At 59.5% G+C, this 114,458-nt stretch overlaps 7 protein-coding genes across 15 annotated transcripts; 5 read left to right on the forward strand and 2 right to left on the reverse strand.

Annotated features, from left to right (window-relative positions):
• The first annotated feature begins 530 nt into the window (after positions 1 to 530).
• LOC133263879 (rho-related GTP-binding protein RhoG) lies at positions 531 to 1,304 on the forward strand. The gene has a single exon (XM_061443732.1). The coding sequence runs from the start codon at positions 611 to 613 to the stop codon at positions 1,184 to 1,186; it is 576 nt and encodes a 191-aa protein (XP_061299716.1). The 5' UTR covers positions 531 to 610; the 3' UTR covers positions 1,187 to 1,304.
• Positions 1,305 to 21,705: 20,401 nt separating this feature from the next.
• LOC133263872 (post-GPI attachment to proteins factor 2-like) lies at positions 21,706 to 36,109 on the reverse strand. 3 transcript variants are annotated; one of them, XM_061443719.1, is made up of 5 exons: positions 35,899 to 36,107; positions 34,042 to 34,294; positions 31,641 to 31,735; positions 22,833 to 22,941; positions 22,448 to 22,711 (listed from the first exon to the last, which is right to left on the reverse strand). In XM_061443719.1, the coding sequence occupies exons 1-5, from the start codon at positions 36,061 to 36,063 to the stop codon at positions 22,581 to 22,583; spliced, it is 753 nt and encodes a 250-aa protein (XP_061299703.1). In that variant the 5' UTR covers positions 36,064 to 36,107; the 3' UTR covers positions 22,448 to 22,580. The 3 variants fall into 3 exon arrangements, with proteins under 3 accessions (XP_061299700.1, XP_061299703.1, XP_061299701.1); XM_061443717.1 differs by having other exon boundaries at positions 31,629 to 31,735; positions 35,899 to 36,106; XM_061443716.1 differs by lacking the exon at positions 31,641 to 31,735 and having other exon boundaries at positions 21,706 to 22,711; positions 35,899 to 36,109.
• Positions 36,110 to 40,086: 3,977 nt separating this feature from the next.
• LOC133263874 (nuclear pore complex protein Nup98-Nup96-like) lies at positions 40,087 to 77,956 on the forward strand. Of its 4 annotated transcripts, XM_061443721.1 has the most exons (33): positions 40,087 to 40,198; positions 43,635 to 43,731; positions 44,584 to 44,682; positions 45,111 to 45,290; positions 45,968 to 46,107; positions 46,975 to 47,082; positions 47,832 to 48,015; positions 49,595 to 49,758; positions 50,583 to 50,720; positions 51,418 to 51,505; positions 53,822 to 53,914; positions 54,202 to 54,342; positions 56,177 to 56,310; positions 57,010 to 57,197; positions 58,376 to 58,492; positions 59,219 to 59,520; positions 60,189 to 60,302; positions 60,902 to 61,040; positions 61,659 to 61,836; positions 62,567 to 62,731; positions 66,014 to 66,190; positions 67,125 to 67,278; positions 67,825 to 68,245; positions 69,018 to 69,247; positions 69,923 to 70,192; positions 70,975 to 71,132; positions 71,582 to 71,725; positions 72,743 to 72,885; positions 73,445 to 73,666; positions 74,346 to 74,587; positions 74,883 to 75,037; positions 76,975 to 77,086; positions 77,726 to 77,956. In XM_061443721.1, the coding sequence occupies exons 2-33, from the start codon at positions 43,659 to 43,661 to the stop codon at positions 77,941 to 77,943; spliced, it is 5,391 nt and encodes a 1,796-aa protein (XP_061299705.1). In that variant the 5' UTR covers positions 40,087 to 40,198; positions 43,635 to 43,658; the 3' UTR covers positions 77,944 to 77,956. The 4 variants fall into 4 exon arrangements, with proteins under 4 accessions (XP_061299705.1, XP_061299707.1, XP_061299706.1 ...); XM_061443723.1 differs by lacking the exon at positions 50,583 to 50,720; XM_061443722.1 differs by lacking the exon at positions 40,087 to 40,198 and having other exon boundaries at positions 43,628 to 43,731.
• Positions 77,957 to 79,994: 2,038 nt separating this feature from the next.
• On the forward strand, positions 79,995 to 83,065 carry LOC133263873 (neuronal acetylcholine receptor subunit alpha-10-like). Its single transcript, XM_061443720.1, has 5 exons — positions 79,995 to 80,111; positions 80,256 to 80,401; positions 80,899 to 81,053; positions 81,308 to 81,840; positions 82,626 to 83,065. Exons 1-5 carry the CDS (start codon positions 80,060 to 80,062, stop codon positions 83,063 to 83,065), a joined length of 1,326 nt encoding a protein of 441 aa, XP_061299704.1. The 5' UTR covers positions 79,995 to 80,059.
• Positions 83,066 to 90,423: 7,358 nt separating this feature from the next.
• On the forward strand, positions 90,424 to 92,262 carry LOC133263877 (erythroblast NAD(P)(+)--arginine ADP-ribosyltransferase-like). The gene is given in 5 exon segments (XM_061443729.1): positions 90,424 to 90,656; positions 90,658 to 90,767; positions 90,770 to 91,029; positions 91,031 to 91,186; positions 92,116 to 92,262. Coding segments are annotated over 5 exon segments (906 nt in total).
• A 3,341-nt stretch (positions 92,263 to 95,603) lies between these two features.
• Positions 95,604 to 107,303, reverse strand: LOC133263875 (E3 ubiquitin ligase RNF121). 4 transcript variants are annotated; one of them, XM_061443727.1, is made up of 9 exons: positions 107,191 to 107,303; positions 103,865 to 103,902; positions 102,680 to 102,821; positions 102,016 to 102,170; positions 101,446 to 101,553; positions 100,411 to 100,531; positions 98,317 to 98,406; positions 96,135 to 96,236; positions 95,604 to 95,800 (listed from the first exon to the last, which is right to left on the reverse strand). In XM_061443727.1, exons 1-8 carry the CDS (start codon positions 107,245 to 107,247, stop codon positions 96,138 to 96,140), a joined length of 810 nt encoding a protein of 269 aa, XP_061299711.1. In that variant the 5' UTR covers positions 107,248 to 107,303; the 3' UTR covers positions 95,604 to 95,800; positions 96,135 to 96,137. The 4 variants fall into 4 exon arrangements, with proteins under 4 accessions (XP_061299711.1, XP_061299709.1, XP_061299712.1 ...); XM_061443725.1 differs by having other exon boundaries at positions 98,317 to 98,450; XM_061443728.1 differs by having other exon boundaries at positions 96,115 to 96,236; positions 98,317 to 98,450.
• Positions 107,304 to 109,757: 2,454 nt separating this feature from the next.
• XNDC1N (XRCC1 N-terminal domain containing 1, N-terminal like) lies at positions 109,758 to 111,861 on the forward strand. Its single transcript, XM_061443730.1, has 4 exons — positions 109,758 to 109,772; positions 110,342 to 110,480; positions 110,549 to 110,704; positions 111,548 to 111,861. The coding sequence occupies exons 1-4, from the start codon at positions 109,758 to 109,760 to the stop codon at positions 111,859 to 111,861; spliced, it is 624 nt and encodes a 207-aa protein (XP_061299714.1).
• The last annotated feature ends 2,597 nt before the right edge of the window (positions 111,862 to 114,458 follow it).

Here is a 114,458-nt window from a genome sequence, read left to right on the forward strand (position 1 = left end):
TGCTCCAGTGCCTGAAGGGGCTGCAGGGAACCTGGAGAGGGGCTTGGGACAAGGGATGTAGGGACAGGCCAAGGGGAATGGCTTGAACCTGCCCCAGGGGAGACTGAGCTGAGCTCTTAGGCAGAAGCTCTTCCCTGTGAGGGTGCTGAGGCGCTGGCACAGGGTGCCCAGAGAAGCTGTGGCTGCCCCATCCCTGGCAGTGCTCAAGGCCAGGTTGGACACAGGGGCTTGGAGCAAGCTGCTCTATGGAAGGGGTCCCTGCCCGGGGCAGGGGTTGGGGCTGGATGGGCTTTAAGGTCCCTTCAGCCCAAACCATTCCTTGATTCTATGTCACACGATGCTGGACGTGGCACAGGGCTCTACAGCATCCTGGCCAGCAGCCATGGTGACACAAGTTTGGCCTGGGCTGGGGATGCGGTTCCTCACTGGGGGGTGTTTGGGCTCCGCGCATTGCAGGACCTGTGGGGATGGAGGGACCTGTCCCTCTGCACCCCAGATGGGGGAGTGGGTGTCCGGGCAGAGGGGCTCTGGTGCTCTCAGCCCTGGCCTGTTCCCTGCCCTGACCCTCTCCTCTCCCTGCAGGCTGCTGAGGGCACACGGAGCCTCCGGGATGCAGAGCATCAAGTGCGTGGTGGTGGGCGATGGGGCGGTGGGCAAGACCTGCCTGCTCATCTGCTACACCACCAACGCCTTCCCCAAGGAGTACATCCCCACCGTGTTCGACAACTACAGCGCGCAGAACACGGTGGACGGCAGGACTATTAACTTAAACCTCTGGGACACGGCCGGCCAGGAGGAGTACGACCGCCTGCGGACGCTTTCCTACCCCCAGACCAACGTCTTCATCATCTGCTTCTCCATCGCCAGCCCGCCCTCCTACGAGAACGTGAAGCACAAGTGGTACCCGGAGGTGTGCCACCACTGCCCCAGCGTGCCCGTCCTGCTCGTCGGCACCAAGAAGGATCTGAGAAACAACCCCGAGACCATGAAGCGGCTCAAGGAGCAGAACCAGGCGCCCATCACCACCCAGCAGGGCATCAGCCTCTCCAAGCAGATCCGCGCCGTCAAGTACCTCGAGTGCTCGGCGCTCAACCAGGAGGGCATCAAGGATGTGTTCACCGAGGCGGTGAGGGCCGTGCTCAACCCCGCCCCGGCCAAGCCCAAGAAGCCCTGCGTCCTCTTGTGACTGCGAGACCCTGCCCGCCCCGTGCCCCCCCGAGCTGCGCTGACCCCCCCGGCCCGGGGCACCGGGGCCTCCAGCCCGAACCCACCAGCTTTAATAATACAGACCTCGTTTGCACTAACTGGCTCCTGCCCCGGGGGCACCGGGGACCCCCAAGCACCCCCGGCGCCCCCAGCCCCGGGCCCTGGCTCTCAACGTCCGCTTTTGGGTGACATCTCTCTGGTCCTGGCATGGGAGAAGGGGATGCTCAGGGGGGCTGAACCCCTGAACCCCCCTCCTGCCCTGAGCACCCATGGGAGCTGCCACCCCATCCTGAGCACCCATGGGGACCTGCCACCCCATCCTCAGCACCCATGGGACCTGCCACCCCATCCCGAGCACCCATGGGACCTGCCACCCCATGGGACCTGCCACCCCATCCTGAGCACCCATGGGACCTGCCACCCCATGGGACCTGCCACCCCATCCCGAGCACCCATGGGACCTGCCACCCCATCCTGAGCACCCATGGGACCTGCCACCCCATCCCGAGCACCCATGGGACCTGCCACCCCATGGGACCTGCCACCCCATCCTGAGCACCCATGGGACCTGCCACCCCATGGGACCTGCCACCCCATCCCGACCACCCATGGGACCTGCCACCCCATCCTGAGCACCCATGGGACCTGCCACCCCATGGGGACCTGCCACCCCATCCTGAGCACCCATGGGACCTGCCACCCCATCCTGAGCACCCATGGGACCTGCCACCCCATCCCGAGCACCCATGGGACCTGCCACCCCATCCCGAGCACCCATGGGGACCTGCCACCCCATGGGGACCTGCCACCCCATCCTGAGCACCCATGGGACCTGCCACCCCATCCCGAGCACCCATGGGACCTGCCACCCCATCCCGAGCACCCATGGGACCTGCCACCCCATCCTGAGCACCCATGGGACCTGCCACCCCATCCTGAGCACCCATGGGGACCTGCCACCCCATCCCGAGCACCCATGGGACCTGCCAACCCATCCTGAGCACCCATGGGACCTGCCACCCCATGGGACCTGCCACCCCATCCCGAGCACCCATGGGACCTGCCACCCCATCCCGAGCACCCATGGGACCTGCCACCCCATCCCGAGCACCCATGGGGACCTGCCACCCCATGGGGACCTGCCACCCCATCCTGAGCACCCATGGGACCTGCCACCCCATCCCCAGCACCCATGGGGACCTGCCACCCCATCCCGAGCACCCATGGGACCTGCCACCCCATGGGACCTGCCACCCCATCCCGAGCACCCATGGGGACCTGCCACCCCATCCCGAGCACCCATGGGGACCTGCCAACCCATCCTGAGCACCCATGGGACCTGCCACCCCATGGGACCTGCCACCCCATCCTGAGCACCCATGGGACCTGCCACCCCATCCCGAGCACCCATGGGACCTGCCACCCCATCCTGAGCACCCATGGGACCTGCCACCCCATCCTGAGCACCCATGGGACCTGCCAACCCATCCTGAGCACCCATGGACCTGCCACCCCATCCCGAGCACCCATGGGGACCTGCCAACCCATCCTGAGCACCCATGGGACCTGCCACCCCATGGGACCTGCCACCCCATCCTGAGCACCCATGGGACCTGCCACCCCATGGGACCTGCCACCCCATTCTGAGCACCCATGGGACCTGCCACCCCATGGGACCTGCCACCCCATCCTGAGCACCCATGGGACCTGCCACCCCATTGGGACCTGCCACCCCATGGGGACCTGCCACCCCATCCCGAGCACCCATGGGACCTGCCACCCCATCCCGAGCACCCATGGGGACCTGCCAACCCATCCTGAGCACCCTGGGACCTGCCACCCCATGGGACCTGCCACCCCATCCCGAGCACCCATGGGACCTGCCACCCCATCCCGAGCACCCATGGGACCTGCCACCCCATCCCGAGCACCCATGGGGACCCTGCCACCCCATCCCGAGCACCCATGGGACCTGCCACCCCATCCCGAGCACCCATGGGACCTGCCACCCCATCCCCAGCACCCATGGGACCTGCCACCCCATCCCAAGCACCTATGGGACCTGCCACCCCCATCCCGAGCACCCATGGGACCTGCCACCCCATCCTGAGCACCCATGGGACCCTGCCCACCCCATCCTGAGCACCCATGGGACCTGCCACCCCATCCCCAGCACCCATGGGACCTGCCACCCCATCCTGAGCACCCATGGGACCTGCCAACCCATCCTGAGCACCCATGGGACCTGCCACCCCATCCCGAGCACCCATGGGGACCTGCCAACCCATCCTGAGCACCCATGGGACCTGCCACCCCATGGGACCTGCCACCCCATCCTGAGCACCCATGGGACCTGCCACCCCATGGGACCTGCCGCCCCGTTCCCTGCTCCGGAGGTGCCAGCCCCGGGTTTGGCCCTTGTGGCTGCACTGGGGTCCCCCAGGTGGGTGTTTGGGGTGAGCCGGGCCCGGTGCCGCATCCCTGTGGTCCCCGGTGCTGCCGGGGAGCGCGTTCCCGCACGGCCGGGGCCGGGGCCGGGGCTCCGGGGCTCCGGGGCTCGCCGCTACCAGCGCTGCCCGCGTTGCTTCCTGAATAAACCCTGCCCAGGCTCCCGTGTCCTGTGCTGCCCCTCGCGCCCTTTCCCATTGCGGGGAGCGCAACGCGTTCTGCTGCTGCTGCCTCCTGCAGGCACCGAGCATGGAACCAACGGGGCTGGGGGTTCCAGGGGCATCCAGGGCAACCATCGACCCACGGCCACCGCTGCCCCATGGCAGTGAGGCCTCGTCTCCACGGAGTGTGAACACTTGCAGGGCCGGTGCCTGCAGCCCTGCCCTGGGCAGCCTGTTCCAATGCCTGAGCACCCTCTGGGGCAGGAATTGTTCCTCAGCTCCATCTAAACCTGCCCTGGTGCAGCTTGAGGCCGGTTCCTCTTGTCCCATCCCTTGTTACTTGGGAGCAGAGCCCAGCCCCTCCTGGCTCCATCCTCCTCTCAGGCACTTGTAGGCAGCCATCAGGTCCCCCCTGAGCCTTCTCTTGTCCTGCCCCACTCCAGACCTGCAGGCAGGGGTTGGAGCCCTGTGTCCTGCTGCCCATGGAGCTGGTGTGTGATGGGGGACCTGGGCACTGTGCCTGAGCACTGAGGATGATGATGGCAGCAGCTCGATAGTGACAGCTCTATGGTGACAGCTCTATGGCAGCAGCTCTATGGTGACAGCTCTATGGTGACAGCTCTATGGTGACAGCTCTATGGCAGCAGCTCTATGGTGACAGCTTTATGGTGACAGCTCTATGGTGACAGCTCTATGGCAGCAGCTCTATGGTGACAGCTCTATGGTGACAGCTCTATGGCAGCAGCTCTATGGTGACAGCTCTATGGCAGCAGCTCTATGGCAGCAGCTCTATGGTGACAGCTCTATGGTGACAGCTCTATGGTGACAGCTCTATGGTGACAGCTTTATGGTGACAGCTCCATGGTGACAGCTCTATGGTGACAGCTCTATGGCAGCAGCTCTATGGTGACAGCTCTATGGTGACAGCTCTATGGCGACAGCTCTATGGCAGCAGCTCTATGGGGAACAGCTCTATGGCAGCAGCTCTATGGTGACAGCTCTATGGCAGCAGCTCTATGGTGACAGCTCTATGGTGACAGCTCTATGGCAGCAGCTCTATGGTGACAGCTCTATGGCAGCAGCTCTATGGTGACAGCTCTAATGGCAGCAGCTCTATGGTGACAGCTCTATGGTGACAGCTCTATGGCAGCAGCTCTATGGTGACAGCTCCTGGTGACAGCTCTATGGTGACAGCTCTATGGTGACAGCTTTTATGGTGACAGCTCTATGGTGACAGCTCTATGGCAGCAGCTCTATGGTGACAGATCTATGGTGACAGCTCTATGCAGCAGCTCTATGGTGACAGCTCTATGGTGACAGCTCTATGGTGACAGCTCTATGGCAGCAGCTCTATGGCAGCAGCTCTATGGTGGACAGCTCTATGGCAGCAGCTCTATGGCAGCAGCTCTATGGTGACAGCTCTATGGCAGCAGCTCTATGGCGGCAGCTCTATGGTGACAGCTCTATGGTGACAGCTCTATGGTGACAGCCTCTATGGCAGCAGCTCTATGGCAGCAGCTCTATGGTGACAGCTCTATGGTGACAGCTCTATGGCAGCAGCTCTATGGCAGCAGCTCTATGGTGACAGCTCTATGGTGACAGCTCTATGGCAGCAGCTCTATGGTGACAGCTCTATGGCAGCAGCTCTAATGGTGACAGCTCTATGGTGACAGCTCTATGGCAGCAGCTCTATGGTGACAGCTCTATGGCAGCAGCTCTATGGCAGCAGCTCTATGGTGACAGCTCTATGGCGACAGCTCTATGGTGACAGCTCTATGGCAGCAGCTCTATGGTGACAGCTCTATGGTGACAGCTCTATGGTGACAGCTCTATGGTGACAGCTCTATGGCAGCAGCTCTATGGCAGCAGCTCTATGGTGACAGCTCTATGGCAGCAGCTCTATGGTGACAGCTCTATGGTGACAGCTCTATGGCAGCAGCTCTATGGTGACAGCTCTATGGCAGCAGCTCTATGGTGACAGCTCTATGGTGACAGCTCTATGGCAGCAGCTCTATGGCAGCAGCTCTATGGCAGCAGCTCTATGGTGACAGCTCTATGGCAGCAGCTCTATGGGCAGCAGCTCTATGGTGACAGCTCTATGGCGACAGCTCTATGGTGACAGCTCTATGGCAGCAGCTCTATGGTGACAGCTCTATGGCGACAGCTCTATGGTGACAGCTCTATGGCAGCAGCTCTATGGCAGCAGCTCTATGGTGACAGCTCTATGGTGACAGCTCTATGGCAGCAGCTCTATGGTGACAGCTTTATGGTGACAGCTCTATGGCAGCAGCTCTATGGTGACAGCTCTATGGTGACAGCTCTATGGCAGCAGCTCTATGGTGACAGCTCTATGGCAGCAGCTCTATGGCAGCAGCTCTATGGTGACAGCTCTATGGTGACAGCTCTATGGTGACAGCTCTATGGCAGCAGCTCTATGGTGACAGCTCTATGGCAGCAGCTCTATGGTGACAGCTCTATGGCAGCAGCTCTATGGCAGCAGCTCTATGGTGACAGCTCTATGGCAGCAGCTCTATGGTGACAGCTCTATGGTGACAGCTCTATGGCAGCAGCTCTATGGCAGCAGCTCTATGGTGACAGCTCTATGGTGACAGCTCTATGGTGACAGCTCTATGGCAGCAGCTCTATGGCAGCAGCTCTATGGTGACAGCTCTATGGTGACAGCTCTATGGCAGCAGCTCTATGGTGACAGCTCTATGGCAGCAGCTCTATGGTGACAGCTCTATGGTGACAGCTCTATGGTGACAGCTCTATGGCAGCAGCTCTATGGCAGCAGCTCTATGGTGACAGCTCTATGGCAGCAGCTCTATGGTGACAGCTCTATGGTGACAGCTCTATGGCAGCAGCTCTATGGCAGCAGCTCTATGGTGACAGCTCTATGGTGACAGCTCTATGGCAGCAGCTCTATGGCAGCAGCTCTATGGTGACAGCTCTATGGTGACAGCTCTATGGCAGCAGCTCTATGGTGACAGCTCTATGGCAGCAGCTCTATGGTGACAGCTCTATGGTGACAGCTCTATGGTGACAGCTCTATGGCAGCAGCTCTATGGCAGCAGCTCTATGGTGACAGCTCTATGGTGACAGCTCTATGGTGACAGCTCTATGGCAGCAGCTCTATGGCAGCAGCTCTATGGTGACAGCTCTATGGGCAGCAGCTCTATGGTGACAGCTCTATGGTGACAGCTCTATGGCAGCAGCTCTATGGCAGCAGCTCTATGGTGACAGCTCTATGGTGACAGCTCTATGGCAGCAGCTCTATGGCAGCAGCTCTATGGTGACAGCTCTATGGTGACAGCTCTATGGCAGCAGCTCTATGGTGACAGCTCTATGGCAGCAGCTCTATGGTGACAGCTCTATGGTGACAGCTCTATGGTGACAGCTCTATGGCAGCAGCTCTATGGCAGCAGCTCTATGGTGACAGCTCTATGGCAGCAGCTCTATGGCAGCAGCTCTATGGTGACAGCTCTATGGCAGCAGCTCTATGGCAGCAGCTCTATGGTGACAGCTCTATGGCAGCAGCTCTATGGTGACAGCTCTATGGTGACAGCTCTATGGCAGCAGCTCTATGGCAGCAGCTCTATGGTGACAGCTCTATGGTGACAGCTCTATGGCAGCAGCTCTATGGCAGCAGCTCTATGGTGACAGCTCTATGGCAGCAGCTCTATGGTGACAGCTCTATGGTGACAGCTCTATGGCAGCAGCTCTATGGCAGCAGCTCTATGGTGACAGCTCTATGGTGACAGCTCTATGGCAGCAGCTCTATGGCAGCAGCTCTATGGTGACAGCTCTATGGTGACAGCTCTATGGCAGCAGCTCTATGGTGACAGCTCTATGGCAGCAGCTCTATGGTGACAGCTCTATGGTGACAGCTCTATGGTGACAGCTCTATGGCAGCAGCTCTATGGCAGCAGCTCTATGGTGACAGCTCTATGGCAGCAGCTCTATGGCAGCAGCTCTATGGTGACAGCTCTATGGCAGCAGCTCTATGGTGACAGCTCTATGGCAGCAGCTCTATGGCAGCAGCTCTATGGTGACAGCTCTATGGCAGCAGCTCTATGGTGACAGCTCTATGGTGACAGCTCTATGGTGACAGCTCTATGGCAGCAGCTCTATGGCAGCAGCTCTATGGTGACAAGTCTATGGCAGCAGCTCTATGGTGACAGCTCTATGGTGACAGCTCTATGGTGACAGCTCTATGGTGACAGCTCTATGGTGACAGCTCTATGGCAGCAGCTCTATGGCAGCAGCTCTATTGGTGACAGCTCTATGGTGACAGCTCTATGGCAGCAGCTCTATGGTGACAGCTCTATGGTGACAGCTCTATGGCAGCAGCTCTATGGCAGCAGCTCTATGGTGACAGCTCTATGGTGACAGCTCTATGGTGACAGCTCTATGGTGACAGCTCTATGGCAGCAGCTCTATGGTGACAGCTCTATGGCAGCAGCTCTATGGCAGCAGCTCTATGGTGACAGCTCTATGGCGACAGCTCTATGGTGACAGCTCTATGGCAGCAGCTCTATGGTGACAGCTCTATGGTGACAGCTCTATGGCAGCAGCTCTATGGTGACAGCTCTATGGTGACAGCTCTATGGCAGCAGCTCTATGGCGACAGCTCTATGGCAGCAGCTCTATGGCAGCAGCTCTATGGTGACAGCTCTATGGCGACAGCTCTATGGCAGCAGCTCTATGGTGACAGCTCTATGGTGACAGCTCTATGGTGACAGCTCTATGGCAGCAGCTCTATGGTGACAGCTCTATGGTGACAGCTCTATGGTGACAGCTCTATGGTGACAGCTCTATGGCAGCAGCTCTATGTGACAGCTCTATGGCGACAGCTCTATGGCAGCAGCTCTATGGTGACAGCTCTATGGTGACAGCTCTATGGTGACAGCTCTATGGCAGCAGCTCTATGGCGACAGCTCTATGGTGACAGCTCTATGGCGACAGCTCTATGGTGACAGCTCTATGGTGACAGCTCTATGGCAGCAGCTCTATGGTGACAGCTCTATGGCAGCAGCTCTATGGTGACAGCTCTATGGTGACAGCTCTATGGCAGCAGCTCTATGGTGACAGCTCTATGGCGACAGCTCTATGGCAGCAGCTCTATGGTGACAGCTCTATGGCAGCAGCTCTATGGTGACAGCTCTATGGCGACAGCTCTATGGCAGCAGCTCTATGGTGACAGCTCTATGGTGACAGCTCTATGGTGACAGCTCTATGGCAGCAGCTCTATGGCAGCAGCTCTATGGTGACAGCTCTATGGTGACAGCTCTATGGTGACAGCTCTATGGTGACAGCTCTATGGCAGCAGCTCTATGGTGACAGCTCTATGGTGACAGCTCTATGGCAGCAGCTCTATGGTGACAGCTCTATGGCAGCAGCTCTATGGCAGCAGCTCTATGGTGACAGCTCTATGGTGACAGCTCTATGGTGACAGCTCTATGGCGACAGCTCTATGGCGACAGCTCTATGGCAGCAGCTCTATGGCAGCAGCTCTATGGTGACAGCTCTATGGTGACAGCTCTATGGTGACAGCTCTATGGCGACAGCTCTATGGTGACAGCTCTATGGTGACAGCTCTATGGTGACAGCTCTATGGCAGCAGCTCTATGGTGACAGCTCTATGGCAGCAGCTCTATGGTGACAGCTCTATGGTGACAGCTCTATGGTGACAGCTCTATGGTGACAGCTTTATGGCAGCAGCTCTATGGCAGCAGCTCTATGGTGAAAGCTCTATGGTGACAGCTCTATGGTGACAGCTTTATGGTGACAGCTCTATGGTGACAGCTCTATGGCAGCAGCTCTATGGCAGCAGCTCTATGGTGACAGCTCTATGGTGACAGCTCTATGGCAGCAGCTCTATGGTGACAGCTCTATGGTGACAGCTCTATGGTGACAGCTCTATGGTGACAGCTCTATGGCAGCAGCTCTATGGTGACAGCTCTATGGCGACAGCTCTATGGCGACAGCTCTATGGTGACAGCTCTATGGTGACAGCTCTATGGTGACAGCTCTATGGCAGCAGCTCTATGGCGACAGCTCTATGGTGACAGCTCTATGGTGACAGCTCTATGGCAGCAGCTCTATGGCAGCAGATCTATGGTGACAGCTCTATGGTGACAGCTCTATGGTGACAGCTCTATGGCAGCAGCTCTATGGCAGCAGCTCTATGGTGACAGCTCTATGGTGACAGCTCTATGGTGACAGCTCTATGGCAGCAGCTCTATGGCGACAGCTCTATGGTGACAGCTCTATGGCGACAGCTCTATGGTGACAGCTCTATGGTGACAGCTCTATGGCAGCAGCTCTATGGTGACAGCTCTATGGCAGCAGCTCTATGGTGACAGCTCTATGGTGACAGCTCTATGGCAGCAGCTCTATGGTGACAGCTCTATGGCGACAGCTCTATGGCAGCAGCTCTATGGTGACAGCTCTATGGTGACAGCTCTATGGTGACAGCTCTATGGCAGCAGCTCTATGGCAGCAGCTCTATGGTGACAGCTCTATGGTGACAGCTCTATGGTGACAGCTCTATGGTGACAGCTCTATGGCAGCAGCTCTATGGTGACAGCTCTATGGTGACAGCTCTATGGCAGCAGCTCTATGGTGACAGCTCTATGGCAGCAGCTCTATGGCAGACAGCTCTATGGTGACAGCTCTATGGTGACAGCTCTATGGTGACAGCTCTATGGCGACAGCTCTATGGCGACAGCTCTATGGCAGCAGCTCTATGGCAGCAGCTCTATGGTGACAGCTCTATGGTGACAGCTCTATGGTGACAGCTCTATGGCGACAGCTCTATGGTGACAGCTCTATGGTGACAGCTCTATGGTGACAGCTCTATGGCAGCAGCTCTATGGTGACAGCTCTATGGCAGCAGCTCTATGGTGACAGCTCTATGGTGACAGCTCTATGGTGACAGCTCTATGGTGACAGCTTTATGGCAGCAGCTCTATGGCAGCAGCTCTATGGTGAAAGCTCTATGGTGACAGCTCTATGGTGACAGCTTTATGGTGACAGCTCTATGGTGACAGCTCTATGGCAGCAGCTCTATGGGCAGCAGCTCTATGGTGACAGCTCTATGGTGACAGCTCTATGGCAGCAGCTCTATGGTGACAGCTCTATGGTGACAGCTCATGGTGACAGCTCTATGGTGACAGCTCTATGGCAGCAGCTCTATGGTGACAGCTCTATGGCGACAGCTCTATGGCGACAGCTCTATGGTGACAGCTCTATGGTGACAGCTCTATGGTGACAGCTCTATGGCAGCAGCTCTATGGCGACAGCTCTATGGTGACAGCTCTATGGTGACAGCTCTATGGCAGCAGCTCTATGGCAGCAGCTCTATGGTGACAGCTCTATGGTGACAGCTCTATGGTGACAGCTCTATGGCAGCAGCTCTATGGCAGCAGCTCTATGGTGACAGCTCTATGGTGACAGCTCTATGGTGACAGCTCTATGGTGACAGCTCTATGGCAGCAGCTCTATGGTGACAGCTCTATGGCAGCAGCTCTATGGCAGCAGCTCTATGGTGACAGCTCTATGGCGACAGCTCTATGGTGACAGCTCTATGGCAGCAGCTCTATGGTGACAGCTCTATGGTGACAGCTCTATGGCAGCAGCTCTATGGCAGCAGCTCTATGGTGACAGCTCTATGGTGACAGCTCTATGGCAGCAGCTCTATGGCAGCAGCTCTATGGTGACAGCTCTATGGTGACAGCTCTATGGCAGCAGCTCTATGGTGACAGCTCTATGGCAGCAGCTCTATGGCAGCAGCTCTATGGTGACAGCTCTATGGCAGCAGCTCTATGGTGACAGCTCTATGGTGACAGCTCTATGGCAGCAGCTCTATGGTGACAGCTCTATGGTGACAGCTCTATGGCAGCAGCTCTATGGCAGCAGCTCTATGGTGACAGCTCTATGGTGACAGCTCTATGGTGACAGCTCTATGGCAGCAGCTCTATGGCAGCAGCTCTATGGTGACAGCTCTATGGCAGCAGCTCTATGGCAGCAGCTCTATGGTGACAGCTCTATGGCAGCAGCTCTATGGCGGCAGCTCTATGGTGACAGCTCTATGGTGACAGCTCTATGGTGACAGCTCTATGGCAGCAGCCTCTATGGCAGCAGCTCTATGGTGACAGCTCTATGGTGACAGCTCTATGGCAGCAGCTCTATGGCAGCAGCTCTATGGTGACAGCTCTATGGTGACAGCTCTATGGCAGCAGCTCTATGGTGACAGCTCTATGGCAGCAGCTCTATGGTGACAGCTCTATGGTGACAGCTCTATGGCAGCAGCTCTATGGTGACAGCTCTATGGCAGCAGCTCTATGGCAGCAGCTCTATGGTGACAGCTCTATGGCGACAGCTCTATGGTGACAGCTCTATGGCAGCAGCTCTATGGTGACAGCTCTATGGTGACAGCTCTATGGTGACAGCTCTATGGTGACAGCTCTATGGCAGCAGCTCTATGGCAGCAGCTCTATGGTGACAGCTCTATGGCAGCAGCTCTATGGTGACAGCTCTATGGTGACAGCTCTATGGCAGCAGCTCTATGGTGACAGCTCTATGGCAGCAGCTCTATGGTGACAGCTCTATGGTGACAGCTCTATGGCAGCAGCTCTATGGCAGCAGCTCTATGGCAGCAGCTCTATGGTGACAGCTCTATGGCAGCAGCTCTATGGCAGCAGCTCTATGGTGACAGCTCTATGGCGACAGCTCTATGGTGACAGCTCTATGGCAGCAGCTCTATGGTGACAGCTCTATGGCGACAGCTCTATGGTGACAGCTCTATGGCAGCAGCTCTATGGCAGCAGCTCTATGGTGACAGCTCTATGGTGACAGCTCTATGGCAGCAGCTCTATGGTGACAGCTCTATGGCAGCAGCTCTATGGCAGCAGCTCTATGGTGACAGCTCTATGGTGACAGCTCTATGGTGACAGCTCTATGGCAGCAGCTCTATGGTGACAGCTCTATGGCAGCAGCTCTATGGTGACAGCTCTATGGCAGCAGCTCTATGGCAGCAGCTCTATGGTGACAGCTCTATGGCAGCAGCTCTATGGTGACAGCTCTATGGTGACAGCTCTATGGCAGCAGCTCTATGGCAGCAGCTCTATGGTGACAGCTCTATGGTGACAGCTCTATGGTGACAGCTCTATGGCAGCAGCTCTATGGCAGCAGCTCTATGGTGACAGCTCTATGGTGACAGCTCTATGGCAGCAGCTCTATGGTGACAGCTCTATGGCAGCAGCTCTATGGTGACAGCTCTATGGTGACAGCTCTATGGTGACAGCTCTATGGCAGCAGCTCTATGGCAGCAGCTCTATGGTGACAGCTCTATGGCAGCAGCTCTATGGTGACAGCTCTATGGTGACAGCTCTATGGCAGCAGCTCTATGGCAGCAGCTCTATGGTGACAGCTCTATGGTGACAGCTCTATGGCAGCAGCTCTATGGCAGCAGCTCTATGGTGACAGCTCTATGGTGACAGCTCTATGGCAGCAGCTCTATGGTGACAGCTCTATGGCAGCAGCTCTATGGTGACAGCTCTATGGTGACAGCTCTATGGTGACAGCTCTATGGCAGCAGCTCTATGGCAGCAGCTCTATGGTGACAGCTCTATGGTGACAGCTCTATGGTGACAGCTCTATGGCAGCAGCTCTATGGCAGCAGCTCTATGGTGACAGCTCTATGGCAGCAGCTCTATGGTGACAGCTCTATGGTGACAGCTCTATGGCAGCAGCTCTATGGCAGCAGCTCTATGGTGACAGCTCTATGGTGACAGCTCTATGGCAGCAGCTCTATGGCAGCAGCTCTACTGGTGACAGCTCTATGGTGACAGCTCTATGGCAGCAGCTCTATGGTGACAGCTCTATGGCAGCAGCTCTATGGTGACAGCTCTATGGTGACAGCTCTATGGTGACAGCTCTATGGCAGCAGCTCTATGGCAGCAGCTCTATGGTGACAGCTCTATGGCAGCAGCTCTATGGCAGCAGCTCTATGGTGACAGCTCTATGGCAGCAGCTCTATGGCAGCAGCTCTATGGTGACAGCTCTATGGCAGCAGCTCTATGGTGACAGCTCTATGGTGACAGCTCTATGGCAGCAGCTCTATGGCAGCAGCTCTATGGTGACAGCTCTATGGTGACAGCTCTATGGCAGCAGCTCTATGGCAGCAGCTCTATGGTGACAGCTCTATGGCAGCAGCTCTATGGTGACAGCTCTATGGTGACAGCTCTATGGCAGCAGCTCTATGGCAGCAGCTCTATGGTGACAGCTCTATGGTGACAGCTCTATGGCAGCAGCTCTATGGCAGCAGCTCTATGGTGACAGCTCTATGGTGACAGCTCTATGGCAGCAGCTCTATGGTGACAGCTCTATGGCAGCAGCTCTATGGTGACAGCTCTATGGTGACAGCTCTATGGTGACAGCTCTATGGCAGCAGCTCTATGGCAGCAGCTCTATGGTGACAGCTCTATGGCAGCAGCTCTATGGCAGCAGCTCTATGGTGACAGCTCTATGGCAGCAGCTCTATGGTGACAGCTCTATGGCAGCAGCTCTATGGCAGCAGCTCTATGGTGACAGCTCTATGGCAGCAGCTCTATGGTGACAGCTCTATGGTGACAGCTCTATGGTGACAGCTCTATGGCAGCAGCTCTATGGCAGCAGCTCTATGGTGACAGCTCTATGGCAGCAGCTCTATGGTGACAGCTCTATGGTGACAGCTCTATGGTGACAGCTCTATGGTGACAGCTCTATGGTGACAGCTCTATGGTGACAGCTCTATGGCAGCAGCTCTATGGCAGCAGCTCTATGGTGACAGCTCTATGGTGACAGCTCTATGGCAGCAGCTCTATGGTGACAGCTCTATGGTGACAGCTCTATGGCAGCAGCTCTATGGCAGCAGCTCTATGGTGACAGCTCTATGGTGACAGCTCTATGGTGACAGCTCTATGGTGACAGCTCTATGGCAGCAGCTCTATGGTGACAGCTCTATGGCAGCAGCTCTATGGCAGCAGCTCTATGGTGACAGCTCTATGGCGACAGCTCTATGGTGACAGCTCTATGGTGACAGCTCTATGGCAGCAGCTCTATGGTGACAGCTCTATGGTGACAGCTCTATGGCAGCAGCTCTATGGCAGCAGCTCTATGGTGACAGCTCTATGGTGACAGCTCTATGGCAGCAGCTCTATGGCAGCAGCTCTATGGTGACAGCTCTATGGTGACAGCTCTATGGCAGCAGCTCTATGGTGACAGCTCTATGGCAGCAGCTCTATGGCAGCAGCTCTATGGTGACAGCTCTATGGCAGCAGCTCTATGGTGACAGCTCTATGGTGACAGCTCTATGGCAGCAGCTCTATGGTGACAGCTCTATGGTGACAGCTCTATGGCAGCAGCTCTATGGCAGCAGCTCTATGGTGACAGCTCTATGGTGACAGCTCTATGGTGACAGCTCTATGGCAGCAGCTCTATGGCAGCAGCTCTATGGTGACAGCTCTATGGCAGCAGCTCTATGGCAGCAGCTCTATGGTGACAGCTCTATGGCAGCAGCTCTATGGCGGCAGCTCTATGGTGACAGCTCTATGGTGACAGCTCTATGGTGACAGCTCTATGGCAGCAGCTCTATGGCAGCAGCTCTATGGTGACAGCTCTATGGTGACAGCTCTATGGCAGCAGCTCTATGGCAGCAGCTCTATGGTGACAGCTCTATGGTGACAGCTCTATGGCAGCAGCTCTATGGTGACAGCTCTATGGCAGCAGCTCTATGGTGACAGCTCTATGGTGACAGCTCTATGGCAGCAGCTCTATGGTGACAGCTCTATGGCAGCAGCTCTATGGCAGCAGCTCTATGGTGACAGCTCTATGGCGACAGCTCTATGGTGACAGCTCTATGGCAGCAGCTCTATGGTGACAGCTCTATGGTGACAGCTCTATGGTGACAGCTCTATGGTGACAGCTCTATGGCAGCAGCTCTATGGCAGCAGCTCTATGGTGACAGCTCTATGGCAGCAGCTCTATGGTGACAGCTCTATGGTGACAGCTCTATGGCAGCAGCTCTATGGTGACAGCTCTATGGCAGCAGCTCTATGGTGACAGCTCTATGGTGACAGCTCTATGGCAGCAGCTCTATGGCAGCAGCTCTATGGCAGCAGCTCTATGGTGACAGCTCTATGGCAGCAGCTCTATGGCAGCAGCTCTATGGTGACAGCTCTATGGCGACAGCTCTATGGTGACAGCTCTATGGCAGCAGCTCTATGGTGACAGCTCTATGGCGACAGCTCTATGGTGACAGCTCTATGGCAGCAGCTCTATGGCAGCAGCTCTATGGTGACAGCTCTATGGTGACAGCTCTATGGCAGCAGCTCTATGGTGACAGCTCTATGGCAGCAGCTCTATGGCAGCAGCTCTATGGTGACAGCTCTATGGTGACAGCTCTATGGTGACAGCTCTATGGCAGCAGCTCTATGGCAGCAGCTCTATGGTGACAGCTCTATGGTGACAGCTCTATGGCAGCAGCTCTATGGTGACAGCTCTATGGCAGCAGCTCTATGGTGACAGCTCTATGGTGACAGCTCTATGGTGATCAGCTCTATGGCAGCAGCTCTATGGTGACAGCTCTATGGCAGCAGCTCTATGGTGCCAGCTCTATGGTGACAGCTCTATGGCAGCAGCTCTATGGCAGCAGCTCTATGGTGACAGCTCTATGGCAGCAGCTCTATGGCAGCAGCTCTATGGTGACAGCTCTATGGCAGCAGCTCTATGGTGACAGCTCTATGGTGACAGCTCTATGGCAGCAGCTCTATGGCAGCAGCTCTATGGTGACAGCTCTATGGTGACAGCTCTATGGTGACAGCTCTATGGCAGCAGCTCTATGGCAGCAGCTCTATGGTGACAGCTCTATGGTGACAGCTCTATGGCAGCAGCTCTATGGTGCAGCTCTATGGCAGCAGCTCTATGGTGACAGCTCTATGGTGACAGCTCTATGGTGACAGCTCTATGGCAGCAGCTCTATGGCAGCAGCTCTATGGTGACAGCTCTATGGCAGCAGCTCTATGGTGACAGCTCTATGGTGACAGCTCTATGGCAGCAGCTCTATGTGACAGCTCTATGGCAGCAGCTCTATGGTGACAGCTCTATGGTGACAGCTCTTATGGCAGCAGCTCTATGGCAGCAGCTCTATGGTGACAGCTCTATGGTGACAGCTCTATGGCAGCAGCTCTATGGTGACAGCTCTATGGCAGCAGCTCTATGGTGACAGCTCTATGGTGACAGCTCTATGGTGACAGCTCTATGGCAGCAGCTCTATGGCAGCAGCTCTATGGTGACAGCTCTATGGTGACAGCTCTATGGTGACAGCTCTATGGCAGCAGCTCTATGGCAGCAGCTCTATGGTGACAGCTCTATGGCAGCAGCTCTATGGTGACAGCTCTATGGTGACAGCTCTATGGCAGCAGCTCTATGGCAGCAGCTCTATGGTGACAGCTCTATGGTGACAGCTCTATGGCAGCAGCTCTATGGCAGCAGCTCTATGGTGACAGCTCTATGGTGACAGCTCTATGGCAGCAGCTCTATGGTGACAGCTCTATGGCAGCAGCTCTATGGTGACAGCTCTATGGTGACAGCTCTATGGCAGCAGCTCTATGGCAGCAGCTCTATGGTGACAGCTCTATGGCAGCAGCTCTATGGCAGCAGCTCTATGGTGACAGCTCTATGGCAGCAGCTCTATGGCAGCAGCTCTATGGTGACAGCTCTATGGCAGCAGCTCTATGGTGACAGCTCTATGGTGACAGCTCTATGGCAGCAGCTCTATGGCAGCAGCTCTATGGTGACAGCTCTATGGTGACAGCTCTATGGCAGCAGCTCTATGGCAGCAGCTCTATGGTGACAGCTCTATGGCAGCAGCTCTATGGTGACAGCTCTATGGTGACAGCTCTATGGCAGCAGCTCTATGGCAGCAGCTCTATGGTGACAGCTCTATGGTGACAGCTCTATGGCAGCAGCTCTATGGTGACAGCTCTATGGTGACAGCTCTATGGCAGCAGCTCTATGGTGACAGCTCTATGGCAGCAGCTCTATGGTGACAGCTCTATGGTGACAGCTCTATGGTGACAGCTCTATGGCAGCAGCTCTATGGCAGCAGCTCTATGGTGACAGCTCTATGGCAGCAGCTCTATGGCAGCAGCTCTATGGTGACAGCTCTATGGCAGCAGCTCTATGGTGACAGCTCTATGGCAGCAGCTCTATGGCAGCAGCTCTATGGTGACAGCTCTATGGCAGCAGCTCTATGGTGACAGCTCTATGGTGACAGCTCTATGGTGACAGCTCTATGGCAGCAGCTCTATGGCAGCAGCTCTATGGTGACAGCTCTATGGCAGCAGCTCTATGGTGACAGCTCTATGGTGACAGCTCTATGGTGACAGCTCTATGGTGACAGCTCTATGGCAGCAGCTCTATGGTGACAGCTCTATGGTGACAGCTCTATGGTGACAGCTCTATGGCAGCAGCTCTATGGCAGCAGCTCTATGGTGACAGCTCTATGGTGACAGCTCTATGGCAGCAGCTCTATGGTGACAGCTCTATGGTGACAGCTCTATGGCAGCAGCTCTATGGCAGCAGCTCTATGGTGACAGCTCTATGGTGACAGCTCTATGGTGACAGCTCTATGGCAGCAGCTCTATGGTGACAGCTCTATGGTGACAGCTCTATGGTGACAGCTCTATGGTGACAGCTCTATGGCAGCAGCTCTATGGCAGCAGCCGTTCAGCCGCGCTCCCGTCCCCTCCAGCCCCGTGGCGCTGGCACGTGCTGGCAGTGTCCGGCCCCGGCAGGGTCCTGGCAGGGTCCCCACTGCCACACACGGGCCCCTTGTCCGGCCCCGGGGCCTTCCTGCAGCAGGGGCCGAGCCCGGTGCCCGCCACAAGTTGGGTCTTTGTTCCCTGTGGGGCTGCGTGGGTGCTGCGGCTGCGGGGCCGGGAGACTCCGGCCATGTCCCATCCCCATCCCATCCCCACCCCATCCCCATGTCCCATCCCCATCCCATCCCCACCCCATCCCCATGTCCCGTCCCCATCCCATCCCCACCCCATCCCCATGTCCCATCCCCACCCCATCCCCACCCCATCCCCATGTCCCATCCCCATCCCATCCCCACCCCATCCCCATGTCCCGTCCCCATCCCATCCCCACCCCATCCCCATGTCCCATCCCCACCCCATCCCCATGTCCCATCCCCACCCCATCCCCACCCCGTCCCCATGTCCCATCCTCATGTCCATGTCCCATCCCCACCCCGTCCCCATGTCCCATCCCCACCCCATCCCCATGTCCCATCCCCATCCCATCCCCACCCCGTCCCCATGTCCCATCCCCACCCCGTCCCCATGTCCCATCCTCATGTCCATGTCCCATCCCCATCCCGTCCCCATGTCCCATCCCCATCCCGATCCCACAGCCCTGTCTTTCTGCAGCCCCACAGGGCCCAGTGCAAAGCACGGCCCCCCCTGGACCCCCACCTAGGAGCCCATGACCCGGTGTGACTCCAGCTCCTCCCTGGTGGGCTCCTGGGTCCCGGCTGCACTGAACCCGGCTCCTTCCTTGGGATCCCGCTCCCACCGCAGCAGCAGGATCCGACCTTCATCCATGTTCATCTGGCCTGTGCTATGAGGGTCCCGCGGCTGCAGGTGGGGGCACCAGCACCCAAGGGGCAGGGTCACACCATCAGCTCCCATAGGAAGAGCTGCGAGTCCCACAGCCGGGGGCTGCAGGGGCAGTACAGGACCCTCGGGGTGCCGGGAGTGCCACAGCGGGGACATCCCCTTGCCCAGGGATGTCCCCACGGATGCCCCCATGCCCAGGGATGTCCCCATGCCCAGGGATGCCCCCATGCCCAGGGATGTCCCCAGGGATGTCCCCATGCCCAGGGATGTCCCCAGGGATGCCCCCATGCCCAGGGATGCCCCCATGCCCAGGGATGTCCCCATGCCCAGGGATGTCCCCAGGGATGCCCCATGCCCAGGGATGCCCCCAGGGACGCCCCCGTGCCAGACCCCATCCCCGGGCAGCAGCAGGGCTGCGGAGCCACCCGGGGGGTACCGCGGGGGGGTGCCGCGAGGGGCAGCGGGACCAGCCCTGCCTTGGCTGCGCTGCTGCGGGATGAGGTCACGGCTGCTCCTCTCCCAGCCGCAGTGAGGTCAGGGCCCCACAGGAGCCTCCAGCGGGGGGGCAGAGCGACCCCGAGGCCCTGGCAGCTCCCGAGCACCCAGCACCGTGCCCCGCACCCGGCTGCGCCCACCCCATTGCTCCTGCCCCGGGCTCTGCTCCCCTGGCCCCGGCCCCGCAGCAGCCGAGTGCGAGCGGAGCCGCTGCTGGGGATGGACTCGGCCCCTCCAGCGCCGCCACCGCCCGGCTCCAGCCCCGGCCTCACCCAGCGCCCAGGGACACATCCTGCACCCCAGCACCCGCGATCTGCACCCTTCATCCTGCACCCCAGCCCCAGCATCCACGTCCTGCATCCCAATACTCCGGTGGGTTCATGTCCCACACCCCAGCCCCCAGGGTCCACATCCCACATCCACTGATCCACCTCCTGCACCCAGCCCCATCCCTCGTGGTCCACATCCTGCACCCAGCCCCATCCCTCCTGGTCCACCTCCTGCACCCAGCCCCATCCCTCGTGGTCCACATCCTGCACCCAGCCCCATCCCTCCTGGTCCACCTCCTGCACCCAGCCCCATCCCTCCTGGTCCACCTCCTGCACCCAGCCCCATCCCTCGTGGTCCACATCCTGCACCCAGCTCCATCCCTCGTGGTCCACATCCTGCACCCAGCCCCATCCCTCGTGGTCCACCTCCTGCACCCAGCCCCATCCCTCGTGGTCCACATCCTGCACCCAGCCCCATCCCTCGTGGTCCACATCCTGCACCCAGCCCCATCCCTCGTGGTCCACATCCTGCACCCAGCCCCATCCCTCCTGGTCCACATCCTGCACCCAGCCCCATCCCTCCTGGTCCACATCCTGCACCCAGCCCCATCCCTCCTGGTCCACCTCCTGCACCCAGCCCGGGGTCCTGGTCGGGCTGTGGGCACCACACAAGGTCTGGCAGAGCTCTCAAACTCCTCAGTGCTTTATTTCAGCGACAGCCCCAGCGCGGGCAGCACCCCCAGGCACGCACCAGGGGTGCATGGACCTGACCCACATGGTGGGACCCACACAGCAAGACACGTGCCAGAGCAGCCCTGGGCACCAAGCACAACACCACAGGGCACCAAGCACAGCACCACAGGGCACCGCAGCCATAGGCACCAAGCACAGCACCACAGGGCACCAGGCACAGCACCACAGGGCACCAAGCACAGCACCACAGGGCACCAGGCACAGCACCACAGGGCACCGCAGCTCTTTCCTGCTGGAGGAGGCTCTGGCCAAGCCCCAGGAGCTCAGGGATGAGCACTGGGACATCCCAAGGGAGCGCTGGTGGTGGCTCATGAAGGGCGCTCCAGGGACCTTCACGATGCAGCACGGGTGGGCTGAGCTCTGCACACACCGGGCTCCCCAAGCTCCCCAAGCTCCTGCTGCGGGCAGGCTCAGCCCTGGGCCCCTGCCTGCATCCCTGCAGGAGCCAGCCCTGTGCCACCTCTCCAGCACAGCACCAGCTCCCCGGAGCCTCCCGGTGCAGGATGTGGCGGATTCCCCCTATGCCACAGCCCCTGGGAGCCAGAGCAGCAGCTCCAGCGCTGCCGCGCCGGCTTCCAGCAGTGCAGCTCCAGGAGCAGCAGAGGAGCAGGGGGACACTGGCAGCACCCACCCAGACAGTGGCACCGTCCCTGTGCCGGCCCCCACAGCACCCAGGGCCCACCAGCACCCTCCTCCCGGGCAGCAGCACCACTGAAGCCCAGCACGTCCCATCTCAAGCCCTAGAGGACAGGGGAAGCAGTGGGAGCTCACAGAGCCCCTCCAGCACCAGCCCACGCTCCTGTGCTTGCACCGGAGCCCAGCACCCTGCTCGCTGGAGGGGGCTTCTGGCACAGGCAGGGGCAGTGTGGGAGCTCTCGGGGTCTCCTGTGCCCCATGTCCCACACTGGTGCTCTCCTGCTCTGCCCCTGTGCAGTCTGTGCATGGGCCAGCACCCTCCTCCCAGCACCACCAGCATGGGGATGGAGAGCAGCGCCCAGCATGGATCCTGTGCTCACCCCAGGCTTGGGAAGAAGCTGGGCCCGGGCCCAGCCCCAGCATGGGGCCAGCTCTGTCCCAGCCCTGCACAACAGCTTCCCAACAGGTCAAGGCTGTGCACTGCCCCATTCGGAGGCTGCAGCCGGAGGTGCAGGGGCACCAAGTCCTTCTCCCGAGGCTGCCTTAAGCTTCGAGGTCCGAAAAGTCACCAGCTCCTTTTGAGGAGCTTGCCCAAGGCTGGAGGAGGAACCGAGGCCACGCAGCCAAGGCAGGGCCAGGCTGGTCCCCGTGTCCCTGGGAGCAGAACCCCGCTCTGCCCACGGCACCCTCCAAAGAAGCAGGGAGCAGGTTCCCACCTCCATCCTCCTGCCCATCCCAGTAGCCAGCAGGGAGCCAGGACAGGGGGTATCACCTCGGGGGTCCCCAGCAAGAGTCCCCAGCTCTGCTCCAGGCGCAGCCAGGGACCATGTGCAGACACTTGTGGGGCCCAGGACCCCGGAACAATCCTTGTGGCAGCTCCACAGCAAACATCCTGGCCCCAGCCTGGGGACAACAGAAGGAAGGGGCTCTGCCCCCCCAGCCTGCTAGAAGTGCTTGTCCTCCAGCAGCGAGCTCACCACCAGCTCCTTGTTGCCGAAGTCCCAGAAGGCAGTCATGTGGAAGGCCATGTTGGAGAGCACAACCAGGTACTCCAGGAAGGCGAAGATGGTGTACACTGGGGAGGAAGCACAGCACGTGAGGGAGGGCAGCCTGCGGGCAGAGCTGCCCCACGGGCAGGGGGTACCCAGGGCTGCTCTCCTGTGGGCACCACCCCAGCCCCGTCCCCGTGCCCTCACCTCCGGGGCCGCAGTACCAGTTGTGGTGGAAGTAGACACACACAGCAAATGCAAACGTGATGAAGGTGAAGAAGAAGAGAAGTTGCTTCCACTTGTAGGACTTGCGCTCCTGGCAGGGGACAAAGAGATGGGTCAGGTCCCTGGCCGGGTCCCAGCGCCTGCCCCAGCATGCGAACATACACCGAGGCCACAGGTGCCTCAGCGGATAGTGGAGAAGCCACCCCTGCCTCCAGAAAAGCTCTGTCCTGGCCCCAGCAGGGCACGGGAAGGCATCAGGAGCTCCACAGCATAGAAACATGGAATCACAGAGAGATTTGGGTCGAAGGGACCTCAAAGCTCCTCCAGCTCCAACCCCTGCCCCGGGCAGGGACCCCTTCCATAGAGCAGCTTGCTCCAAGCCCCTGTGTCCAACCTGGCCTTGAGCACTGCCAGGGATGGGGCAGCCACAGCTTCTCTGGGCACCCTGTGCCAGCGCCTCAGCACCCTCCCAGGGAAGAGCTTCTGCCTAAGAGCTCAGCTCAGTCTCCCCTCGGGCAGGTTCAAGCCATTCCCCTTGGCCTGTCCCTACATCCCTTGTTCCAAGCCCCTCTCCAGCTTCCCTGCAGCCCCTTTAGGCACTGGAGCTGCTCTCAGGTCTCCCCTTCACACAGCAGAGGGTCAGGATCCCCTCCCTGAGCTGCTGCTCACGCTCTGGGGGTGCACCCAGCACACGGGGGGGTCTGGGCTCAAGTGCACACTGGAGCCGAGTCATGAGGAGCTTCTCCTCACCCAGCACCCCAAGTCCTCCTCAGGCTCCATCCCATCATCCCCAGCCTGGCTTTGTGCTGGGGTTGCCCCGACCAGGGCAGGGCCTTGCCCTTGGCCTGCTTGGGCTCCATGAGATTCCCATGGTCCCAGCTCTCAGCCTGCCCAGCTCCCTGTGGATGCTGCTCTCCGTGCTGGTGCCCAGGGCTCCACCACAGGGTCTGCGCTGCAGGTGGCTCCTCCACGGGGCTCTGTGGGAATTCACCGGCCCCAGGGAGCAGGAAACCACATCAAGAGCTGCAGCTGGGGCGGGCGCTGCACGAGGCGGGCGCCCTGGCACCGGGGCCCCATCCTGCCCCGGCACCACCTCCCGCAGCACAGCGAGGGGTGCAGGGCACGGGGCTGCTCCAGAGCCCCCCATCACACAGCAGGGCTGGGCTGGCAGAGACTGGCCCCTGCCTGCATGGTGGGTCCCCAAACCCACTGCCCCGTCCACACGTGGCCCAGCACCCCCAAAGCTGGGGGCTGTGGGTTCAGTCCCCTCCCACTCTTCCATCACCCACCATGGATAATGAAACCCAAAGCCCTGGGGTGAGCAGGGAGCCCCAGGGGCAGAGGAGACCCAAACGCTTCCGGACATGGAGGGGGATGCAGGGGAGACCCCAGTGCAGGGACACCAAGCGCTGGGGCAGGGGGGCTGGAAACAAGGGCTCAGGGCCATATCGGGGCTGTTATTCCTGCTCCTGGGTGGGAGGGGGATTTCCCCCTCGCTGATGTTTCCACACGAGACAGCCCCATCTGTCTGCAGGGGCTGGTGAGCAGGAGGAAAATTCACCTCGCCCCATCACACTTTCCATTGCCCCAGAAAGCTCAGACCAGCCTGAGAGAGGAACCGGGCCACGCAGGAGGAAAACCCAGAGGGGCAGGGCAGCCCCAGGCACCTTCACCAGCTGGGACATGGGCAGGGCAGGTCCCTTCCTGCTCCGGCTGATGACCTCTGACAGCTCCTGGGGCATCCCTTTCTAACCCCCTGCAGCCCTGATCCAGCCCTGGGGCACCAACACAAGAGGGATGTGGAGCTGTTGGAGTGAGGCCAGAGGAGGCCACGGAGCTGCTGCGAGGGCTGGAGCAGCTCTGCTCTGGAGCCAGGCTGAGAGAGCTGGGCTGGGGCAGCCTGGAGAAGAGAAGGCTCCTGAAGGGGAGACCTGAGAGCAGCTCCAGTGCCTGAAGGGGCTGCAGGAAAGCTGGAGAGGGGCTTGGGACAAGGGATGTAGGGACAGGCCAAGGGGAATGGCTTGAACCTGCCCGAGGGGAGACTGAGCTGAGCTCTTAGGCAGAAGCTCTTCCCTGGGAGGGTGCTGAGGCGCTGGCACAGGGTGCCCAGAGAAGCTGTGGCTGCCCCATCCCTGGCAGTGCTCAAGGCCAGGTTGGACACAGGGGCTTGGAGCAAGCTGCTCTATGGAAGGGGTCCCTGCCCGTGGCAGGGGTTGGGGCCAGATGTGCTCCAAGGTCCCTGCACCCCAAACCCGGCCGTTCCCCTGCCCCCGCAGCACTGCCAACCCCAGCACCTGGAAGCGCTGATGCTCGCTGGGCGCTGCCGGGCCCGGGTGGGGGCTGGGGCGCTGCGAGCTTGAGAGCGGAAGCGGGTCACAAAGAGCCCGCGCGTGGCGGCTGCGGAAACGGCGGCGCCCGGAGAGCGGCTCCTGCCAGCAGCAAGGGAGCAGCAGCTCCGCTGCACCGCGACTCAGCACTGCATGGGGTCACAGAGCGATAGAGCACTGCACTGCACTGCACTGCACCGGGTCACAGAGCAATAGAGTACTGCACTGCACTGCACCGGGTCACAGAGCAATAGAGTACTGCACTGCACCAGGTCATAGAGTGATAGAGCACTGCACTGCACTGGGTCATAGAGTGATAGAGCACTGCACTGCACCGGGTCATAGAGTGATAGAGCACTGCACTGCACCGGGTCATAGAGTGATAGAGCACTGCACTGCACCGGGCCATAGAGTGATAGAGCACTGCACTGCACTGCACCGGGTCATAGAGTGATAGAGCACTGCACTGCACCAGGTCATAGAGTGATAGAGCACTGCACTGCACCAGGTCATAGAGTGATAGAGCACTGCACTGCACCGGGCCATAGAGTGATAGAGCACTGCACTGCACTGGGTCATAGAGTGATAGAGCACTGCACTGCACTGGGTCATAGAGCGATAGAGCACTGCACTGCACCGGGTCATAGAGCGATAGAGCACTGCACTGCACTGCACCGTTTCATAGAGCGATGGAGCACTGCACGGGGTCATAGAACGATAGAGCACTGCACTGCACCGGGTCATGGAGCAATAGAGCACTGCACTGCACAGGGTCACAGAGCGATAGAGTACTGCACTGCACAGGGTCATAGAGCGATAGAGCACTGCACTGCACCGGGTCATAGAGTGATAGAGCACTGCACTGCACCGGGTCATAGAGCGATAGAGCACTGCACTGCACCGGGTCATAGAGTGATAGAGCACTGCACTGCACCGGGTCATGGAGCAATAGAGCAGAGCACTGCACTGCACGGGGTCATAGAGTGATAGAGCACTGCACAGGGTCACAGAGCGATAGAGCGCAGCACTGCACTGCACAGGGTCATAGAGCGATAGAGCACTGCACTGCACCGGGTCATAGAGTGATAGAGCACTGCACTGCACCGGGTCATAGAGTGATAGAGCACTGCACTGCACGGGGTCATAGAGCGATAGAGCACTGCACAGGGTCACAGAGCGATAGAGCACTGCACTGCACAGGGTCACAGAGCGATAGAGCACTGCACTGCACCGGGTCACAGAGCGATAGAGCACTGCACTGCACTTCACCGGGTCATAGAGCGATAGAGCACTGCACAGGGTCACAGAGCGATAGAGCACTGCACTGCACCGGGTCACAGAGCGATAGAGCACTGCACTGCACTTCACCGGGTCATAGAGCAATAGAGCACCGCACTGGACCAGGTCATAGAGCGCTGCACTGCACTGGGTCATAAGAGCACCGCACCGGGTTGTACACAATCTATTCTATACTAATCCCAAACGCATCAGCCATGCTCTCCGGGCTGCTCCCAAGGGCTGGCTCTGTTCCTGGACCTTCCCTTCCAGGGGACAAGCAGCACAAGGGGACCCCAGAACTGCCTTAACCAGCACTGAGGGGCAGGAGCAGCAGCGCAGCGAGCAGGGGGCTGGGCTCACACCAAGCGGCACCGCTGCCTCTGTGCCTGCTGCAGGACAAGCCCAGCAGGACCCGGCTGCACTGGGGGCTGCAGCAGCCGGCCCATGCACACGCGTCCCTCAGCCCCACAGGACAGCGGGGCTGGGCCAGGGGCAAACACGGCTGCAAACCAGAAGTGAAACCGCTCTGCTCCGCTGCGCCCTCCGTGCCCTCAGGAGGCAGCTGGGGCAGGAGGGGTGTGAGGGGGGAGCAGCCCATGGCCCCAGAGAGGACAACCCCACACCAGCCCTGGCAGGCACCGAGGCCCCGGCTGCTGCCTCCAGCCCAGAGCTGCCCTCTCTCTGCCTCCAGTTCCCCTTCTCCCCCAGCTCTCCCCTTCCTTCCCCTCCTCCTCGGAGCCTTCCTCCCGCCTCCCCTCCTGCACAGCTTCATCTTCCCTTCTCTCACCATTTGCCACCCTGCAGCTGGAACCCGCCTGCACTTCCCCATCTCGGCCCGGTTCCTCAGCACCCTCCTGCCCTCGCACAGAGGCACTTGCGACACCAGCCCCAGCACCGAGGCTTTTGCAAGACCGATTCCTGTCCCGCACCCTCCAGCAGCACTGCTGGAAACTGCACTGAGGGGCTGGGACCAGAGCCTCAGCCCTGCTCGGCTGGAGCAGGAGGAAGGACGGGGGCTCCTGCACGGACTTGGTCCTGGAGATGGTCCCAGGGTTGGTCCTGGAGAACCCGAACCCCTCTGGGCACCCTGAGTGGCTCCGTCTCCCGGTACCCTCTGCTGAGGAGGAGGGAAGGACGGGACAGCACAGGACAGGGTCATGCTCCTCACCCATCCCCTGCTGCCAGGGCCGGCTCCAGGGCTGGGGGAGCGAAGCTCAGAACCGACACAAACAGAGCCCAAATCTGCCCTTGAGCCGCCCTGACCTGCCAGACCCTGTCCTCGAGCAGCACCACGAGCCCCCAGCCTGGCAGCTCAGCACGAGCTGCCCAACTTCTCCCTGCTCCTGCCGAGGCCGGCACTGCCTACCAGCACTTCCCACCGGCCGCCCGGCTCAGGGTGAGGAGGATGTGGTGGTGCTGATGGTGGCACCGGGCCTGTGATGGCCTCAGCACCCCCCCTCTGCCAACCTGAGCCCAGTGGTGGCCTCACAGAGCCCTGGGAAGTGAGTGAGCAGCCTGAGAAACCCCAACAGCGGGATAAGACCCTGGAGACCTTAGAATCCTGGAACGGTTTGGGATGAAGGGACCTTAAAGCTCCTCCAGCTCCAACCCCTGCCACGGGCAGGGACCCCTTCCATAGAGCAGCTTGCTCCAAGCCCCTGTGTCCAACCTGGCCTTGAGCACTGCCAGGGATGGGGCAGCCACAGCTTCTCTGGGCAGACTCCTCCTCCTCTCCCTCTGAGCCGCGGTCCCGTGAGAATGATTCACGGCAGCAGCCCAGCTCACCCACCACGGGACAGCGCTGCAGGGGTGAGGCACATCTGCAGAGCGGTGATAAGGACGAGCACCCGCTTATCAGAGGATGCCACCTGCGGCTGGGGGCCCACTGATGTGTCAAGCCCTTGGTCTGCTTCATGCCCACACATCCAATCTGTGGGCCTGACCACAGCCAGGCCACCACCAGCTGTGCTTGGAGGAACTCAGCCGTCACCCGCGTGTGGTGCCCTGGGTGACAGCTCCATCTGCTGACACAGCCCTGTGGGGAGCTGGGGCAGGGCTGGCCCCAAACGGGTCACAGCTCTCTGCAGGGAGGCACCCAGCTCGTGGGGACCACGCAGCCCTGCAGGCACCTCCCCTCCATCAGCAGGGGCTGTCCAAGAATCCCAGCCTGGTTTGGGATGAAGGGAGCTTAAAGCTCCTCCAGCTCCAAGCCCTGCCACGGGCAGGGACCCCTTCCATAGAGCAGCTTGCTCCAAGCCCCTGTGTCCAACCTGGCCTTGAGCACTGCCAGGGATGGGGCAGCCACAGCTTCTCTGGGCACCCTGTGCCAGCGCCTCAGCACCCAAGAAGAAAAGAGGAAGCCATGCTCAGTGGTGGCCCCATGCAGGGTGGTGACGTGCTCCCAGGACATCACTGTGCCGTCCTGCCCTTCCACCCAGGGATGTGCCATGGTCAATGCATCCTCAGAAGGAGGAAATGCTCCTTTGCTGGGCTTGGGCCCATGCACCAGGACATGGGGATGCCCCAGCAGAGCTCAAGCCCTGCAGGATTAACAAGGACAAGCTGCCACTGTGCTCACTGCAGCGCAGGGCTGGAGGTGCTGTGGTTTGGTAACCCAAGGTCAACACAAGCCACCCACCAGCACAGGAGCAGGAGATGCACAGGCTGCTCAGTGCCAGCGGGTGCAGAGAGCCCTGGTGACAGCACCCAGTGACACCGAGCCCATAGGCTTTGTGGGTGCAGGCTGCACACACAGAGCCCCAACAGGGCCACCACTACACAGCAGATCCATGGACCAGCCTTGGTCCCAAAGAAACACAGGATGGGCTCTGGGCAGCCCTGCCAGCACCTCCTGCCTGCTTCCCCCTTCTCCTTGGGAGCAGTAATGAATCAGGCACAGTGGGTGACATGGCAGAGGGCATCCTGCAGGCAGAAGTGCTGCCAGATGGTGGCAGAGCTCCCCGGGTCACACCACCACCAGCGGGACTTTGCTCCTGGCATGAACCTGGGAGGAACCCACCTGAATCCATCCCTACAAGGGATGCAGGCATAGGACAAGGGGAATGGGTTCAAACTGAAACAGGGGAGACTGAGCTGAGCTCTTAGGCAGAAGCTCCTCCCTGGGAGGGTGCTGAGGCGCTGGCACAGGGTGCCCAGAGAAGCTGTGGCTGCCCCATCCCTGGCAGTGTTCAAGGCCAGGTTGGACACAGGGGCTTGGAGCAAGCTGCTCTATGGAAGGGGTCCCTGCCCGTGGCAGAGGTTGGAGCTGGAGGAGCTTTAAGCTCCTTTCCAACACAAACCAGTGCATGGCTCTCTGAATTACCAGGAGAGAAAAGCCAGACACGTGGAGGGAGGCTGCTCACTCTCCGCCCCAACCCTCCAGCTGCAGTGTTGTGGTGGGTCAGGGCTGTCATCAGTCCCCTGCTCCACACAGCAACACAGACCCATCACCATCAGCGTCCACAGGCTTCAAGCTCAACCCAGGCAACTGCCACCATGCCCAGCTCAGCACCAGCATGATTTCTGGGAGACAGACAGCAGGATTAGTGCTGCTGCTGCCACCAAAGCTCATGGGATTGCTGCAGTGCTACAGCCAGCAGTGGTGCAGTGCCTGCTCAGGAGATGCAGGGCTGGGAGCTCTGTACAGAAAACACCCCAAACCAAAGCCAGAACACAAGCCAAGAGATGGGATAAATAAAGGAAGCTGTAGGAAAGCTGCCAAGGAGCGAGCTCCCGTTACCGCCGTATCACCAGAGACAAGAGATCACTTCCCAGCAAGAGGGGAACCCCAGGATCTCCAAAATCCCTTTCATAGGGAATCTCGCAGGCAAACAACTGCTGGAAGCTGCTTTTCCAGCCCTGGCACAAGGCAGCGAGGGGATGGGCTCCGTGAATTGCCGGAAGGGGCCAATAAACAGCGCGATGGAGCGGGAGCCGCGCTGAGGCACTCACCCTGTGTCACTGCCTGAGCAGATCCCAGGCACAGCAGCCCCTGTCCCTTAGCAGCTCCCAGCCCTCACCAGCTCTCCGGGGTGTGGGCACACACCTCTGGAAGCTTCCCCTGGAGGTCTGTGCTTTGCAAAGCAATCAGCTTCCTGGGGCAATGCAGTGCAGGGAGCCGGAGGGACCACTCCCCATGGGATGGGAGGGTCAGGCTGGGGATGAGCTGGGTGAGACATATCCCCAAGGGGGGGAAATAAGGGAGGGAGGTCCAAGGAGCCCAGAGACCCCGGCAAAGCTGAGGCAGACACATGCGGCAGCAGCTTTCACACACACGGTTCCAAAGCTGCACATCCTGCCCTGCAGCGGTGCTGGTGTGCAGGGTCCAGCACTCACTGCGAAGCAGCTCAGCACCAGAGGTGCATCCATGAATGGCATAAGAAGCTCCTGACCAGTGAGTCCCTGAGCCTTGCAGGGAGCAGGGCCTGCAGCAGCCTGTACAGTGCAGTGATTCCTGCAGGAAAGGGGGTAACACAACCAGTGCTTCCCGCTGCTCCTGGTTTGCAGGAGCAGCAGGTTCCAGTTCCCCAGTGCAGAGAAGCTGATTTCAGCCCAGAAACAGGCATCCTCAGGGAAGGAGGGTCAGGAAACGCAGCCCATGGGGACACTGATGAAGAGGTTTTCAAGTGAAAACCAGAAAATAGGAAATCAAAAGATTCCTCCCACTTTGTTTTGGTGAACCCTTGAGTTTTGGTGACCATGCTTCCCAGCTGCACATGGTGGTGGCAACTCCTTCAGCATCCAGTCACAGTTGTTCTAAGTCTTCCAGTGCATAAAAGAGTTACAGAAAACCTGGAGAAGGGCTTGGACAAGGGCCTTTAACCTTAAATGGCTTTAATCTGCCCGAGGGGAGACTGAGCTGAGCTCTTAGGCAGAAGCTCTTCCCTGGGAGGGTGCTGAGGCGCTGGCACAGGGTGCCCAGAGAAGCTGTGGCTGCCCCATCCCTGGCAGTGCTCAAGGCCAGGTTGGACACAGGGGCTTGGAGCAAGCTGCTCTATGGAAGGGGTCCCTGCCTGTGGCAGGGGTTGGAGCTGGGTGACCTTGGGGTCCTTTCCAACCCAAACCGTTCCATGATTCCATGACTATTTCACAACCAAGCAACAGTCAGACCCCCCACCACCAGCCAAAGCCCCCTCAGCACCCAGCACTGAGAGAAGAAGGAAAGTGTCTGTACCTCGGGACTTACTGTGTGCTTCTTCGTCATCCTCCAGAGGATGCAGGTCAGCAGCATGTGGCCCAGAGCTGAGGTGATGAACACGATGAAGGCGTTTTCATGGATTGCTGCACCAACAAGACAAGAGCTTTCCTGTTAAATCTGAGAGCAGCACAAGGGGGGCACGGGGTAGGCGTTGGGAGGGCGAGGGATCCTCTGCCTTCTGCAGGACATGGTCCTGCTGGCAGCTCCAACACCCAGGAGATGCTGTGGCCCAGGACCTGGGTCTGTGCAGAAGGTAGGAACAGCAGAGGAGGGAAAAGGGAATTTAGGGACAAAGCAGCTTGTGAATTGCACCCCTGGAATCCTGGGGCTGGAGTGGGATGTGTGTTGCTATCACACTTATCCCAAAGGTGCCAGGAGGGTGTTTTCATGCTCTGGCACCTGGTCTCCACTGCTTCACACTGTTGTATACTCAGGCAGCTGCCAAAGCAGCTCAGCATCAGCACTACTGCTCTAGGGATGGGGAACTGAGGCAGGGAGGGGGGTTTGCAGAGTGAGCAAGTCCAAGACCCAGGAAGGGCCATCTTCTGGCCTCCTTCGTTATCCACGGGCTATTAGGAGCTGTCATCAGCCTCCCCATCAGCCTTGGGGCTGCCTTCTGCATCACTGCATGGCGCAGACACAGGCTCAGGCTGGAAAGGCAGCAGGAGCTCCCAAAAGCCCCACACAAACCCATGCCACTTCAGGTGAGCTGTTTTCACATGTGTGCTCTATTTAAGAATGTTCTGCCTGTTCTCCAGGAACTGAACCTCAGGCTGAATTCCCAACCACCTGAATGTAAGAAACGATCTCCCCTGATTCCAGAGGAAGGGAAACGCCATGAGGAGCAATGGGAAAGGCAACTGTTAGAGGTGAAGATGTGAGCCAGTCCCTGCAGAGATGACTAACCCGAGCCCGGTCTCATCCTGGCACATAAGCCAAGAGTTGAAACTTATCCTCCAGACATGAGACTGGTGTTTTAATACAGATCTGGGAAAACTAGGTTAAGCTCAGCTCTCCATGTGGCTTTTGTTCAGCCTGGAGAAGGCTCCAGTGTGACCTTAGAGCAGTTCCAGGGCCTAAAGGAGCTGCAGGAAAGCTGGAGAGGGGCTTTGGACAAGGGCCTGTAGGGACAAGCCAAGGGAAATGGATTGGAAGGGGCTTGGAGCAAGCTGCTCTAGAGGAAGGTGTCCCTGCCCACAGCAGGGGTTGGAACTGGAGGAGCTTTAAGGTCCCTTCCAACCCAAACCACTCTGTGCTACTCTCAGTACAGCATCAGGTGCATTCCCACCTCCACTGCTGGAGGCAGCAAACCTTCTTCTGTCAATGTCCCCTCTTGAGCTCCAAACCCTCTTCTTGGAGCTCTGCCCTGGCCTCTTTGGGAGATTTCATGACTACACCCTGCAGTGTGGTCCCACAGCCAGACCCAGTATCCATTAACATCATCAAGTGGTGCACAGGGACAGCCCAGCACAGAGCTCCCTTGCCCGCAAGTCCCCAAACATGCACTGTTTCTGCTGCAACAGCACCACCTTGCTGGCTCATGGGTTTGAGCCCTCTCCAGTCAATCCCTGGTGCCTCCTCCAGATGTCAGGGTTGAACAGCAGCTGGATATCATCACCAGCACTTAAAACTCACTTCCGATGAGACCAGGTGGGAGAAGAGCATTTCCCAGCCCGTGGTGACCATATTTCACACAGACACTTCACCTGGAAAATGCTGATTTTGTTTTCAGGTCAACACAGGAAGTTTTACCCACTTTAGGTGGGGAGACAGTATTTAAAATGCAGAGCATGGACTGGAAGCCAGCTCAGAGCCAGAATCACAGCTGAACAGCGGAGCAGGGGCAGTACTAACCTCACCTGTGGTGGGACACGTTAAGCACAGCCTTGGTGCACAAGCAGGAGCCAAGCACTTAAGTCTGAGCTTAGGCTTGACACAAAAATTGGTGAGAACTTTGGGAAGAGCACGGCTATTGGCACATTATGACACAACTTTGCTCTAAAAATACTAACCTTAATACAATTTCTTCTCTTCTTAGCCGTTTTTCCTCCAAACTGACCACTTCCAAAGTACTTGTGTGAGTTACAGAATTATAGAATAGTTAGGGTTGGAAAGGACCTTAAGATCATCCAGTTCCAACCCCCTGCCATTGGCATGAACACCCCACACTAAACCATGGCACCCAAGGCTCTGTCCAACCTGGCCTTGAGCACTGCCAGGGATGGAGCATTCACAGCTTCCCTGGGCAACCCATTCCAGTGCCTCAGCACCCTCACAGTAAAAAACTTCTTCCTCATCTCTAAGCTGAACTTGCCCTGTCCCTGCTGGGTGAAGCAGAGCTCTGCAGAGCCGCGGCAGCCCCTGCTCAGAGGCTGGAGGTGACTCCTACCATAGTTCTCAGAGGAGGACACGTAGGTGAGGATGAGGAGGGCGAAGTTCTCGAGCAGGTTCAGCAGCAGGTTGCAGTGGCAGAGGCGCAGGTAGCGCGGGTGGGAGCAGTGGCAGCTCTGGTAGTGGTTCCAGTAGGCGATGGCCACCAGGAAGCGGGGGGCCGAGTGCAGGCCGATGCAGAGGCGCCAGACGTAGCGCTGCGGGGTCTCGCCTCCGATGGCCGCGCTGATGGAGGGCAGGTAGTTGGGGACCTGCAGGAGACACAGAGCTCGTGGGGAGGGACACAGGTTTGCATCCTGCTGCCATGGAGCCACGGCATCAACCAGGGTGGGAAGGAGCTTCAGGACCATCTTGCCCCAAGGCCACCACTGCCCCATGGCACTGAGGCCTCGTCTCCACGGGGTGTGAACCCTCGCAGGGCCGGTGCCTGCAGCCCTGCCCTGGGCAGCCTGTTCCAATGCCTGAGCACCCTCTGGGGCAGGAATTGTTCCTCAGCTCCATCTAAACCTGCCCTGGTGCAGCTTTTTTTCCCTAAGTTTATTCCCATTTCAAAGCTAGGGAATGCAACATGGCAGGAGGCTTGGTTCAGCCCCCAGCCCTGCTGGGACAGTCCCTGGGTGCTGGGGTGCCCCTCTCAGGGTCTTCTTGTGTTTCTTAGCTTTATAATTGATCTTTATGCCTTCCCTTTGCTCAGTCGTAGTCTTCCACATGTTCTCTGACTCAAAAGTTTGGGGAGAGAACTGACACCAGCAGCAAAGAGCGGCCAGCGAGGAGCCCAGGCAGAACCGTGCACCCCCGTGTCCTGCAGAAAGGTGTTCCCCACAGGAGCTGCTCTCCAGTCATCCAACGGGAGCTGGTTCCTCAAGCAGAACCTGCCACCTCCCTCCCCTGCCCTGTACTTCCTCATACTGGCAGAGGGTGAGCACTGAATCCCTGCCCTCTCCAAGCAACCACACCTCGGTACCCCCCCTCCCTGCTCTCTTCCCACCACCTCTTCCCATGCAGAGCTGGAGATCCCTCACTTCGCCACCATGGAATAGGAGCTGCAGAACACCTCTGAGCCTCCTCCTCGCCCTGCCCAACAAGCTGAGTTGTGAGGGGGGCACAGAACCACACACTGGGTGGGCACATTACTCACGGCTCCAAATCTCCAGCCAAACGGCCCTGGTGCTTCCCTGCTCCATCACCCCCACAGCAGCCTGTCTCACCATCCCTGCTTTAGGAACTCAGCATCGGGGGCTTTCAACTGGATGATCTTAAGGTCCTTTCCAACTCAAACCATTCTATGATCACCATCAGCCTGTGTCACCCCACTATGTAGGAGGAACACAGACCCCATAAAGCCCTGGGGTCACCTCCTGTAGTGTGACAAGGACTCCTGCCCCCTGTTTCAGCTTGTAACCAGCTGTTCATCCACCGCTGTGCTGAGGAGGAACCTGATCCCATCCCTTCTGGAAACCCAGGCGGTCCCTCTCAAGCTGCACTCCCCAGGTACGTGCTTGTGACTCCGCTGATGAGCTCCAGCAGATCTGAGGGGCAGCAATTCCTTCTCCGAAAGCTGGGCTAACCCCTCCTCAGGACACTGGGTCTGTCTGCAGCTTCATCACTTTTACTCCTCGCCCCCACCACCACTGTGCCCAGCAGACACCAGGCTGCACCCCCTAAGCCCCTTTATAAAGCCAAAACCTCAGCTGCCAGACCCAAAGCACTACAAACACACCAAAATAAAGCGGCTTCTTGAAGACCCTGTAGCACCTGTGGTGGGAAAGCAGAGGAGGAGAGAGGAGCGCTGCCAGCCCCGGCTGTCCCAGCGCAGCGCGAGGACTCGGCCCCATCCGGGTAAGGACTCACTTACCCCGCAGTGAGTCGCTGTCGTCTCCCGAAAATGGAAGAGCAGAGACCAGATGACACAGAACAGGAACCCAAAGAGGGGGCAGAACACAGTCGCCAGAGCCAGCGTGGTGAAGCGGAGCCGGAAGAGGATCCCATCGCGGTCCAGGGGCAGTGGCACCTGCAGCATCTTGATGGGCCTGGAAATGAACCAACCAGAGGGATCATAGAAGGGGTTGGGCTGAAGGGACCTTAAAGCTCCTCCAGCTCCAACCCCTGCCCCGGACAGGGACCCCTTCCATAGAGCAGCTTGCTCCAAGCCCCTGTGTCCAACCTGGCCTTGAGCACTGCCAGGGATGGGGCAGCCACAGCTTCTCTGGGCACCCTGTGCCAGCGCCTCAGCACCCTCACAGGGAAGAGCTTCTGCCTAAGAGCTCAGCTCAGTCTCCCCTCGGGCAGGTTAAAGCCATTCCCCTTGGCCTGGCCCTACATCCCTTGTCCCAAGCCCCTCTCCAGCTTTCCTGCAGCCCCTTCAGGCACTGGAGCTGCTCTCAGGTCTCCCCTTCAGGAGCCTTCTCTTCTCCAGGCTGCCCCAGCCCCGCTCTAGAGCAGAGCTTGATGGGGATTTTCTGTCCTGCACGGCCCAGCCCCAACAGCCCTGGGCAGTGCTGCGCACAGGAGGCTGGCAGAGGCTGCCTCTCACACCCATGTTTAACAGCCACAGAGCCCCAGGGCAGGGATCAAGGACAGGCAGCTGACAGCACCCTTCCGGGAGGCAGGAGGAGAGCACAACCATGAGCAGGGGCCGCAAGCAGGACTGGAGCAGTGTCCCGCAGGCAGCAGGGAGGAGCTGTCAGTGGGATGCACAAGCAGTGGGACATCACACATGATGCTGCAGACAGCAAGAGTGATGTGGCTGGAGACACGTGAGCTCTTTCCAGCAGTGTCCATCATTCCAGACCATTCCTCTTTATCCAGGCCATTCCCGGGCTCTGCTCAGACCTGCTATACAGGACCAGTGCTGACAGAGTGAGGGTAGCATGTGCTGTGTGCTGCAGCTCCTCAGCACATCCCCAACCTCCCACAGCACCATCTCACCACAGCCAGCACGGAGCCAGCCGAGCGCTCAGCACCTTCACAGGTCCAGATACAGAGACCTGGACTCGCTCCAGCAGCTCCACAGGAGGGCACGGAGCTGCTGCGAGGGCTGGAGCAGCTCTGCTCTGGAGCCAGGCTGAGAGAGCTGGGCTGGGGCAGCCTGGAGAAGAGAAGGCTCCTGAAGGGGAGACCTGAGAGCAGCTCCAGTGCCTAAAGGGGCTGCAGGAAAGGTGGAGAGGGGCTTGGAGCAAGCTCCTCCAGTGGAAGTCGTCCCTACCTGTGGCAGGAGGTTGAGACTGGAGGAGCTTTAAGGTTCCCTCCAACCCAAATCAGGACCTTGCAAGCCCCACACCTTGCACAATGATAAAGCTGCTGATCACAGGCTGGGCAAGCTGGGGCAAGTGGTTTATCAAGGCTAGAGCCTGCCTCCAGCTCGGGCTCTCTATCCTCATCCCAACATCCTCTGCTGCTCCCCTGCCCTCTGTAACGGCTGTGCACCCTGTGCCCTTCCCTCATGCCCTCAGGCACAGCCCAGCTCCCTCTGGAACACCGCGATCAAAGGCAGTGTCCTGAACATCACACACGTCTTCTGAGCTCATACTGACCCTTCTGCTCCCAGCACGTTCCCCCACCCAGGACAAGGGCCACGGAGCAGCCCAAGTGAGGGGCTGTGGTGTCCTCTGAGCGGGCACAGATCCATATCTCACCTTATGCCCACCTGAGGATGTCTCCATTGCTGAGGCTGCAGGACAAATCCACTTACAGCTAAGCCCTGTGGAAGGCAGGGAGCAGCAAGGGCAGGAGCCTTGGCAGCACAGCCTGCCCCCCCATTGCATCCTTCACACCAGTAACAGTCACGGAGCTCATCTCAGTCTCCCCTCGGGCAGGTTAAAGCCATTCCCCTTGGCCTGTCCCTACAGACCCTTGTCCAAAGCCCCTCTCCAGCTTTTCTGGAGCCCCTTTAGGGAAGTGGCCTTCTCTTCTGCAGGCTGGACCAGCCCAGCCCTCTCAGCCTGGCTCCAGCCCTTGGATCCACTCACACAACCTGCAGCCACCGTCACAGCCCTGGGCATTATCATCACATTGGAACTCTCAAACATAACACACCCCATAACCAGCACAAAACACCGACCTCAACCTCTCCTCACATTGGGGCACTTCAGCCCCTTAACCCACCCTTTCAGCTCTACAAACCTTCTGAACAGTGGGCAAGAAATCACTTCACATCGAACTGACTTACCCTGATACAGGAAACACACTGTGCCCTGGGGACTGCTTGGGGGGCACACACACACTGTGCCCTGGGGACTGCTTGGGGGGCACACACACACTGTGCCACGGGGACTGCTTGGGCGCACACACACTGTGCCATGGGGACTATTTGGGGGCACACACACTGTGCCATGGGGACTGCTGGGGGCACACACATTGTGCCATGGGGACTGCTGGGGGCACACACACACACACTGTGCCATGGGGACTGCTGGGGGCACACACACACACTGTGCCATGGGGACTGCTGGGGGCACACACACACTGTGCCATGGGGACTGCTGGGGGCACACACACACACTGTGCCATGGGGACTGCTGGGAGCACACACACACTGTGCCATGGGGACTGCTGGGGGCACACACACACTGTGCCATGGGGACTGCTGGGGGCACACACACACACTGTGCCATGGGGGACTGCTGGGAGCACACACATTGTGCCATGGGGACTGCTTGGGGGGGCACACACACACACTGTGCCATGGGGACTGCTGGGGGCACACACACTGTGCCATGGGGACTGCTGGGGGCACACACACTGTGCCACGGGGACTGCATGGGGGCACACACACTGTGCCATGGGGACTATTTGGGACACACACATTGTGCCATGGGGACTGCTGGGGGCACACACACACACTGTGCCATGGGGACTGCTGGGGGCACACACACACACTGTGCCATGGGGACTGCTTGGGGGCACACACACACTGTGCCATGGGGACTGCTGGGGGCACACACACACTGTGCCATGGGGACTGCTGGGGGCACACACACACTGTGCCATGGGGACTATTTGGGAACACACACACTGTGCCATGGGGGACTGCTGGGGGCACACACACACTGTGCCATGGGGACTGCTGGGGGCACACACACACTGTGCCATGGGGACTATCTGGGGACACACACACACACACTGTGCTTGGGGGGGGAGGGCACAAGCAGTGTCCCCCCACCCCACAACGGCAGCCCCCGACCAGCTCTCTCAAGGATCCTACCCAAAGGCGCAGTCTCTTTGCAGCAGACACTGAGTGGCCCCGGGGCTGCCCTGAACCACAGGGTCCAGCACCCCCGAGACCCCTCCCCGGGTACCCCCATCTCCCATTGATACCCCCCCACACACACACACACAGACCCCTGCCTACCTCACATCGCCACCAGACACAGCGAGCCCCCGGGCACCCCAGAGCGCTCCGACACCCCCTGGGAACCACAGAGTGCCCCGAGGAGCCCGACCGCAACTCCCCAGTGACCCCTCCGGGGGCGCAGCCGCCGCCGCCCCGTCCGGCCTCGCTGCCCAGACCCCGCAGTAACCACAGAGCCCCGGAGCGCCCCCAGGCACCCCACACCCGGACCCGGAGCCCTCGCAGCGCTGTGACCCCACGGACGCTCCCTCTGCCTGAGGCCCCCCGGAGCAGCAGCCGGAGCCGCCCCCGCCCCTCGCCGCGCTCCCCAGCCCCCGCCGCCCCCCGGGTCGGGCCCCGCTCCGGTCCCGGCCCCCCCTCACGCACCGAGCCGCGCGCGCCGCCTCACGACCCCTTTAAGGCTGCGGGCCCCGCCCCCTACGCAGGCGCCGCAGCTAGCTCCGATTGGCCCTGCCGGGAGAAGCCCCGCCCACGAACGCCCCGGATGTTGGGCGGGGCTGCGATGCGGCGTTCTGGACCCTTCCGCAGCACGAGCCTCGCCCCCTCCATGCGTCACACCAATCAGCGCTCAGGGCGCGGCAGACGTAATGCGCCCTTTCAGCCAGTCAGCGCCAAGCTTTCTCTGTTCCCCCCGGGGAGGGCGGGGGAGCAGCCTCGCTCCTGAAGGGCGGCAGCCAATGGGCGCTGAGCGCGCGGGGGACGCTGGGAGGCGCGGAGCGGGCTGTGACGCAGCTTCCCCTGCGTGAGGCGGCGGCACCGCGGGAGCGGCGAGGCCCGGCCCGGCCCGGCCCGGGGGGTCCCGCGGGTGAGCCCCGGGGATGGAGGGGGGGGGCAACGGTCCCGGGGCTGCGGGGGGCTCCGGGCCCGGCCCGGGGGAGGGCGCGGACGGGGGGGGGGGGGGGCGTGGCTCGGCCCGCGCTGAGGGGCCCGGCATGGGGAGGCTGCTGCGGGGCCCCGTCTGTGCGTGAGAAACCGGCGCTGGCGCTGTCGGGTCCCCGTTGGAGGTGCGGGGGGAGTTAACGGCGGTGCCGGTGGCTCCGGGCTGACCGGACCCGTCCGCAGGGCGCCTGCCCCCCAGGCCCGCCGTCGGGAGTGGGGTTTGACTGGAGTTAACTCGGGTCCCTTCGGTGTGGCTGGGGCTTTGTACGGTGTGAAGTGCCCTCAGACCCGCGGGAGCGGGGGGAGCTCCTCTCCGACCGGGGGTGGTGCTCAGCGGGGGGCCGGGATGTGGAGGAGCCCATCTCCTGCTCACCCTGCTGTAACTGGGGCTCGGTTCCTGCCTGCCGCCGGTGTTCCTGCGGCCGGGAGCTCCGGGTGTGCTCCCGTGCCGCGGCTCACGGCACACGTTTGGTTTAACACAAGGTTTGACGCGTGCAGGCGGGAGCCCGGTGTCTGCGTGCACCGTCCCCCGGGGGAAGGGTGCTCTTCTGGGCCCCCGGCACCAGTGACCACGTAAAGCCCAAGCTCCAGAGGTGGTGAATCCTGCAGGAGGAGGAGACCTTAATAACTCGTTTGCCTTACCCAAAACTGCGCTTCAGGTTTCTTCTGAAACAGTTTGGCATTTAACAGTCTGCCTGTGAAGGAGCAGCGGCCTCAGTAAGGGGAGCAGTGGAAGGAGAGGGGCTGTAAGAGCTGCAAGTAAGGCTGAGAATAACGAGGCTGAACAACTGAAAGCTGTGGGGACACTTCAGGTGCCCTTCAGTGGGAGCTCCTTAGGGACAGAGTGGCCATGAATAGTCTGTACAGGTAGAGAAGAGAGCAGCTGAGGTGGGTGTGTGGAGTTTGAGGAGTCCCGGGGTAAAATTGATCTTCTAAGTGTTAAAATGGTCAAATAGGGCATTTTTAAGGCATAAGTCACAGAATGACGCGATGTTCTTCAGGCTCGGGGTGCTCTGATAGTCTGTCAGATCAGCTTTTTCCTTCTAATACCAGAAGTGTGTTGTTTAAAGTCTCCTAAAGTGTCCAGGGAAGTCCATAAGAACTTGGATGTGTGAGTAGGAAGACTTCTTACAGCTGCAGAGCAGTGTCCTGCTGTTGTGAGTAGCTGACGATAACACCAAACATCATCCAAGTTACTCTTAATGTGTCAGATCCTGATTTGCTCCTTGCTGCTGTGGTCCCCAGCGCACTGGGATGGCTGCAGAGATACAGGTGGTAGAGCTCCAGCTGCTCAGGATCCAGGATTGGCTGTTCCCAAGGGTGTTACAGGTTTTGGGGAAAAAATACCTATGGTTTCATGCATGATGGATTTAGTGCCTTCACTCTGGAGTGGCTGTGCAGAGTATGTGTGTGTCTCCTTTGGGTTAGGAGGGTATAGGAGGAGTTGGAATTAGGGAGCTATGGAAGAACTGTGAAACTGGACAGAAGAAGTGTGTGTGTCTGGAGATTAACCTGGGTTATTGATGACCACACGGAGAATGCTTGATAGGTACTGCCGCTGGGAGAAGAGAAGGCTCTGAGGAGGCCTCAGAGCAGCTTCCAGTGCCTAAAGGGGCTGCAGGAAGGCAGACGAGGGGCTTGGGACAAGGGCCTGGAGGGCCAGGCCAAGGGGAATGGCTTGAACCTGCCCGAGGGGAGACTGAGCTGAGCTCTTAGGCAGAAGCTCTTCCCTGGGAGGGTGCTGAGGCGCTGGCACAGGGTGCCCAGAGAAGCTGTGGCTGCCCCATCCCTGGCAGTGCTCAAGGCCAGGTTGGACACAGGGGCTTGGAGCAAGCTGCTCTATGGAAGGGGTCCCTGCCCGTGGCAGGGGTTGGAGCTGGAGGAGCTTTAAGGTCCCTTCAACTCAAACCATTCCATGAGTTTATCGCTGGTTTGGATGATGGAGCCTCCTGGAAAACCTAAATGCAATTTAAAAGTGCCAAAGTGCTCCAGGTCAGCGTGACTTCACATGGAACAGTGTTAACCTAACATGACCATAAGCAGTGCTTTGTAAATGTTCCTGGTAGGGGCCAGCTCTTAGTTTTCTAAACTTCTTAGTCCTGTGTTGCTGTGGATTAATGCTGCTGCCAACACCGAATTGTTCTCTGGATAACAGCAGCATTTTCCACGTTGAAGCCAGCAGGTGCCAGCCTCAGTGCAGGAAAAGGCAGCTCCGTTTGGAGCAGGCTAAGGATGTGTTGTGGGGTTGTTGGAGAGCTGTAACATTGTGTTAGTGCTTGGAGAAGGGACTGGGGTGAGGCAGCAGAGCTGAATGTATATGGAAATGAACCAGTGGGTTGTGAACTGGGGTGAAACTCCCCTGAGCAAGGACTTGGAAGCAATGAGCTTTAGAAAGTACAGCCCCATGAGTGTTAATGAGAAGCAGATGGAAGGGGTATTCCTGCAATTCCTGTGTTGTGTGTGGTTCTGCTTTGTCTTATTTGAAGGAGTTGGCAAAAGGGGTTTAATGGAAATGTCATGGAAAACCCTGAGAGTGCTGCAGGAGCTGCAGTGTGAATCCTGTGTGTGCCTGTAGCAAGGTGTCCCATTGGTGCTCTTTCAGGAGTTGAGATAGAATCATAGAATGGTTTGTGTGGAAGGAACCTTGAGATCATCCAGTTACAACCCCCGTGGTTGAGCAGGACTGAGCTTGTGTTGAGGTGGGTCAGATGCTGTAGACACAGATGTGAAGAGTGCTGTTAGTGTGGGATGTTCTGGAAGGTTTTGTTGGAAACACATGGATCAGGGGAGTAGTTCTGTTTAGGATTTTATCAGTCATAGAACCATGGCTCATGGCATGGGCTGGGATGAAGGGAGCTTAGAGCTCATCCAGCCCCAACCCCTGCCACGGGCAGGGACCCCTTCCATAGAGCAGCTTGCTCCAAGCCCCTGTGTCCAGCCTGGCCTTGAGCACTGCCAGGGATGGGGCAGCCACAGCTTCTCTGGGCACCCTGTGCCAGCGCCTCAGCACCCTCCCAGGGAAGAGCTTCTGCCTAAGAGCTCAGCTCAGTCTCCCCTCGGGCAGGTTCAAGCCATTCCCCTTGGCCTGGCCCTACAGGCTCCATGTGGAAGTTGTACAGAAAAACCTCCCTGTAATTAAGGGTGGGAGGCAGCTTCTTTGGGACGTCACCAGAGCATTAGTTCCTTGTCCCTTCTGGTGCTGAGACAGTGCTTTACATTGCTCAGTGCGACATAAACCTGCTGTCACGTGTTTTGTGGCTTCAGGACTCATTATGTTGCTTACATCCACCCCGAGGAAGCTGACAAATGAATTTTGAAGATACGTTTTAACTAAAAGCTGACTTCTTCTTTGCAGGTTGAAGGGAAGAACCTGATACATCCCAAAAATGTTTAACAAATCCTTTGGGACTCCGTTTGGAGGCAGCACCGGTTTCGGGACAACTTCAACATTTGGACAAAGTAAGTAATAAACTGACTTTTCAGCACTGCAGGTGGTTGTTCCTGGAGGATCAGGTGGTGGTTCTTTGTGATGGAATCAGGGCTGAGTCAGGGGCAGGCTTCTGCACTGACCAAGCTCCTAATTTGGGTGCTGAGGCACCAGAATGGGTTACCCAGGGGAGTTGTGAATGCTCCATCCCTGGCAGTGTTCAAGGCCAGGTTGGACAGAGCCTTGGGTGCCATGGTTTAGTGTGAGGTGTCCCTGCCCATGGCAGGGGGGTTGGAACTGGATGATCTTAAGGTCCTTTCCAACCCTAACTATTCTATGATTCTGTGATACCAGGATTCCACAGTTGTGGGAACTGCCTTTTTGAAGAGGAGGATTAGCTCAAATGCTCAGATGAAGGCCACCTTGCTGGGGTGGGGGTTCTTTCAGTTAATACTGGATCGGTTGGGAAGTCTTGGAAAGAATATTCTGTACTCTGAGGGGTGTCTTGTGGAGGTTCACATTGTAGGTACCACAACAAGTGAGGTCATAGCCCCTAAATCAGACCAGGAACTGTTTATACGCTCTCTCTGTAGGAAGGATGCACACCAGTGCTGCTTATATTGCCAGGGGTCACTAGAAGTGGTAAAGCCCCTGCAGAGCAGTCTCTTTGCATTGTGCAGAGGTGACTGACTCAATATATCCCAGCCCTTTGCTTCAGGAGCTCCATACAAGTATTAATGATTCCACTTCCCATACCCCAGGCACCGATGTGTAGACAGGCGTGCGCAAGCTTCTTTTGGGACATTAAAAAGGCAGTGACAACATTTAGTTCCTTGTGCCCGTGTTCAGAATGGAGCTTATCTAAACTCCAATGGTAATTTCAGATGCTGGCTTTGGGACAAGCGGAGGAGCGTTTGGAACATCCGCCTTTGGCTCAAACAACAACACTGGAGGCCTCTTCGGGAGTACACAGACAAAACCAGGTACTGCTGTGGTGTGGTCGTAGGGGAAACCAGTCCTGAGAGAAGGATGTTATTAAAAATACATGGGGAAGGAAAGGAAGAGACAGAAACCGAAGCAGCCATCAGCAAATGCAACAACACAACCCACCCAACCAAAAAACTCTTCCCGAAACAGCAACAAAACCCTCAACACCCTCAGGCAGTCGATGAGTGCAAATGATTACTGGTCTGTCAGTGTCCTCAAGAGGAAGCTGTGATCCTTTGTTAGGTCAAAACTGTTTCATTTAAAATGCTCTTAAAGAGCATAGGGAAGCCCATAAGGACTGGGATGTGTGAGTGGGGCAACTCTGACACCCCAAAATAGTGACCTGCTGTTCTGAATAGTTGAACCCCAAAACCCACAAGCAATTGATGAGGGCAAATGATTAATGCTCTGCTTCTGTCTGCAGGAGGATTATTTGGTTCCACAACATTTAATCAGCCAGCCACCTCCTCCACAAGCACTGGCTTTGGCTTTGGAACCTCAACCGGGACATCAAACAGCCTGTTCGGAACAACCAGCACTGGTGGAGGCCTCTTCTCATCCCAGAGCAATGCCTTTGCACAGAATAAGCCAGCTGGGTTTGGAAGTGAGTAAAAGTGCTGCATGTCCCCTGACCATTGCTTGTTGCCTTTGAAGAGCCCTGAACGTTCTTGCTGCACGTGTGCAGCTGCTGCAAGCGTTAAGTGTGGGGTTGGTGTTATTCCTTCTCCTGAAGGATATAGTGATGCTGTTGTGGTCCACAGTAGCCAAGAGTGAGGATTATGGCTACAAAATCCGTAGCTGTGATTCTAGCCATAACTTTTCATAGAATCCCAGACTTGGTTGGGTTGGACGGGACCTTAAAGCTCTTCCAGTTCCATCCTGCTGCCATGGGCAGGGACGCCTTCCACCAGAGCAGCTTGCTCTAAGCCCCTTCCAAGCCATTCCCCCTTGGGCTGGCCCTACAGGCCCTTGTCCCAAGCCCCTCTCCAGCTTTCCTGCAGCCCCTTCAGGCACTGGAGCTGCTCTCGGGTCTCCCCTTCAGGAGCCTTCTCTTCTCCAGGCTGCCCCAGCCCAGCTCTCTCAGCGTGGCTCCAGAGCAGAGCTGCTCCAGCCCTTGCAGCATCTCCATGACCTCCTCTGGCCTCACTCCAGCAGCCCCGTGTACTTCCTGTGCTGGGGTTTCCATTTCAAACTCTTCTGTAATTTATAAAGTATTTGGGTTGAAGCTTTAGAATTCCGGTTTCTTTAGTACTGACTTCTTTCTTTTCATGTTTCTTCCAGACTTTGGAACCAGCACCAGCAGCGGGGGGCTCTTTGGAACCACTAACACCACTTCCAATCCCTTTGGCAGTACCTCTGGCTCTCTTTTTGGCCCGACTAGTTTCACTGCTGCTCCAACTGGCACGACTATTAAGTTTAATGTAAGTTCTGTTTTTCCTTCCTACTCAAACCTGCTTGCTGTAGGAGGAAGTTTTGCAGTTATTTGTGTGAAGTGCTGTCTTGGTCCACTAGAGCAGGTTGCTCCAAGCCATGTCCAGCCTGGCCTTGAGCACTGCCAGGGATGGGGCAGAATTCCAGGTGATCAGTGCTAAATGCTGACAGCAATGAGATGTTTTGGAACGGGACAAAATAAATGTGAGCCCTAAGTCTTAGAAATGTGAAGTGGAATGTGGGGCTCATCCCTGGTGTTCTCTGGATGAATTCCCCTTAAGAAAGGGTTGAATAACATCACAGAGGTTCTGTGGCACTTGAAAATGGAGGGTGGCTCAGAAGAGAACCCACCATGGAAATGGGGAACTGATTCCTGGTGGCAGGAGGTGTTCTGTTACCCCAGTACTGGTTCACACAAATCTCAGCCCTCTTCACTTCTGCACTGAGCTGATTTAACGCACAGACTTCGCTGGTTTGGGGCAGAGGCAAAACTCTGACAACTTGTGCAGGCTGAGTGCTGCTGATGTGCATTTCCATGGTGCAGTCAAGGAGAATGGGGGATAATGACATCCAGGCAGAGCTGGAGGATTTGGTTCAAAGATTGTATAAATTGCTCCTAAAGTGAAACTGAATGGAGCGGCCCTGCCTTGTTCTAGGTGTTCACAGGGGAAATTCCACCCTCGGTTGCTGCTGAACCACGTCACAGGGTGAGGCCCCAGCTATACAGAGAGCACTGATCCACTGCTCAGGTCCTGTGCTCAACTTAGGTGTTCACAGCAACCACTAAAAGAGCTCTAGGGGTTCAAACAAAGCTCTGTCCGGGTTTAAACCTCACATCTTGACCTCTTCTCTTGCAGCCACCAACTGGTACAGATACTATGGTAAAATCTGGTGTCAGCACCAACATCAACACCAAGCACCAATGCATCACGGCCATGAAAGAATATGAAAGCAAATCTCTGGAGGTCAGTCATCAGTGCTCAGACACTCATCTTGCTTGTCTGATAGTGTTGGGTTAGTAGAGGTTTTTGTGGCTGTAGTGAGTATCTGCTGTGCTGTGTATTAGCAGTGTGACCTTCAATATCTGCAGCACCCACAGAAGAGGGGTGTCATCAAGTAAAACACTTCACGCTTCATGTATCACCAAATTAATTGCATTTGGATTTAAATGCTTAACACTGCAGTTCTTGAGGAGCTACAATTCCATCTCCCCATGTACCCAGATATAGTCCTGCAGTGCTGAGATAATGGCAGAATCTCAGGCAAAGCAAAGTTGTTTAATACAAGGTAATGTTTCCAAGGGTTTAACCTGAAGCATTTCCATTCAAGTTGACTTACCTGGGACTTCAAAGCAAGTTTTCTCCTGAAAAGATCTGAAAGAGCTCTGAGATGTAAACTGGAAGCCCAAACATGAATCTGAGTTTAGGTCATAGGATGATGGAATAGTTGGGTTGAAGGGACCTTAAAGCTCATCCATTTCCCACCCCCCTGCCACAGGCAGGGACACCTTCCACCAGAGCAGCTTGCTCCAAGCCCCATGCAGCCTGGCTTGCACTGAAGTGAAGGTCCTGTTTATGGTCCCTCTTTTAAGGATGTGGGCACGCAGCTTTTCTCAGTACCCTCATCTCAGTGTAGGTTTGAACGCTGTGCGAGCTGCTGCTCACGCTTGTCCAGCCTTACCCTGTGTAAAGAGAACTGGCTTTTCCTTTGCTAGGAACTGCGTTTGGAAGACTACCAGGCAAACAGGAAAGGACCCTCCAACCCTGTAGGAGCTGGAGCAGCTGCAGGCTTGTTTGGGTCTTCTACAGCTACGTCAAGTACAGCTACAGGGCTTTTTGGCTCTTCTACTACTAGTACTGGCTTTTCATATGGACAGAATAAAACTCCTTTTGGAACCAGTAAGTACTGCCTGGCCCCTGTCCTTACTGTGACTGGATAAGCTATTTAAGGACCTGTTCTAACAAAAGATGAGGAAACTCTGGTGTGAGCTCAGAATATTCCTGGTTGTATTATCAGCATTCGCTAATCAGGTCCCTTGCTGTAGGAATCTCCATTTACTCTTCAGGGACTGTAACTTCCTCCACATCCCCTGGGTTCTGCTGGAAAGCAGCTTACTAGAGCATCTGCTTCCCAGGGAAGTCAGCTGCCTCGTGGGCGAGGAGAGCAGTTTGAAACAAACCCACCAGGATGTTGGTGATGGTGGGCGGGGTGGGGGCATTGGTTAGTGCTGAAGTCAGGGTTCTACTTCTGCTAAGGAGCACAGATACATTGCCTGGAAACAGGCTGGTTGATTTATAGCAGCCAGACTAGACTCTGCCAGGGGCTTTTCTCCACCACAGAGCAGGGTGTGACCTATTTTATCATAGACTCATTGTGGTGGTTGAACCCCAGCCAGTAACTCAGCACCACGCAGCCACTCACTCATTCCCACTTTACCCTCGGCTCCCAGCAGGATGGGGAGGAGAATGGAAAGAATGTAAACCCCATGCGTTGAGATAAGAACAGTCCAGTAACTAGGGTATAATACAAAACTACTACTAATAATAATGATAAGGGAAACAACAAGGGGAGAGAACATGAAACTGTAAAGGGAAAGGGAAAAAACCCCAGCAAACACAAGTGATGCCCGATACAATTGCTCACCACCCGCTGACCGATACCCAGCCTGACCCGAGCAGGAATCCAGGCCTTTGGGTGACTGCCCCCAGTTTCCATACTGGGCACAGTGCTGTTGGTATGTAATACCCCTTTGGCCAGTTTGGATCAGGTGTGCTGTCTCTGCTTCCACCTGGCTTCTTGTGCCCCCCTTCACTCGCAGAGCATGAGATTAAGAAGTCCTTGACTGGAGTAAGCATTACTTAGTGACAGCTAAAAGCAATGGTGTTATCAGCACTGTTCTCATGCTGAAGTCAAAACCACAGCACTGCACCAGCTACTGAGATTAAAAGAAGTAACTGTTACAGCTGAAGCCAGGACACTCACAGAATGGTTTGGGTTGGGAGACCCTAAAGCTCATGCACTTCCACCCCCTGCCATGGGCATGGACACCTTCCGCTAGAGCGGCTTGCTCCAAGCCCCTGTGTCCAGCCTGGCCTTGAGCACTGCCAGGGATGGGGCAGCCACAGCTTCTCTGGGCACCCTGTGCCAGCGCCTCAGCACCCTCCCAGGGAAGAGCTTCTGCCTAAGAGCTCAGCTCAGTCTCCCCTCGGGCAGGTTAAAGCCATTCCCCTTGGCCTGGCCCTACATCCCTTGTCCCAAGCCCCTCTCCAGGTTCCCTGCAGCCCCTTCAGGCACTGGAGCTGCTCTGAGGTCTCCCCTTCAGGAGCCTTCTCTTCTCCAGGCTGCCCCAGCCCAGCTCTCTCAGCCTGGCTCCAGAGCAGAGCTGCTCCAGCCCTCGCAGCACCTTGGAGTGTGGAAGCCTTGCAGGTTTGGATAAATACTTGAGGGTGTTTTAACCAATGTCTTTCTCTGTTGCAGGTACAACTGGCTTTGGAACAGGAACCACCGGGGGGCTTTTTGGTCAGCAGCCTCAAACTACAAGTCTGTTCAACAAACCTTTTGGCCAGCCCACAACGACGCAGAACACTGGCTTTTCTTTTGGGAACACCAACACCCTGGGACAGCCCAACACGAGCACAATGGTAAGAGAAACTGTTTGAACCCTAAAGGTGGAAGTTTGGCTGTAGCTACTCCAGTAGACACAGGACACAGGGATTTAGATCTTCCTCAGACTGTGGTACAGCTTCATCAAATGAGGATGCAAAGCTCTGAGTGCCACCATCTGAGCAAGCAGCTTCTTGCCAAGGGAAACTTCACCCATGATAATGGGCAGCAGAACAGCTGTTACCAAACAGCTTCACCCATTCCTTTCTTTAAGCTGTCTGCTCTATCAGTTCAGGTGTCTCTTATGTTCACAGAGGCAAAATAATTCCATTCTTAACATCCTGTGGGATTCATTACCAATTCTGTGCTTCCTGGTGGCTAATGAAGGCATTCATGGGCTTCTTCTGGTAGAAGGATGCTGTACAGCTGTAACCTGTGGCATAGCTGAGGCTCTGCCTCCAACTATGCTATACACTTCCTGAATATCTTATGACTTCTCCCAGAAAATATTTCTTTTTCCTGTCAAAGCGATGAGGAAATTCCAGTATCCTCTCCCTCAGTGATGAGTGAGATGTTTCTTTTCCACTTTCTCTTGCTCAAAGTGATGAGGAAATTCCAGCAGCCTTTGAAGCGTGGAGCATAAATTCTTTGCTCTTTTATTTGACGCTTTTAATTTCGTTTTTGTACTGTATCTCTTGGAGAATGACAAAAGCTTCTGAAATGCCTTTCACCCATCGTCCCCCAGCGCAAGGGCTGATGTTGCAGCGTCATTCTAGTCACTGACTGTGTTTTAGTTCCAATATCACCAGTGCAGACCTGGAGGAGCACTGTACCATGAGCTTAACCTAATTCCTGTCCATAGGGTCTCTTTGGGGTGACCCAGCCCTCACAGCCTGGAGGCCTTTTTGGAACAGCTGCCAATACAAATGCTGGGACTGGGTTTGGAACTGGAACTGGGCTCTTTGGACAACCCAACACGGGATTTGGTGTTGGCGGTTCGGTATGTCTGTGCTTTGTTACACAAAAGCAGAACTAGAGGAAATGAAATGGGAATAAATGGCTTAGGAGTCCTCTTCCTGGGTGCTGACCTGCATGAAAATATCCATTATCTTAGATGTCCTAACTTAGGTGTCTGAACTTAAGAGTTAAGGTGCCCAAGATTCAGGACTAGTGGGGTTTTTGTGAACTGAAGAGCATAAGCATGTGCATAGGACTGGTGTGGTAGAAATAAGGCCAGGTTGGACATGGGCTTGAAGCAACCTCCTCTAGTGGAAGGTTCACCTGCCCATGGCAGGGGTTGGAACTGGAGGAGCTTTAAGGTCTGTTCCAACGCAAAACATTCCCTGATTCCATAAGTAATGTCTTGAGTGATAAAACACAGGAGAGACCTAGGGATGCCTGAAAATGCAGATGCTTAAGTTGTGATGATGATGACTTAACAAAACTTGATTACTGATATTGGGTCATCCTGGGTGTAATGGCTTGCAGTTAGGTTGGAAAAACCCTTAAGAACAAGTCCAGCTGTAATACTTGCTTCCAGAAGGTGCTTGCTGCACACTGTGTGCAGATAACACCACTGCTGGGAGCCTGGGTTGCGTGGCTTCACGTGTGCTTGCCTTCAATTCTGCTTTCTTGCTTAACGGTGTAACAAATGAATGAGTCCACGAGGTTTCCACATTGATGTTTCTCCCTTCTAGACCCTGTTTGGGAACAAGCCTGCTGGATTTGGAACCACCACGACCAGCGCTCCCTCGTTTGGTACAACCACCGGTGGCGGGCTCTTTGGTAACAAACCAACCCTGACTTTAGGAACCAATTCAAACACTTCCACTTTTGGTACATATTTAACAAGTGGGGTTTCAGTCACTTAGCACTGTACTGCATATACCACACACACTTGGCTGCTGAGTATTGCATGCTAAATGTTCTGGGTGTTAAGATTCTCAGGTAAGCCGTGCTCCTGATGCATGTTGCTGCAGGGGAGCATCTTGGATACTTTTTTATACCTTTCCTGTTAGAGAGGATGCTGGTTTGCCCCAGTAAGGCAATTCCAGGCACAAACCCAGGCTGGAGGAGATGGGATGGAGCCTGAGGAGAAGGGCTTGGAGTGCTAGGTGAGGAGAAGCTCCCCATGACCCAGCTTCAGGGTGCGCTTGAGCCCAGAATCCCCCCTGTGTGCTGGGCTGCATGCCCAGAGTATGAGCAGCAGCTCAGGGAGGGGATCCTGCCCCTCTGCTGTGCTCTGGGGAGACCTTAGAGCAGCTCTGCTTCCTATAGCAGAGGCTACAGAAAACCTGGAGAGGGGCTTGGGACAAGGGCCTGTAGGGACAGGCCAGGGGGAATGGCTTTAACCTGCCTGAGGGGAGACTGAGCTGAGCTCTTGGGCAGAAGCTCTTCCCTGGGAGGGTGCTGAGGCGCTGGCACAGGGTGCCCAGAGAAGCTGTGGCTGCCCCATCCCTGGCAGTGTTCAAGGCCAGGTTGGACACAGGGGCTTGGAGCAAGCTGCTCCAGTGGAAGGGGTCCCTGCCCATGGCAGGGGGTTGGGGCTGGTTGATCTCTTAAGGTCCTTTCCAACCCATACCATTCAGTCATTCCTCTTGATGGTACTCCCTCAGGGATAGATAGTTTCAAGTACTGCTGTTCTGATAAGAGCAAAAGAGAAACTGAAGCCTCTACTTAGACTGAAATCAGAGTATTCAGAGAACAGAGGTGTGTGCAGAGGCTGCAAACGCTCTGGTGCCAGGAGTGATGAAGGAAGTCGGGTATAACCAGTGATGCTGCAGCTTGGTAGCAAGTGGAGGGAGATTGTGCACTGGAGCACAGGTAAAATGAAGCAGTCAGTTCTGGTTTAACTGGAAGCTGTTGTTGGTTTTCATGGTGTGAAAGATGAAAGTCTTAAAGAACTGGGGTTTGTATGTTCCTGTTGGCTTCCTGACACCAACATCAGGGACCTGCTGAACAAGTGTGTGACTGAACCTGAGAAATGTGCAGGGATGGTTCAAGTCTATGACCATCTTCCTGTACAGAGCTTCTGTGTCATCTGCTTTGTCTTTTTTCTGCTGTATCTGAGAGCAACAAAACTGTTCCTGAAAGTGAGCAGGAGGGCGTTTAGATATGTCCTTTGTTCTGTTTGGGGTTATTTTATTAACTGTTCAGGTAATGAAGTGTGTAGTGAGTAAGCCTCATTTCCCAGCTGGCCAGAATAGAGATGGGGAAGAAATTGTTGGGTTCCTGGGGCAGTCCCTTTTAAGCACAGCTTCATTGTGGTGACCCACCCTGGGCAAACTCACCCCATCATGGTATTTGTGAGAGTTGCTTCCGAGTTCCTTGTCCCTCCTGAGATCCTCATGGCCTGTGTGTTGACACTGTGTGGTGAACACTACTGGGTGTAGTGTGGGGTTTTAATTCGCCTGTATTACTTGCAGTGGTGCAGTTATAGGAAGAGCAGAGTTTGAGTCTAAGCTGTTCCTGATGTTGGTTCATGACTGCAGTTCTCTAGTCCAGTTCTGTCTGCACACAAAGTAACCATGGGGTGGTTCCACAATCTTCACTGTAAGAACTAACCTGTCTGATGTCAGGTTTGGATTGTACTTGGATACTGTTAGAGGTGTATCTTTGAGCTGTGTGCTTCCAAGAGTCCGAGTTGTTACCTTCTTTGTTGGTAAGAATCAGGGAAGTGTGTGTCGTGTAAACAGTATAAAATGGGATTTGTTATTTCCCAGCAGCAGCAGAAACTTAAACCACTTCATTCCATTGCCAGAAACAGCATCACCGTGTCCGTTCTGGCTGTCAGTAAAACTGGGAAGGTTGTAACACATTGGAGAGCTTGAGAAGATGAAACACCTTCTCCTCGGATCTTTTCAGTGTTATTTCAGTAGTATTGTCATTATTATTTCATAAGTATGTGTTATGAAACTTTTACCATTGAAGTCCCTTCTTGCTGCTTGTCAGTTGAACTCCCACTGTTGGAAACAGTGTGAAATCAGACCTTAACTATTGCGGGGCTGTCTCTGAGCTGGGAATACCTATGTATTTTACATGCATCTTTTAATTCCACCGCTACTATAGTAGATTAATGAGCTTCTGGTTCTGTTCCTGAAGGGTTTGGTGCCAACACTGCTGGAAACAGTTTGTTTGGAAATAAACCTGCAACTGGGACCCTGGGAACTGGCCTTGGGACCGGATTTGGAACAGGTAGGATTGACCAGTGTATTCCATGTCAGCCTAAGCATAGTCCTCAAGCATCAGTGATAGTACAGCCTTGTTGCTGACTCTAATGTAGATGTTTAAGCTTGAAACCATCAATCTCTGTCTCGGATCAGAACCCAGTAGAGCTTCTAACATGGTGCCAGGTAACCTTTTAGAAACTCCAGCCAGCAGGAGCTGCAGTTCAGTAAATAACTGATTCTTTGCTGTGGGATAAACTGGCTTGTGAGTTTGTCCCAGTGTTGTAGTAAATGACAGTATCTCTTGTGCTGCAGCTCTTGGGGCAGGACAGACGTCTCTGTTTGGGAACACCCAGCCCAAACTTGGTGGAACACTGGGAACAGGAGCGTTTGGAGCACCAGGATTCAATACATCAACAGCTACTCTGGGCTTTGGAGCCCCTCAGCCTGCTGTGGGTAAGTGTGGGTTAACCTCAGTGTAACTGCTGCTTCTCCCTTGTTTTGAATGTGCCTAAACATAGGAGCACATCCCACTCAAATCCTTTGGAGGGAAGAGAGATGTTTGAGCATCTGTTTGAGCACTTCTGTTCTCAGTAGCAGGGGAGACCATCTTAATGGCATTTTTGGTGCTAATTATATGTACTTTTTCAAGCTGTGTAATTGCAGCTATTTTAGAGCTTCATCTTCATGATTACCAGTGTATTTTCCATCACTGAATTTGGGGCAGTAACACTAGGTGCTTACAGAAACTGAAAAGGGAGATGTAGCGTTGGCATTCTCAGTAATTCCAGTTAGGAAAGCCAAAGAGGTTTAATTTGTGGGTATTGGGGAAATAAATGGTCTTCAGATCCAGGCTCTTGGGATACCATGTTGTAAGTTCCAGTGTGTAGCAGGAAGCCAGGCAAGGTGGCAGAAGGCCTCTGGAGGAATGAGGAGCTCTGGAAAAGCTAAACACTGACAGGAAGCGTATGGGAGGTGGAAGCAGGGAAGGATGATCCGGGAAGAAGACAGAGATGTTGTCTGAGCATGCAGGGGTGGGTTTAGGAAGGGTGAAGCCCATCTGGAGCCAAATTTGGGCAGGGATGTCAAAGGCAACAAGAAGCTTTTGTAAGTATACAGGTGACAGAAGGAAGAGCAGAGGTGGCTGATTCACGATTCACCTGAGGGTTGTGCTGCCATCCAGGTGGACCTCAATGGGCTGGAGAAACAGGCCAGCAAGTGGTTCAACAAGGGGAGATGCAAAAGCCCAGAGGAGGCCATGGAGCTGCTGCGAGGGCTGGAGCAGCTCTGCTCTGGAGCCAGGCTGAGAGAGCTGAGCTTGGCCCTGCTTTGGCAGGGGCCTGAGCTAAAGGTGGCCTTCAGAGGTGCCTCCAGTCTCACTGTTCTGTGACCCTCACAGTAGCTTCCTATACCAGTCATGACAGGGGAGGTGTGGCTGAGAGGAGCTCTCTCCTCCTCATGGTGAAATGCTCTCTCATGAGTGGTAGCAGTCAGGTTTTCCATACTTCTCTCTTGTTCCCATCATACTTCTGTAATTCTAATGCTTGGACCTCCCTTGGAGTAACTCTAGAGATGACCCAAGCCTTCACCTCTGTAGGCAGCACCTGTGATAGGATAGCATAAACATATCAGTTAAACCAGCTTTTTGGTCTGATAAGAACCAGTTGTCTCAGTCTTCCCCCTTGCAGACTTTGGCAGTGAGCTGCTGCATCTGGAGTGGGTTTGTCCTTTGGGAATGCACAGATTCAGTCCTGCTTTCTTGCATTCACTCTTCATGGGGTGAACAATTACAGCAATTTAATGGGAATTAAAATGAGATGCTAGAAGGTGGAGAGACAAAACCAGGAGGTTGTGGTTGCAGAGGGGACTCCAGGCCCATACGTTTGTTTGCTGCAGCAGGAATGTCACATTCTGCATGGAATATTCCCTCCTGCCCTTGGGAAAGTGCTCCAGGTGTCAATAGTTAAAGGCTTTGGTGGGCCAGGCTCCTGCTGCTGGTGTGCAGCTCTCTGTGCCCTCAGCTTTTCACTATTAAAACCTTCCTGAATGTGGCTGCCGATACTAATGGGGAATAGAATCTGGTTTCTGCTCCAGGCTGCTGCAGCAGCAGTGAGTGGGGAGCAGGGAAAGGAACGCTCGAGGTGATACACAGAGAGGTGTGTATTCCTCTGAGGAGATGCAGTGTCTGGAAGCCTGGCTCTTCTTCCTACTCTGGCTCTATCTGAACCCGGGTAGATTTGCTGTTTTAACCGTGAAACTGTTAAAACTAAAACCTGATGTTCTTTTACAGCACTGACAGACCCAAATGCATCAGCTGCCCAGCAAGCAGTGCTTCAGCAGCATCTCAACAGCTTGACTTATTCACCCTTTGGAGATTCTCCACTCTTCAGAAACCCCATGTCAGACCCGAAGAAGAAGGAAGAGGTAAGTCCACCTGAACATAGTTTTACGGATAAGACTTCTGCTTTGTGCTCACTGTATTCACTTCAGTACAGTCAGCAGCTAAATAAGTTGCCATCTGCACCCTCATGCTGGTGCAGCAACTTCTTATACTCTCCGGGATGCAAACAGCTTGTGCTGTGGCTTTGTTCGCTGCCTTCACCTGCATCAGAGCCTGGACTTTGGGTTTCTGGTGTTGATTGCTGCTGCGAGGATAGAGATGGGCAATGGTCTCTGTATTACAGTGCCTAAAGGGTCTACAAGAAAGATGAGAGGGCTTTGAACAAGGGCCTGTAGGAGCAGGGGCCCCACTGTCCTCCATGGCTGGGGCAGAGACCCTTGTCTGCTCCAGGCACTGAGGCCTCCTTGCTCCATCTGCTGGCCTTGGGGTGCCCACACCTCTGGTCTGTCCCCAGAGTCACTCTGCTTGGGCTGAACACCCAGGCTGGCTGCTCCAAAGCTACATCTATAGGTTGTTACTAGCCCTTCAGTGAGTGAGTGGAGGCTTTTGATCCTTGGCATTGCTTCTGTTATGTGTTGTCACCCAGCTTTGTGTCTGGTTTTGTTCATTGCTTCCCCCTTTCCTTCTTCCCCCTTTTCATTTAAAAGGTCCTTGACCACACACCTTTACCAAAGCAGCAGTGAATGGTCTGAAACCTCCAATTCTCTATCTTTTTGTTGCAGAGGCTGAAACCAACTAACCCAGCAGCTCAGAAGGCCTTAACAACACCCACCCACTACAAACTGACCCCTCGTCCAGCAACCAGGGTGCGACCCAAAGCTCTGCAGTCAGCTGGCCCTGCCAAATCCCACCTCTTCGATGGTCTTGATGATGATGAGCCATCCCTGTCCAACGGGGCATTCATGCCAAAGTTAGTGTCTCTCTTGTGCTTGTGTGTGAGAGGAAGCAAACTCCTCTAGAGGGTCCTGAATTCCATGACTGGCTATTCAAATAGGAATAGCGAGAGCTAATTGTCTGTAAAGCTTGAACCTCCTTTGGTAGAGGAGCTGAAGTTCAGCTTAAGCTGCAAAGGCCAAATAAGCTGTAAAATGAGGTCATGTCATGTCATGAGTGGAGCAAAGCTGCTATGAGGTCAATTAGGAGTTGCTACAAGAAAGCTTGTAGGGTGTAATACTTCCTGCTCCTGAGGTGGAAGTGTCATTAGGTTGCTAATGCGCTTGCTATGGAGGCAGATTTGGGGCATTTCACAGCCTGGCACAGGTTCTCCTTCAGATCCATGGCTGGTTCTGTGTCAGATCCATGGATGTCTCTGTGAGAACTAAGTAATGATGTTGTGGATCTACCCTAGTGAAGCTTTTGGGTTCAGGCTTTAAGAGCATCAGTGGCAACCACATTGAAAAGGGCTTTGGAAAGCTTTGGAGTTTATCTAAAACAAACAGCAAAAAGCTTTGGAGGAAGATGCATCCTTCCTTGAACGTCCCTCTGAGCACAGGCTTTCTGAAGCATTTTGTAACTTCTGTGATCTTGGTTTGTCTCTAACTCAGCCTGAACCATCTGTTTGCTTTGCAGGGGGAGGGCAGAGAGGAAATTACTCAGAGTTAAGTTGAAAATCACCAACTGATCACAAGATCAGAGCAAAGGGATGCTTGCAGTTCTTTGGGTGCAGTGAGTGTAGTAGTTCAGTGATCTTCAGGTTGCAGATTCAGCCTTAGCCTGGCCACTGACTCACTCTTAAAATAACCCTGTAGTGAAGAAGAACCTGTGTCCAGAAGCCAGACTTGGTTTCCCTGCTGGAAAAGCTCTGTTTAGTAAAGCAGAGATTACTGTGGTTTAATGAACTCAGGGTTTGAAATTCAGTGACGTGTGCATCTCACACTTACTCCTAAAGCAAAGCCACAAATGGAACTCCAGAGAGAGCTTTAGTATCTCAGCTACTGCAGTGCTCTTACAGACAACGTGATGTGTCCTGAGTGTGGGAGCAGATCTCACACAGCTGTTTGTGGTCCCTGCAGCACACAAATTAAGCTGGAAATACAGATTCATGCCATGGCTAGATCCCAGTTTCTCTTTGGTGTGGTTTGTTTTCAGGAAGAGCATTAAAAAGCTGGTTTTGAAGAACCTCAACAGCAGCAGCCTCTTCTCTCCTGTCAATCGGGAAAATGAAGACCTGGCTTCTCCCTCAGAGTACCCGGAGAATGGGGATAGGTATGGAGATGGGTGATGTGGTTCACCACGTGTGTGTGTGCTTGTGAGAAATGCAGACTGGTTCTGCCTGTCTCTTAGAGTTATTAAAAGACTAGGTGGTTACTGTCAGGGATGTCATCATAGCTGTGCATTGAAGCGTGCTGACCTCTTGAGATTTATTTCCTCTTAAACTGGCCATAGGTTCTTCCTGCAGGGTCACATACCAGTTCATTCCATCCAGAATCAGCAGTTGAGAGGAATGCCTTCAAGAATGACTGCCTGAGGGGAGACTGAGCTGAGCTCTTAGGCAGAAGCTCTTCCCTGGGAGGGTGCTGAGGCGCTGGCACAGGGTGCCCAGAGAAGCTGTGGCTGCCCCATCCCTGGCAGTGCTCAAGGCCAGGTTGGACACAGGGCTTGGAGCAAGCTGCTCTATGGAAGGGGTCCCTGCCTGTGGCAGGGGTTGGAGCTGGAGGAGCTTTAAGGTCCTTTCCAACCCAAACCATTCCATGACTGTGGTACCCCTCTCCCAGCCTTATCCCTACATTTCTTGCAATGGGAGCCCCAGAGTGGATGTGAAGTGGCGGAGTTGTCTGGCAAGGGCAGAGTGAAGGGGAACAATTCCCTCGGTCTGCTGACTGCAGTTCGTGTCATGGTCCATTTTGCTTTTGCCACAAAAGACACCAGAGTTTGGGTGCTGCCACAGTCCCCTCAAACTAAATCATTCAACTTCATCCTTCCTGCCCTCAGGTTCTTCCTGTCAGTGCCCCCCGAAGAAAACCACAGGCAGGATGGGGAGCGGGAGGACGAGGATCAGCACGAGGTGAGCAGGTTTTACACGAACCCCATTGCCAGGCCCATTCCCCAGCCTGCAGAGAACTCCTTGCACAAGCACCACAACAACGTGGACGACACCATCGTGGCCCTGAACATGCGTGCGGCCCTGCGGAACGGCCTGGAAGGCAGCAGTGAGGATGCCTCTTTCCATGATGATTCCCTTCAGGATGAGCGTGAGGAGGAGCCGGAAATGATGCATCATCTGCACCCTGCAGGTGAGCCCGGGGCTGGGGTAGCTGTGTGGTTCCTGACAGCCTTCCATGGGTGTTCAGTGAAGTTCTCTGGCTGTTGTAGACCCTCAGCTTTTGCTCTTTGCGTCCCCTCCTTTATTCTGTAGAACCCAAATCTTGCTTTTTAATCTCGTATCTAGTGTGGAATTTGTTTCTGCTGAGTCAAGAGCAGTTTGTCTCCATCACCCAGTTTAATATTAGACTGAGGTAGTGAGATGTGTGAGAGGGAGGAGGAGGACCCAAGCTGTGAGTGTTCTGCAGTAGTAAACAGGGTTGTCTGCTGTTCATGAGCCAGATTTCACAGTTAAGAGATGCAGCACTTGGTAGTTACCCGTGTGGAAAGTGCACTGTAGGAACTGAAAAGGATGGAGCAGCTTTGCTTTAGAGCCAGGCTGAGAGAGCTGGGCTGATTCAGCCTGGAGAAGAGAAAGTTCCTTAAGTGGAGACCTTGGAGCAGCTCCAGCACCTGAAGGGGCTGCAGGAAAGCTGGAGAGGGGCTTGGGACAAGGGCCTGTAGGGCCAGGCCGAGGGGAATGGCTTTAACCTGCCCGAGGGGAGACTGAGCTGAGCTCTTAGGCAGCAGTGAGGGCTCTGTGAAACACTGAAGTTGCAAACGCGCTGTCAGCCCAGTGCTGAAGGTGTCTGTGTTGCAGGCATTGTCCTGAAGAGAGCTGGCTATTACACTGTGCCCTCCATGGAGGAGCTGGCGAAACTCACCACCGACAGGAACGAGTGTGTCGTGACGGGCTTCACCATTGGTCGCAGAGGTAAGCACGGGCAGCTCACCTTATGCTGGAAGGGACTTTACACCATGGAACCTCAGCCTGAGTTCTGCACCCACAGTGTGATCATGAACAGCACCCTTTGGTGCTGGATAACTTGGGTTCGGGTCTCGTAGTGTTTCAGCCTGGTAGCACTACCAGACTGGAGTGACTTGAGAAGGTTCAAGGTGAGAAGAACAAAATCTGCGGTTGTAAAATCCAGACTTGCTGCAGCATTGATGCACACCTCATGGTTGTCATCATTTCCATCTGAGGTGCTGTATGGAGCTTGGGTGAAGAACCTTCAGCCCAAAGTGTGTTCTTTACCCTTTTATTTAATACAAAATCTACTCAAATGCTTCGCATTTGTGTTGGCAGTATAAATAACCAAGTGATAACAAAAAGCTTTCTGTGCAAAAGAACTAGCTATAAGGAAGTTGGGAACACATCTCCAGTGTGTTGACACTGGGAAGGAGCCACCATTGTGCTCTGCTCTGGAGACGTGGCAGAGGTCAATGATAGGGTGGGGGAGTGTAGCAGGCACGTAGGTTCTCTGGCATGTGACTTGTCATGGACACAGTGTGATGGTTTGGGTTGTTTTGCAGGCTATGGATCCATTTACTTTGATGGAGAAGTAAATCTCACCAACCTAAACCTGGATGATATTGTGCATATCCGTAGGAAAGAAGTTGTTGTCTACCCTGATGATGAGAGAAAACCACCCATTGGTGAAGGCTTGAATAGGTGGGGTTTAAATATGTTCTCTGTGGGGATGGGGCTTGCAGGGGGGTTGTGTCTGACACTGGTCGCCTGCTGTGGCTGCAGGCAGCTCCCAGGAGATCTGAATCCAGGCTGTGCATTCAATCATGGAGTCATGGAATAGTTTAGGAAGGGGTCTTCAAAGCTCATCTAGTCCAAGCCCTGTAATGAGCAGGGACATCTTCCACTAGGTTAGGTTCCCAGAACCACATCCAAACCTGGCCTTGAATGTCCCCAGGGATGGGGCATCCACCATCTCTCTGGGCAACCTGTGCCAGTGTTTCACCATCCTCATAATAAAAAATGTCTTCTATCTTGTGCAAATTTGCCCTCTTTTAGTTTCAAACCATCGCTCCTTGTCCTGTCACAACAGCCCCTGCTAAAAAGTCTCTCCCCATCTTTACTTTTAAGTACTGAAAGTAAGGTCTCCCTGGAGATCACAGCATGGCACAGTCACTGGATGATACCTGCAGGTTTCTGAACCAGAACCTAGCTTTAAAAGCTGGTTTGAGCCCATGTGTTCAGTTCTCAGCTCCTCCACACAATGCAGTAGCTCTGCCTCACCCCCCTGTAGCCTCTTACCCTTTTGTCTGTCTTTGCCAGGCGAGCTGAAGTTACCTTAGATGGAGTGTGGCCTACAGATAAAACCTCTCGCTGCCCCATCAAAAGCCCTGAGCGACTGGCAGAGATGAATTATGAAGGGAGACTGGAGGCTGTGTCTCGGAAGCAGGGCGCTCGCTTCAAGGAATACCGCCCGGAGACCGGATCCTGGGTCTTTAAGGTAATGTTCTTGTCCTGGCTGTGAAGTGACTTCAGGAAAGGTGGAAATAGCCTGAAATTTGGATCTCCTGAGCATTCTAATTCAGAAACTTTCCTAAACTTCCATGAGCTGTCTCAGGTCCTTGAGCTGTAGTGCAAAATGTCACAGAATCATGGAATGGTTTGTGTTGGAAAGGATCTTAACATCATCCAGTTCTAACCCTCTGCCGCAGGGCTGAGGGACACCTCACCCTAGACCGTGTTGTCCAAGGCTCTGTCCAACCTGGCCTTGAGCACTGCCAGGGATGGAGCATTCACCACTTCTCTGGGCACCCTGTGGCAGCCCCTCAGCACCCTCACAGGGAAGAACTTCTGCCTTATATCTAACCTAACTTCCCCTTTCTCAGCTTACACCCATTCCCCCTTGTCCTGTCTCTGCAGTCTCTGATGAAGAGTCCCTCTGTCATGGTCTAAGCCCAGCTGTTACAGCTGAACCCAGGACACCCTCTCTGGTATCCTCATAGCCCCCTTCAGATACTGGAAGGAGTCCTCACCAAAATGATCACAACATCTTTGGCTTCAGACCTGCATGCCGCGGGTGGTCTTGGTCTGCGCAAAAGCTGAACTGGTTCTAGATGTCCCAGCCACTGTGGAAGGTGGCCAGTTAGGCCAGCTCAAACTTGAGGCCTTCCAGAAATAGATGCCTGAATCCTCTCTTCCAAGGTCTGATGTGTTTGCCCTTCTTGATGCAGGTGGCACACTTCTCCAAGTACGGCTTGCAAGACTCGGATGAGGAAGAGGAGGAACATCCTTCCAAAGTGGACATCAAGAAGTTAAAAACCGCCCCAGTGCCGCCCCCCGGGCACCTGCCCCCCCAGCAAATGACCCTGAATGGCAAACCAACGCCTCCAGCTCAGGTAGAAGAAGGACAGTGACTAAAAGGGAATGCCTAGGATGGAATCTGAGGAGTAGCTGTGCCTGGGGAGGGGTTGTGGAAGCAACCAGTAGCCTGGAAACCGGAGAGCAAAACCTTGTGCAATCCAGTAGCTCTTCTGACCTCCTGATGAGTGTTTGCCTGTTCCTTTTCGTTCAGACACTTGACATTTCGTGCTGAGGATGTGGGAGGGATGGGGAAGCTTTAAGCCTTTGTTTCTTGTTCAGTTTCTGGGTTGACTTTGGCATGTTTGCACCACTTAGGAAGAAACCTTGGTTTGTACGTATTAGATATATACTGTATAGTTACAGCACCTTGCACTGCCTGCCTTGAGAGTGCCATTGTGCATTAGTTTGACTTTAGCATCAGTCAGTGTGCAAGAATGTGCTTTCTAGTTTAAGAATGTGCTCTATTTTTATTAAAAAGTACTTTTTTTAAGGCTGTTACATGCTGGATTTGAAATGTATTTGTGTTGGATGTGACTGCTTTAAAGCTTTGTAAAACATCCTCAGAGTTGTGCCTCTCTCTTAAATAGGGAAGGTGGCATTTGATCCAGGTCACTGGCAGTCCCCTAAGGTCTTACATGAGTTTAATGGTAAAAAAGCCTTTTATTTTGTTTTAAAGGGTAGTCAGATGGCAGCTGATACTCCCAAGTTTTCCAAATAGAATTAGTATGGATATTGTCAAGCTAAGGGAGGAGCTGCTTCATTGTGGTGAAACAACAGCCTACCTGGGAGCCATCCTGGCACTGATGGGATGGAATGTACTCGTTGTGCCATGTGGGGGTGATAAATGTGAGCTAACTGTGGCTTTTGGAATAGCTTGTTCTAAAAAGCAAGAGCAGAGAGCAGATACCATTTTCTCCCAGAACTGGGCTCTTGATTGCATGTCATGGAATGGTTTGAGTTTGGAAAGGACCTTCAAGCTCCTCCAGCTCCCCCCCCTGCCACGGGCAGGGACCCCTTCCACTGGAGCAGCTTGCTCCAAGCCCCTGGGTCCAACCTGCCCTTGAACACTGCCAGGGATGGGGCAGCCACAGCTTCTCTGGGCACCCTGTGCCAGCACCTCAGCACCCTCACAGGGAAGAGCTTCTGCCTAAGAGCTCAGCTCAGTCTCCCCTCGGGCAGGTTAAAGCCATTCCCCTTGGCCTGACAAGGAGCAGACATCAGGAATTAGGTGTGACCCGTCCTCAGCTCTCCTCCCGCCCTGTTGGCTGTGGTGACACTCCCCAAGCTGGTACTGAGCTACAGAGGGTGACAGAGCCCTGCAGGCCCTTCGGGGCTGTCCTGGCTCTGCAGCCAGGAGCTGGTTGATAGAACAGACCCCCCGCAGAATGCCACTCATGGCTGGGCTGTGCAGCCAGCAGGTCAGCCCAAGGGTACCTCCTGGCCTAGCAGTGATCAGCCTGCGCCATGTGAGCCGAGATGCTTTAGGCGGTTCTCGTTTTGCCCGTCTGACCATTCCCTGCTGCTCAGATATGTGTGTCCTGGGGAGCATTGATGCTCACAGCTTACTTGGGTTTCCAGAAGCGCTGCATATACATGAGCACAGGAACAGAGGCAGGTCGTGCACTGGAAGTCCCGCTAAGGAGTGGAAGAGCACGTTCAAGGGCTGCTCTTGGATCATTAGAATCGGGCAGGAAACATGATGAAGGTTATCAGATGAGGCACATCAAGCCAGACACGGGGTCTGGAAAGATAGAACTTGGAGCAGTGGTGGAGGGAGCATTAGTGAGTGGTGTCCATACACACCTGCGCTGTGCACAGCAGATCTACAAGTCAAACCATGGTCACAGACATGACTTTCACCACTCCCTTCATTGGGCTTTAATGCAGCCAGGTCCCTGGTATAATCATTCCCTGGGACCTTGCAGTGTTAATAAATTCATGAATATTCAAGTAGTGAGGGAAGGAAAAACCTCAATTCTAGATCCTTTTAAATGCTTCCTGCAGAGCAGCCAATAGCATTTTGAGATGCTTTACATCCCAAGTGGGGCAGGTTTTGAAGCCATGCTGTTTGCCAGGGTTTGGGAAATGAAACACAATGGTGTTCCGATTTTGGGGAACGAAAACCGTCGTTAATGGTTTGCAAGTCAGAGAGATGAATCTGGACGTGGTTTTGCTAAGTACGTTTGAACCGAAGAGAGGTCAGAGTAAGTCACACGCATTCCCAGTACTTTTGGCTGCTTAAAATCTTAGCTCTGGTCCCCAGCTGGACAAGGGCCTGTAGGGCCAGGCCAAGGGGAATGGCTTTAACCTGCCCGAGGGGAGACTGAGCTGAGCTCTTCGGCAGAAGCTCTTCCCTGGGAGGGTGCTGAGGCGCTGGCACAGGGTCAAGGCAGGGAGTTGGGACTGGATGAGCTTTAAGGTTCCTTCCAACCCAAACCATTCCATGACTCTATGACTTAAGGTGTGCGTAGGTCCCGTCGGGCTCATCACTGAGGTGATGCCATGTGATTGCCATCAGTAATATTGTGAAGTTTATTCTTCCTCCTGCCTTGATCTACTGGTAGTTATGGGAGACTGAGCTGCAGATTGGAAGAGAACTGCATTCACTGTCACACTGCTGACATGCAGGGATAAGGGCAACATCAGTGGGGAAAAGCCTCCAGCTCTCCAGTCCTGTGCCAGTTGTGTCCAGGTTTAAAGCTGCAAACAGTGATGTGTGCACAACACACGGTCTGTGACCCAGTTGTAGGTGATCTTCAAGGGGACTGGTGTCCACTTCACACATTTTAAGTTCTTGGTGGAACGCAGACCCAGTGGTTTTAGTTTGTACCCCATCACAGCAGGGAAACACAGCAGCTCCTGCAGCAGCTCCTCTGCTCATCAGCCACATGTTGGTGCTGGAGAATCACCCAGTGCTCAGTCCTCTGAAGGCTGAACCGAGGCCTCTCTGTGTGGCAGCACTTTGAGGGAGCAGGTGGGGGGGAAGGCAGGGTGCACAAAACTTCCCTTTTGGTGGCCACATGAGAAGTGGAAAGCTGAAGAATAGTTCCTTACTGCCTGGAGGATGTTGGTGAACTTCAGGAGCGCCTCGCTAAACCCTGACTTCTCTTCACTGTAACTTGCACTCTTGTTACAACTCGGAAGAAGACAGGAGTAGGTTGTGTGTGTTCATCTCTAAACTTAATGTGGAGGCTTGGCCCAAGCAGGGGAGTCCTGCGCTCCGCTTGCAGGTGATTGCTGAAGCTGTTGAATCCTTTCTCTCTGCAAAGCTCTTGCAACCTGTTGTAGGCTCACCCAGCCTCTGCCTGTCTCTGCAGACCCCAGACGTGGAGCAGCTGGGCAGGATGGTGGAGCTGGACAGTGACATGGCTGACATCACCCAGGAGCCCCCCCAGGAGCCCCTGCTGGAAGACAACGTCATGGAAGAGCAGGAGGCAGTGCCCGCTTCAGCACACATCGCATCCACCCTGGGCATCAACCCCCACGTGCTGCAGGTGGGTGCCTTGTGACAGCCCCTCTCTGATAAGGGGCTCTTGGTAATGTTTAGCACTGACAGCTCAGTTTGCCTCCCCAGGTACGTACCAGGTAATGTACTCATAGTACAAGCCACCCTTCCAGTGCCTAAAGGGGCTACAAGAAACCTGGAGAGGGGCTTTGGGCAAGGGCCTGTAGGGACAGGACAAAGGGAATGGCTTGAACCTGCCCGAGGGGAGATTGAGATTAGATTAGACATGGGGGTTGGAACTAGATGAGTTTTCTTTCAAACCATTCTGTGATGAAGCTTTTCGTATCTACAAAGGCTTACCACAAACACAGAAGCCTAATATGTGAGTGGTAATCATAGAATCATGGAATGGTTCCGGTTGGAAGGGACCTTAAAGCCATGGGCATGGAATGCAAAAATTAGACTCATCTGAAAGGCAGAATTCTGAGGGGTGGGATAAGCTGAACTGATCCCTACATAGGATGCCTTGGGCCCAGTTGGTGGGAAATGGGAATGGGAGGTGGGAAATTACCACAAGGTAATGGGAGAGCTGGTCTTGATTGGTGTTACTGTTTGGTGGAAGGGTTGTACCTTCAACACCTATGGGCTTCTGCTGGTTACTTAAATTTGTAAGGAAAAACCAGTCCTGAAGTTTTTAAGCTGATAAACAAGTAGAGCAGAGAGCTGAGGAAACAGGATTATTCTGGGACTTCGCACCCATCCCTCCCCAGGCCAGTGACACTGATGTAAGCAGTTGGTTGTCAGAGATCCTCATCCCCTGAAGCTCACTCCTGCCTCCGCTGTCACTGGGACTCCTCGTAGCATGTGGAGGTTGTCTGGTCATGTGCAGCTGTACAGGTGGTTTTGGTGGGGAAGGAGCTGAGCGGATCAGCTGCTGCTGCGAGTGAGCGCTGACATGCAGCCCTGACTTGCCACCTCTGCAGATCATGAAAGCTTCCCTGCTCACTGATGAAGATGACCTGGATTTGATCCTGGATCATCATCCTGGGAAGCAGCCCGTGAAAACGGATTCTTCTCAAGAGATCTGCTCCCCGAGGCTCCCAATCTCAAAATCCCATAGACAGAAAAGATACTCAGGTACTGTGAGAAACCACCTGTTGTCTGAAGAAAGAGGTTTTGGTTCTGATACTAACCAAGTCCTACCACTGGCTGAGCACAGGGCAGAGCTGTGGTGGGTCAGCTCTGGCCAGCAGCCTGTTGCCCATCCAGCCACACTCTCCCTCCTCCTCTTCAATAGGATGGGGGAGAAAATGGGATGAGAAAAGCTCATGGGTTGAGATGAAGACAGGGAGATGCTTCCTCTTGTGACAGCACCCGGGAATCAGACTTGGCTTATGTTAAATGAATGTGTTGTCAGTTAAAATAGGTTTGGGTAGTGAGAAACGGAGACAAACTGGAGCAACACTTCTGTACTTCATTATGGGGGTGGTGGGCACTGGCACAGGGTGCCCAGGAAGCTGTGGCTGCCCCATCCCTGGCAGTGCTCAAGGCCAGGTTGGACACAGGGGCTCCTAGTAGAGGTCATTGGAACCAGGTGGTCTTTAAGGTCCCTCGCAGCCCAACCCATCCCACGATTCCATGAACGTACAGCACCCTGTTCATGTTCTCCCTTCTCCCTTCCAGTCGGTGGGCTGCTGCAGTCCAAATTCGCCACTGTGATTTCCCAGTCCCCCAGTGCTGCTGGGCAGGACCTCAAGGGGCCGCAGGCTCCGGGCAGTCCCGCTCCCGCTGCCCTCTGGTCGATGACGTCTCCGCTGAAGCCGGTGTTCTCCGTCCCGCCGGCGGTGCCCGAGGTGCCCATGAGAACAGTGGGGGTGCGCAGGCAGCAGGGCCTCGTGCCCCTCGAGGCGTCCATCACCCACGGGAAAGGGAAGCTGCTCATGGACATGGCACTCTTCATGGGCCGCTCGTTTCGCGTTGGCTGGGGACCCAACTGGACCCTCGTCAACTGTGGAGATCAGTTGAGTGCATCGGGTGACGCGGAAGATCTTCAGCGCGACTCGGTGGAGTATGGATTCCTGCCGACTCCCGTCGCTCCCAAGCCGTGAGTAGCAGTTTCCCTTGGCATGGCTCTGACATTCTCTCTCTTTGCGTTTGAAAGAACCCTGGTTGTAGGTCCGTATCCCTTCAGAAGTGGTGCAAGACCACACTGGCCACGGAGGTATCTGTCAGGCTGCTACTTCACCAAGCTCTCAATCTCAAAGACCTGCAGTATTGTAGTAAGAGCAGTTAGGTTCTTACCAATAACGCTGTCATTGTGCTGAAGGTTAAAGAGAGCTCAGAATTGTTGTCAGGAAGCTTTAATCTGCTCTTGAGCCTCCCTGAGGATATCTGATCTGCCCAAGGAATTTCTTGTTCAGCCTTCCTTGGGTGTCTTCAGTTCTGCTTTTGTGCAAAGCAGAGTACAGAGCTTCCCGGGGCTGTGTGACTCCATCCCTAACCGTGACCGGAGCATAGCTGGATGTTCTGCACCTGCAGTCCTCCAAAAACCTTGTTTGGATGCTCTCCAGCAGATGTGATGTGCTGAGAGAAGGAGGTGCCCTCCCAGAATGCTCTGGCTGTGATAAGGTGTGCTGCTGCCTTTGGAGAGCTTCAGGCACAGAGTTCAGTGAGGTTTGATGGGCAGAGGCTGGTTCTAAGTCCTAGGCTGTACCCAGGATTTTCATAGCTGGCTGTTGAACTTGGATCAGGTCTTTGTCCTTATGCTCCAGCTGGGAGAAGCTGCACAGTGCAGCAGCTCTGTGGTGGAGCAGTTCACATGGATGGAGAACAATTCCGAACGTTACTGCCTGGTTTTATCTCCTTTCCTCCTCCAGACTCTCGGAATCCTCTTTCAAGGTTCACGTGGAGAAGCTGAGCTTGGCACAACGGACGATGGACAGAGAAAACCAACTGTATCTCATCCCTCTGGAGATAAAGCTCAAACACAGCACTGTCCACATGGATGAGCACTGCCCTCTTCTAGCGCCTAACCCAGGAGTTTCTGCTATCCATGACTATGCTGACTGGGTCAGGAAAGCATCTGAGGATCCTGCTGTGACTGAAGGTGAGGCTGGAGTCTGGAAAACTGTCCAGGTCAGATTGATTTCAGGCTGAGAGAGCTGGGCTGGGTCAGCCTGGAGAAGAGAAGGCTTCTTAATGGGAGACCTTAAGAGAGCTCCAGTGCCTAAAGGGGCTCCAGGAAAGCTGGAGAGGGGCTTGGGACAAGGGCCTGTAGGGCCAGGCCAAGGGGAATGGCTTTAACCTGTCCGAGGGGAGACTGAGCTGAGCTCTTAGGCAGAAGCTCTTCCCTGGGAGGGTGCTGAGGCGCTGGCACAGGGTGCCCAGAGAAGCTGTGGCTGCCCCATCCCTGGCAGTGCTCAAGGCCAGGTTGGACACAGGGGCTTGGAGCAAGCTGCTCTATGGAAGGGGTCCCTGCCCGTGGCAGGGGTTGGAGCTGGAGGAGCTTTAAGCTCCTTTCATCCCAAACCATTCCATGACTTCAGGTTTCATCTGTGCAGTGAGATGTGAATAAAACAGGGAAATGGGCTGTGCCAGCGTTCCTTTGGAAAGCCCAAACGTGGTTGGTTCCATCTGGGGAGCTACCTGACTCCCTGCATGCACTCCCAACAGTAGGATGCTCCCTCTGGATATCCTGCGAGCTTCTGCTCATGACCTTAGCGTCATTCCTAGGTGCTCTTCCTTGAGCCTTCGCTCCTGACCGAGTAACTCTGTCTGACAGCTACTGTGAAGCACTGGTGCTTGGCGTGGACGCTGTGCGAAGCGCTCTGGGGGAAGCTGAAGGAGCTGGAGGCCAGCTTGGAGGAGCCCAGGCAGTACGTGCTGGCGCTGGAGCGCAGGAGGGCCTTCTCCCGCTGGCTGTCGGCCACGGCGGCCGCGCGCATCGAGGAGGAGGTGGCCGTGTCCCGGCACGGGAACCCCGTGGAGGCCGTCTTCAGCTGCCTCACCGGCAGGAGGATCGGGGAGGCCTGCAGGCTGGCCCAGCAGTCAGGTGAGGCGCCGCGGTGCCTGCTCCGTGCCGGACGGTGCTCTGGGTTAAACGCAGCCGCTGACTCGGCACCACGCGGCTGCTCGAGGGGGACGGACAGCATTTAAATCCCACAGGTTGACACAAAACCGGCTTGATCCCTAAAGGACAATATAACACTACTGCTAATAATAATGATAAAGGAAAGCACTGGAGACCTCAGAGCAGCTTCCTGTGTCTGAAGGGGGCTACAAGGATACCCGGGAGAGACTCTTCATCAGGGACTGTAGTGATAGGACAAGGGGTGATGGGTTCAAACTGAAACAGGGGAAGTTAGGTCAGATAGAAAGCAGAAGCTCTTCCCTGGGAGGGTGCTGAGGCGCTGGCACAGGGTGCCCAGAGAAGCTGTGGCTGCCCCATCCCTGGCAGTGTTCAAGGCCAGGCTGGGCACAGGGGCTTGGAGCAAGCTGCTCCAGTGGAAGGGCAGGGGGTTAGAATGGGGTGATCTTAAGCTCCCTTCCCAACCCAGATCATTCCATGCTTCTATGTTTTTCAGAGCTTAATGGCTAGTTTAAGCTTGGTCTTCTGTGTTGGCTCACATCTTTGAAGTTCTCCATTTCTCTCCTCTGAGGAATCTGTCCATCCCGTTTTGTCTTCTCCCTTCACCCCCGTTTAGGGGGGTTATTTCACAGCAAATTGTGCACACACACCAGTTGGGCTGATCCAAGTGCCCCACAGCTCACAGGGGTAGCTGAGGCACTGGTGGGTGGAGGATCTGCCTGAGGTGCTGCTGTGTCCCATTGCAGATGACCACAGGCTGGCTCTGCTCCTGTCCCAGCTGGCCGGGAGCCAGCCTGTGCGGGACCTGCTCACCATGCAGCTGGTGGACTGGCACAGGCTGCAGGCAGACTGCTTCATCCAGGAGGAGAGGCTCCGGATCTTCGCCCTGCTGGCAGGAAAGCCTGTGAGTCCTGTGTCTCTTCTCTTCTTGACTTCCCCTTCTTGGCAGCAGCACTTTCACACTGCAGCACACGACCACAGTGCGTGGTATGCAGTAGGAGAGGAGGACAAGGTGGTGGTGGGTTTTCTGTTAGTGTGATCTTAGTGTTGCACGCCTGGTTGGGGCGATCCCATGCACAGACACAGGCTGGGGAAAGAGGGGATGGAGCCTGAGGAGAAGGACTTGGGGTGTTGGGTGAGGAGAAACTCCCCATGATCTGGCTGCAGTGTGTGCTTGAGCCCAGAACCCGCCATGTGCTGGGCTGCACCCCCAGAGTGTGAGCAGCAGCTCAGGGAGGGGATCCTGCCCCTCTGCTGTGCTCTAGGGAGACCTTAGAGCAGCTCCAGTGCCTAAAGGGGCTGCAGGAAACGTGGGGAGAGGCTTTGCCCGACCTGAGTGCTTTGTCTCTTCAGGTGTGGCAGTTATCAGAGAGAATCAATATCAATGTGTGCTCGCTGCTGGACTGGAAGCGCTGCGTGGCCGTGCACCTCTGGTACCTGCTTCCTCCAACAGCTTCTATTTCCCAGGCACTTGCCATGTACGAGTTGGCCTTTCAGGTAGGTCAGTTGTTCCTTGGCGTGAGGAGATCTTACTCAGTCCCGGTGACTGCTGCTGCACTGAGACTTCTGTGAGCAGTCAGGTATCCCTGTGGAAGTGCTGAGTGTGGAGTTCACTGTGTATGGGTTCGTTATTTCAGTTGTCAGAGCCCTTCACCAGCTCTGTGATGAGTTGTTGCAGCAGTGCACTCAAATGAATGTTCTTTTCAAAGGGAATAAAGCCCTAGGGTTGAACCTGTTGGTAATTCCGGTCACTTGAGGAGCTCGGCACTGCTCCTCAGGTGGTAGCAATGCATTTTAAGTGCATCTTCCACTGATTGAGTGTTCCCAGGTATTTGACAGCTACCCCAATCTAGGAAGATGGGAAGTGGCCAGCAGCAGGAGCTGTCTGAGCCAGGTACCAGGCAGTTTTCCCACTGGGATGTTTAATACTCAGCTGTCTGACTTGTCGGATGGTCTTTGAACCATCCACCCCATTTGTTTCACTGGGTGTTTTACAGCAGACAGAAGGCGAGCTGCAGGCAGCGAGTGGCTGATGCATTATGCAGAGGCTGGTTGGTGCTGCAGAGCTGTCAGCCTCTGGGTACAGGCAGACAAAGGGCTCTGTGGCAAAAAGTGTTTAATCATTTAACTAAAGATCCTTCAGCCTCCATCTGTGTGCTTAACAATGGCCCAGCATCAAGTGTAGTAACTCCTAATGGGTGCATGCTCAGTGCTGCAGGACTCTATTGAGGAGAAGCTCCCCATGACCTGGCAGCGTGTGCTTGAGCCCATCATTAATGCAGAACACTGTAACCTCTGCTCTGGAGCCAGGCTGAGAGAGCTGGGTCAGCCTGGAGAAGGGAAGGCTCCTGAAGGGGAGACCTGAGAGCAGCTCTAGTGCCTAAAGGGGCTGCAGGAAACCCGGAGAGGGGCTTGGGACAGGCCAAGGGGAATGGAGGCTGCTGAGCTGTGTGGAATGCAGGATGCAGTTTGTTCAGGGTTAGCTTTAACTGACTGTTAAAACTGGTTCTCTAGAACACATCAGAGTGTGAAAAATACGCCTGCTGCCCTCTGCCTCCCTACCTGGAGGATTCTGGCTGTGTCATAGAGGAAGATGACAACACAGGAAGGCCTCTGAGGGACGTCTGCTTCCACTTATTAAAGCTCTACAGTGACAGGTAAAGAGTCCCAAAGCTTCTATAGAAAGATCTTGGATCAGTGAATGACCTGAATTCCCAGACCAGGGGTCTGAAATCAGCCTCAGCACTTAGTGAACTGCTCCAGCAGTCAAACCCTGCCCCGTGTGTAGGCCCTTAAAGCACACGGTGATGCTGTTGCTGCTGGTGGTGGTATCACTGATGAAATTGGAGCTCTGGAGCGTGGCTGTGGGGAGTTCTTGTGTGTTGTCTGTGTCTTGAGGAGTGCAGTGGTCCTGCTTTGTCACAGCAGCCTTTTTGAAGGCCTTGAAAAACCTGCAGGAGGGTTTAAACCATGGCAATCACGTACTAAAGGAAAGGTGGTGACAGGCTGGGTGCAGACTCAGAAAAGCAAAAGGATTTTAACAGTTACTCTTATCTTTTTGTTATTTTATTATCTAAAATCAAAGCACTCCCACACACACACCCTGTAAATCACATCTGTGGAATAACTGGAGGTGGGTGGAGGGAAGGAGCTGAGCAGCACCAGGCTCTGACTGTGTGCACAGCAAGCTGTTCATGCTGCATGTTTTCCCTGCAGACACTACGACCTTGACCAGCTGCTGGATCCCAGGAGTATCACATCCGACCCCCTGGACTGTCGCCTGAGCTGGCACCTCTGGGAAGTGCTCAGGGCCCTGAACTACACCCACCTGAGCCAGCAGAGCCAGGGGGTGCTGAACACCAGCTACGCTGCCCAGCTCGAGAGCGAAGGCCTCTGGGAATGGGCTGTTTTCATCCTGCTGCACGAGCCCAAGACACAGTGAGTGAAGAGCCTGTTCTGCCTCTTGCCTTCAGAGTAACAGTGGGGTCTGTTCCGTTTGTGCCCTTTTCCATTGCCAGTGAGTGTAACACTCTGCTGCTGCCTCCCTCAGTCGTAGAGCCATTGAATCAACAGCGTTGGAAAAGACCTACAAGGTCCCTGAGTCCAACTGCTCCCAGCACTGCCAAGGCCACCACTGCCCCATGGCACTGAGGCCTCATCTCCACGGGGTGTGAACCCTTGCAGGGCCGGTGCCTGCAGCCCTGCCCTGGGCAGCCTGTTCCAATGCCTGAGCACCCTCTGGGGCAGGAATTGTTCCTCAGCTCCATCTAAACCTGCCCTGGTGCAGCTTGAGGCCGTTTCCTCTTGTCCCATCCCTTGTTCCTTGGGAGCAGAGCCCAGCCCCTCCTGGCTCCATCCTCCTCTCAGGCACTTGTAGGCAGCCATCAGGTCCCCCCTGAGCCTTCTCTTCTCCCCACTGAACCCCCCAGGTCCCTCAGCCCTTCCCCATCACACTTGGGCTCCAGGCCCTGCACCAGCTCCATTCCCTTCCCTGGCCCCGCTCCAGCACCTCAAGGTCTCTCTCGTAGCGAGGTCCCTAGCGCTGAGCGCGGTCCATTGGAGCCTGTCTCTGGTGTGACGGGGGTGCTGTAGGGATGACACCTTTGTCTCTCCCCAGCGTCCGGGAGAGGGCCGTGCGGGAGCTGCTGACCCGGCACTGCGTGCTCAGCGAGACCCCCGAGTCCTGGGCCAAGGAGGCGTTCCTGACGCAGAGGCTCTGCGTCCCCCCGCAGTGGATTCACGAGGCGAAGGCAGTCCGGGCGCGGATGGAGGGCGACAAGCATAGGGAAGCCCTCTTCTTGTTCAAGGCTGGCCACTGGAACCAGTGTCACAAGCTGGTTGTCAGGCACTTGGCCTCAGGTGGGTCTGCTCTGCTCTTCATTCTGCCTCTGGAGCAGGGCACACAAACACAGGAGGGGCAGAATCCTCGGGTGCTGAGGACCAGGAAGGGGTAGGGCTGTGCTCATCATTAGTGCTTGGCTGTGTCAGAATAGCTCTCACTGATACCTGGCTGTAAATGGAGTATTTCTGGCCATGGCTGATGCTGTCAGGGAGTCACCAAACTGCCCGAGAGTGTTGTCCTTTGCTTGCTTTGTCTGCTTCTGACATGTAAGAAGCCCTTTTGCTCCATTCCTCACACTCTTGTTCTCCTCAGATGCTATCATCAATGAGAACTACAAGTACCTGAAGGGATTCCTGGAGGATCTTGCCCCTCCAGAACGCAGTGCCCTCATCCAGGACTGGGAGATGGCAGGACTGGTCTACCTGGATTACATCCGTGTCATTGAGATGCTGGACAGGATTCAACAGGTAACAGATGAAAACACTTGGATTGGTTTCTTCCTTCAGTTTGGAAGCTCCTGTGGAGTTCTGCTTTTAGAATAACCTTTTCCTCGCTGTCAGTGTTAATGTTGGCGTCACCCTTCAAACAGCACATGGTGCATGTCTGAAAACGGGGAGGTCTGGAAGGTCCTGTTGAAATAAGATAGAGGGTGGATTGGAGCAGCATGGTCTAGTGGAAGGTAACATAGACAACCAAGTTACTATAAATTACTTGTGCAGTGATTTAGGGGTAAAACCTTTATGTAATCGCAGACCATAAGTTACAGAATCATAGAATAGTGAGAAGTTGGGCAGCTCGTGCTGAGCTGCCGGGCTGGGGGCTCGTGGTGCTGCTCGAGGACAGGGTCTGGCAGGTCAGGGTGGCTCAAGGGCAGATTTGGGCTCTGTTTGTGTCGGTTCTGAGCTTCGCTCCCCCAGCCCTGGAGCCGGCCCTGGCAGCAGGGGATGGGTGAGGAGCATGACCCTGTCCTGTGCTGTCCCGTCCTTCCCTCCTCCTCAGCAGAGGGTACCGGGAGACGGAGCCACTCAGGGTGCCCAGAGGGGTTCGGGTTCTCCAGGACCAACCCTGGGACCATCTCCAGGACCAAGTCCGTGCAGGAGCCCCCGTCCTTCCTCCTGCTCCAGCCGAGCAGGGCTCAGGCTCTGGTCCCAGCCCCTCAGTGCAGTTTCCAGCAGTGCTGCTGGAGGGTGCGGGACAGGAATCGGTCTTGCAAAAGCCTCGGTGCTGGGGCTGGTGTCGCAAGTGCCTCTGTGCGAGGGCAGGAGGGTGCTGAGGAACCGGGCCGAGATGGGGAAGTGCAGGCGGGTTCCAGCTGCAGGGTGGCAAATGGTGAGAGAAGGGAAGATGAAGCTGTGCAGGAGGGGAGGCGGGAGGAAGGCTCCGAGGAGGAGGGGAAGGAAGGGGAGAGCTGGGGGAGAAGGGGAACTGGAGGCAGAGAGAGGGCAGCTCTGGGCTGGAGGCAGCAGCCGGGGCCTCGGTGCCTGCCAGGGCTGGTGTGGGGTTGTCCTCTCTGGGGCCATGGGCTGCTCCCCCCTCACACCCCTCCTGCCCCAGCTGCCTCCTGAGGGCACGGAGGGCGCAGCGGAGCAGAGCGGTTTCACTTCTGGTTTGCAGCCGTGTTTGCCCCTGGCCCAGCCCCGCTGTCCTGTGGGGCTGAGGGACGCGTGTGCATGGGCCGGCTGCTGCAGCCCCCAGTGCAGCCGGGTCCTGCTGGGCTTGTCCTGCAGCAGGCACAGAGGCAGCGGTGCCGCTTGGTGTGAGCCCAGCCCCCTGCTCGCTGCGCTGCTGCTCCTGCCCCTCAGTGCTGGTTAAGGCAGTTCTGGGGCAACACCACCGGAGGGACCCGGAGCTGTTGGAGCGAGGCCAGAGGTGGGCACGGAGCTGCTACGAGGGCTGGAGCAGCTCTGCTCTGGAGCCAGGCTGAGAGAGCTGGGCTGCGGCAGCCTGGAGAAGAGAAGGCTCCTGAAGGGGAGACCTGAGAGCAGCTCCAGTGCCTGAAGGGGATGCAGGAAACCCAGAGAGGGGCTTGGAGCAAGCTGCTCCAGTGGGAGGTGTCCCTGCCCGTGGCAGGGGGTTGGGACAGGAGCAAGCTTTAAGGTCCCTTTAACTCAAACCATTCTGTGATTCTAAGATGTGGCTCTGTCCTGCACCTGTGCTCTGTGTAGGGAGATGTGGGGTAAGTGAAAAGGAATGGCACTCGCTGTTAGCTGCTTCGTGGGGAACCTGCCTGTGAGTCCCCTCATGCAGTTCAAGGCTTCCCATTTCCCAGCTTCAGGTGTTGCCCTCACACAGGTTGTAGCATGGGTTATGTCTGCTGTTGGATGGATCTGCCCAAGTGTGCTCAGTGTTGCTGCTTGAGGGGCTTTGGCTGACTCAGAGCCTGACTCTTGTGCTTGCTTTTCAGCTGGATTGTTCCACCTATGAGCTGGAGAGGTTACACACCAAAGTGACATCGCTGTGCAACAGGATAGAGCAGATCCAGTGCCACAGCGCCAAGGACCGCCTGGCTCAGTCAGGTACAGTGAGACCCCCCCACCCCTGCATTGCCTTCAGCTCTGGGGCAACAGCACAAGGGGTACAGGGAGTCCAGAGGAGGGCACGGAGCTGCTGCGAGGGCTGGAGCAGCTCTGCCCTGGAGCCAGGCTGAGAGAGCTGGGCTGGGGCAGCCTGGAGAAGAGAAGGCTCCTGAAGGGGAGACCTGAGAGCAGCTCCAGTGCCTGAAGGGGCTGCAGGAAAGCTGGAGAGGGGCTTGGGACAAGGGATGTAGGGCCAGGCCAAGGGGAATGGCTTGAACCTGCCCGAGGGGAGACTGAGCTGAGCTCTTAGGCAGAAGCTCTTCCCTGGGAGGGTGCTGAGGCGCTGGCACAGGGTGCCCAGAGAAGCTGTGGCTGCCCCATCCCTGGCAGTGCTCAAGGCCAGGTTGGACACAGGGGCTTGGAGCAAGCTGCTCTATGGAAGGGGTCCCTGCCCGTGGCAGGGGCTGGAGCTGGGGGAGCTTTAGGGTCCCTTCCAACCCAAACCATTCCCTGATTCTGAGGAACGAGGCCCTGTTCCCCTTGGAGGAGCTCTGTGTGGGTGGAGGTGTCGCTGCTGGCACCTGGAGCCCATGGCAGCTCCTCTCCTCTCCCCTCCCCTCTCCTCTCCTCCCGTTGCAGACATGGCCAAGCGCATCGCCAACCTGCTGCGCGTGGTGCTGGGGCTGCAGCACGCCCCGGAGCCCGTGTGTGAGCCCGCGGCCGAGCTGCAGCGCGTGCCCCTGCGCCTGCTGGCCCCGCACATCGGCCGCCTGCCCATGCCCGAGGACTACGCCTTGGAGGAGCTGCGCAGCCTCACGCAGTCCTACCTGCGGGAGCTGACGGTCGGCACGCACTGAGCCCCCCCCCGGACACTCGTTTTGTACCACTCGTTCCCCTTCCCCTCGGCGCAGGTTTTGTCCATAAAGGTCTCCAACAGCTTTAGCCCTGGGTAACGCAGCAGTCTTTGTCCCCGGGGCGCGCTGGGGCCGGGCGCCCCTCGCAGGCTGCTCCCCAGCCGCACACCACGCTCCTGGCACCGGGAGCGCTCCCTGCTGAGCCTCGTTGTCCCTGCGGAGGGGGCACGGCGGTGGCTTCATCCTCTGGCCAGTCCTGGGGCAGCGCAGAGCATGGGAAGCAGCTCTGGGGCAGTTTCCCGTGGTGGGGCTGCGCTGGGGAAATCCACGAACCTTCAGCACTGGCCATGGATGAGCTTGAGGCAGGGTTTTGGGTTAGGGGGTTGCTGCTGGGGGGTGAGGGGAGAAGAAACCTCACTCAGAACTGTCTTCTGCATCCTCATGTGAAGGGGGAGGCTGGAACAAGTTCATCCGTCCCCCAGCTGCCTCCCTGGCTCCCGAGCAGGGAGCTGGCGTGAGCTCTGTGAGGCTTCTCCCCATCACCACCTTCAGGCTGCTGCTGGGACAGAGCCCGTTCTGCCCCAGGCCCTCCGAGGCTCCGACTGCCTGCGGGGCCAGAGCTGGTGTCACCGAGTGGAGCCACCATCGGCACAAGCCCATCCCGTGCTCCGGTGTGCGCTGTCCCTGCTCCTGCTGTGTCCTGAACCCCACTTAACTCTTGCAAGAAGGAAAAGCAGCTCCTCCAGGGCCTGCTCCCGGGTCCGCTCCCGTGTCGGGGTGGCTGCAGCACCTCCTGTGGGGAGCAGCAGCTTCCACTGCCTGGAGCTCTCCCCTGGCTCCGGAGGTCTTCGTGCATGAGGGTTATGTAAAGGTTTTTATTGAAGAATTATAAATAAATGCTCTAGATTATTTTCCTGTCTTTTTGAAAACAATAAATAAAATGTTTATAGAATTCCCACCGTTTCCTTTGCTTTTCCAGCCCGTTTCAGTGTTGGAGCCGGGAGGAGCAGCAGGAATTAGGGTGTGATCATGGAGTCCTTTAGGATGAAGGAACCTCAAAGCTCCTCTATTCCCAACCCCTGCCACGGGCAGGGACCCCTTCCATAGAGCAGCTTGCTCCAAGCCCCTGTGTCCAACCTGGCCTTGAACACTGCCAGGGATGGGGCAGCCACAGTTTAAGTCCCTTCAACCCGAACTGCTCTGGGATCCTGTACTGAGGAGGAGGCTCTGGGCTGGGCTCTGCCGGTGCTGGGAGCCCGGTGCTGCTGCCTTTGCCTCCTGCCGTTACCGCAGCCCTGTCCCTCCGGTGCAGCGGCTCCCGCCGGGCCCGGGGATGAATAATTCACTGCCTGGAAACCGAGCCTCCGGCCTTAAAACCGATCCCGGTGCTCGGCATCTGCCGCCGGGAGCCGGGTGGGAGCGGAGCCAGGGCAGGGCTGGCGCCCGGGGGATGCTCCGGCACCGCCACGGCAGGGACCGCGCTGCCGCTTGTGCTGCACCCCCTGGGTCCCATCCCGTACCCTGGAGCGCTGCTCCCACAGATGGGAATCACCCCTTTTCCCTTCCCTCGCTCCTTCCCTGCGGCCGGAGGACCGGGCGCCCCTCGCCGTGCGCTGCGCTCCCTCCAGCCCAGGCGCGCAGCATCCCCCCTCGGCTCTCCCCACCGCTGCTGCCTCGGTGGCTTCCAGCGCCCCAGCGTCTCCCTTTGAGCCCCGAATTCCCGTTTCCAGCTGCCCCTGCGCCAGGACCGCGGGAAGCGGCCCCTTCCCCGCACCAGGGGCCCCAAGGCGCCGGTTTCCAGCCCCCGAGGCTGCGGCCTGGGGCTGCAGAAGCCCCGGGCGGGAGGAGCCAGCTCCCCCCTGCGCGCTCCTTGTCACCGGGTCCCGGTCCCGGTCCCGGTCCCGAGCTGCCCGCGGCGGTGCTGCCCTGCGGCGGGGGCGAGGGCTCCCGGTCCCCCCGGGACCTCCCGGCGCAGGCAGCGCCAGAGCGCTCCAGCCCCGGCGCCGTCGCAGCCCCTGCGGGCCCCACAGAGGGACCGGGGTCCCCCCCATCGCCCCGCGGCTCCCCCCTCCGTGCCTGACGTCACCGGCAGCAGCGCCCGTGTCCCCCCGCGCTCGGGATGGAGCGGCCGCTGCTCGCGCTCTGCCTCGCCGCCTGCCTCCTGGCCCCGGGTAAGCGAGGGCGCTGCCCCCCCCCAGCACAAGGGGGGCCGGGGGGGGTGCGAGGGGCTCGGGCTGGCCCCGGGTCCCGGTGGTCCCTGGGGCCGGGGCCGGTTGCGCCCGCGGCCGCTCCATCCCCGCTGTGCATCCCCGCAGGCGGCCGCGGGGCCCCGGGCAGGGTCGCCCAGAAGCTGCTCCACGACCTCTTCGCCAACTACTCCAGCGCCCTGCGGCCCGTGGAGGACACGGAGCGGGCGCTCAACGTCACCCTCCAGGTCACCCTGTCCCAGATCATCGACATGGTGAGAGGCGCGGGGCCACGGCACCGCCGGCGCCTCCCCTGCTCCGCACTGACCCCCCCAGCTCCCTCAGCCCTTCCCCATCACGCTTGGGCTCCAGGCCCTGCTCCAGCTCCGCTGCCCTGCTCTGGCCCCGCTCCAGCCCCTCAATGCCTCTTGCAGTGAGGGGGCCAGAGCTGAGCACGGGATCCGCGGTGCGGCCTCACCAGTGCCCAGCGCAGGGACCCCTTGGAGCCAGCTCAGAGCTCCCCAGTGCCCCCAGAGCAGCACAACCCCGGGGTCCCAGCCAGCCTAAGGCCAGGTTGGACACAGGGGCTTGGAGCAAGCTGCTCTATGGAAGGGGTCCCTGCCCTCCCTGGAGGAGCTTTAAGCTCCCTTCATCCCAAAGCATCCCATGACCCCATGACTGTTGCAGAAGGCACCGACCAGGCTGGGTGCTGAGGGGGGTTGTGGGTGACAACGGGGGCCATCCCCTGTGCCCAGCCCTGTGCCCCCCACAGGACGAGAGGAACCAGGTCCTCACCTCGTACCTGTGGGTGCGCCAGGCCTGGCTGGACGCTCACCTCACGTGGGACAAGGATGCCTATGGCGGCATCGACAGCATCCGCATCCCCAGCAGCTACGTGTGGCGGCCGGACATCATCCTCTACAACAAGTGGGTCACGGGGCCCCCCCTTCACTGCTCCTGGAGCCGGGGGGCTCAGAATGGGGCTGGGGAGGCTGATGGGTGTCACCAACCCTGGGGCTGTTGTGGGGTGGGAGCAGGGGGGTCTGGGGTGGGTGATGGAGGGAGGCGGTCACCGCAACCGGGGGCTGGCACCGAACCCCGCGCTGGGGGTGATGTGGGGCTGGGACACTGCACTGAGGAGGATCCGAGCCCCACATGGGGCCCCACGTCCGTCCCCCCAGCGCCGACGACCGCTTCGGCGGCTCGATGGAGACCAACGTGGTGCTGCGCTCGGACGGGCTCATCCTGTGGGACGCGCCCGCCATCACCAAGAGCTCCTGCAAGGTGGACGTCTCCTACTTCCCCTTCGACGGGCAGCGCTGCCGCCTCACCTTCGGCTCCTGGACCTACAACGGGAACCAGATCGACCTCCGGAACCGGCTGGATGCCGGCGACCTGACAGACTTCGTGGAGAACGTGGAGTGGGAGGTGCTGGGGATGCCGGCCACGAGGAACGTGGTCACCTACGGCTGCTGCTCCGAGCCCTACCCCGACGTCACCTACACCCTCCTGCTGCGCCGCCGCGCCTCCTTCTACGTCTTCAACCTGCTCCTGCCCTGCCTCATGGTCTCCTTCCTGGCCCCGCTCAGCTTCTACCTGCCCGCAGACTCGGGCGAGAAGGTGTCGCTGGGGGTGACGGTGCTGCTGGCGCTCACCGTGTTCCAGCTCCTGGTGGCGGAGAGCATGCCCCCATCGGAGAGCGTCCCGCTCATCGGTGAGCGCCCGGCACCATCCCACGGCAGTGGAAAGGGCGGCGGCGGGGGGGGGGTGTGGTGCGGTTCTGGTGTCCTCAACACCAGAGGGACCTGGAGCTGTTGGGGTGAGGCCATGGAGCTGCTGCGAGGGCTGGAGCAGCTCTGCTCTGGAGCCAGGCTGAGAGAGCTGGGCTGGGGCAGCCTGGAGAAGAGAAGGCTCCTGAAGGGGAGACCTGAGAGCAGCTCCAGTGCCTGAAGGGGCTGCAGGAAAGCTGGAGAGGGGCTTGGGACAAGGGATGTAGGGACAGGCCAAGGGGAATGGCTTGAACCTGCCCGAGGGGAGACTGAGCTGAGCTCTTAGGCAGAAGCTCTTCCCTGGGAGGGTGCTGAGGCGCTGGCACAGGGTGCCCAGAGAAGCTGTGGCTGCCCCATCCCTGGCAGTGCTCAAGGCCAGGTTGGACACAGGGGCTTGGAGCAAGCTGCTCTATGGAAGGGGTCCCTGCCCGGGGCAGGGGCTGGAGCTGGAGGAGCTTTAGGGTCCCTTCAGCCCAAACCAGGCCGGGGCTCTGTCATTCCACAATCCTATGGCTCTGTGATGGGGGTGCAGGTGTCAGCCCCTCACTGTGGCCTCACCTCATGGAACCATAGAGCCATGGACTGGGCCAGGTTGGAAAAGCTGCTCGAGCTCCCGCAGTGCAACCGCTCCCCGCCCTGCCGAGGCCGCCACTGCCCCATGGCACTGAGGCCTCGGCCCCATGGGGTGTGAACGCCGCCTCCATCCCTGCCCCGCCCCGTTTCCCCGCAGGCAAGTACTACATCGCCACCATGACCATGATCGCGGCCTCCACGGCGCTCACCATCCTCATCATGAACGTTCACCACTGCGGGCCGGGGGCTCGCCCGGTGCCGCGCTGGGCTCAGCGCCTCATCCTGCGGCACCTGGCGCGGCTCTGCGGGCTGGGGGGCGGCTGCCGGGGCCCGCGGCGGGCTCCGGGCCCGGGGGATGCTCGCGGGGAGCTGGGGGCCAGCCCCGGGCCGTGCCCCCGGCAGCGCTGCCTCTGCCACCACCGCGCCGTCCTGGACCACGTCGCCTACATCGCGGGGTGCTTCCGCCGGCACCGCGCCGCGCAGCGCCGCAGCGGGGAGTGGAAGAGGGTGGCCAAGGTGCTGGACCGGTTCTTCATGTGGGTCTTCTTCCTCATGGTGCTGCTCATGAGCCTGCTGGTGCTGGGCAAGGCTGCCTGAGGGACCCAGCGCCCCGGTGCACCCCCGACCACGGCTCCCCACCGGTGGGGCCGGCTCTGGGTGCGCCATGAGGGCGGATGGTGCTGAGCACCCCCCGTGTCTCCTATGAAGGTGCAGGGTGAGAGCTTCACCGGTGCTGGGCAGGAGGAGCCCAACAGTGGGACCCCAACCAGTGCCTGCTGCAGGCAGGAGGGCTCCCAGACCCCCGGGTGGCTGCATCCCCATTGCACCCCCACTGCAGCCCCATTGCACCACATTACGCTCCCACTGCATGCTATTGCACCCCATTGCACCCACAGTGCATCCCCACTGCATCCTTGTTGCACCTGCATTGCACACCACTGCACCCATACTGCATCCCCACTGCATCCCCATTGCATCCCCACTGTACCCATACTGCATCCCCACTGCATCCCCATTGCATCCCCACTGCACCCATACTGCATCCCCACTGCATCCCCATTGCATCCCCACTGCATCCCCATTGCATCCCCACTGTACCCATACTGCATCCCCACTGCATCCCCATTGCATCCCCACTGTACCCATACTGCATCCCCACTGCATCCCCATTGCATCCCCACTGTACCCATACTGCATCCCCACTGCATCCCCATTGCATCCCCACTGCACCCATACTGCATCCCCACTGCATCCCCATTGCATCCCCACTGCATCCCCATTGCATCCCCACTGTACCCATACTGCATCCCCACTGCATCCCCATTGCATCCCCACTGTACCCATACTGCATCCCCACTGCATCCCCATTGCATCCCCACTGTACCCATACTGCATCCCCACTGCATCCCCACTGCATCCCCATTGCATCCCCACTGCACCCATACTGCATCCCCACTGCATCCCCATTGCATCCCCACTGCATCCCCATTGCATCCCCACTGTACCCATACTGCATCCCCACTGCATCCCCATTGCATCCCCACTGCATCCCCATTGCAACCCCCCTGTACCCATACTGCATCCCCACTGCATCCCCACTGCATCCCCACTGTACCCATACTGCATCCCCATTGCATCCCCACTGCATCCCCATTGCATCCCCACTGTACCCATACTGCATCCCCACTGCATCCCCATTGCATCCCCACTGTACCCATACTGCATCCCCACTGCATCCCCACTGCATCCCCACTGTACCCTGCACCTGAGAAACCTGACAGACTGGAAATAGAACCCTGGGGCGAGTGTCCTGCTTCTGCCTATCCATGGGGGTTCCTGGGCTGGCACCGGCAGTGGCTGATGTGGGCTGGGGGTGAGCACGGGGTGGGGGACACGCAGGGCCCAGGCCCCCCATGGGATGCGCTCAGTTACAGCCACACTGGCCCAGCTGCTGGAACGGGTTAAATCATCAGGGGGAGGCGGGTGACCGGAGACAGCCGGGAGTCAATCACGGCTCCAAGGGGAGGAGAGGCCCTGAAGGGAGCTCACAACGAGCCCCACGAGGGAGGGAGCTGATGCTGCGGGAACCGGCCTCCTGCACCCCTGCATGCCCCGCTCCACGGCTTCCCGCCGGGCACCAGGCGTCTGCCAGGACGGGCAAAGATGAATCCAGACGAGGCCCTTTCATGGTGCTCCTGGCGCCCGTTCCGCGGCGACAGCCAAAGGGTTCGGCTCCTGCATCCACCGTAGGAGCCCCCTTGCCCCCTGGCTGGGCTTGCGGCAGAGCCTCGCTCCGGAGGGACAACGGGAGCTGCAGGAGCGGGGAGTGCAGAGCCCGGAGCCCGAGGGGGCGCCCGGCAGCGCCGGGAGCTCCTCCCCCGGAACCGGCCGGCTCCGTGCGGCTCTCCCGGCGGGGGGGGCAAGGACAAGCGGAGACCCTGGCAGGGCCCCGAGCTCCCCGGAACCGAGCAGGGAGCTCCTCCTCGCCGGTGGAGCCCCGGGCAATGGACGCTGTGCGGGACCCCCGGCAGCGCCAGTGGGGGGGCCTGGCCATGAGCCGGGGGGCAGGAACAGCCCCTGGTGACAGCGTGGGGCAGGAACAGACCCTGGTGACACCGTGGGGCAGGAACAGAACCTGGTGACACCGTGGGGCAGGAACAGGACCTGGTGACACCGTGGGGCAGGAACAGGACCTGGTGACACCGTGGGGCAGGAACAGAACCTGGTGACACCGTGGGGCAGGAACAGGACCTGGTGACACCGTGGGGCAGGTGCAGAACCTGGTGACACCGTGGGGCAGGAACAGACCCTGGTGACACCGTGGGGCAGGAGCAGAACCTGGTGACACCGTGGGGCAGGAACAGAACCTGGTGACACCGTGGGGCAGGAACAGACCCTGGTGACACCGTGGGGCAGGAACAGACCCTGGTGACACCGTGGGGCAGGAACAGAACCTGGTGACACCGTGGGGCAGGTGCAGAACCTGGTGACACCGTGGGGCAGGAACAGAACCTGGTGACACCGTGGGGCAGGAGCAGAACCTGGTGACACCGTGGGGCAGGAACAGAACCTGGTGACACCGTGGGGCAGGAACAGGACCTGGTGACACCGTGGGGCAGGAACAGAACCTGGTGACACCGTGGGGCAGGTGCAGAACCTGGTGACAGCGTGGGGCAGGAACAGAACCTGGTGACAGCGTGGGGCAGGAACAGAACCTGGTGACAGCGTGGGGCAGGAACAGAACCTGGTGACACCGTGGGGCAGGAACAGAACCTGGTGACAGCGTGGGGCAGGAACAGAACCTGGTGACAGCGTGGGGCAGGAACAGAACCTGGTGACACCGTGGGGCAGGAACAGAACCTGGTGACAGCGTGGGGCAGGAACAGAACCTGGTGACACCGTGGGGCAGGAACAGAACCTGGTGACAGCGTGGGGCAGGAACAGAACCTGGTGACAGCGTGGGGCAGGAACAGAACCTGGTGACAGCGTGGGGCAGGAACAGAACCTGGTGACACCGTGGGGCAGGAACAGAACCTGGTGACAGCGTGGGGCAGGAACAGACCCTGGTGACACCGTGGGGCAGGCACAGACCCTTGGTGGTGGCCGCAGCCCCCCTTGCCTTTGCTCTCAGCTCTGTCTGGCCCATGGGTTTCCGGGTGCTCATTCTGCCTGGCCGGTCCGGAACTCATCTCTGTGAGCAGGGGCAAATCTTCCTTTCTCCAGCCCCATCTCTGACCCCCAAGGTGTGGGGCTCCCGAGGGCTGCTCTCAGCGGTAAAGCCTGAGGCGAATTCCACCTTCTCTGTGGCTCCTGCTTCCGGGGCACCCCTGGATCCAGCAGCAGCATCACACACGTTGCTACCGATGTGCTTGGCAGAAGCCCTTCTTGCTGTCCTTGATGTGCTTTGCCAGGCTCAGTCCCAAGCGGGCCTTGGCATCCCTGCATCCCCTCATGAAGCCCCTGCATCCTCCCCTGTCCCTTACAACATCCCATCAATTCCTTCCTTCAGCTTACGACGTACAAGGAGCTCCCTGCTCATCATGCAGGCCTCCTGCCCCCCTTGCCTGGTTCCTTCCGCATGGGCATGCACCGGGCTTGGCCTTGGAGGAGCTGGTACTTGAGGAATGAACCCCTGAGCTTGCAGCAGGTGACCCCTGAATATCAACCAAGAGCCCGGGCCCCCTGGCCCTCTAGGGCTACATCCCATGGGCCAGAGCACTGAGCTTGCTGCACGCTCTGCTCACTGCCCCGGGGACCTCAAACTCGACCCTCCCATGATGGCTGCATCCGCGGCTGCCCTGGAGCACCCCATTTTCCGAGCAGCCCTCCCCTGCTGGTGAGCACGGGGCCAAGCCTGCTTTTCCTGAGGAGCCCGATGACCTTCACTGCAACACTGCAGTCACCGGAGCCATCCCAGCGTGGTTCCGTGGTGCCGGCGGTACCGCAGCCCCGCAGACGTGCACCCACCCTCCGATTCCTCGCTTGCTCCCCGCACTGCAGGCGCACCGGAGGCCCCAGCAGCCTGCAGCAGACCTGGCCTCCCAAAGCACGTCCCACGCTGCACAAAACCAGAGCCTGCCCCATGGCCCTGCTCTTGTAACCCCCCTTCTGCGCCAGATCCGCCCTTCCAAGGTCATAAATCATGGAGTGCTTTTGGGTTGGGAAGGACATTAGGATCACCCGGTTCCAACCCCCTGCCGTGGGCAGGGACACCTCGCACTAAACCATGGCACCCATGGCCAAGGTCCGACATGGAGGAGCGACCGGAGCACACCTGAGCCCCAGAACCACGTCCCCCGGGGCTCTGTGTCTTCACTGCCTTCCAGGCTGCTGCTCTGCGTCGCTGGCACCCACGGGGACCATTAGAAAGGAGCCAGCGGGACCCACTGGGCCGGGCAGCCTCCGGGCAGCATCCCTGACCCATGGCCCTGGCCGGCAGCACCTCCTGGAGACCGGGCCATGCCGGCGGAAGGGGCTCCTGGTGCCCGGCAGGGCGCAGTCACCTCCGGCCGTCACCGCGGCTTGTCCTGGAGGTGATGCTGCTGATGCTCTTTACCGGTGCGGCGGGGGCCGTCCCTCCGCTGTGCGGGTGCCCCATTAACCCCCACAGAGCTGTGCCGTGGGTCGGGGGGGGACGATGGGGACGGTGCCTTTTGGAGGAAGCCCCTGGCTCGGATCTGTCCTTTTCCTCCTTCTCCATCGGTTTCCCTGTGACACGAGCCCAGCCCCTGTGTCCGTGCCCCCCTCCCCTCTGTGTGCACCAGGAGGTGCCTGCGGCCCCTGCCTCGTCTCCCCGGGGTGTGAACCCTTGCAGGGCCGGTGCCTGCAGCCCTGCCCTGGGCAGCCTGTTCCAATGCCTGAGCACCCTCTGGGGCAGGAATTGTTCCTCAGCTCCATCTAAACCTGCCCTGGGGCAGCTTGAGGCCGGTTCCTCTCGTCCCATCCCTCGTTGGCTCCTCCAAGGCCAAGCCCGGCGCATGCCCATGGTGAAGAAACCAGGCAAAGGGGGCAGGAGCCCTGCAGGGGCGAGCAGGGAGCTCCTTGTACATCGTAAGCTGAGGAAGGGAATGGATGGGATGCGGAGTAGGGACAGGGAGGACGCAGGGGCTCCCATGGGGGGATGCAGGGATGCCAAGGCCCGCCTGGCCCTGAGCCTGGCACAGCCCGTCAAGGGCAGCAGCGTCTGCGCTTCCACTGCCCGGGGGCTGCGAGGGGAGGCGGGCACGGCGCGGAGCGGCTCCCGGCCCATGGGGCCGGGGGGGGGCTGAGGCCGCCGCGGGGCTGAGCCCGTGCTGGCGGCGCCGGGTCCGCTCGCAGTGCGGGACCGCTCCGTGCTCCTTCAGCGCGGCTGAATGGGTCCCGGTGCCCCCCATCCCATGGGAACGGCGGCTCCGAGGCTTTGCGGGGCCCTCGCACCCCAGCAGCAGAGAGAGGGAAGGCTCCTTTCCTCGCCCAGACCCAGCCGGGCCCCGCAGCTCCCCCTCCAGCCCATGGGGACGGCGGCTCCTGCGCTGTGGTTCCCCTCCTGCGGAGCAGGGAACCCCACAGCCAGGGTGCGGGGTGGGCTGGGAAGCACCTGGAGATCATCCGGGTCCAACCTCCTGCTGCGGCATCAGCTCGGCAGCCCCCAGCCAAATGGGGCAGCCCATGTGGACACAGGGGCTTGGAGCAAGCTGCTCCCCGGGAAGGTGGGGTTGGGGTAGAGGAGCTTCAAGGTCCCTTCCAACCCAAACGAGGCTGGGATCCCACGATTTACTACACTTAGCACTGGGGTGGATGCAGAGACCGTCTCAGAAGCTTCAGGCACGCACACAAACCTCGACCCATCCCAGCCTGCCGGATCCTGGTGTGGAAGGGAAGAACCGCAGAGCGGAAGAGGAGCTGGCACAGGGGGTCAGGATGAGCCCATGGAGCACAGAGGGTCCAGGCTCACCCCCAGTGCCCAGCCATGGGCGGGCTGGAGACCATGCTCAGGGCCCCAGACAAGAGGCATGAATGGCAGAACCATGGGGACCAGCCTGGTTCGGGATCAAGGGACCTTAAAGCTCCTCCAGCTCCAACCCTGCCACGGGCAGGGACCCCTTCCACTGGAGCCGGTTGTGACCTCTGCAGGTGGGCTCCAAGCTCCCCTGGGCTTTGTCCCCTCAGCCTGATCCCTGTGTCCCAAGCACCGCAATGGGACCTTTTCCTTGGCCTGGAGCCTCTCCGTCTGCAGCGGGGATGGAAGAGGATGTCCCCATCCCTGCCCTTCCTCCTGCCCCCTGTCCCCCCTCCAGCCGGGCCGGACCCTCCTGGAATGCCCTTTCCAAGGCCAGCGCCTGCTCCAGGCCGCCCCGTCACAACCAGCCCCGTGCTCAGCAGCGCGGTGCTGGGGGGTCAGTGCACGCCCCTGTCCTGGGTTCGGCAGTAGCAGGTCATGTTTTTCCTTCGTGGTAGCTGGTGCAGTGCTGTGTTTTGACTTCCAGCCTGGGAGCAGTGCTGGTGATGCCGATGTTGTCGGTTGTTGCTAAGTGATGTTTACCCTGACCAAGGACTCTGTGAGGCTCATGCTCTGCCAGGGAGGAGGGGAAGCTGGGAGGAAGCAGAGACGGGGCGCCTGACCCGGGCTAGCCGGGGAGGTATTCCATACCACAGCACATCATGGCCGGGGTGAGGGGTGACTGGGAGTTACCCGGAAGGACACGGACTCGTTTTCCTTGGCCGGTGGTATCGTATTCTCTTCCCTTGTTATTTTCCCTTATCATTGTTTTAGCTGATAGTAGCGGTGGTGATTTGTTGCTGGACTGTTCTTGTCTCAACCCGTAGGAGTTGCACTCTCTCGATCCTCCTCCCCGTTCCTCCGGGAGCGGGGAAGGGGAGAGCCCCGGTTGGGGGGGGGACACGGACCTGGATTGTTGTCAGCTCGGCACCACTCACTGGGAGTGAGTGAACGAGTTACCTGACTGGGTTTAAAGCACGACAGCCCCACGTCCCGGGGCCGGAAGGGATGAGCTCAGCAGGAGGGGTCCGAGCTCCGGCACCACAGAGAGCAAAAGCAAAAGCAGTTTATGGACAGGGTCAAAGCTGCTCCGGGGGAAGGTAAAAATACCCGGGAGGAGGGAGGGGGCTGGATCCGGGCCGGGGCTGCTATAAAAAGCAGGAGCTGCCGCTTGTCCCTGTGCCCAGGGGCCGGCGCAGGCGGGAGCTGCGGGAGCCGGGGACCTGCACCCGACCCAGGTAACGCCGCTCACTGGGTCCGGGGGAGCTGCTCCCATGGGGGACCCCGCATCCTGCTGCCAGGGCACCCCCCCTGTTCCACACGAGCGACGGCTGGGGGCTCGGGGTGTCCCCAAGAGGGGTGCCCGTGGCTGGGGAGGCAAACGGGGGGATCCGCGGTGTGGGGCAGCCCCATCGCAGGCTGACCCTGCTCTTGGCCCCCCCTCCAGCTGCTGCTTGTGGGGCGGCCCCTTCCCTCCATGGAGCGCCTGGTGCTGGGCTTGGTGCTGCTGGCGGCGGGCAGCCCCCTGCCGCTGTCCTCCTCCATCCAGGAGGTGGCCATGGACATGGCCCCCGCCTCCTTCGACGACCGCTACGAGGGCTGCAGCCACCTGATGGAGCGGGAGCTGCCGGAGCTCAACCGCACCGAGTTCGGCACCAACGGCCTCTACGCCGAGGCCTGGAGCCGGGCGGCCGAGGCCTGGAGGCAGCGGCCGCGTCCCGCGGGCAGCGGGGCTGCGGCCGGAGCACGCGGTCGCGCTCCTGGCGTACACCATGGAGGGGCCCCTGTACGCGGCCTTCAACGCGGCCGTGCGCGAGCCGGGGGCTCACGGCAGCGCTACCTGCACGGCTTCCCCTTCAAGGCGCTGCACTTCCTGCTGAGCCAGGCGCTGAGCACCCTGCGGGGCGCCGGGGACCGCGGCCGCTGCCGCCGCGTGTTCCGGGGCGTGCGCGCCGTGCGCTTCACCGCGAGGCGCGGGCAGAGCGTGCGCTTCGGGCACTTCACCTCCAGCTCCCTGCGCAACGGCAGCAGCTTCGGCTGCGACACCTTCTTCACGGTGCACACCTGCTGCGGGGTCCCCATCCCGCGACTTCTCCTCGTACCCCGCCGAGGAGGAGGTCCTCATCCCGCCCTCCGAGGTCTTCCAGGTCACCGGCTTCTCCCGCACCGGGCGCGGGTCCCTCATCCAGCTCCGCTCCCAGGGCGCCAACAGCACCTACAACCTGCGAGCTGGTGAAAGGGTGCACACCCCATGGGATGGGGGGGTGCTCCCGGCACTGCCGGGGATGGGGCTGCGGGGGAGGGCGCTTTGGGTGCACATCAGTGCCTGTCTCGGTGGCAAAGCATGGCTTGGAATGGCTTGGAATGGCTTGGAATGGCATGGAGTGGCTTGGAATGGCTTGGAATGGCATTGAATGGCACACCATGGCCAGAGACCCCCTGGAGCCCTGTGTGCAGTTCTGGTGTCCTCAGCATAAGGACCTGGACGCTGGAGAGGGTCCAGAGGGAGGGCACGGAGCTGCTGCGAGGCTGGAGCAGCTCTGCTCTGGAGCCAGGCTGAGAGAGCTGGGCTGGGGCAGCCTGGAGAAGAGAAGGCTCCTGAAGGGGAGACCTGAGAGCAGCTCCAGTGCCTGAAGGGGCTGCAGGGAACCTGGAGGGGGGCTTGGGACAAGGGCCTGTAGGGACAGGCCAAGGGAAATGGCTTTAACCTGCCCGAGGGGAGACTGAGCTGAGCTCTTAGGCAGAAGCTCTTCCCTGTGAGGGTGCTGAGGCGCTGGCACAGGGTGCCCAGAGAAGCTGTGGCTGCCCCATCCCTGGCAGTGCTCAAGGCCAGGTTGGACACAGGGGCTTGGAGCAAGCTGCTCTATGGAAGGGGTCCCTGCCCGGGGCTTTAGATGAGCTTTGAGGTCCCTTCCACCCCAACCCATTCCGTGACTCCGGCACAGCGCAGCGCGGCTTGTGGGGATGGGCCGTCGGGACGGGCCGTTGCAGGGACGGGGCCGCAGGGACGGGGCCGTTGCAGGGATGGGGCCGCTGGGACGGGGCCGTTGCAGGGACGGGGCCGTCGGGACGGGGCCGTTGCAGGGACGGGGCCGTTGCAGGGATGGGGCCGTCGGGACGGGGCCGCACGGGTCCGTGCCGGTGCTGACGCGCGGTTTCTCCCGCAGAGAAGCGCTGCGGTTCCGCCCCTTGCTCCTTCCGCGCGGCCGAGCCCGGACCCCCACCGCTGCGGAGCGACCTCGGCCGGGGCCCCCCCGGCAGCAGCGCCCCTTGGGGGCTCCTCCTGGCAGCGCTGGCGGCCGCGGGGCGCCCCTGAACCGCGAGGAGCCGGGACCGGGACCCGGAGCCGCCGGGGACCGGACGGGGAGGTGCCAGGCCCGGCTCAGCCCCTCCGGGATACAGCGCGGGGCTCCGGGGCTGAAGCTCGGGCCGGCGGGGGTGGGGGCCGCGGTGCTCTGGCTCGCAGAGGAATAAAGGCTCGCTGTGGGATCGGGGTTCCTGCGGCGCCCTGCGCTGGGGGCGGGCTGCAGCCGGGGTCGGCTCCATCCCAGCGCCCCTTACCCGGAGCATCCCATGGGTGGTGCAGGTCTGGGGGTGCCCCGTGGCTGCCAGCGGCCCCCATGGCACCCAAGGGACCGGGGCTGGGAGCCCCGGCACCCCCAGAGCAGGGAGCAGGGCCCTGAGGGGACAGCGTGGGTGCGGAGGGGGACGCGATGCGGCTCAGGGCTCTGCCCCCCCCCGCTCCCTCTCCTGCCCGCCCCGCTCCCCGCCGCAGGACACGGGCGCCCCGGGGCAGCCTCAACGCGCTTTAATACCGGGGGGTCCCGGGGGCACCGAGGAGGACGCGCATCACCCCGTCGCGGGCGCATGCGCAGTGGCCAGCGCAGGTCTGCGCTGCGCGCTCCCGCGGGGCTCAGCAGCACGCAGCGGAAGGCGGTGCGCGCGTGCTGCGCGCCGAAGGGCTCCAGGCGCAGGTCCCGGCTCAGCAGCGCCCCCGCGCCGCGGGGCTGCTCCCTGCAACCAAACCGGGAGCGCTCAGCCCCGGCCGGACCCCCCCCAGCCCCGGGGCCGCCGCCCCGGTCCCCGCTCACCGCAGCGGGCCCCTCTCGCGCGGCCCCGGCCGGCGGCAGCCGCTCCACAAGGAGCCGTTCCCCAGCCAGTAGAGCAGCGCCAGCTCCGGGAGCGCGCTCAGCGCCTCGCAGCGCGCGGTCACGCCTCTCACCTGCGGCACGGGCACGCGCGGGGTCGGGAGGCTCCGCTGGGGGGGGGGGGGGTGCCCCCTCCCCGCCCCATCCCATCCCCCGGACCCACCTGGCCGGGGGGTCGCAGGAGGGTGATGCTGGGGGGCTGCAGGGCCATGGCTCCTGGGGGGGGGGGTGGGAGGGGGGGTGAGCGCTGCCCCCCAGGGCCCTTGGGGGGGGGGCAGAGAAAGGAGGTGACCCCGAGCCCCCCCCCCCCGAGCCCCCTCGTACCGGTGCAGCGGGAGGTCAGGGCCCAGCAGAGCAGGGACAGGAGGAGCCGGGCTGGGGGGCAGAGATGGGCTCAGTGTTGGGATGCGGCCCCTGAGCTCAGGTAACCCCCCAGGAACAGCCCCCAGCCCTCCCCATCCCATATCCCAGTATCCCCCCGGTACCCCTCCATCACCCCCCTGAGCATCCTCCCTGTATTACCCCCCCATCACCCCTTAGCATCTCCCCACAGCCGCCAGCATGTCCTCAGCATCCTCCCTCAGCCACCCCCCAGCATCTCCCTGCACCCCCATCGCAGCCCCATAGCACCCCGTCCATCCCCAGCCCCCCGGAGCTGCCCATGGCCCCGTCCCAGCTCCGCTGAGTCCCGGGTCGGTCCCCGCCGGCACCGGGCCGGTTCCTCCTCGCGGGCTGTCCCGGTCCAGTTCCCGCCCGTACCGGCCTCACGGAGCGCAGCCATGGGGGCAGCGGCCGTGGGGCAGCAGCAGGGGGGCAGCGGCGCTCGGGCCGCGGCGCTTTTAAGCGGCTGCTGCCAGGAGGGAGCGGCCGCGGTGTGACCAGCCGGGGACCGGCACCGGAACCGCCCCCGGGTTCCCCCGTGCCGCGGCCCCACGGCCACTGCCCCTGTGCCCCACATGTGACGTCCCCTGCGCCATGTCCCGCGAGCCCACATCCTCCGGGCCCACGTCCCTGTGCCTCCCACGGGATATCCCGTGTCCATCCCTTGTGCCACATCCCGTGTCCCCCCCTTGCGCCACATCCCGTGTCCATCCCTTGTGCCACATCCCGTGTCCCTCCCTTGCACCACATCCCGTGTCCCCACAGCCAGCGTCCCCTGCCCCTGTGCCCCCCATGTCCTCAGTGCCACATCCTCACATTCCCTGTGCCCCTCATCCCACACCCCCTGTGCACATCTCTTATGCCCACGTCCCCCATCCCCTGTGTCCCCCCCACGCCCATGGACACCCCGGGGACACAGAACCGGGTCCCATCCAGGCTCGGGGCTTCCACCGGGATGAGGCTGGAAGCCCCACAGCCCCTCCATGGGCAGGGGCAGCTCCATGGGACCGGGCTCTGAAAAACCTTGGCAAAGCCCCAGATCCTGCCTGGTTCCAGGCAGCTCCCGGCGCATCCCAGCGGGGCAGCACCCGCAGAGCCCGGCGTGGGGACACCCCACAGCGCAGTGACGTGGCCCCATCGCACACCTCCCCCATATCCCCCGTGTCCCCAGCCCCACTGGGGCTGCGGCGCCCACAAGAAGCACCCACGGCCAAGTCTGGGTCCAGGACTCGTGTTCCGCTGTTTGGCACCAGGCGCCGACGCGGCTTCACCCAAACCAGAGCCCAAGGCCCCGCTGCGAGGCCCCTGCCCACATCCAGGGCGACACCGCATCGCATGTCCACAGCCAACCACGGCGTGTCCCCAACCACGGTATGTCCCCAACCATGGCACGACCCAACCATGGCGTGTCCCCAACCATGGTGTGATCCCAACCACGGCATGACCCCAACCATGGCGTGATCCCAACCACGGCATGACCTCAACCATGGTGTGATCCCAACCACGGCATGACCCCAACCATGGCGTGATCCCAACCACGGCATGACCTCAACCATGGTGTGATCCCAACCACGGCATGACCTCAACCATGGTGTGATCCCAACCACGGCATGTCCCCAACCATGGAGTGTCTCCAACCATGATGAGTCCCAACCACGGTATGACCCCAACCATGGCGCGTCCCCAGCCATGGAGTGTCCCCAACCACGGTGTGACCCCAACCACGGCGTGACCCCAACCACGGCTCGTCCCCAGCCGGCGCCCTCGGGGACCCCGCGGGTGCCCCCACGCACGGGTGCTGGGGTCCGTGCCCGGGCTCAAGGGTGCTGTGGCGCAGGGAGCGCGGCTCCCACCCGCGCTGCCCCCCACGGGGCCACCAGCGCAGGGCCGGGACACGGAGCGCAGCGGCGCCGGGCCCGTTCTGAACGTACAAAACCGGGAGCTACAAAAGGGCCCCCGGGGCTCGGCTCCGCCCGGCACCCCTCCAGCCCCCGGGGCAGCGGCTCCTGCGCAGCCCCCGCATCCCGGCCTGGCCGCTGCGGGGCTCAGCCCTCGGGGCGGCAGCGGGAGGAGCGCAGGGCAGGGCCGGGAGCGGCTCCGCGGGCTGCGATAGAAACCTTTACGTACGCGGGAAAAGGAGCCTTTAAAAACGAGCCCCGGCGCCGGGTCCGGCCCCGCAGGGGCAGCCGAGGGGCTCCGCCGCGCTACTCCAGCCCCAGGATGTAGTTGATGCCCTGCACCAGGCCGATGATGACGGGCTGCCAGGCCACCAGGTACCGCAGCCAGTCCAGCAGCTGCCCGTACATGACGTGGGGCCGCTCCCAGCTGGGCGGGAAGGAGTTAAAGAGCCGCGGAGAGAGGAGCCGAGCACCGGGATCCAGGCGAGGAGCCGGCCCCGCGCCTCCATGAGGACGGGAGCCGGGGGCAGGCAGGACCCGGCTCCCCCCCGGCCCGGAGGAGGCTCATTCCCATGGGAACATCGAGGCTGCCCCATCCCGGGCAGGGCTCAAGGCCAGGCTGGGCACAGGGGCTGGGAGCAAAGCTGCTCCAGGGGAAGGTGCCCCCGGGGGCTGGAACTGGAGGAGCTTTTGGCTCCCTTGAACCCATGGCACATCCCAAACCCCACGCGTGCCCTTCGCAAGGCGAGGAGAAAGGATACGGGTTACTGAACATCCTCTTGAGATCCACCTTCTCTTTGCAGTACGGACACGTCTGCTTCTTGCCCACGATGCACCAGCCCCGGATGCAGAACTCGTGGAACCTGGGAGCAGCAGGTTAAGGAGAACAGCCTCAGGCTGCGGGACACGGGGGACGGGACCACGCGTGGGGAAAACCATTGAGCTGCCTTGGAACCCCAGCCCAGAGCCACTGCACAGGGCAGGAAGCGTCCCCCGGGTGAGGACGGATGCGTTGCTCAGTGCTGCCTTTCCCAGAAGGAGCAGAACCTTCCAGGCACACGGGAAGGGGCGCGTGGGGCCACGGTCTTACAGGGGTAACACCCGCATGGGACCGGGGGGCTCCACGGTCCCAGGGCGAGACCCAGCCCCGGGGATGTGGAGGGGCCCTCGGTGGCTTTGTGGATCCCGGGTGGAGCTCCAGGAACTGCCCAAAGCCGGCCCCGTGCACGAGGGGCGGCTCCTGGGGATGAGCGGTGCCTCCGGCTCGGACTCGGGGGGGATTCACCCCGGGAGCCATGGGGAAGCAGGAGGCGGCTCCCCCGGCACCAGGGGCCGCGCTGCCCCGGCCCGCGGGGAGCAGAGCCCCGGGCACGGGGTGAGAGGGGCCGGGAAGCTCCGGAGCCTGCTCCTGGGGCTGGAACTCAGGAGCGGGGCTCGCTGAGCGTGACCTTTGCTCAGAGCCCGCTCTGGAAACCACCCGTGGGCAGGAGCCACAGGAAGATGCCAGCTCCAGCTGAGTCACGCTGGAAACCCCGCCCGGGCAGGGCTGTGACGGCGCTGCCAGGAGCCCCAGAGCCCCAGCAGCTGAGGGGAGCCTGGAATCCTGCATCCAGCTCCGGGGAACAGCACACGAGGGACCGGGAGCTGCTGGAGCGGGTCCAGAGGAGGGCACGGAGCTGCTGCGAGGGCTGGAGCAGCTCTGCCCTGGAGCCAGGCTGAGAGAGCTGGGCTGGGGCAGCCTGGAGAAGAGAAGGCTCCTGAAGGGGAGACCTGAGAGCAGCTCCAGTGCCTGAAGGGGCTGCAGGAAAGCTGGAGAGGGGCTTGGGACAAGGGATGTAGGGACAGGCCAAGGGGAATGGCTTGAACCTGCCCGAGGGGAGACTGAGCTGAGCTCTTAGGCAGAAGCTCTTCCCTGGGAGGGTGCTGAGGCACTGGCACAGGGTGCCCAGAGAAGCTGTGGCTGCCCCATCCCTGGCAGTGTTCAAGGGCAGGTTGGACACAGGGGCTTGGAGCAAGCTGCTCTGTGGAAGGGGGATTTGGCTGAGGCAGCTGGAGCATGAGGAGCAGCCTCACAGCAGCAGCACCAGGAGGAGGAACCCGTGCATGACACACATGGAGGAGCCCGAGGGGCACGAAGGGCTTGGCTCAGCGCTGCCGCAGGCAAAGCTCACGAGAGGAGCCGGCACCAGGAGGGTTGTGCTGTGGGGCAGGTTCCCGAGCAGGAGCAGGAGCAGGAGCAGGAGCAGGAGCAGGAGCAGAGCAGGAGCAGAGCAGGAGCAGGAGCAGGAGCAGGAGCAGAGCAGAGCAGGGGCAGAGCAGGAGCAGGAGCAGAGCAGGAGCAGAGCAGGAGCAGAGCAGGAGCAGGAGCAGAGCAGGAGCAGAGCAGGAGCAGGAGCAGGAGCAGGAGCAGGAGCAGAGCAGGAGCAGAGCAGGAGCAGGAGCAGGAGCAGGAGCAGAGGCAGGAGCAGGAGCAGGAGCAGAGCAGGAGCAGAGCAGGAGCAGGAGCAGGAGCAGGAGCAGAGCAGGAGCAGGAGCAGAGCAGGAGCAGAGGCAGGAGCAGAGGCAGGAGCAGGAGCAGAGCAGGAGCAGGAGCAGGAGCAGAGCAGGAGCAGGAGCAGAGCAGGAGCAGGAGCAGAGCAGGAGCAGAGGCAGGAGCAGGAGCAGGAGCAGGAGCAGAGCAGGAGCAGGAGCAGAGCAGGAGCAGGAGCAGGAGCAGAGCAGGAGCAGAGGCAGGAGCAGGAGCAGAGGCAGGAGCAGGAGCAGAGCAGGAGCAGGAGCAGAGCAGGAGCAGGAGCAGAGCAGGAGCAGGAGCAGAGCAGGAGCAGAGGCAAGAGCAGAGCAGGAGCAGGAGCAGAGCAGGAGCAGGAGCAGAGCAGGAGCAGAGCAGGAGCAGAGCAGGAGCAGGAGCAGAGCAGGAGCAGGAGCAGAGCAGGAGCAGGATACACGTGGTTGCAGGACAGCCGGTAGGTGTTCTCCAGGATCCCCTCCTCGTTGACATCCACCAGGATGCGTTGGCCGCACACGGCGCAGACGCTGTCGGAGAGGTGCTTGGTCGGCATCCCCGAGGCGCTGTAGAACTGCGCGAGGGCAGAGAGCGGTGACACACGGGGACAGGGGGCACAGGGCCACGGGGCAGCAACCCCCCACCTTCGGGGGTTACAAACCCTGTTGTGGGTCCCCGGACACAACCACAACAGCGCAGGAGCTGCTCGGGGATGGGGACCCCATCGCACCCCAGCCCCACAGCAGGGACCAGCTCCTCCGCTGGCTCAGGACATGCTGCGGGTCACAGCTTCCACCCATGGGCTGCAGCCCCAAAGGTGCCTGGAGCTTGCAGGGATGAAGAGCAAAGCCTGGAGCAGCCCCCCCAGCCACTTCCAGCCCACTGGAGCACCCAGGAGGGTCTCCCCACACACAGCTCCAACCCTCCAGGCTCCGGGGATGGAGCCCCCCAGTCACTTGTGCTGTGTCCCAGCGGGGAGACAGGGAATCACGGAGTGCCTCAAGCCAGAAGGACCCATAGAGACCACTGGGGACAACTCTGCTCCTCACAGGACTACCTCAAACTAAACCATGTGGCCAAAAGCATCGTCCTTGAGCTGTGGCTGCCCTGGTGCAGGGACCAAACACCCTCCAAGCGATGAGCCTTTTCCTCGTGTCCAACCTGAACATCCCCTGATGCAGCCTCATGGAATCATGGAATGGTTTGGGATGAAGGGAGCTTAAAGCTCCTCCAGCCCCAACCCCTGCCACGGGCAGGGACCCCTTCCATAGAGCAGCTTGCTCCAAGCCCCTGCGTCCAACCTGCCCTTGAGCACTGCCAGGGATGGGGCAGCCACAGCTTCTCTGGGCACCCTGTGCCAGTGCCTCAGCACCCTCCCAGGGAAGAGCTTCTGCCTCAGAGCTCAGCTCAGTCTCCCCTCGGGCAGGTTAAAGCCATTCCCCCTGGCCTGGCCCTACATCCCTTGTCCCAAGCCCCTCTCCAGCTTTCCTGCAGCCCCTTCAGGCACTGGAGCTGCTCTCAGGTCTCCCCTTCAGGAGCCTTCTCTTCTCCAGGCTGCCCCAGCCAAGTGCCCTCTGCTGCTCCTGCTCTTGTGCCCCTGCCCTGGGCACACTCCGGTTGTTTGAGGTGCCCAAAGCTGCAGAGGACTCGAGGTGGGGCCACACCAGCCCCTTGCAGAGTGGGACAATCAGCTGGGGCACCCCAGGCCACTGCTGACTCCTACTGAAGCTGCTGCCGACCCAAACCCAGATCTCTCCTGTGGGGCTGCTCTCCAGCCTCTCCTGCCCCAGCTTCCACATGGATCCAGGGCTCCCCATCCCAGGAGAGCCTCACTTGCTCTCGTTAAGCCTCTGCTGGTCAGGGGTTGCTCAGCTCTCTCCAGCTCTCCCTGCAGGGCCTCTCCACAGCTCCTCCTAGCTCAGCATCACCGGCACAGCAAGGCCCTGGCAGCCCTGCAGCCCCACAGGGAGCACCAAACCCACTGCGGGCCTGTCCTGGGTGCATGGGGGGGACACCTGGGTGCTGCTGAGGTGCCCCAGTGCGAGGGGACGCAGCGAGGGGCTGCAGCTCCCAGGCTGGCCAGGGAGAACCTCCAGGGAGCAGAAAGCTCCAAGAGGAGGAAACATCAAGGCCAGGCCCTCAGGAGCTGCTCCAAAGCAGCCCCAGGGTCCTGGGTCAGGCAGTGTTGGTGGAGCAGGGTTCTTGCTGCCAGGCGAGGGTGTTAAAGGGCTCAGGGCACCGCTGCAGGCCCAGGGAGGGCAACACGTGTTGGGGTTCAGAGGGGTGAGCAGATCCTTCCACTCCTCTGCTCTGTGCTCCGGGCACGGGGCAGGCTCCACCCTCAAGGATGGGTCTGGCCTGACCCTGGCAGCTCAGAGGCTGTGCCTCGGGGGGGGCACAGCGAGAACGCAGCAGCCTCAGGGAGCTCCTCCTCTCCTCGAGGTGGGACCTCAGTGAGCAGGGGCAAAGCTGCTGCCGTGAGCGAGGCGAGTGACAGGGTGCAGCCCCCCGTGAGAGCGCAGGGGAGCACTCACCCCGATGGTGGAGGCCATGTAGTCTGCACACATCTCGGCGAAGTCCCGCTCCAACACCCCATAGTAGAGGCCATAGAAGAGGAGGGAGATCCCGAAGTCCATGGCGTCTTCTGGCTTGATTCTGCAAGAGAGGAGCCCACTGACACCAAGGACCTAGCGCTGGGGCTGCTGTGGTGCAGAGCCAAATGACAGAGCCACAGCATGAACCACTCACAGGAGCGACCCACGCGGCACCGGGGAGCATCACCCACACAGGTGCTGTAGGTGCAACCCCGGCCCTGCCTCTGAGCCACTGCACCTTGCTTGGCTACACGTGGCACTGGAGCGGAGGCATGGACCTAACACCCAAAGTGTGCCATGGAGCCAGGCTGAGAGCTGGGCTGGGGCAGCCTGGAGAAGAGAAGGCTCCTGAAGGGGAGACCTGAGAGCAGCTCCAGTGCCTAAAGGGGCTGCAGGAAAGCTGGAGAGGGGCTTGGGACAAGGGATGTAGGGCCAGGCCAAGGGGAATGGCTTGGAAGGGGCTTGGAGCAAGCTGCTCTGGTGGAAGGTGTCCCTGCCTGTGGCAGGGGTTGGAGCTGGATGAGCCCTAAGGACCCTTCAACCCAAATCAGTCTGGGATTCCATGGCTCCACCTCGTGCACCAGAGCAGCTCCCAGTAAGCCTCAGTTAACGCCTCCACACCCCTGCAGGTCTGCTCAGCTTCCAGAGAAGGGGACAACCACCCAAACCATGAAGATGACCTGGGCCAGGCTCCTCTGCTACCGCACTGGGGCTGCTGCTTGTGCTTTGTCAGGGTCCCAAATCCCACTGATGCTCCCAGGCCGGACACCATGGAGCTGCAGATGCAGCTGAGCCACCTGAGGTACCACCACCAAACCCAAGACTGCCCCCCCCCACAGGGAGAGGACCCCCCAAAAGCTGCTCTGACCCTGCTCATCCTCAGCTTGCCAATGACACAGGTGTGCCCCAGCGCTGTGGCCAGCTCCCCATGCCGCATGGAGGGTTCCAGCCCTGACAGGAGCAGGATTCACTCACCTGAACAATAAGTTAAGCCCAAAGAGGGTGAACATCACAGCCACGTAGCCCACGATGCCGGTGGCGTAGCTGATCTTGTATATTAGTAGAAACCATTTATAAACCAACCTGTAAGGAAGGAACCCAGGACTGAGCTGGTTGCTCCCAAAACCTGGGGCTGCCCCATCCCTGGCAGTGCTCAAGGCCAGGTTGGACACAGGGGCTTGGAGCAAGCTGCTCTATGGAAGGGGTCCCTGCCCGTGGCAGGGGTTGGAGCTGGAGGAGCTTTAAGGTCCCTTCATCCCAACCCATCCCATGATTCCATGATCCAGCAGTGCCATGGGCTGCTCGGTGCCTGACACCCAAACCAGCAGCCTCAGCATCTCTGAAGGCCACATCCAGGTGTGTTTCACACTGGGAATGCCCTTGGTGAGGCTCCCAGCACCACAGCCCGGGGGCCACGTGCACGGGGCTGGATGCCGGCGAGTGCCTGATGCCACCCAGGGGCAAAGTCTGCGGTGGCACAAGGGGAGCTTGCCCCTTGCCAGGGCTGCCCCAGGGCTGAGGAGCTCCCTGGGGACCTGCACTAACCTGGGCGTTGTCTGCACCAGAGGTTTCCGTGTTGCCCTGAAGGTGACAAAGGCTGTGACTGCTGAGAAGAGCACCCAGATGACCAGGAACCGCCACCAGTTGAGCTTGATGGTGAAGTACAGAGGCACCACCCACATCTGGAAGAGGGTCACCATCTGTGGGGCACGGGAGAGGCTTTTGGAGCCGGGCCTCTGCTCATCACACGTCAGAAACGCCCTCCCAGCCCTGGCAGCCCTTCTCCCACCTGCTTCAAGGGGATAAAGGGCATCTATGGGCGTGGAGCTGAGCTCCTGTGCTGCCTCCAGAAGGGAATGGGCAAAGGGGCTTGGTCTGAAGTTCACGGAGGAGCCTGGAGACACCCATCACGGTGAGGCCATCAGGGCGAGGTTGGCTCAGGTGCAATAAGAAGCAAGGAGCCTCCCTCACTTCCATGGGGAAGCACCCGGAGAACGTGGCTCCTCTTTGCGTCACCCTCGGGACAGCCCCCGAGATGCACTGCTCCCATCACCCAGTGCCAAAGCACGATGTGAAACCGGGTTACCAGCCCTGAGGAGGTGCATCCCTCCTCATCCCCCGCCGGAATGCCGGGAAGACAACGGGTGCCGGAGCAGCAGGCAAGGAGAAGGCCAGGAACACACGAGGCCAGCAGGGATCAGGCACTCACATTGTAGGAGCGAGGGTGCCTCTGCTTCCACTGCACCAGGAGGAGCTGGGCCACCACGAGCGTGGCGATGAGGATGAGCACCATCTCGGCGTGCATGGCCTCGTGCCCGCGGTGCTTGGCGTGCATCCGGGCGTGCTCCACCCTGCACGGACGGGGAAGGAGCCTGAGGCACGCGTGGGGACACGGCAGAGCCGGGACACTGCGCGGGGACGGGGGCCCGTGGGACTAAAGGGGACCCCGAGATGGGCTCGGGGTTTACAGGGGGAGCGGAGCTGCCATCGGCACATCCCAGAGCCTCTCCCTGCCCCAGCGACGCCCGGAGCCACTCCTGGAGCTCTGTGACCCCAGCACAGGGGGGACCTGGAGCTGCTGGAGCGGGTCCAGAGGAGGGCACGGGGATGCTGCGAGGGCTGGAGCAGCTCTGCCCTGGAGCCAGGCTGAGAGAGCTGGGCTGGGGCAGCCTGGAGAAGAGAAGGCTCCTGAAGGGGAGACCTGAGAGCAGCTCCAGTGCCTGAAGGGGCTGCAGGAAAGCTGGAGAGGGGCTTGGGACAAGGGATGCAGGGCCAGGCCAAGGGGAATGGCTTTACGCCGCCATCCCAACCCATTCCATGACCCCGCGCTTTCAGCCCGGGGTGCAGCGAGGGCCGTGCCGGCGATGGCACAGCAGGAGCAGGAGAGCAGGAGCAGGAGCAGGAGCAGGAGCAGAGCAGGAGCAGGAGCAGGAGCAGGAGCAGGAGCAGGAGCAGAGCAGGAGCAGGAGCAGGAGCAGAGCAGGAGCAGGAGCAGAGCAGGAGCAGGAGCAGGAGCAGAGCAGGAGCAGGAGCAGAGCAGGAGCAGGAGCAGGAGCAGAGCAGGGGCAGGAGCAGGAGCAGGAGCAGAGCAGGAGCAGGAGCAGGAGCAGAGCAGGAGCAGGAGCAGAGCAGGAGCAGGAGCAGAGCAGGAGCAGGAGCAGGAGCAGAGCAGGAGCAGGAGCAGGAGCAGGAGCAGGAGCAGAGCAGGAGCAGGAGCAGGAGCAGGAGCAGGAGCAGAGCAGGAGCAGGAGCAGGAGCAGGAGCAGGAGCAGGAGCAGGAGCAGGAGCAGAGCAGGAGCAGGAGCAGGAGCAGGAGCAGGAGCAGGGGGCAGGGGCGCTGCGGCAGGCTCCATGCACGGCTCCATGCACGGCTCCATGCACGGCACAGACTCACCTCCACCGCTCCTCCGGGGACAGGTGGGACAGATCCACCTGCGGGGGGACAGAGGCGTGAGCACGCACCGCCCCGGCCCGGCCGCCCGGGTAATGGCCAGCACAAGGCTGCCCTGCAGGAGGAACATCACCAGAGCACCCCCATCTCCTGCCACAGCTCCCCTGGACACCCCGGAGCTGCTCCTGGGGAACTCGGAGGTTTAAATGACGAACCCATCGTGAGGCTGCAGCCCAGAGCTGCCCCCGGGCCCTGCCGGCAGCACGGGGCGAGCTCGGAGCACCCCGCTCCTCCGCGCCCTCCTGCTCCTCCATCAGCTCCATCTCCTTGAACTCCCTGCAGCCAAGGCTGTCCCAGCCATCCCATTCCCAAGGAATGGGTTCACTCCCCACATCCGCATCCCAGCCAGGCACCCCTGGGAGCAATCCCAACGCACGGCCAGAACAGAGCCCCAGACCCCAGCGTGGCCCAGGACAGGGAACAGCACCCGCAGCCAGCGACGAACCATTGCCAAACCACCCCGGTTCGGAGGGGAAAAGGAGGATTTGGGAAGCGCTGACACGGCTGAAGGCTCCCCCAGGCTTCCCAAAGCTCTTCCCACAGGAGCCGCTGTTATGAGGGATCACGGGGCTGCCCTTTGGACCAGCACAGCCCTGGGATCACCTTTCAGTCCCTCCTGGAGCTGCAGCTCTGCCAAGGAGCTGAGGAGGCCTCGGGCAATGGGGACACCCCCATGGACACACAGGGCAGCAAAGCAGGCAGAGGGAACCGGTCCCAGAGGGACAAACATGGAACCAGCTGGGAAAGAGCTCCAGGAGCATCCAGTGCAACCATCGCCCCACGGCCACCACTGCCCCATGGCACTGAGGCCTCGTCTCCATGGGGTGTGAGGTGCCTGCAGCCCTGCCCTGGGCAGCCTGGTCCAATGCCTGAGCACCCTCTGGGGCAGGAATTGTTCCTCAGCTCCATCTAAACCTGCCCTGGGGCAGCTTGAGGCCGTTTCCTCTTGTCCCATCCCTTGTTCCTTGGGAGCAGAGCCCAGCCCCTCCTGGCTCCATCCTCCTGGCAGGCAGTTGCAGGGGTTGGTACGGACACAAGGACCCCAGATCCCTATGGGAACTCTCCATGAGGGCTGTGGGGCCGGGCTCTGGTTCCCCTCCAGCCCGCAATGACCCCAGGGATGCCCTGGAGCTGCGGGCACAGCTCAGCCCCGGGCCCCAGGCAGGGCGGCCACAGGAGATGGGTGCACAGGAACCGGCTCCACCTCAGCCGGGCTCAGGGTGCTTGTGGGACACGTGGCAGGGACTGCAGGGCTGCTCCCATGGGTGCACCAAGCTGCTGCGCTTCCTCTGCGGCGCTTAATGAGAGCCCAGGGGAGGGCAGGAGGAGGCAGAGCGGCTGCGAGCTGCTCCCACACCGGGCATGGGGAGATGGGGTCCCCGAGGAGCACCTCAGGGCTCAGAGCGATGCCAGCTCCCTGCTGGAGCTGCCCTGGAAGGGGCAGGAGTGGAGCTGCTGCGAGGGCTGGAGCAGCTCTGCCCTGGAGCCAGGCTGAGAGAGCTGGGCTGGGGCAGCCTGGAGAAGAGAAGGCTCCTGAAGGGGAGACCTGAGAGCAGCTCCAGTGCCTGAAGGGGCTGCAGGAAAGCTGGAGAGGGGCTTGGGACAAGGGATGTAGGGCCAGGCCAAGGGGAATGGCTTGAACCTGCCCGAGGGGAGACTGAGCTGAGCTCTCAGGCAGAAGCTCTTCCCTGGGAGGGTGCTGAGGCGCTGGCACAGGGTGCCCAGAGAAGCTGTGGCTGCCCCATCCCTGGCAGTGCTCAAGGCCAGGTTGGACACAGGGGCTTGGAGCAAGCTGCTCTATGGAAGGGGTCCCTGCCCGGGGCAGGGGCGGGAGCTGGATGGGCTGTAGGGTCCCTTCATCCCAAGCCATTGCAGGATCTAATTCCCAGCTCCAGACCCAATCGCCCCTCGATCCCAGCACTGAGCCTCCAGCTCCCACAATAACTTCATTACAGGGAGCATCGGGATGAGACCAGCGCCCCGGTGCCCCGCAGGCAGGACCTGACACTCCCATAGCCCCCTCTGCCCCACGCCACCGAACCCCATCTCTGCTCCAGCGGTGACACCGAAGCTCGGCCCCATTCGGATCCCACCCAGCGCCGTGGCCGCTCTGCCCCCCAGCCCCAGCCCCAGCGGCACCCAGAGGGGCCCCCTCACCCTGAGCGCGTTGTGCAGGGGTCTCAGGGGGGGTTGGACCCTCGGCTCCTCTGCTCAGGAACCAAGGGGGCCACAGGCAGCGGGAGCAGGGAGATCCCAGCGGATCCAACCCCATCCCGAGCCCGGATGGAGCTCGATACGGATGTGTGCCCCCATGGGGGCGGGTTCCGGGGGGTCCCAGCCCCATGGGTGTCACCTCCCCGTTCAGCCCCAGGGGCTGGCTCCTGAACACCAGGAATTCCACGTCCAGGGCTCACAGGCTCCGGACCTTCCCTGCCGCCGGCCCTGGGATGTGGGGCTCGCAAGCGCCCCACACGCTGCTTGCCTTGCTCTGGGGGTCAGAGGCTGACAGGAGGAGCAGCTCCCCGCAGCCCCGGTCCCACACAATCCCATTGGAATTCCAGACAGCCCGGCTGGCCCCCCCTCCCAGCACCACAGGCAGCAGGCTCAGGCACTGGGGCTGGGGCCGAGGCTCCCCTCCCGCAGGGAGGATGCTCCAGCATTCCCAATGGGAATTCCAGCTGCAGCCTTCACTGCACAGCTTCAGTTGCGCCCCCTAACCCAGCCCCCCCCGTGTCCCCCTGCCCCACAGGGCACCCCCTAACCCAGCCCCCCCCCCGTGTCCCCCTGCCCCACAGGGCACCCCCTAACCCAGCCCCCCCCCGTGTCCCCCTGCCCCACAGGGCACCCCCTAACCCAGCCCCCCCCCGTGTCCCCCTGCCCCACAGAGCACCCCCTAACCCAGCCCCCCCCGTGTCCCCCTGCCCCACAGAGCACCCCTTAACCCAGCCCCCCCCGTGTCCCCCTGCCCCACAGAGCACCCCTTAACCCAGCCCCCCCCGTGTCCCCCTGCCCCACAGAGCACCCCCTAACCCAGCCCCCCCCGTGTCCCCCTGCCCCACAGAGCACCCTCTAACCCAGCCCCCCCCGTGTCCCCCTGCCCCACAGAGCACCCCGTTGTCCCCCTACCCCGAAGCCCCTCAGTGCCCCCAGTCCCACCCTGCCCCAGTGTCCCCCGGAACCCCTCGCTCCCGCTCCCCACACCCGCTTCCCCCCGCCCCCCCTGTCCCCGCTCCGCTCCCGGCCCCGCTCCGCTCCCGGCCCCGCTCCACCTCCTCCACATCGCGCTCCGCGGGGCCTCCAACCTCCACCTCCAGCACCGCCGCCATCTTGCCCCCCCCTCCGTCCCCGGCGGCCAACTCCTTCCGCCACCATCCGCCAATCACCGGCCACGTCGCCGCAGCGCGGGCCAATCGCTGTGCGCGGCCGTGGGCCACAGACCAATCAGAAAGGAGGAGAGGCGGGACAGCGGCCGGCGGTGGCAGAGCTGTCACGGCAAGGGACCGTCGCGCATTTCCAGGCCCGGAGCGGGACGCGGGGGCCCGGCCGCGGTCCCGGTGGCACCGCCCCCCAACCCCCCCCCCCCCCCGCCGGTGTCAGCGGCCCCGGGGCGCGCCTCGGCCCCGCTCCCATCCCCGTGCGCCGCCCGGTGCCGCTCCGGGCCGCGCCGGGCCGAGGGCAGCGCACACGGGGACGGTCCCTTAGCGGGGTCAGGCTGGAGGACTACGTGTCCCGTCATGCACCGCGGCGGAGGGCCGGCACCGGCTGAGGCGGGAACCGGGACCGGGACCGGGATTGGGATCAGGATCGGGATTGGGACCGGGACAAGAACCGGGATCGGGATCGGGACCGGGACAAGAACCGGGATCAGGACCGAGATCGGGATTGGGACCGGGACAAGAACCGGGATCAGGACCGGGATCGGGACCGGGATCAGGACCGGGATCAGGACCGGGACCGGGATCGGGACCGGAGCTCGCGGTGCGCAGCGGGAACCGCCGCGGGTGACGCGGTTTGCGCGGGAGATTCAAGCGGTGGCGGGAGTGGGGGGGGGGGCCGTGGGGCACGGAGGGGAGCGGGGATCTGTGGGGCAGGGCTGGGGGTGCATGGGGCTGAATGGGGGCACTGCGGGCAGGGGGGCACTAAGGGGGTAAAGGGGGGCCGTGGGGCAGGGCTGGGGTTGATGGGGTGGGGGAATGGATGCGGGGGGAGGCGAGGGGAGCTGGGGGCAGTGGGATGGGGCTGGGGGCTATGGGGAGCCCCAGTGGGATCCCTGGGGGGCAGGACTCCTGCTGTTCCCATTGGGAATGCTGGGTACCTCTGTGCTGGGTACCTCTGTTCCCAATGGGAATGCTGGGTACCTCTGTGCTGGGTACCTCTGTTCCCATTGGGAATGCTGGGTACCTCTGTTCCCAATGGGAATGCTGGGTACCTCTGTGCTGGGTACCTCTGTTCCCAATGGGAATGCTGGGTACCTCTGTGCTGGGTACCTCTGTTCCCATTGGGAATGCTGGGTACCTCTGTGCTGGGTACCTCTGTTCCCAGTGGGAATGCTGGGTACCTCTGTGCTGGGTACCTCTGTTCCCATTGGGAATGCTGGGTACCTCTGTGCTGGGTACCTCTGTTCCCATTGGGAATGCTGGGTATCTCTGTGCTGGGTACCTCTGTTCCCAATGGGAATGCTGGGTACCTCTGTGCTGGGTACCTCTGTTCCCAGTGGGAATGCTGGGTACCTCTGTGCTGAGTACCTCTGTTCCCAATGGGAATGCTGGGTACCTCTGTGCTGGGTACCTCTGTTCCCAATGGGAATGCTGGGTACCTCTGTGCTGGGTACCTCTGTTCCCATTGGGAATGCTGGGTACCTCTGTGCTGAGTACCTCTGTTCCCAATGGGAATGCTGGGTACCTCTGTGCTGGGTACCTCTGTTCCCAGTGGGAATGCTGGGTACCTCTGTGCTGGGTACCTCTGTTCCCAATGGGAATGCTGGGTACCTCTGTGCTGGGTACCTCTGTTCCCATTGGGAATGCTGGGTACCTCTGTGCTGGGTACCTCTGTTCCCAATGGGAATGCTGGGTACCTCTGTGCTGGGTACCTCTGTTCCCATTGGGAATGCTGGGTACCTCTGTGCTGGGTACCTCTGTTCCCAGTGGGAATGCTGGGTACCTCTGTGCTGAGTACCTCTGTTCCCAGTGGGAATGCTGGGTACCTCTGTGCTGAGTACCTCTGTTCCCATTGGGAATGCTGGGTACCTCTGTGCTGGGTACCTCTGTTCCCATTGGGAATGCTGGGTATCTCTGTTCCCAATGGGAATGCTGGGTATCTCTGTGCTGGGTACCTCTGTTCCCAATGGGAATGCTGGGTATCTCTGTTCCCATTGGGAATGCTGGGTGCCTCTGTTCCCATTGGGAATGCTGGGTACCTCCACAGCCCTGCCCTGATCCCCCAGGCTCCGGAGGGAAGGAAGCTCCAGGAGATCCCGGATGGCTCCAGTCAAAATCAGCTCCGTGGTGTCCTTCTCCTCACAGGTCCCAGGGGTTTCCTATGGGGGGAGGCTGGGAAAGGCCTCAATTGCCCTGAGCTGCTGCTGGGGGTCCTGAAGGTGGAGGGATCTGGTGTGGGATGTGCTGGGAATTCCACATGGAACGGTGGGAGCAGCAGCAAGGAGCTCCCCATGATCCACAGCGTGTGCTGGGCTCATCCCATCCCGGAGTGCTCCAGGCCAGCTTGGACACAGGGGCTTGGAGCAAGCTGCCCTATGGAAGGGGTCCCTGCCCCTGGCAGGGGGTGGAGCTGGAGGGGCTTTAAGGTCCCTTCATCCCAAACCATTCCATGGTTCTGCATGGCAGGGATCACAGCAGGGATCACAGCAGGGCAGGGATCACAGCGGGGATCAGGGCAGGGATCACAGCAGGGATCAGGGCAGGGATCACGGCAGGGATCACAGCGGGGATCAGGGCAGGGATCACAGCGGGGATCAGGGCAGGGATCAACAGCAGGGATCACAGCAGGGATCACAGCAGGATCGCGGGGCAGGGATCAGGGCAGGGATCACAGCGGGGATCACAGCGGGGCAGGGATCACAGCAGGGATCACAGCGGGGCAGGGATCACAGCAGGGATCAGGGATCACAGCAGGGCAGGGATCACAGCAGGGCAGGGATCACAGCAGGGATCACAGGAGGGATCAGGGCAGGGATCACAGCAGGGCAGGGATCACAGCGGGGATCGGGGCAGGGATCAGGGCAGGGATCCCAGCAGGGATCCCAGCAGGGATCACAGCGGGGATCAGGGCAGGGATCACAGCGGGGATCACAGCGGGGCAGGGATCAGGGCAGGGATCACAGCGGGGATCAGGGCAGGGATTCACACCCGATTCCTCCTCCCCGTTGCCTCCCGTTGGGACCTGAGCTCTGTCCCCCCGCAGGACCCCCGGTTCCCGGTGCAGAACCTGCTCCGCGCGGACGCCCGCCGGCCCTGGCTGTGCAGCCCGCAGGACCGCAGCCGGCAGCTGCGCGCGGAGCTGCAGCTGGAGCGCGCCGTTGCCATCGGCTTCGTGGATGTCGGTGCGTTCCCGGGGCCGCGGGGCCGGGGCCGGGGCTCGGGCCCTGCCTCCATGCCGGTGTCATCGCAGGGAACTGCGGCTGCGCCTTCCTGCAGCTCGACGTGGGGCGCTCGTGGTGGCCGCGGGACCGGCCCTACCTGGCCCTGGTGCCCAGCGCGGCGCTGAGGAGCGAGGCCGAGGCCAGGCTGGAGCAGAACCGCTGCGGGGTGCGGATGTTCAAGGAAGGTAACGCCCGATCCGTGGGGCAGAGCAGAGGGGATGGGAACAGAGATCGTGGCTGCGCCGCCGCACGGGGGCTGTGCCAGCTCTGCCCCAGCCTCCTGGGGCTGGAACCTGCCCGGTGTCACCGGGTCCTGGATGGGGATTGGTGACACGGGGTGTCCCATTCCCCCATCCCCCCATCCCATTCCCCCATGCCCTCCCGTCCCATCTCATTCCCCCATCCCCTCCTTTCCCATTCCATATCCCCATCCCGTCCCATTCCCCTATCCCATCCCATTCCCCCATCCCGTCCCATTCCCCCATCCCCTCCTTTCCCATTCCATATCCCCATCCCGTCCCATTCCCCTATCCCATCCCATTCCCCCATCCCGTCCCATTCCCCCATCCCCTTCTGTCCCATTCTATATCCCCATCCCGTCCCATTCCCCTATCCCATCCCATTCCCCCGTCCCGTCCCATTTCCCCATCCCCTCCTGTCCCATTCCATTTCCTCATCCCATCCCCTTCCCCCATTCCCTCCCGTCCTATTCCCCCATCCTGTCCCGTTCCATCCCCCCATCTCATCCTATCCCGTTCCCCCATCCCGTCCCGTTCCCCCATCCCATCCCACTCCCCTGTCCCATCCCATCCTTTTCCCCAATCCCATTCCCCCATCCCGTTTCCCCATCCCATTCCCCCCTCCCATCCAATCCCATCCTGTTCCCCCCTCCCATCCCGTTCCCCCATCCCATCGCCCCATCCCATCCCATCCCATCCCATCCCATCCTGTTCCCCCCTCCCATCCCATCCCGTTCCCCCATCCCATCCCATCCCGTTCCATTCCCCCATCCCATCCCACCCCTGCAGCCGACTTCCTGGAGCCGGCGCTGGGGCAGACATGGGACCGGCTGCGCCTCACGCTCCGCCAGCCCTTCGGCCGGCACAGCCAGTTCGGGCTCTCCTTCATCCGCGTGCGCACGGCCCTGGACCCTCAGCACCCGGTGGGTGCCCCGGCCCTGCCTTGGGGCAGCGGTGATGGGCTCCTGCTCCCCTGCTGCCGCCCCCGTCCCCGCTCCCTGCATCAGTCCCTCGTCCCCCAGGAGGGCTCCAAGCCCACGGACAGCGCCTGGAGCTCCAGCCCCGCCTTGTCCCGGGCCCCCCTTCCAGCACCCCCCTCGTAAGTGCAGCCATGGAAAGGGTTGGGTGGGAAAGGACCGGGGGATCTCCCCGGTCGGGTCCATCCCATCCTCTCCCTGCGCACCCCGAGGTGCTGCCTCCCAGCCCCTGCTCTCCTCCTGCCCAGGAGCCGCAGGGAGGAGGAGGAGGAGGAGCTGAGGCTGAAGAGGCTCCTGGCCCCGCTGGAGCCCTCCTGCCTCAGCCGCCCCGCGCGGATGCTGCTGTCGGCGGCGCGGAGCCGGGCGCTGAGGTCCAGAGCCAGCAGCAGGGGGGGCCCGGAGCCGCGGGATCGGGATGCAGGAGGAAGCCCAGCACCCGGTGAGCTGGGGGCAGCGCAGGGGGGGCCTGGAGCCGCGGGATCGGGATGCAGGAGGAAGCCCAGCACCCGGTGAGCTGGGGGCAGCGCAGGGGGGCCCGGAGCCGCGGGATCGGGATGCAGGAGGAAGCCCAGCACCCGGTGAGCTGGGGGCAGCGCAGGGAGCGCCCCAGCCAGGGGCTGAGCTCCAGGAGGTTCCCACCTCGCCAGGTCCCTCCCGATCCCATCCCTGCTCTTCACCCTCCCAAAGGGATCCTGTCCCCTGAGGGCTCTGCCTGCGGCTGGAGGGATCCCATGGGACAAGGCCACGGGGGGCCCGGGTGCTCCCCATGCCCACAGGGGTGCATCGGTCTGGCTCTGGGCACCTCACCCTCCTGCTGGTGCATCCCTGGCTCGCCCCAAGCCTCCTGTGGGTCCGTGTGTGGGGCTCCAGCACGGTGCTGCTCCATGGGGATGCTCCAGCACAGGGATCCATCAGGGACCATCAGTTACATCCCATGGGTGGCTTCCTGCCCATGAACCCCACTGGTGGGGGTCCAGATGTGGCTCCATTGGATTCAGGATGGGATTAACGCGTCTCCATCCCATTCACAGGCTCTGCACAAGGAGTCCCCACGAGAGGCCCCCGGGACAGCAGGCAGGGAGCCCCCGGCAGGTGACCCCTTCATCCTCCCCCTCATTCCGTGCTCCATGTCCTTCCCAGCCACCTCCTCACCCTGGTCCTGGACCCCAGCCTTGGCTGGGGCTGGTTCCCTGCTCCCCAGGACCTGGGGAACAAGCTCTGAGCTTCCCCCTGTTCCTGCAGGTCCCTGCCAGGCCCCTCTAGGGCAGGAGCACGGCCCCGAGCCCGCAGGCAGCGAGCAGGACCCAGCAGGAGAGGGGACAGCAAAGGGGACAGGGAGACGGGCATCTGCCCCATCTGCTCCGGTGAGTGCCCAGCAGGGGCGGCCTCAGGCCTGCACCTGCCTCTCCATGAGCAGAGATGTGGGGCAGGGAATGGGAGGCACTGAAGGGGCTCAGCAGTGTCTGCGTGCCCATGGTGGTGGGAGCATGGCCGTGGGGCTGGAGGCACAGCCCAGGCCCCACTGGGGGTCCCTGGTCCAACACCGTCCCCTCCTGTGCCCACAGCGCGCTTCAGCCTGGAGCTGCTCCCCACGCACGCCTCGGGCTGTGGGGAGGACGCTGATGGAGCCCCCCCTCCCCTGGAGCCCCCCTGGGTGCCCTGCCCCATCTGTGCCCGGCCCTGCAGCGCAGCGGAGCTGCAGCACCACGCCAGCACCTGCGGGGAGCCCACAGCCCCGGGGGGCAGCGTGGCCTCAGCACCCAGCCACGGGGGGCTGTGAGGATGGGGGGCACCCGGGGGCTGGGGCTGCTGGGTGCTGAGAGCAGCACGGGCAGAATGTGGGGCAGGGAAGGAGCTCGGCACCCCCATACAGTGCTCTGGAGGCTGCTGTGGGGGGAGCACCCCAAGGCTTGGGGGGGTTTAACTGGAGAAGAATAAAGGAGAGAGGGAAGTGGATTGCGGCTGCTCCCTGGGCGAGTGGTGGCACTGGGGAAGAGGAGGATGGAGACCCCCCCCTTGGGGTCCCTAGGCCCCCCTGGACCCCAAAGCAGGGCCCGGGCAGGAACCGAGCCCCCCCCAAGCGCTGCAGGAGAAAAATACAATTTATTTACAAGTAGAAATACCTTAAAAATGCCCCTTCCCCCCCGCCTCAGGGTGCCCCAAAGGCTGGGGGGGTCCTGAGGGGGCAGGGGGGGTCCTGCCTGAGGGGGGCAGGCGGAGCTGGGTGCAGGGAGGAGCAGGGGGGCAGCCCCAGGGGGGCGATGGGACAAGGGGAAGGTGCCCCCCCCGTTGTGCCATCACCCCCCTGGGGCTGCTGAAGCCTCGGGCTGGGGGGGGCACAGGGACAAAGCTCAGAATTTGGTGTCCTTGAGCTGCTGGCGACTGGTCTGGAAGGGAGAGAGCAAGGGGGGGGCATTGGTGATGGGGAGCAGCCCCCGGGGCAGGGATGGGGGGGGTCAGGTCCTTACCTTGCCCTTGGGGGACTTGGCGGTGGCGATGCGGGGCGAGCGGCGGGCGCCGGCGCGGGGGGAGCCCTTGGGGGTGGCTTTGCGGGCGGCGGCGCGGCGCAGGAGGCTGCTCCCCAGCTTCTTGGGGGTGTTGAGGATGCTGAAGGCCAGGGACTGGCGCCTCTCGGCCTGCGGAGGGGGCACAGTGAGGGGGGGTGTGGGGGGGGTCACACACCCCCCCCCAGCCCTGCTGCTGGTGCTGCTCTCACCGGCTTA

Source organism: Pezoporus flaviventris, unplaced genomic scaffold (assembly GCF_033815535.1).
Source record: "Pezoporus flaviventris isolate CSIRO_AGI_PZ_B2104156 unplaced genomic scaffold, CSIRO_AGI_Pfla_v1 ptg000509l, whole genome shotgun sequence".
Taxonomy (NCBI): Eukaryota; Metazoa; Chordata; class Aves; order Psittaciformes; family Psittacidae; genus Pezoporus; species Pezoporus flaviventris.

Coding starts and splice junctions, on each gene's coding strand:
- LOC133263873 (XM_061443720.1), top strand. CDS start 80,060: ATGGAGCGGCCGCTGCTCGCGCTCTGCCTCGCCGCCTGCCTCCTGGCC. Junction 80,402..80,898: donor TGTCCCAGATCATCGACATG/GTGAGAGGCGCG, acceptor TGCCCCCCACAG/GACGAGAGGAACCAGGTCCT. Junction 81,841..82,625: donor GGAGAGCGTCCCGCTCATCG/GTGAGCGCCCGG, acceptor GTTTCCCCGCAG/GCAAGTACTACATCGCCACC.
- LOC133263874 (XM_061443721.1), top strand. CDS start 43,659: ATGTTTAACAAATCCTTTGGGACTCCGTTTGGAGGCAGCACCGGTTTC. Junction 58,493..59,218: donor TACCCGGAGAATGGGGATAG/GTATGGAGATGG, acceptor TCCTGCCCTCAG/GTTCTTCCTGTCAGTGCCCC. Junction 71,133..71,581: donor CCCTGCTGGCAGGAAAGCCT/GTGAGTCCTGTG, acceptor TTGTCTCTTCAG/GTGTGGCAGTTATCAGAGAG.
- LOC133263872 (XM_061443716.1), bottom strand. CDS start 36,063: ATGCTGCAGGTGCCACTGCCCCTGGACCGCGATGGGATCCTCTTCCGG. Junction 34,295..35,898: donor CGACAGCGACTCACTGCGGG/GTAAGTGAGTCC, acceptor TGTCTCCTGCAG/GTCCCCAACTACCTGCCCTC. Junction 22,712..22,832: donor CTGGTACTGCGGCCCCGGAG/GTGAGGGCACGG, acceptor CTTCCTCCCCAG/TGTACACCATCTTCGCCTTC.
- LOC133263875 (XM_061443728.1), bottom strand. CDS start 107,247: ATGGCGGCGGTGCTGGAGGTGGAGGTTGGAGGCCCCGCGGAGCGCGAT. Junction 103,903..107,190: donor CGGAGCGCGATGTGGAGGAG/GTGGAGCGGGGC, acceptor GTCCCCCCGCAG/GTGGATCTGTCCCACCTGTC. Junction 102,171..102,679: donor GGCACCCTCGCTCCTACAAT/GTGAGTGCCTGA, acceptor CGTGCCCCACAG/ATGGTGACCCTCTTCCAGAT.
- LOC133263879 (XM_061443732.1), top strand. CDS start 611: ATGCAGAGCATCAAGTGCGTGGTGGTGGGCGATGGGGCGGTGGGCAAG.
- XNDC1N (XM_061443730.1), top strand. Junction 110,481..110,548: donor CATCGGCTTCGTGGATGTCG/GTGCGTTCCCGG, acceptor GTGTCATCGCAG/GGAACTGCGGCTGCGCCTTC. Junction 110,705..111,547: donor GGTGCGGATGTTCAAGGAAG/GTAACGCCCGAT, acceptor CCACCCCTGCAG/CCGACTTCCTGGAGCCGGCG.